This window comes from Sceloporus occidentalis, unplaced genomic scaffold, assembly GCF_023333645.1.
Source record: "Sceloporus occidentalis isolate IW3139 unplaced genomic scaffold, rSceOcc1.0.p SCAF_1, whole genome shotgun sequence".
NCBI lineage: Eukaryota > Metazoa > Chordata > Lepidosauria > Squamata > Phrynosomatidae > Sceloporus > Sceloporus occidentalis.
In genome coordinates, this window is record NW_028316981.1 from 154,880,942 (window position 1) to 155,025,120 (window position 144,179).

The following is a 144,179-nucleotide window of genomic DNA, read 5'->3' on the forward strand; positions in this document are numbered from 1 at the left end:
CCTCATTGTTTTCTGGAAACAATGAAGCAAATGAGATTGAAAGGACAGCTGCAAACAGCTGGGCTGGTTAACCAGGTGTCCAAGGATTTGAGTTTGAAAACCTTTTAGGAATTAGTAATTCTGAGAACACGCAACATAACTCAGTCCAGATGGACAAAGGTTTCTTCAATTGTATGACCTGTGTCAGTTCAAAGGATGTTTCCTTTATCAGTCATTTGGGAAATATTTTAATCTTTAAAAAATGATAATACAGCTTCATTACCTTAAATACTAAATGTTAGTCATTTTCTCCTCCTTGTTTGCCAGAATATAGTTAGTGCCTCATTCTCTTCAGATATTATCAAATAAGCAGATACACCCTGAATATACTGTAGCCCTAAATCCAGCTGGTAGTCCCAATTAGAGTAGACCCACTGAATCAATGGGAATAGGTAATGGTGTACCAAGATCATTTTTAGTCTGGCTTCAGGCCCAAGTATGGGACAAAGGTGCCTTTGGTTGCTTTGGTGGACAACCTAAGATAGATGGAGGAGTGTGCCCCAGTTGGTTCTGTTGGACCACTCAGTGGCTTGTGATATCATTGACCATGATATCTTCCTTCCATTGTAGGATGAAACTTGGGGCCACTGTTTCATGCTGGCTCAGGTCCTTCCTGTAGGGCAAACTCAGACGGTAGTGTTGCAAGATTCCTGTTGGACACCCTGACTGTTGATCTGTCGGGTTCCTTGTGGTTTGGTTTCGTTTCCCTCACTATTCAACATATGTATCAAACCACTAGGAGAGACTGAATAGAGTTTTGGTCTTCAGTGCCACAAATATGCTTCTAACAACCAGGTCTATCTCCCTTTCAATATAAGGAAGCTACAGTGGACCTTCCATATCAGCAGGCTGATATTCACAAATTTGATAGACCACAGATTGCCACACCCCATATTATTCAATGGCAGCCTGTGCATGTGGACATGATGCTGTGTCCATGCACACATTGCCACAACTGAATATGGGGTGTGACTATCTATGCTTTTTGCCATCCATAGGGGAGTGGAAAACCAAACCCCCACAGAGCCCATAGTACTTCAGTACTAAACAGTACTGTCTGGTATCAGTAACAGAGTGGGAAAAGTGAACAAACTGAAATTCAATCCAAACAGGAAAGATATTCCTTGTCAATTGAAAGGCAGATCAGGGAACAGAGATTCAGTTTGTGCTGGATGTCATTATAGTCTCCCTGAAATCTCAGGTTCACACCTTGGGTGTCTCAGCCCTAAGCTTGAATGCCCAGGCTTCAGCAGTGCTCAGGAGGGTATTTGTGAGGTTAAATGTACTGTGCCAGCTGCACCCATTCCTGGAGATGTCAAATCTAGCTGTAGTGACTCATATCTTGATTACATCCTGTTTGGATTATTGTAACATATTGTGCATGGGGTTGCCTTTAGAAACTATTTGGAAACTTCAGCAGGCCCAGAATGCTATCACCAGGCTGTTGACTCAGGATGGTTACAGTCAGTGAACATAAAAACTTAATTCTGTACTACTCCCTTTTCTGGACACAATTCAAAGTCTTGTTTTTCACCTTAAAAAACCTACATGGCTTGGGTCCAGACAAAAATGTATCACTTCATATGAGGCTGCCCATGATTTAAAATCTTTGGGGGAGGAGGTTTTTTATTGGTCCTGCCACCATCATCATCACTGTCACAAGAGTATTTGGTGATATCACAGGAGAGGACCTTCTTGGTGGATGCTCTTTGGCTATAGAATACCACCTACACATCTCTCCTTTCACTGGATGTCAAAGACCTTTTCTATTTAAATAAACTTTCAGCTATTAACTGGTGGCTACAGAAAGCACATGCTGTCCTTTATATAGGATATGCTGTACTTTTTTCTCAGTTATGTTTTATATGCTTTTTAACAATTTTTGTTTAGTCCTTTTTTAATCTGATAGTTTAATTTTTTTTCATTATTGTGTTTTATTTTAGCAATAGTCCATTTTAATCTATGCTGTAAGATGAAATGGATCCCACACTGGGATGGAGACATGGTAGAAATTAAATAAATAAAACAAATATAAGTCCACACTTGTGTTTGTTTCATTGACTGAATGGGTCTACCCCAGCTGGAACTCACAATTGGATTTAAACTTGTGTGAAAATGTGGTGTGGCATGTAACATATGACCATTACAAGGCAGCTTTTCATTTAACCACGCATATATTAGGAACTGTGGTCAGTACTCACTGGGTGCCTGGATTTTTTGTAGGACATGCCAGTGGTTAATGTCTCTTCCTTTAATTGCATATCAGCGATGTATATATTGTAATTATTGATTCCTTGCTCACATATTTGAGATCCTATTTCACAGCACAGCTCTGCCCACATAGTTCCTTGTCATTCCCTCTCTATCCAGGGACTGTCAAGCCCTAAGAAGAGCCATTCCTGCTACTTACCACTGGGAACCAGGGAGAGAAGGGAGATGATTCATACCATGAAGTGCCAGCTGGACATACAATCAGCCCTCCATATCCACAGATTCAAGCAGCCATAGCTTGAAAATATTTTTAAAATATATAAATTCTAAAAAGCAAACCTTCATTTTACAATTTTATACAAGGGAGTCTATTTCACTACACTGTTGCATTTGATGGGACATGAGCATCCACAGATTTTGGAATCCATGGGAAGTTCTGGAATTGAACACCAGTGGATACCAAGGGCCCACTGTAGCTTGGTGGAAGAAAGAAACAAAGGCGCAATCATGGACAGAGTGCACCATCCTTTTCCTTCCCCTGGGATCCTAGAGCACAGCATGTTGGTCATAGTGTGCCTACAGCAAGTGTGTGGGTAACTGTGGAAGGCTAGAAGGCTGTATTAGCCCACCAGGAGGCCTTGGAGGACCATACCACCCATCATACCCACAGCAAAAAATAGAAAAAAAGAAATTGCCCCTAAAGTCCTCTAGTGAGTGTGGATGATATTTGTGCCATGTTTACCCTCCTCTTCCATCACTGCCACTAATGGTCCATTTTGGTCCATGGAGAGGCCTTTCTTAACAACAACAAGAGAGAGGTTGCTTCCTGTTGGCTTTCTGTTTCACAACAAGGCTTCTCAGAAAAGGAAAAGGGTGCTCAACCTGAGGATAATGGAGCAGAGGACAGAATAAGGGAATTTCAGCACAGAATAAGCAAAGGGATAGTACAGGAATACTTGTTAACTAAATGAATATAAATCTCCAGGACCAGATGAACTACATCCAAGGGTATTAAAAGAACTGGCAAAAGTAATATCGGAGCCATTGGCAATAATCTTTGAGACCTCCTGGAGAACAGGAGAAGTCCCAGCAGACTGGAGGAGGGCAAACGTTGTCCCCATCTTCAAAAAGGGGGAAAAAAAGAGAATCCCAACAATTATCATCTAGTTAGTCTGACATCTATACCAGGAAAGATTCTAGAGCAGATCATTAAACAGAGAGTCTGTGAACATCTAGAAGGCAATTTCATAATCACAAAGAGTCAACACGGGTTTTAGAAAAACAAGTCATGCCAGACAAATCTTATCTCTTTCTTTGATAAAATTACCAGCTTAGTAGATGAAGGGAATGCTGTGGATATAGTATATCTTGATTTCAGTAAGGCCTTTGACAAGGTTTCCCATGACATTCTTGCAAACAAGCTTGTAAAATGTGGGCTATACAAAGTAACTGTTACATGAATTAGTAATTGGTTGACTGGCCGAACCCAAAGAGTGCTCAACAATGGCTCCTTTTCATCCTGGAGACAAGTGACCAGTAGGGTCCCACAAGGGTCTGTCCTGGGCCCAGTGCTATTCAAATCTTTATCAATGACTTGGATGACAGAACTGAGCGCATACTTATCAAATTTGCAGATGACACCAAATTAGGAGGAATAGCTAATACTACAGAAGACAGGATCAACATTCAAAACAAACTGAATAGACTAGAAAACTGGGCCAAAGCTAACAAAATGAAATTCAACACAGAGAAATGTAAGATACTGCACTTAGGGCGGAAAAATGAAATGCACAGATATAGGATGGGAGACACCTGGCTGAATGAAACTATGTGTGAAAGGAATCTAGGAGTCCAAGTAGACCACAAGTTGAACATGAGTCAACAGTGTGATGCGGCAGCTAACAAGGCCAATGCAATTTTAGGCTGCATCAATAGAACTATAGTGTCTAGATCAAAAGAAGTAATAGTGCCACTGTATTCTGCTCTGGTCAGGCCCCACCTGGAATATTGTGTCCAGTTCTGGGCACCACCATTTAAAAAGGATGTTGAGAAACTGGAACATGTCCAAAGGAGGGTGACTAAAATGGTGAAGGGTCTGGAAACCATGTCCTATGAGGAACGACTAAGGGAGCTGGGGATGTTTTGCCTGGAGAAGAGAAGGTTAGGAAGTGATATGATATTTGAAGGGATGTCATATTGAGGAAGGAACAAGCTAGTTTTCTGCTGCTCCAGAGACTAGGACCCGGAACAATAGATGCAAGCTACAGGAAAAGAGATTCCACCTCAACATTAGGAGGAACTTCCTGACAGTAAGGGCTGTTCAACAGTGGAACAAACTCCCTTGGAGTGTAGTGTAGTCTCCTTCCTTGGAGGACTATAGACAGAGGCTGGGTGGCCATCTGTCAGGCATGCTTTGACTGGAAATTCCTGCATGGCAGGGGGTTGGACTGGATGGCCCTTGCGGTCTCTTCCAACTCTATGAGTCTATGATTCTCCTGGAGCTAAAATGGCAAGAGGGCCAAAATTGTGATACAAATTCCCCACTCACCAGAGGGGGGTTTTGCAGGGGGGATGAAAAAACTTTGGCAGGAAGGCCCAGGGGTCACAAAAATGTCCCTGCAGCAATCTATGGCCCATGCGCTGCATTTTGCCACCCATGAACAACAGCATGCTAAGCAAAAATGTTGCAGGACTTGTCCTATCATAAGGAAGAATGAGGTTGTTGTATCAGGTGGCAGATGCTAGGAAGTAGGAGAGAGCATACAGCCTGCACTGCAATCCCCTAAAATAGCTTATTTCAGATGTGGTAGAGGAACATGTCCCATTGCCATTGCTGGAGAGTAACAGCAATAGCAAGTACATTTCTATACCGCTTACCAATGCACTAAAGTACTCCCTAAGCAGTTTACAATATGTAAGGTAATTGCCCCCCCCAAAAAAAAAAAAAAGCTGGGTACTCATTTTAGTGACCTACAGAAGGATGCAAGGCTGAGTGGACGCTTGAGCCCTGCCTGGGATTGAACTCACAACCTTGTGGCTATGAATGGCTGCAGTACCTTCATTTAATCACTGTGCCACCAGGGCTCTTACTTGCTATTGCCAGAGAGCAATTCAACTGCCAGGCCAGTTGACATTTGTGTATAGAATAGGAGGGTGGTTGTTGTATATTGTTGTTTGCCTCAGACAGGAGAATTTCAAGGGCTGGTCTTGGCATGCAAACAGTATACCTCTAGCCTTTTGTCTGCACTGTCCCCATTCATGGCATGAGGCAACGACAGAGTTCTCATGGTCACAGGAGATATGGTTGGTAGAAGAGTAGGACAAGAGGTACTTTGACTATTTCCCCTCTCATTGGTTTAGACCATTTATTTCTGCCAAGCTTTTTCTGATTTAAACTATTGCCTTGTTCTGAATATATTCAACCAGCTTCTTTGAATGCTTGCTAGTTTAAACTAAATTGTTATTTTAAAGTTGTAAACTGTTCTGAGCACCCTTTTGAAGTTCCAAAGGCAGTTCCCCAGACAGTTAAAATAAATCAAAAGAATTTTTAAAATTTTAAAAGTACAGGACATTCCAGGTGAACACTAAGGTGGGTTACAGACCGCCGAAAAGCGGTGGCCTGCACCCGCCCGTTTCCCCGCCGGATCGGGGCCTCAGCAGCCAGAGCGGCTGCTGCTGAGGCCCCGATCCGCTGCTTTCCAGGCTGTGGGAAAGCGGCAAAATACCACTTCCCTGCCACCTGGAAAGGTGTGTCCTTGGGGCTCCAAGCCCCAAGGACACCTCGCGATGGTAGGGAGGAGGAGGAAGGGCCGCTTAGCACCCAGCGACGCAAAGCCAGGAAGGAGCTCCGAAACGGAGCTCCTTCTGGGGCCTTGGAAAGGGCGCACTAGGCGCCCTGGGGCGGCCCCAATACGTCACAACCACGCCGCCTCATTTGGAGGCGGCGCGGTCGTGATGTAGTGATGGCGGCGGCTGTGTGGAATGGCCGCCGCCATTTTCTACACGCGGAACGTGTACTAGGGTTAGGGGCATCCGGAAAGGACGCCCCTTTCTAACCCTAGTATGCGCTCGTCGCATACTTTAAGGCCCGATTGTAACGGGCCTATGTCATTGTTGTTCTTTTAAAAAACTGCTTTCACATGTTGGTACATAGAGTGTATGTATGGTGTTGTAATAATTCCATGGTGTGTGAAGTGATCTGCATTCATAGCTTTAAATGTGTCCCAACTAATCATCAGTAGTCTGGATCTCCAAGATCAAGTTTGGGAAGAGTTGATTCAGGAGATTCACTGAAATTACTTTTCTTAATATGGTTGCCCCATAGTGTGAGCCTTGTTCACAGATGGCACATATGACATCAAGAAAGGTATGAACATACCCCAGTTGCATTATCAGCCAACACAAACATCACAGACCTGCATTATACAGGGCAGAGCTTGTAAAGTCACTTTCTGATATCTCCAGTTAAAGTAGTCTCCAGTTAATGCCTCCCTCCCACATTTACCACGGCAGGCATTACTCCCCTGGGAGACCTTGTGGGGCTACAACCCCCACCACTAACACAAACACACTTCAGTTCCCACTCAGTGTCCACAAATGCCCTCTAAAGACTGGAAGGCGATGCTTTGTGCCATATTTGAGCCAGTTTACTGAGTGAACTTGGTGAAAAATGCCCCCCCCCCCATACCTCCTAGAGGGCATTTGGGGGCAAAATATTTTTTTCTGGAATATATTTACACCTGGGAGGCCTTGAAGATTACAAAAATGGGGCACTTTGCCTACCCCTCAGTTAAAGGCATCCTGAGTAGGATTTCTGGGAAAATTCTTGCCTGAAACCATGTACAGTTGCTGCCATCAGAATAAAAATACTAACCAAATGGACCTATTGCATGTAAAAGACAGCTTCAGATACTATGACATTTCAAATGGCTAATCCCACAGGACACAGCTGTATTAGACAAATATTATTTATCTGCTCTTGAGATGAGCTGTGACCCTGAATACAGTTTGAATTACATCACTAGATGGTTCATAGTCTCACATTAAGCCCCATGTTAACAGCACCCAAGCTAAGGTAGCCATGAATTAAGACTTTCTCTTCTGGAATCAAATGATTGTTCTCTCCTGCCCAATTCCGCCCTGATTCTTCATGGAAGATCATATGTTCCCAGGCCAAATAGGCCTGAAACAACCTCTGATTCTTTCTGTGCAGCAACATGTTCAGGAAATAGTAGCATATGACTGATTGCCTATAAAAATGCACCAGAGTCTCTGAGGGTAACTAAAATGCTGCCAATTGTCCTAAAAGCATTTGTCTCTTGAAGCTCAGTCCAAAACAAATAGCCTGTGGATTATGGAAGCCAGAGCATGGACAACGGAATGCAAAAGAAACAAGTAGCAGAACAAAACTGGCTACAGAGTGTGGGTAGGTAGGTAACAATGAGAATACATGTACATCTTCCTACATAACAATCACTCCTATAGCAATTCCATACAGAAGCAAATCAGCTTCAACAAGGGTAGGAACCTGTGGGAATGATGGGTAAATGGCATGGAATATTCACATAGGTTTTCATACATGATGAATATATAGTTCTGGATTTTGCTGGATTATATATGATGAAAAGCTGGGATTGGGTATGTTGTTACAGTACACGCATCACATGTAAAGGCAGTCATGCAGTTGGCACATGTGACAAATTATGGACAGGTTGGAAAGCATTTTTTAAAGATAATACCTGAAGCATTTTCTATGATAGAATTTAGGGAGCATTTTCCATGCTGGGACATGTTTTGGGACCAGGCAGGGAGATTACTCCTGCCTTTTTTTGCCATTCCTGTTCAAGGCAACCTTGCCCTGACTCCAGATACTGAGCCAGGCATGATAATCATACTCCATGTCAAGAGGGACTAGGCCATGTCATCAGAATGGTCAGGTTGAAGGTAATGAGATTTTCTTGTACCAGGAGAGTGTCGCAAAACAAAACTAGCCCCAAAGAATTGAACTGAGGAATCCCACCAACAGGCTGTAAGTATGATTTAGGGTGCTGTCCAGTTGTATGGACCATGTTCCCCCCCCCCCCCAAAAAAACAGGAATATTGCAGGGAATATGCATTCCCCTTAAAACCCTTAAAATGTGAGTAAACAATGTCAAATATCCTGTACTCACCTCACTTCCGTCTGTCTGAAGGTTTTGTGATTTGAATCCACAGAAAGAGGACAAATGGACAAGCAGGGCAGTGAAGAGCAGAAGAACCTATTCAGGAAACAGAGGTCCACTTGACAACTTGTCCAAGGGCTTGTCAAAACCTAGAACTGGGATGATCTGGAGGCCCAGCAGTGCATGAAGTTATAGCATGCATGTATGCGGGGTTGCAGTGCACAGAGCTTGACCACTTTCTCCATAGACCACTGGACCTTTCTAAAGAAAAGCAAACTGCTTTTTAAAAATCTATTTTTTAAAAATGCTAAACTTTGGCATTATAAGCCAAAAGTTATTCGCATGGGATTTTTTTTTTTTAAAAAAAAATGCTGTCAAAGCCCCCCCAAAAAATAGCAATAGAAGATCAAGGTTTTGGATTAGCTTTTTAGTTATTTGGCTTTGTTCTGTGAGTAGAATTTTGAAAGTAGAGATGCCATAAACACACTAGTGAGAGGAAAAATATAAAAAGATGACAATGTGATGATGCTACTACTTAAATACAATTTGTGAGGGTTTGTCCACCAGAGAATGGGTCCTTCTCTCATTTCAGGCTGGCTAAAATGGGACCATTATTAAAGCAATCATTTGAATAGCAGCAACTTTTCTCATGGATTGTATATACTGCAGATCAAATAGATAAGAATGCACCCTGAAGCAGGAAATGGTTTATCCACTGCACTTAAACATTTCCTGAGAGGAGAGAACTGTAGCATAAACCACGAACAATAACAGTGGAAAATTGTTTCTCTCTTCAGATGCTGACGGGAGAATGACAATATTGCCCAAAAGTGTTCTGAAAATAATGGATGTCTTTCCTAATTGGGGGTGCAGATGTTTCTCTCATTTGTTCAGAAAGGACTTGGTTTGAAAACTACTTTGGAATGCATGCAATCATCTGTTGCCACCTGCTGGCAAGAAACAGGCACTTGCAGATTTACAACTGAGCTTCATGGCTCAGGTGAAGAATGCAATATCTAAACCTTGCTTGATTTGCACCAGGGGAAAAAACCTCAAGAGCAGCCTGTCCAAACCCACACATAATCCAATCCTCCATCTTGGTCAGACTCAGCACACACTTTCAGAATTTTTGCCTTTAACATTTTCTACAGCAACAAGTTTCCATTAAAGGTGTCTACCACCTGCAAATGATACAGTCCTGTTACAGAATGTTGGTGCCATCCTCTTATGGAGTCTTACAAAAGCTATTTTGCATGTTGCAATACGTGGCAGATTTGGGTGACTCTGTTATGCTTGGGCCCTGTCCCTTACTACAAGAAAACTTCGGTTGAGGGTGTCCTTAATGTGAAACAGGTATTGCATTTATTTGGATAAAGCTTTTATCCTATCTCTAGACATCAGACCTTGGTGTGTTTTTTTTAAGTCATTTATTTCTATTACAAAAGAAGTTAGGATGAGATGAAACTTCAAGGGAATGTTCTTAGTGTGACGACTAAGAGCAATTTGGAATCAACTGTGGGATCCTTCAATGAAGTCTGATAATTCCAGTGTCACTGGGGTGGTGTATCCACTCTGAACATTATAAAGGTCCAAAGTGCTGAACTCTGCTGCAGAGTTTGGACTAAACCCTGGAGCAGATTCACCATCTCACTGACATCAAAGCCACCAGCTACCACTGGAATCCTTTCCCAGGAGAGTCACAGGAAAAGATCTGATGGCGTTCTGTTTGAAAATCATGTGTTATATCAAATAGCAACCCAATAGCCACCAAGAGTTAGGTTGCCTTCCATTTCAGAGGACATCCACTCCATATAGTGCCTTCTAGTGGTGGCCCTCCTGCATCATCATTGCTTTCCCCATCTATGATGGCAGGCAGTTGTGGGCAGCAGTGGTACTCCAAGGAACACTGGCTGTTTTAGAACCTGGACTTCAGGGTAAACTAAGTGCAGCCCTTCAAATATCAATGGACTGCAGCTCCCATCAGTCCCAGTCAGTATAGCCAATGGTGAGGAATGCTGGGACTTGCAGTCCAACAATTCCTAGAAGGCCAGTCTTGAACTTTTTCTGCAATGCTCTTGAGCAGCCCAAGTGTAGCATCACTTCAGGGCATCATGGAAAGTTTAAATAGTAGCTCCAATAACTGGCAGTCAGCTTGGATCTATTATTTAATTTTGCCATAGCCAATTTTGCACAATTCAGCACAATTCATTGTGCTTGGTTTTCAGTAGCTGGTGAGAGGCCCTTCCTCCATGTTCTAATACTTCTCTGGCTTTCAGAGGAGAAGAGAGCAGCCACCATCTGCAGGACTTAATCCTCGCCTCCACTGCCATCCCCTTTTCCTATGTGTCATGCCTTATGTAGATTGTAGATCTGAGAAATGTCAAATCAACAATTTGTAAGCCACTCTTTAGCCATTTTGGCTGAACAGCAAGGTATAAATGCTCTAAACAGAAGGTCTTGAAGCAACACTTTTTACAGACAGCTATGTTAATCTGCTGCAGCATGAAAAGAAAAAAGAGAGTGGGGGGGGGAGAGTGGGGAAGCTAGTAGCATCTTTGAGACTGTTTTATTTTCATATGAACTCTCATGGATTTCAGTCCACTTCTTCAGATGCAATAACAGAATTAATGCCTTTTAATTAGCAGTTGAGTAGTTGTGGGGGTGGGCATAATAGGATACAGAAAGATGCCATTTGTGGTACTGACCATAAAACTTCAAACACCTGTGTAAAATTATATTGGTTTGTCAGGCTGGTGTATAGGTCTAAGGTGGGAAAGGAACAAATCTGCTGATTGAAGTCATTTCCTTTGAAATTTGAAAGTATCTTTGCAAGAATTCATTTGCTGCTTGCATGGTTGTGAGGACCTATATATTAATATTTGTGATATGCTGTGAAGTCATTATCTTTGTTCGTACCAATGCTAATGGCTTGGAAATTATGAATATATCTCACTTCTCTATCTGATCATCAGTTGAATTTGTTTGTTTGAGAACAGCTACTTGTAAGTCAGAGACTCTATGTCCAAGGAGGATGAAATGCTCTGCATCCAGCTTTTAGGTACCATTGGCAGGGTACAGACCGCCCAAAAAGGGCGACCTGCTGGCGCCTGGATTTCCGCTGGAGGGAAGCCTCAGCTGCCAAACCACGAGGCTTCCCGCAGACGGAAAAAGAATCCGCACAAAGGGGGTTCTTTTTTGTGTCACACTTGTGACGCCTAAGTGCGCAAATGCCACACTCATGAGGTCACAAGCGCTGCGTGACATGCGGATGCTATGCGTCCATCACATCGTAATGGCAGCGCCTGTGTAGACAGGATGCCGCCATTTTGCTGTCGCCAGAACGTACTAGGGTTAGGGAGCGTGTGCATTGTGTGCGCTCCCTAACCCTAGTGACGACAACGCCACACCAAATTTTGCCCGTCTGTACCGGGCCATTGTTTCTAATGTTGGATCTGTGTCCTTTTCTTGTCTTGAATACAGTCTGTTAGAAAATTTATGGCCAGTGCCACAAATTATACCTTTCTGTATCCTATTATACTCTGATCCCAGTCCCACAACTATGCAACTGCTAATATATCCTCAGGTTTGATAACAGCCCCATCAGTGAGTTTTTCATGCTAAAATAAAGCTTAAAGGGATTCCTCCCTCACTTTCTTTTTTGTGAAAGAACAATTGGGGTGCAGTGATTCAGAGTATTGTAAAGCTTCAAATTTCTGCTGCTACATCTAGCATTGTTTTTAATCTCCCCAAATCATTGTGGGTTAGGTTAGGTTGAATATTGGTTCTCACAGTCATTTTTAACACCATGTAGTATATGCAATATGAGAGTCAGCATGGCGAAGTGCTAGACTATGTCTCTGAAGACCAGGGTTCAATTTCCAGCTCAGCCATGAAACCCACTGGGTGATCATGGCCAAGTCACATGTTCTCAGCCATGGGGAAAGGCAGTGGCAAACTTCCCCTGAACAAATCTTGCCAGGAATCCTCATGATAGGGTCTCCTTAGAGTTGCCATAGTTGGAAACAACTTGAAGACACACACACAACAACAACAAAGTCTTTGCAATGTGTCACTTGGTGCATGGTGCATGGATTTTGCTTTGAGGTCTGAGAACTGCATCCAGAAAATCATCCTGCCACTTTATCATGTCGTTAGATCAATTATTTTTATACAGAGCACCCCAGGTCCTGCCTGATGATAACACCCCATTGCTGGCTTCACTGAGCAGTGTAAACATGGGAGCTTTGCACAGAAATTTCACAGGCTATGTCTCTTACATACAATGGCCTTGTGGGGTTGATGTTTACAGTGATTTGTTTGTTTATTTCCCGCCTTTCTCCTTATACAGGATCCAAGACAGCTTACATGTATTCAAAAAACAGTTAACAGTACTGTTTAAAATTATTCATATAAATGTTAAAGAAACAACAACAGTTCAGTTAAAAACAGAAGATTAAAACAGTATAAAATACCAGTAAGACATAGTAAAAAAAAAAAAAAGATTCTTTAAAAAAATCCATTCCTCCCCCCTAAAATTATAATCCAAAAGCCTCCCTGAAGAAAAAGATCTTTGCTTACTGGAAGAAGAAAGAAAAAGGGAGCCAACTGAACTTCCATGGGAAGGAATTCCACAACCTGGGAGAAGCCACCAAGAAGACTCTCTCCTGTGTCCTTACCATATATGCCTGTGATCTTATGTACCCATATGTTGGGGGTTTTGGATCTCTGTTTATGGCTGCTGCCAAACTGCAGAATTAATACAGTTTGACACCATTCTATCTGTATGGTTCCATCTTATGGATTTGTACTTTGTTATGGCACCAGAACGTTCCACTAGAGAAATATCTCACAAAATTACAAATCCCAGAATTCCATAGCACTGAATTACGGCAGTTAAAGCCTTGTCAAATTGCATTAATTCTGCAATGCAGATGCATCCCTGTACAATATTTTCTGATGTTCCAAAACAGTATAATATCAGCAAGGCATCTGATGGCTCTTACCCTACTACACATACAGTTATGCCACAACAAATATTTCTTGTTCTTAATGCACCAGATGAATACATCTATGTGTTTTGCCCCTTTAAGATCAGCAGCTCCTATAAGCACATACATTCTTATAGTACTGATAACAGACAACTGGACACTGTCAGACAAAGCTAATCCAGTCCAATCCTTTACCTATATCCTTCAGCTATTGTTCTCTCTTGGATACACCCAGTCTGCTGACGTCTTTGCTCCTCTTCTTGTCTTTCACTTCCAGCTAAGCTTTGATGGATTTATTTTTCTATATCCTCCAGCTATTCTTAGTGACTACTATCTGACAGCGAAGGCAGCTAAACCAATCAACCTATCTTGTTAACAAGGATGGCTAACCCAGCGTGGGTCAGCTGGGATCTGCTGGTGTGATCATCCGGAGACATCTAGAGTCCCACTACAATACTTTATGGAAGTTTTCTCTTGTGGCTGTTGTGATTGCTCCTAAGTAGCTCCCTGGCTGATTCTATAACTAACAGACAGGGTTTAGCAAAGCTCCCGTCTGTACAAAATATACCCTCACATTTGCTATTTGCTAAATTTGCTATTTTCCTTTGTACACAGGCTGCCAGATAGTTCTGTTGACAGTGTATTTGTGAGTGTGATGGTTTTCAAATGCAAAAGTGTCTTGTTTTGAACTGTTGTTGTAGGCCTTCAAGTCATTTCTGACTTTCAGTAACCATAAGGGGCAGGAGTTTAGCAAGATTCAGTGGAGATGGTCGCCTTGCCCTAAGGCTGAAAGTGTGACTTGCCCAAGATCACTCAGAGGATTTTCATGGCTGAGAGGGGATTTGAATGATAGTCTTCCAGAGTTCTAGTCCAATACTCAAGCAATTTAGGTACTTGTTAGTAATTCTTCAGCCAAACTATTAACTACCATTTTTTTATCTTCTTGTTCTGTTGTCACCTTCCTGTTTTCCTGTTTTGTTGTCACCTTCTGTTTCTCCACATTGATTATTATAGCAGTTCTCTTTCTCCCTGCACACAAGTCATTGAATAATTGCACTCATGCTTCTAACTCTATTTCTGTCACCTTTTACTTTTGCTTCTCATCTGTCCTTAATTGCTTGAAGAGTTTCATCTGTCATCCATTGAGCCCACCCCCACCCCACCCCCCTACCCCCCCCTCTCTCTCTCTCTCTCTCTCTCTCTCTCTCTCTCTCTCTGGCTTTTGGCTGCTGATAGTGTCTTCTTGCATTCTTCCCTGACAATGTCCCTGGTTTCAATTCAGAGTTCTTGTGGCTCCTGGTCGATTAGGCTTAATAGAATAAATCTATTTTTCACTTTATCTTTAAATTCGATGGGGCTGTTCTTCAGGTTGTATTCTGGCATCATAGTTGGTTTAGTGATTTTCTTTAGCTTTAGTCTAATGTTTGATATTAGTGGTTTGTGGTCTGTGCCACAATCTATTCTTGGTCTTGTTTTTGCAGAGGGAATGGAGCTTCTCTGTTTTCTGCTTTCCATTATGTAGTCTATTTGATTTCTTTATTGGTCATCAGGTGATGTCCATGTATACAGTTGCTCCTTCAGTCACATGGGGAAATGGTTGGTGATATCAACATGATTGCTCCAGAAAACTGTCTCCAATCACGTGGAGATCTGAGAGCCTTCTGGCTTTCCTAGAGTTTCTGAATAATGAGATAGACGGGCTTATGGCTGGAGCACAGCAAAAAAATTGATTCGAATTAGAATGTTTTACTCTTTCTTGTTGTTTAATCTCTTTTTAAGGTTTTGATTAATTTTTTTATGCTTGGGGGGACGGGTGGGATATGGGATTGTTCTTTTTAACTAAAATTTTTAACTGTACAATGTTTTATTCTTATACTGTTGTAATCCGCTTTGATTCCTGTGCAAAAAAGTGGACTATAAATAAATTATATTATTATATTATTACTTAAAGAACGTGTTTGCAATGAACAAACTGTTGGCCTTGCAAAATTCAATCAGTTGGTGTTCTGCTTCATTTGATCCTAGGCCAAATATTCCTACAATTTTGATTCTGCTGTCTCTTATTTTTGTATTCCAATCATTAACAAGAACTCCTGTTGTGGTGTGTGGTTAATTTCCTCCTGGACTCCAGTATAGAATCTTTCCATTTCTTCTTCTTCTTGCTCTGTAGTTGGAATATAAAATTGGATTAAGGTTATATGGATGGATTTTCCCTGAAGGCTTATTGACACAATTCAGTAAGACTTTGCTTTATATCCTTTGACTGCTTTTGCTACATCTCTCTCTACAATTGATGCCACCCTCTTTCTTCTTAGATTTTCATTTCCTGTGTAAAACACTGGGGAATTATCTGAGTCAAAATTTCCTATTCCTGTCCACTTTAGTTTGCTTACCACATGTATTGAAATATTTATAAGTCCCATTTCTTGTTTTACTATAGCTAGCTTTCCCTGATTCATGCTTCATACATTCAGTGTTCCTATAATAACCGTTGTGCAGCTTTGGACTTTCCTTTCACTTCTGAGCACATCCAAAACACAGCCCTACTTGTAGTTGTCCTCTGCTGTACCCCAGTAGCTAGTTGAATGACATCCAACCTGAGAATCTCATCTTCTGGCACTGTCTCTTGTTTCATTTTGAATTGTCTCATTATATTAAAAAGCCTGTCTGACATGGCAGATTCTATTAGCAGCACTGCTGCCATCAGCATATCCTCTTGCCTTTCACAGTCCCACCACCAAGAAAAGGTAGTGCCATTGGTGGTAGGAGCCCTAGTTAGGTGTATCTTTCACCAATATGACTACTTTCCAAAGGAAAACCACCTTAGGAGGCTGCAAATCTGACTGGCGTAACTTCTTGATACCTCCTGCTTTCTGCCCTGTCTCTAGCCAAAACTGTTGTATTTATCCCACCAGCCACATGTGAAAAATAAGATATATGTTACTGTTATTTCCTTCCTGAAACCATCAAACCAATCCAAAACTGTGGTGAATGAAGGGACTTTTACTTTGGGATTACTGGTTTGGGAGAATCCTTAAAAAGAAAATACCCCTGTTAACACCTCCATTGTGCTAGCAAAACACTCCCAGGTGTCACCACTAGATGGCCTATGAATAAAACATCTGTTACCTGAAAGTTTAAGTCCATACATAAAATGATTTGATTTAAAATGGCACTTTTTAGAGCAATGGTCTTCGACTGGTGGCTCAAGAACCTGCTACCAAACTGCTTCTTCCTACAGGAGGCTTTACAGCCACATTTATCTTATTTGGAGGGAGAATTTTAATCAAAATGTGATAGATGTCAGTGGGCCTTTTCAATCGATATCACAGATAGAGTTTTCTCTCATAAGTGTTCCTTTGGACTAAAACCCCAAATCTATAAGTATGAAACCAGTCTGTGCGCCATTATCTCTAAAAGATCGTGGTGTCAATAAATGTTTCGCTTGTCTGGTGTATTTCAATATTCTTTATCTCTGAAGTAAATGAGGCTCTGCTTTTCAAATCCTTATATGAGACAGCCAACAAGCAAATCCCTGTGGATGCTGGAACATCTGGATCTAAATGAAAGATTTATCACCATGAGAGGCATTGCTTGGTGATGATAGATTCTGTTTTCAGCAGTGAAACAACCGAGGCCTTATTCTCATTTGCACTGATGTTCTCTGACCCTGCCCTTGGACTGCAAAGAGGTTTAAACTTACACCACCTCCAGAGCTCTCTAACCTCTAGTAGAGCCAGGAATGTGATTCCATGTAAACTATCCTCATGCTGCCTGGGGCAAAGCATCAGAAGTACAAAACCCTCTTTCCCCACATCACTTTCCCACCAGCTCCATTTCACAACATTGCACTGTGAGCTAAGGTATTCATATTAAGATTTCTCTTTTTAAAAGAAAAAAAAGCCAACCTGCCTCAATGCTTATTCCCTGTGGGTGAGGCAAAACATTATGTTACATTATTCATTAGTAACATGTCAGTTGGGAGCCATCATGGCAGAGTGATTTGAGCATGCAGATCAAGATTCAAATCCCTGCTTGGCCATAAAAATGCATTGGATGACCTTGGGCAAGTCACAGTCTCTCAGCCTCAGAAGAAGGCAAAGGTAAACCCCCTCTGAATAAATATTGCCAAGAAACCCCCATGATAGGTTCACCTTAGGGTCATCATAAGTCAGAAATGACTTGAAGGCACACAACAATAACAATATGGCTTTAATACTGTAAACCTCTCTGAGGCGGGTTATAAACCACCGCTTTGCGGCGATCTGCCGCCGCCGCTGTTTGCTCCATAAGGGAGCCGCTGCAGCCAAACCGCGCGGCTCCGTTACGGAGCAAAAAAGAAGCTCCAAAATGGAGCTTCGTTAAGCGGCGCCTCTATGACGTTGTGAGGCGCCAGGGGCGGACTCGGGACATCATAGAGGCCACGACACATGCAGACGCACAGCGTCTGATACGTAAATATGGCGGCGGCCGTGTGGAACGGCCGCCACCATATTGTACGTACAGAATACGTACTAGGGTTAGGGGGGTGCAGAAGCACCGCCCCTTCCTAACCCTAGTACGTATTCATTACGTACTAAATGGCGGTCTGTAACCTGCCTGAGTCTCATTTTTGGGAAAAGGGTGGGATACAAATAAATACAATAATAATAATGATAATATGCCAATTTGGTCACAAGATGGGCTGGAGGGAGTGCTGAACCTTGCTAGACAGGACGTGTCCAAGTGAGCTGTTTCCCCGTCTTCTAAAACCTTTAAATATGAATCTGTTCCCCAAAACAGTTGAAGGACCCAGTTGCTTCTCATGACAAGACACAGAAAGTGTGACTAGTTGCCAGCCATGTTTCCTAGAGTAGAAGGTGCAATGGTTTAGCCAGTCTTGGGAAATTCTGCCATAATTTCTGCACCACATCAGAGGGCACAATAAGGACCTATACTGCTCTATCACAGCAACATTTGATGAAAATACATAAGAGGGCCTTCTTGGCGGCTGCTCCATCCCACAGGAGACTGGGCTGGTTCACTCTCTACTCTCTTTTCATCCTGGAGAGTAGTGACCAGTGGGGTCCCACAGGGCTCTGTTCTGGGCCCAGTGCTATTCAACATCTTTATCAATGACCTGGATGACAGAATTGGGAGCATACTTATCAAATTTGCAGATGACACCAAATTAGGAGAAATAGCTAATACCCCAGAGGACAGGATCAAGATTCAAAATGACTTGAATAGACTAGAAAGCTGGGCCAAAGCTAACAAAATGAAATGCAACACGGAGAAATGTAAGGTATTGCACTTAGGGCAGAAAAATAAAATGCACAGATATAGGATGGGTGACACCTGGCTGAATGAAACTACGTGTGAAAGGGATCTAGGAGTCCAAGTAGACCACAAGTTGAACATGAGTGAACAGTGTGATGCGGCAGCTAAAAAGGCCAATGCGATTTTAGGCTGCATCAATAAAAGTGTTGTGTCTAGATCAAGAGAAGTAATAGTGCCACTGTATTCTGCTTTGGTCAGGCCCCACCTGGAATATTGTGTCCAGTTCTGGGCGCCACAATTCAGAAAGGACATTGAGAAACTGGAGCGTGTCCAAAGGAGGGTGACAAAAACGGTGAAGGGTCTGGAAACCATGCCCTATGAGGAACAACTTAGGGAGCTGGGGATGTTTAGCCTGGAGAAAAGAAGGTTAAGAGGTGATATGATAGCCCTGTTTAAATATTTGAAAGGATGTCATGTTGAAGAGGGAGCAAGCTTGTTTTCTGCTGCTCCAGAGAACAGGACCCGGAACAATGGATGCAAGCTACAGGAAAAGAGATTCCACCTGAACATTAGGAGGAACTTCCTGACAGTAAGGGCTGTTCGACAGTGGAATGCACTCCCTCGGAGGGTGATAGAGTCTCCTTCCTTGGAGGTCTTGAAACAGAGGCTGGATGGCCATCTGTCAGGGATGCTTTGATTTGGATTTCCTGCATGGCAGGGGGTTGGACTGGATGGCCCTAGTGGTCTCTTCCAACTCTACGATTCTATGATTCTATGATTCTATGATTCTTTCCACTAGCACTCAATGAATCTTTTTATTTGGCTATTAACTGATTATTGCAGAAGGATCTTTTAAGTGAGGAATATGGTACTTTTATTCTCATTGCCATGTTTTAAATATTTTAACCTGTTGTGACTTATAATTTTATGTCACAAGCCTTGAAAAGTGGATTTAGAGTAGAAAAGTAGCATGTACCTTATCATATGATGCTGTGTCAGTCCAGTAGCTGGTCTGTAATCCATCCACTGCTGGAGTGCTCCTTTTTCTTGATGGGCAAAGCCGGTCAGTGCCTCCCAATCACAATGCTTTTGCACTGTTGATTAATGTGTGATAAGTTCCTCCTGAAGCAGTTCTGATATGCAGGCGGTAATGTGGTACAAGTGAGTGTGATTCTGCTCCTCTCCCCCTCACTATTCCTAAGCGGGCTGTTTTCACACACACACACACACACACACACACCCTTTTCTTTAATAAAATGCCATGATTAACACAATTGTATTAAAAATAAATAAATAAATAAATACAGACCATAAGGCATGTTGTGAAAGGGTTAGGGCAGGTAGCCAGGACTGTGGAGGCTGGCATAAACCAGGACAGAAGCAGTAACATGGCAGTTTTGAAGACTGGTGTGCAAACAGGGGGTGAACTTTGTTCAATTCTTATACTGAACATTAAATTCCTGGGCTCATAGTTCCTTAATTCTAGGTTTGTGTCTTTTGCACCTGATTCTGATTGCTGGCTATTGGAGTTCTAATAAACAACAAAGTAGATCCTATAAGCCAGAAATCTGCACATCTCTTCTCTCAAGTAGCTCCTGTGGCTCTATGGCATTGATGGCGAACCTATGGCACACGTGTCAAAGGTGACACTCAGAGCCCACTCTGTGGGCACACATTCTGTAGCCCTAGCACAGAGTTTGCCAGAGTTTCTTACTAGAAAGCCAGAGGGACGTGGCACTTTGCTATAAATAAGTGCGGTCTGGGTTGCAGTTTGGGCACTCTGTCTGTAAAAGGTTCACCATCACTGCTCTATGGTTTGTTCAGCTCACCTTCCTGCAGTGGCTGCTCACTACTACTCCTTTCCTCTCCTGTTACAGTATTAAGCTCTCCCTTGTGTAAACTCATAACAATAACAATTTAGTACTTCTACAATGTGCTATATTTAGTCTGCCATTGAATTGACAGTCAGTGTGCAACACAGGACAAAACACAGGACACAAAAGGGGGGGGGGGGCATGAAAAGGAAAATAAGAAACCCCAAGCACCAACTCTAAATAATGTTCAATAACATCCAAAATCCACAAAACAGCAATAACTTTACTGGCCAACCAAATGCATAAAATAAAAGCTTTTGAGGCTCCACCGACTTCTTTATCAGGCAAAGGTCTAAAAAATCAAACAGAAGAAAGAAAGAAAGAATGAAAATGTTTGTGTCAAAGACCTACAAAAGCTTAAATCATGTATTTTCTGGATTTTGTTTAGCCAATAATGGTATCACTGTTTTGTGGATTTTAGAAGCTATTGTACTTTGCTGTATGGCCAACATGGCTACTGGATATGTTTTCTAAATGATGTTGTAAGCTATTTACAGTGACCAGCTGTAATGCAGCTGAATGTTCTTGGTTTTCCTATCACAATGAGCTGTGATGTTGAATAGCACTGGGCCCAGGACAGAACCCTGTGGGACCCCAGTGGTCACTTCTCTCCAGGATGAAAAAGAGCCATTGATGAGCACTCTTTGGGTTCGGCCAGTCAACCAATTACTAATTCATGTAACAGTTACCTTTTCTAGCCCACATTTCACTAGCTTGTTTGCAAGAATGTCATGGGAAACCTTGTCAAAGGCCTTACTGAAATCAATATATACTATATCCACAGCATTACCTTCATCTACTAAACTGGTAATTTTATCAAAAGAGATTAGATTTGTCTGGCATGACATGTTTCTCTGAAACCCGTGTTGACTTTTTGTGATTATGAAATTGCCTTCTAGATGTTCACAGACTCTCTTTTTAATGATCTGCTCTAGAATCTTTCTTGGTATAGATGTCAGACTAACTGGACGATAATTGTTGGGATCCTCTTTTTTCCCCTTTTTGAAGATGGGGACAACATTTGTCCTCCTCCAGTCTGCTGAGACTTCTCCTGTTCTCCAGGAGTTCTCAAAGATTATAGCCAATGGCTCCAATATTACATCTACCAGCTCTTTTAATACCCTTGTATGTAGTTCATTTGGTCCTGGAGACTTATATTCATTTAGATTAACCAGGTATTCCTCTACTATCTCTTTACTTATTCTGTGCTGAAATTCCCCTATTCTGTCCTCTGCTCCATTATCCTCAGGTTGAACACCTTTTGCCTTTTCTGAGAAGACTGAAGCAGAGAAGGTGTTGAGTAATTCTGCCTTTTCTCTGCCCCCTGTTAGCATTTTGCCATCTTCTCCCATTCAAAGTTCCAAATCAAAACTTCACAATAAGAACCTGACCTCAATTATTTATAATAATAATAATAATAATAATAATAATAATAATTTATTTATATTCTGCTTTTTCACAAAGGAATCAAAGAGGATTCCAACAACATAAAATAACACAGCATACAGTTAAAAGCACAATAAAAAGAATTAATCCCAAGACCTAATACACTCCCAATCATAACACTAGATACAAACATACTGTATGTACAAACCATAAAATAAGATTAAACAGCAAAACATATAAAAGATATACTGGAGCAACATTATAAAATAATAACATTATAAGAAATTATACAAAGGCTGGCATCACATGAAGTCAGTGGGAGCCCAATGGCAAGGGATTTGGAGAGGAGAGACAACAGAAAGAGAGAGGGAGAGAAGAGTGGATTTCTTTTCCCAGCCAAACCTCAACTCAGATGGAGGACCTGTCAGCAAAAATGGGGGACATTACACACAACACACACACACAAGTTAAAAATAAGCATATAAATTCATGATTACTGCTCATTCTCAGAATGGAGGATGTTTTGGTATTCTTCCAGGAGAGAAGGTTGGAATGTAGGATGGGTCCTTGGGAAGGAGAGGGGGAAATATTTTTATTTTTAAAAATTGAAGATTCAGTTCATTGGTTTAGCAAGTACTTCCCTCACTGACTGCAAGTAGTTGCAAAATAAATGAATTGAATCCTCTATCAGTTTTATTTTTTAAAAAAAATATCATGTGCCCGTAGGTCACACCACAAGTACAAAGGCTGAGGGGATGGTGGGTCTACCAAAAACTGAGGAGGGATGGTAAACATCCCTCTGCCCTAAGTCCCTCCCCTCCAAAATGATGCAGTTCAGATCCATTGTTCCCACTTGTTGAACATGTTACAGAATTGATTATTTTCAAAAGAAATACTAGAAAACTAGTTCTGGAAAAAACCTTTTGGTTTTTTTTTGGGGGGGGGGGGTTGGGGTTTTTTGGTTTTTTGTGTTTGCTTTGCTTTATCGTGACACAAATCAATCAAAGTAGGATCAGAACCAGTTTCAATTGGGAAAGACTGTTGTATAGCGCAATCAGTGATTTGCATTAAATCATAGAGGGAATGCACCCATAGGGACAGAACCCTCTTCATGAGGCCAATGCCAAAATCATCTAAAATGTGGCAAAATCCATTTTGATGAAAGTTGCATTGATCCCCATATGCTGCAAATTATGAAAGCAAGCTAACCTGAAAAGTAAAAATCAATGCATTTTTGCTATGATTTGATCATGTTGTTATAGTTAATCACGGCCGCCTCGCTGCGGGGCAGGCCGTTTTGCCGAAGAATCGGCAAGAAACTACAAGCCCCAGAATGCTCTGGGGCTTGCCCGGCTCCCTATTGGTGCGCGGGGCGGAAGGGGCGGCCCCTTCCGCCCCGCGACACTCTGGGAGCCAGACTTTGTGGTGCGGGACTTCCGGTCCTCCAGGGCAGCTCATTGGTTGGGCTGCCCTGGGGGAGGAGCCCCGCACTGCACGTTGGAGGGGGCGGGGCCTAGGCCTTTATTAGGCCGTGCTGTTGGCCCTGTCCCCTCAGTCGGCGCTTGGCTTCGCACGGAGCGGAGCCAAGAAGGAAGGGAGGAAGACTGGAGTAGCTTCCTCCTGAGTCTTTCCTCCCTTCCTTGGAGCCGGCCGGGGCCGGGGTAAGTGGGGCGGTGTGGTGGGGGCGGTTGGTCCTCCCCCATCCCCGTTCCACTGGGGCCATTAGCCCCGGTCCGCGGCTCCGTCGCCGACGGACCCAGTGGGGGGGTCCTTGTGGCCGGTTGAGGCCTGGCCTGCGGGCGCGGCAGCCATCTTTTCTTCCCCCTCAGGGGATTTTGGCCCTCCTGCCGTTTTAGTTTTGGCGGGAAAAATCCGCCATTTTGTTTTGGCGGGAAAATCCGCCATTTTGTTTTGGCGGGAAAATCCGCCATCAATTTGAGGCACTATCCTCTGTGCTGCTATTGCCAGGTCTTGCTTTTAATTTTGAGTCTTTGCAAGCTTTGTTCTTTTGTTTAGACTATAGGACATTGCTTGTTGTGGTGCCTCTGTCCAGTATTAAAATAATGCCTCCTAAAAAGTCCAGGACTGGCAGGGGCCAGAGCTCAGGAGCTGTGCAGCGGCTCAGATTGTCGGTCCCTCCAAATGTTGGGATAGGTCCCAGAGACATCTCTCCCAGCTCTAGCAGTGGGTCTGGGGAGAGGCATCGGCCTCCTTCTAGACCACCTGGGGACACATTGACGCAGCCAGATGGGGCTACTGGTTTGTCGGGCGAATCTTTGGCTGTACTGTCAAGATCCATTGCTGAGCTCATTCAGAAAGCTACTACCTCTAGCCAGCTTGCCAGCTCTTCGGCATCTGCGACACGTGAGCCTCAGTTATCCGGACGTCAGGTTCCCAGATCATCGGTTCCTGCATCGACATCTTCGGGCGGTCAAGGCTCCAGTTCATCGGTTCCTTCATCCCGACATCGCGTCCGGCAGGTGTCCAGTTCGTCCAGCTCATCGAGCTCGAGTTCGTCCTCCACGTCATCAGCTGAGCGTCGGAAGGAGAAGAAACGTAAACGCAAGGCCAAGAGGAGACGTCGCAGAGCGCGTCGAGAGGGAGTTCTTCAGCCTGCCGTGGAAGGTGGAGATCCTCATGGGGTGCCTTTTGGGAGGGACGGTTTTTGGGTTGAGCATGCTTTGGTTCCTGGTTTGCCCAAGTGGGCCATCAAAAAGAGGGCTTGGCGCCCAGGTCTTCAGGGTGTGTGGGTGGATCCGCGTGCAGCGGATTTTCCTATTTGCTCTCCTGGAGAGCGTCCTCCTGGTGCACATTTATCGAAGAAAGTGCGCAAGAATATCCTGAAGGGTTGCTATGTAGACGTTTTTACCCTTCTTCAACCTAAAGGAAAAGATGCTGTGGCTGTCACTTCAACAAAGGCTAGTAAGCACGAGCCAAAGGCAGTTCCTGCTGAGCCCACCTTTTCCAATTGGTTAGAGGGCTTTGTTATCTTCAAGGCTGTGGTTTCCATGGCCTTCCCTGAACGTGCTTGGCATTTGGACAGCCATTTTTTGAATGTTCTGCGTGCAAGGACATTCGCAGGTGATGCTGCTGCCATTGCCTACGATGCGGCCTTTCGTCAACATGCATCGCAGAATTCACGGGAGCGTTGGGACTTGCTCCATAACGAAATTTGGCTGCTAGAGGTGGGCACCCTTGCTAGGTTCAAGGGCCCACAGAAAGGACAGGTCAAGAAGGACGCAAAATTATCTTGTTGGGACTATAATGCTGGACGTTGTTCTCGCACAAATTGTAAATTTGAACATTGTTGTAGCAGTTGTAGAGGGTCTCATCCTAGGTCATCGTGTTCCCGCCCTGCTCCAGCCGCTCAGCCCTTTCGAGCTGGGCGCCCTGCCTCCGCGACCACCGGCAAACGAGAAAGTTCGGGGGGCCCAGATGCCGGTGCTGCAGGGAGCCAAAAATCAACAGGTTGCTAAGGTTTCAACCCAGGTATCAGCCAGGGCTTTTACGCCCGTAAATACCAATGCTCTTCTCCCTTTATTGTCAGCATACACTAATAAGCAAGCTGCTTCTTATTTGGCTGATGGTTTTTCCTTGGGATTTAGGATACCAGTCCAAGCCCCACTTTCGCATCATTTTCCTAATAATTTGTTGTCTGCTAGATCCATGCCTGAGGTTCTTAGGGCCAAGATCAACAAGGAAATACAGGCGGGACGCGTGGCCGGTCCCTTTGATGTTCCCCCTTTTGATAATCTTCATATTTCTCCCCTTGGTGTGGTGCCTAAGAAAGCACCTGGGGAATTTAGAATCATTCATCACCTTTCTTACCCTCCAGGGTCTTCGGTGAATGATGCGATCCCAGAGGAGTTGTGTTCCGTCAAATATGCTTCCTTTGATCATGCGGTCCGACTTGTTCGGGCGTGTGGAAAGGGTGCACTTATGGCCAAGTGCGATATTCAGTCAGCCTTTAGACTCCTTCCGGTTCATCCTGAAGATTTCAAATTTTTAGGCTTCCAGTTCGAAGGAAAATTTTATTTTGACATGGCCATGCCTATGGGCTGCTCTATCAGCTGTGCAGCCTTTGAGTCTTTTAGCACCTTTTTGGAATGGGAGTTAAAACGCAGGGCCTCTTCCCCTTTGGTTACCCACTATCTGGATGATTTTATGTTTGTGGGTCCTGCAAACTCCACCAAGTGTTCTGATCTGTTAAATGCCTTCACTGGGTTGGCAGCTGAGGTTGGGGTTCCCCTGGCAGCAGATAAGACGGAAGGCCCTGCTACGGCTATGTCTTTTTTAGGTATTCATTTGGATTCTGTTAAGGGCTTTTCCTGTTTGCCTCAAGAAAAGGTTGCCAACCTGTGTGGTTTGTTGGACCATGCCTTGGCTGCTTCTAAGCTTAAGTTAAAACAAGTTCAGTCTTTATTGGGGCATCTGAACTTTGCTTGCAAAGTGGTGGCTCCTGGTAGAGCCTTTTGTGCCAGGCTTGCTAGATCTCTGGCTGGCCCCACGCTTTTGCATCATCACGTTCGCATTACCAGACAAATCAAAGAGGACCTGAGAATCTGGTTACAATTTTTAAATGGCTTTAATGGTATTGCCATCTGGCAAAAATCTTGGTGTCTAGAAGATAAATTGCAAGTTCACTCTGATGCTGCTGGAAGCATCGGTTTTGGTGTTTATTTTCAAGGCCATTGGTGTGCCGAAAAATGGCCTGCAGGGTGGCATGGGTCAGATATCTTAAGAGATATGACCTTCCTGGAGCTTTTTCCCATTGTTGTAGCAGTCATCATTTGGTGTGCCGAATTTTCCAACAAAAAGGTGTGTTTTTGGTGCGACAACCAAGCTGTGGTGGCTGTCCTTAATAAGCAAACCTCTAAATCCACTAGGGTCATGGGTTTGGTCAGGAAATTTGTTTTGTGTTGCTTGGTTAACAATATTTCTTTCACAGCTCGACATGTCCCAGGATTAAAAAATGATATTGCTGATGCGATTTCTCGATTCCAGGTTCAGCGGTTTCGTCTGTTGGCCCCAGAGGCAGATCTTCAACCTACCCAGTTTCCGGTGTCCATGTGGGAGGTTGGATGTCTGAAATAATACAAGGCATTTTGGGTTCCATTGCTCCATCTACTTTTAAGAGCTATAAGAATGCTTTAAAGAAACTCTTTCAGTTTTTTGGTGAATCAGCTTTACAGCCTTGTTGGCCGGTTACCACAGAAGTGGTTTTGCAATTTTTGGTTTGGCTTAGGCACAATAACATTGCTCCCAAAACTATGGCCATTCATCTCGCTGGCATTTCTTTCTTTTCAAAGGCAGGAGGTTTTTGTGACCCTTGCGCTTCTTTTCTGGTAAAAAGGGCTGTCGAAGGATGGAGAAGAGCTCATGCGATTACTAAAGATGTACGTCGCCCTATATGTTTTCAATTGTTATGCAAGCTGTATATGCATTTACCTGTTGTTTGTTCATCTCGTTTTGAAATCAAACTGTTTCGTGCAGCATTTACAGTGGCTTTCTTTGGTGCCTTCAGATTGGGAGAATTGGTGGCTGGGTCCAAGAGCGATGTGTCAGGGCGGGCGTTGGGTGCCTCTGACATCACTTTTTTAAAGCACGGTGTTTCTTTTACGGTTCGCCGGTCCAAGTGCGACCAATTGGGAGCTGGTCAGACTGTGGTGTTATATCGCTTACATGGCTCACCTGTCTGTGCTGTTAAGGCCCTTCGATCTTATTGGAAGATTCGGCCTATAGGTTTGGATTTGCTTTTTGTTCATTTGGATGGATCACCGCTTACCAGATACCAATTTGTTTCGGTGCTAAGAATGACTTTAAAAAATTTGGGGCTCCCAGCTGAGAAATTCGGAGGTCATTCTTTTCGCATAGGCGCTGCTACGGCTGCTTCCAGGGCAGGCTTGCCCGCGCAGGACATCCAAAAAATCGGAAGGTGGAGATCTAAGGCCTACGCTGGTTATGTTCGTCCGCACTTGGACCTATGCACTAATCATTAGCATCGCTCTTGGCAGGGTTGGCGGTAGGCCTTCGGTGTAGGCCTTTTGTGGCGGCAGCATAGGCCAGGATCGGCACGGTGTAGGTACCAGGGCCATGGTGCTCTGGTCTGGGAGTCACTAGGTACCCGGGGGCGAATTGGGCAGGCGTATGGCCATTGCGGGGGCCATAACGCGGGTGCGCCTCCCGGTGACTAGGGACTTAGTGAATATGTGAACGCATGGCATGGTTTGCGGTCAATTTGTGTTCCTTAGCCCCTAGGTCATCCCAAGCGCCTGGTGGGTGCCAGGTTGGTTAATCAGACAACATCGGGTTGTTTGATTTCGCAGATCCTGACCTCATGCTTTGTGCCAACCCATACCAATGGCTTGCTAATAAAGTTGTGGCCTTTCTTCCAAGCTGGTGTTGTGTGGTTTTTTGCAGCAGCATCTAAGGCAACCTGTATTCTCTAACACCAGTGTATGTTTGTTATGACTTCAGTGCTCATTATTATGAATATAAACTATGCTTTTTAAAAGATTCCTGGGATTCTTTGAGGGAAGCCACAATGGATAAATGAATTGCAATGCATGTTGTAATTATGCCTGGAATAGCTGGCAAAAGCCCCTTCAAAATCAAGTTGGAGTTTTCTTCTTTTCATAAAACAACACCCTTATGCCCAGTCAGCTTCCCTGTTGTTGTTTTTTTTCAGAATATAGGCAAGAAAAAGCTGAATAACAGAATGATAGTGAAGAAATGGAGGAATAACATCCTCTGATGGATGTTCCTAAAACTACCCTTCAAATACCTTGGCTTCAGTCTGATTGGAATTGCCAACTTGAGTAGACCCATTTAAATCCATCATATTTACATAAGTGCTGATTCTTCCATTAGCCAGTGGATCTAATTTAATTTGGACTAGCAATAGGACTCGGGCACATTTTCTATCTTTTCATCCCTTTTTTTAAAGGAAAATACTTTAATGTCCATTAAAGAGCAATTACAAAATTACTAATCAGTAATCGACGATTAACACAGCAGAATAAACTGGGCATGAAGCCACAAGGTTCATGGGTCAAAATAGCATATGATATTATCTATGCCATCCATATATACCTTTCAATCCATAATTATTTTTTCCTCAGTGGGGAAAAAGGCAGAAAAAGTAGTGGAAAAAACACAGGAAGGTTGAGTGGAAGCTGGCACTCTGTAGAGCCCCTACCCCATTCCCATGTGTGTGTGGGGGGGGGGGGGCAGAATAAAAGCCTAATCTGAGAGTGCTCATGGCTCACATAGAAAGCTGAATATTGTACTGCAGTGAAACATTCAAATTTAGCTTCTGCCACTGCTGGCAACATGGTATTAAAAGAAGAAGCTTAAGTTATTAAACTGAGCAGCTTTAATCATGCAGTTCAGGGGGGGAAATCCATTGCTACGGGAGTGCACAGGATTAAAGTATTTTTACCACAAAGCCAATACATGTATCAGTTAGCTATTGCTCCACCAGTGCATGCATGTCTGTGCATATGCAACTTCGTTCATGGGGATCCTGCTAAATATTATGGGATCCAATGGATTTTTATTTAGAAATTGACCCCGTGACCCTGAACCTGATCATCCTGGTAGCTAGCTATGTCATCTTACTCTTGGTTTTCCTGATTTCTTGCATACTATATGACTGTAGAGGGAAAGACCCCAGTAAAGAGTATGCTCCTGAGATTCCAACTGAAACTCAGCCTCCAATCCGGCTGGTGGTGATGCAGCAAGGAAACCCCGGCACCCACTGGCCTAAAGGACTTGTCCCCGCTTATCAAAATACCACTGGTCCCCCAGGAAAAAGGACTACAGTAGTTTAAGAAGGCCTTCAGGAGCGCCTGAGGTCTAATCCATGATTGCCTCATCTGATATGTTTACATTCTGTTTGCAAAAGGATAACAGAGCAAGGTAAGCCAAAACTGATATCGTGTGTTTGTGTGTGTGTGTGTGTTTTCTTACACATGCTCTAAAATGGGTTATTTCTTCCTAAGTTGTCTTTTGTTTGTATGTTGTGCTGTTAGGGTCTTAATGGAGTAAGCACTCATATCCTAGATTTGAAAATGCATGAAGGATTTGTGGAAGAAATGGGAGAAAAAGAGACACAGGGAATGAATTTTAAAGGAAATGAGATTTTAAAAATTACATTGTTCTGTCCTCAGACTTTTGAAGAGGGAAACAATTACACAACTGATCAGGGTTAAGGATTCGAAGGACTGTAATAAGTCTAATGGGCTTTTAGCAAAAGTAGATGTTCTTTGCTAGGCAAATGTGACATAAGACACAATGCTTTTGTAAAGCCATGTTATTCTCATTAACACTGCATGCATTAACAACCTGGTATTTCAGCATAGGAGACAGTGGCAGGTATCCTGTTAGCAACATACCCAGATACCTGAATGTTATGCCTGCATATGTACTTTTAGGTCAGAGTAGATGGTGAAATTAAGCACTTCCATCTGTTGTTATTCTGTCACTAAGCCACCTACCTGTTTTCTGGCTGGCAGCCTTCTCCACAGCCATTCAATGACCAGGGAAAGGTGGGGAAAGAACAAGGGGGAGCTGGCAGCCAAGTGCTTTGCTTTCTGCAGATGCCTACAGGAAGAAAAAGGCAACCTCTTCAACTTCCTGGAGGTTCTCCAGAGGTCCAAGAGGATACATCGTCTTCCTTCAGCTAGCAGGAGGAACATACCCAACTGGCTGGCTTCCTGCATGTCCCCTTTCCTTCCCCTGTCTTTACATGGCCACTGAATGACTGTGGAATGGGGTGCCTGTCTTGCACATAGTAGGTTAAGTACACCAGGGGAGGAAGGAATGAGACATAGGTAAAGCAGGTGGAGCTCTGCAATGCATCAATGTCCCCAAGATGGCATGGGCTAGATTTTCAGGACAGCTTTCACTTAATATATGACCTTTGGGGGGAACAACATTGTCTAGAGTACCATCTAGCCCAGGACTATGGGATGCTATAACCCAGGATTACAAGAGCCAGCATGAAGAAATGGTCAAGGTGTCAGGTTAGGACCAGAAAGACCCAGGTTCAAACCCTCACTTGGCCACAAAGCTCAATGGATGAGTTTGGACCAGTCTTTCTCTCTCTCTATCTCTCTCATCCTAACCTACTTCACAGAGTTATTGTAAGGACAAGATGATGTGGAGGGGAGAATGCACACCCTGATGCTCTTTGAACAAAGGAACACCGTGAGGATGCACTGATATGAGATATTTGACATAGTGCTATTCTTCGGTTTCTACATCTAGCAGAAAAGTGTTGAGAGGATATATCCAGGGAGTAATAGATCACTCCTGATAAACCCTTATTTCAGCGGTTCTGAACCTGTGGGTCATGACCCCTTTGGGGGTCCAATGACCCTTTCACAGAGGTCACCTAAGACCATCAGAAAGCACATATTATCAATGATCTTAGGAACTGAGAGCATTGGTTGGAGGTCACCACAACATGAGGAACTATATTAAAGGGTCTCGGCATTAGGAAGGTTGAGAACCACTGCCTTATGTGGTGTCCAGGATAGTGAGTTATGTTAGACATTCCCTTACTGGTCAAGGTACCTGAGTAAGTGGTTGTCATGCAGTGTCAGAAGCTTGTGGGTGAAAATATTTGCCTAAAGCCATTTCAGTCTGTTTCCAGGCCTGTTTTGGGTACAGAAACTGCTTTATTCACCATGAGGTGCTGCTTTAAGCACTATCAAATCATTAGTCTGTTAAAAGGTCTTATTGGTCCATCTTGCTTAGCATCCTCTACTATACTCACTGGCAGTGACTGTCTGGGATTTTAGACAGAACACTTCCCTGGCCCTATCTGGAGATAACTGGTGTTGAACCTGGGGCATGTGCTCTTCTGCTGAGCTATTGTCATTTCAACATGCCACACAGGGTTTGCACGATTTGCCAACTGCAAGCCTCTGACCATCAGACACTTTGAACAAGACTACATGAAACAAAACACACAACAAATAAAAGTGTATCTTTCAGCAAATAAGGAAATGCAGGGAAGGAATCTTGCAGCACCATAGATACATTTATTTCAGGATGAGGTTTCATGGCTACAAGTCCACTTCTTTAGACGCATCAAGGCAGAAGCACCCAACAAACTATCATTCAGTCATTTTAATGGATTAAGCAACTGAAATAATGAAAGAATGACCATTTCCAAACATGTGAGTAGAAAATAAAACAATTGTGTCAGGCTGAATAACACAAATAACGTATGGTCTCGAACAATATCTTTCCCAAACAGAAGAGTCAAAAAAACTGTCCATGTGTGAATGTGTATGTGTGTGTGAGAGAGAGTGTACACATGTGTGTGTATAAAATAAAACATTCAAGACTGATTTGCAAATTCAGGGGCATAGTGGGGGCAGGGAGACAGTTTCAAAAGAATTGATAAAAAAAATCCCACATGATACACGGCAAACAAATTACAGATGAAATTGTACCATCTGGTGCACACTGTCATCCATAGTTGAAAGAGAAGATAGACTGTGCATATTTGTATTTGTATTATCTCCATATTATCTTTCTTTATTAGATAGTATACTTTAGGTAGGAATGTGTGCTTTTATTGTTTTGCCTGATGAGATGAGGATCAAGGATAAGCCTCATGAATTATATACTAAACTGAATTTATATCATCTGTCCCAAAAGTTCTAATGAGGTGCCAATGGATGACTGAAGGACTCTTCTACATATGCTGCTCTGCAGTATTTTCAACCTTAGATGCAAACTTTAAAACTCTATTGGCCTGCCGTATCCACAGATTCTTTATCCCCAGATTCAACTATCCATGGCTTGCAAATATTCCCCAAATATAATTTCCAAATAGCAAACCTTGATTTTGCCATTTTATATAAGGGACACCTTTTTACTGTGCCACTGTATATAATGGGACTTGAGCATCCACAGATTTTGGTATCCACAGGAGCTCCTGGAACTAAACCCCAGCGGATACCAAGGGCCCGCTGTAAAAGATTCAAAAAGAATGCATATGTATTATAGAAATTGTTCTATAATCCTTACCCTTGGCAACTGCAGCTTCTATCCTATGCTCCAGTCAGCAAGTGTCCTGCAAAGGAGGGGGTTAGGGTGCAAGAGTGGTCAAGCAGTCAATTGAGTCCAAGTCAATCATGGGTTACCCAGCAAGTTGAAGACCGAGACAAGAGGTTCTTCCTCAGCCAGTCCAGGAGTCATTAATAATGTAGCTATCCAGATATAAGAGCCAGCAAGAAAGAAAGCCAGTCCAAAATCACTTTTTGCCATCTTGACCACACTCTGACACACTCTGCTTGGCCACACTTGCCCTGATTTTCATCTGTGAAATGCAGGGGGATATGTGATCATGTTAGACATGTCTGGTCTCAAAGTTACATGTCGGCATGATGACTGCTATTTTTAATTTGAGATACTGCACATAAGGAAATCTCTGAAATCTCTTGTGGATAGTAGTGTCCTTGCTCTCTGCCCTAAAATCCAATTGCTACAACCATTGAATCACTTGATGAATGGTGGGTCAACACTTGGTACCATCTCACTGATTCAAGTGTGTCTACTCTAGTTATAATTAACAATTGCATTTAGGCTTCTGTGTCCTTGTTTGTGTAGGTGAAGTGATTCTCAGCTTGTAGGTGGAATTCTCTTTGATGCATGGAGCCATTAGATAGTGGTGCCTTTAGGAAATGTTAGACTAGACTTAACTGTTTTATTGGTAGAGGATTGTAGTAAAGCATGTTACTTCACTTTACTTCAAAAAAAGAAAGTGATAGTTTTGCTCATCGTCCCCCACTTATTCTGATGGACAAGGCACTGGATTTCTTGCCCAAAACTCCTGCTCTAAGTACCTTACAAGGAGTGGTGGGCTAGGATCATGAGGTAAATGGAGCTTTCATTCCCTCATTTAGCCAAGACAGGAGTGGGTTGGATTTTTTTCGCGTTTCACATCGGCCAGATGAATGTCACATCTCAATACGTTTGGGAAGAAGAAAGCTCAGGAACAGGTGCTGGTGTTGGTGCAGTGGTAATAGTGGCAAACGGTTGCAAGAGTCAAAATTCATGCAGTTTTTAAATGCATTTTTCTTAATTTGTTTATTTATGCAGTCTGCCTAATTTATTCAACTGTTACCTGTAGAATGAAGTATGTTTCTCTTTATTTGTTTCCAATTATGTATGTTTTAGCCATGTGCATTAAAATATGCACATTGCTTTGTCTGCACTTCTCAGAAATGCCCTGTTAGATCTTCTAAATGTGTGAATTCTCAGTGGGAGGTACTGAAATGCTTCTTCCATCAAGACTGTGGGGAATGTTGCACAATGCCTTCCATCCCTATCAAAATCATCAAGCTAGCAACTGCTCAACACTGCCTCCTCCACTGGGAATGCTCTTAGACAAGTCTCCCCCTTTTCCAGCAAATGAGACATGCACATGCAGACATGAAAAGATTTCACAAGAGCACAGACATGTTTCTTATCTCTTCAGTTACAATCTCACTGTTGACAAGAAAACAGCAGTCAGAGGGAAAACAGAGATCTGGATCTCAGTTTAGTGATTCAGTTATAAGACTTTGCCCTGTGACATGGTGCTTGAGGTGATAAAAAGACACATCTCTGAGATGCATTGTTTCATGTATGGGCCTGTGCTGGACAACTCTAGAGATAGGTATTTTCCTGGCTGTTCAGAATATATGCAAATTTGGAATGTGCTTTGGAATTGTCAGCCATTAATTACAAGGTTCTATGGGGTCCCCCCCGCCCCCTTAGGGCAAACAGTTCTGCCCTTGCCTATCCAAAAGAACGGATTTTTCAAAACCTGTGTAATAGGTTTGGATACAATTTTCTTATGAAATCTACCAAAATTATGACTGGATTAATCAGCATCTTCAGTCTGAATTATTTTTGCAAGTTTTTACCCCAAATTACAGTTGGCCATAATCCATAATCCGGATTCCTTATCCATGGATTCAACCATCCATGGTTTGAAAATATTTTTAAAAAATATATCAGCTCTAAAAAGTAAAACATTTATTTTAACATTTTTTTAAAAATAATGGATACTATTCTTCTATGCTATTGTAGTACTTGAGCAGACATGGATTTTGCTATCCACAGGGGCCCTGGAACCAAATAACAGGGGATATCAAGGGTCCACTATAGGTTCTGTTTCTGCATTAATCTGAAGATATTAAAAGAATCTTATCCTCAATATACATTTTAAATTGATCTTTGAATTTTAAGGTATATTTAAACTTTTGTTTGGTTTCCTCTCAGAAGTATTTTTAAATGTATATTTATATAAATACAGTGGGCTCTTGGTACCTGCTGGGGTTTGGTTCCAGGAGCCCCTGTGGATACCAAAATCTGTGGATGCTCAAGTCCCATTAAATATAATGGCACAGTAAAATGGTGTCCCTTATATAAAAGGGCAAAATCAAGGTTTGCCTATGGGAATTTGTATATTTTAAAAGTATTTTCAAGCTGTGGATGCTTGAATCTGCGGGTAAAAAATCCATAGGTAAGGAGGGCTGACTGTACATGCATTTCTACTATATATTTACAAAATAAACAAAATCCATATTTTGATGTGCTTGAATTTTCAAGAACTACACTGACACATTTTATGATTCTATGAATCGTTAAATTCTGATCTACATATTAGTCTGACTCACAAAATTGCAATGCATGACATTTTCTAAAACGAATACACAAAGACCAAATTCTTCAAGCATCTCTAGCCTGATTTTCTACCTGTTTGGAGAAGTTTCTTAACCATGTAGGAGGAGAATATTAATCACTGTTATTAGAAACTGGATTAAAAAAACTTATTAGTGGATGGTGAGTTCCAGTTCCTGAGCTGAAGTTGGTCTATGAATTCTTCCACAGGTGTACAGAAACAGAGGTGTGGCTTACTGAGGTGGTCTGGGATTTTTTCCAGCTGCCTGTTCTCAGTATGACCAAAGCTGCTGCCACATTGCACAATTACTGTATATACTCATGTATAAGTCTAAAAATTTTAGTCAAAAAATTTACCCCCAAAACCTGAGTCGACTTATCCACAGGTCAATGTAAGTAATGCACTTTAAGTCTTATTTTGAAAGGGACCATGTCCTGGTGAAAAGTAAGAGCATAATCAGTCCTGGAAGCACTGACCCCCCCCCCCCCCTCTATTCTCTCATCCATCCAGCCTTTAGGATGAGCACAAAAAGTTGTGCCTGCTGAAATTTTGTAAGGTTTTTTTTCTGCATTGCTTCATCCTTTAGATCCTTTGTCACATGCCCTTAAGTTTTACCCTTGACTTATACATGGGTCCTATCAATAGCCATAATTTTGGTCCCAAAACCTACCCTCAACTTATGTGTGAGATCAACTTATGGCTTTAACTGCCATGGCGCCATCCTATAGAATCCAGGGATTCCTAAGTTTGTTGTAGCACCAGAAGCCTTTTGACAGAGAAGGCTAAATATCTCACAAATCTACAAATCCCAGGCTTCCATAGCATTGAGCCATGGCAGTTAAAGTGATGTCAAACGGCATTATTTCTGCAATGTAGATGCAACCCAAGAGAGTGCTATGAATGACATTTTCCAACACCCCATCTGCGGATTTCAGAAGTCCTTTGGTTAGAGTGCTGCCTGGCTTAAGAAGTAGGTTTTGGGAGGGTGGCATTGGCAGAAGTAGCTACAATGAGAGAGCTCCATTATTGTAGCGACCTCTGAGGCTGGATCTTGTCCAAAGGTATTTTGAAACATTTTTAAAAAACAACCAAACATGTAATTCTAACAAAAAAGCAACTATTCTGCTTATTCTTGAGAAATCCAAAAGTAAAAAAAAAAATGACTTTTGAAAAATTATTGTAAACAGTACTAAGCATGTTTGCATCTTGTGGTTTAATGCAGATTAAAATATGGCTTTAAGACTAGGATGTTTATCACACTATACTCTCAACGAGCCATGATTCCACTTTGACTCCTCTAGCTGCCTCCTGCTGCATTCTGGGATTGGCAGTTTTAAGGAGGGGTATTTAGAATTCTCAGGCACAGAAGTTCTCTGCCTGAGAATTCTAAATACCCCTCCTTAAAACTGCCAATCCCAGAATGCAGCAGGAGGCAGCTAGAGGAGTCACACTGGAATCATGGCTCGTTAAGAGTATAGTGTGATAAACCTCCCAGTCTTTTTCTCTCACTCCTCTATGCCTCTCTCTGAGTGACTGCTTTTTGGAACATCTTGGCCTGAAGAAAGGACTCAATGGGTCTTGAAATTTCACACTGACTTTTGTCCCTTTTAGGTTGGCCTAATAAAGGTATTTTCACAATATGGATTTTGGATTTTGAACTCTTTGTGTTTTGAAGTACTCTCCATAGTGCCAGTGGTTACAAAAATGAGCAGAAGGTGAGAGTGGAAGAAGCAGAGAAGTCCAAAACTGTGGCTAGATGTTATTGATTTGGCATTAGACTCAGGATTTTAGCACACAAGGCTTGAACAGTGGAATTAGAACAGGATAATAGCGTCTGTGGCCCTACCTTATCACTTAATGCCGTGTCTGTCCAGTAGCTCATCTAAGACCCTCTATTGCTGGAACACACTTCCTCATTGATGGGCAAAAGCCATTAATGCCTTCCAATCCCACTGCTTTTCCACTGTTGATGCATGCGTAATGAGTTCCTCTTCCTATAGTTTTGATATGCAGGTAGTCACGTGGTTTGAGTAGGCATGATTATGCTCTTCTCTCTTTCCCCATCGCTATTTCCAACTTGGGTGAGGATTGTTTGTTTGTTTTCTATCTTTTTTTTAAAAAAAAGCCCTGGAGAACTAAAAAGCTTACACACTGTTGTGGAGGGATGTGTGTGAAATGTAGCAGCAACTTTAAGACTAATTTGTTTTTTATTTTAGCATGCACCTTTTGTGGATATAAATCCACTTCTTCAGATGCAGAACCAAATGGTATTAAGGCCTCTCACCCTTCCATCCTCCTTTTTTATGCTGCAGGAGACTAACATGGCTACTTCTTTGACCAATACTCTGGAGTTATAATTAGGCTTGATAAAGCTATATCAGTCTGTCTGTTTGTTTAATGTCCTGACTTTCTCCCCTTATGAGATCCAAGATAGCTCACAAGAAAGATGAAATAAAACACAGCTAAAGCCAGGAATTATAATAAAGTTTCAAAAAAACAGTTATATTACAAAGTGATATTAATTTAGTGGTTTGAGCATTGGACTATGAATCTGGAGAGCAGGGTTCGATCCCTGCTTGGCCATGGAAAGCCTCTGGGTGATCTTGGGCAAGTCACACATTCTCAGCCTCAGGGGAAGGCAATGGAAAACCTTCTCTGAATAAATCTTGCCCAGATTTATATGGTGACATGGGAACTTCCAGTTGCTAAGGCTGCATGACTGGGGGGAGGCTGGTTTTGTACAGCCCTAGCTTTATGTAAAGCAATGGTTCTCAAACAGTGGCCTGGGACCCCTGAGAAAGGCACAAGAGTTGCTCAAGGGGGACACAAGTCTTGGAGGCCCTGATCTGTCTCCATCTCCTCCTACTCTTCTTCTTGCCAAACTTTTTATGTGTAAAATTTGCACATGCATTGAGTTAAATATTGAATTTACTTAAATAAAACTGTTGTAATTTAAATGTTATTTCCCTATAAGATGTTAAAATATGAAAAAACATGAATGTGCAAATGAAATTATGCACACTAAATAAACAAAGTATTTTTATTCATATGTTATATGTTATGTCAAGTGGAGAGGTGTGTGACATCCATATGTAGATGTACGGGGGCGGGGGGGGTTACAAGGGTAAAAGGTTTGAGCACCACTGATGCAAAGAGATAACTTTGCATTCACAATTCACATGCACAGACTCTATGTACCTAGCAGGGAACTTACTCTTTTACAGAAATTCATATGTAAGGTATATGTATATGAACTTGGAAAAGCCAGGAGAAAATTACTTTTCTAAGCTACAACTTCCTAAAGCTAATTGATATGTCTCAGTGAGGGGCCAAGATAATGGACGTGACCTTATTTCACTTTTCATGGGTGTCATTGTATAAGGCCACATTCTAGGCTATGAGGAAAGAGTGACTTAATCCTATTACACTCTGTCTTTCTTATACATTTAATACTGGTTTCCTCATCCAGTCAGCTACTGAAAGTGTTGCTTTAGCTATAGCCTTACTCTTAGGTTTTCCCCACTTGTTCTGTCTTGGATAGAGAGGGGACAGCATGACAAGATTCATAACCAGGCAGGGTGGAACTACTTATGACGACAGGTGTGGGCAACCATGAAGGTACAGGGACCAATTTTGTGCTCTGGCATTCTCTGAGAGTTGCTCAGACTGGCAAAGGTGCGGGGGGGGGGGGGGGGAGATGAAATACAAAACTAAACATGTCCAAAGATCCACTACTGGTTTTGAAAAGCTTTTCCAAAAACATGTTATACAGCAAGGGCTGAGGCTATATGCTAAATACAGTCACCCGTCCTTATCCACAGATTCATTATCCATAGATTCAGCCATCCAAGGTTTGAAAATACTTTAAAATATATAAACTTCAAAAAGGAAATATTGATTTTGCCATTTTGTATGAGAGATGCCATTTTATTATGTCATTGTATTTAAAGGGACTTGAACATCCATAGATTTTGGTATCCACGTGGGGTCCTGGAACCAAACCCCAGTAGATACCAAGGGTCTACTCTATATATAGCCCCTTTTAGACTACCCAATTCCCAGCACTATGTTTCCACTTTAATTACCATTACTGCATCCTATGGAATCCTGGGTGGGTTTGTCTTTTGCTCAGAGGCACCAAAGGAGCTCCCGAGCAGAAAATTGTAGAAGTTACTCTCTCCACTTTATAAATACAGTTGGCCCTCCATTTTCATGGGGATCCATTCTGTCCCCCCCCCCATGAAAATGGAGACTTGCACATATTTAAACCCCATATTTTGGAATGGGGCATCCCCCCATGCGCAAAGCCCGTGTGCGCATGTCAGGCATGCACGCCATTGAAATTAGTGGAGGGTGCCCCTTCGCAGATATTCAAGGTTGTGGATCCCAGATCTACAAGTTAGGAGAGGCAACTTTAGATGTCTGAAATTATTCTTCCTGTTGAGACTGGATAAATTCCTTTTGGTTTGGAAGGTATGGCCTTTAGGCCAAGGTCACTTGTACAGTGAACCCTTGTTATATGCTGGGGTTTGGTTCCAAGATCCCCCGTGTATAACAAAATCTGTGTATGCTCAAGTCCCATTACCTATAATGACATAGCAAAATGGTGTCCCTTATAAAAAATGGAAAATCAAGGTAAATTTATACTTTTTAAGAACATTTTCAAACCATGTATGCTTGAATCCGTGTATAAAAATTCCGTGTATAAGAAGGGCCAACTGTATATAGGATGTAGAGTGCACTGGTACAGCAAATGCACAAGCTCTTGCCATATCTGCACAGATGGCAATCCTACTGAGTTCAATGAGGTTTACACAACCTGACCTGATTTTTCAAGTGAAACTAGAGCAATTCAGTCTGTGTCATCTCAAAAGTAAGTCCAACTGAGTTTAGTGAGACCTTTTCCTTTTAAGAACAATGTTTATGGCAATTTTTACTGGGCTCCTTCATCCTGCTTTCCTTCCCTTTTTCCTTTATAACCCCGTAACAACCTCTCCATCCTGTGTGTTTGTTTGTGTGTGTGTGTGTGTGTCTAAATGTATCTCTCTGTGTGTCTGTTGGGAGAATTAAATGCCTCCTCATTCGGTTTAGCCCATAACATTTAAAGTTACCCACTTATTCTTCCTCATGATTAATAGGATTTTTTAAACAAAATTCTACAGAATGGAACCATTTGTTTGTAAATCGGCCCCATCCAGCAAAAATTGCAGCCCTGTCTTCCCCATGTTTTTTTTTAATCTATCTCCTGCTGAAAATTTATTGTCCAATAACGCTGTAATCCTCTGTCATCTTACCCAGGAGCAATTCCAATTAAACTCAATTTGCCTTGCATCTCTATAGGAACGTATCATATGGCACTACTAATGAATGGTAGAAGAGAAGCATTGAGCATTCATGTTTCCCTCTGGCCCTTAGCTGGACATAAGTGCCTGTGACAATGAACTTTACTTCCCTCCAAGTAAATGGATTTCGAAGCACAACCTGATCAAAGACAGCCAGGATTAAATTCTCATTGACTTTAATAAAATGCAACACACACCAGCAAGCAGAGAATTTCAGAGCTTTAGATATATGCAAATAACCAAATATGCACTGTTGTGCATACATATACTGAATGCCAAAAATAAAAATAAGAATGGCCACACTTGCAGATGAGAACCCCAAGGTAACCACCTGCCAACCTGTCCTGTCCTCCTATCAACCCATCCCCTCAATTTCATCCCGATCCTGATTTAGGATGCAGGATATACACTGCAAAAAAGAAAAGAAAAGTGTTTTTTTTCCTGGAAACTGTGGAGTACTCCCCCTCCCCATCACATTAAAGACCTTGGGTATCTAAAAGAAGTGCTTTCACTTCAAAACCTGGGGAACATCAAGTGATCAATTAGGACCTGGATCGAGGTAAGGAGAGATTATTTTGTAGGACTAAATTTAACCTAAGTAACACCTTCTGTCCTGAACCCTCCGAGCCCACCGTAAGAGCCAGCAGCTGTATCAGGCAAAGGAAGTATATTCAGGTGGTGATCAAGGCACAAGGATGATGACATTTACAACCCTACTCCCACCAGTGAATCTAAGAGCAACAGCAAATATGAATCTGCCTTGCATAGTTATTCTTTCTTACTGTTTCACAAAGTATGCCTTTCATAACCATATGCATTTCTGGGCCACCTTTTATGGAGTTGAAGCCAGTATCCCAGAACAACCTACCTAGGGCTCCATGAGTGTGTTGATTGTATTGGCAAGAGGAGTGTCAGACATGACTTGCCCAGACCTTCAGACTCATGTGGACACATTCTCTCTCTACTGTGTGTGCACACATGCTTCACACACTGAAACCAATAAGAAAACTGATCTTGAGCAATATCTCCAAGTGTGGAGGCTTTAACCCCCCTCCCATTTCCAACTATTTTAAGGGGGGGAAATCACTGTTCCCCCACTGCTAAAAGCAGCAAAAAAATAGGTTAATCCATTATAGGGTTAGTGCCAGTATTGCACAAATGGCTGGGCTGCTGGGAAGTTGGTGGGGCACCATTGGGCTTCACTGTTTGCATGGAAAGCAATCAAGGCCTCTGGATGACCCACAGAACATGTGCTGCCCACCTGTGATAGATCAAAAGCATTTTCATATAGGAACTGGCATGAAGCTTACACATATGCTTCCACGTATGGTGGAGAATACAGTATTTCTCTGCATTGCATGAATACAAACTCTGAAATCATAATTAACCCCAGCTACTTGGCAAAGGTGTAAAGCATCTCCATAATGAAATACATACACATGATGATTAAATCTTATTTATTTGTTTCCTGTTTTTTGTCCCCCCCCCCCCCCCCGCACGTTTACAGTGTAGAAATGCAGTATGGAAAATATGTGGGTTATCCTTAGCCTGTAGCATAACAAAACTGGCAGCAGCAACACATGCTAACTAAGCACATCTTTACCACTATAATCTGTTAAAAAAACAGAGCAGTTATTACAATATTTCCAGTGTAACATCCTTCTTAAACATTCAACAAGCAATGCACCAATTTTTCTGGTCAAGAAACTTTACTTTTTGGATATGGCCAGAGTGATGTGGGCCTTGGACTATAACTCAGGAGACAAGAGTCAAATCCCTGCTTGGCTATCAAACCCACTGGGTGACCCTGAGCAAGTCATACTCTCTCAGCCTCAGAGGATGGCAATGCCGGACTCCCTTTGAACAAACTTGCCAAGAAACCCCCATGATAGGTTCACCTTAGGGTTGCCATAAATTGGAAACAACTCAAAGCCACAACAACAATAGAAGCACATTTCTTCTTGTTAACATACCTACTTTTACATATTCACATACAGTTGCAATGTCCAGCTCTTTTTCTATTTGAATGCAGATCACCAGCTATTACACCGTTTAACTGGAGTGATCACATCAAGTAGTATTTTTTCTATCCCTGAGTCACCAAGCAAGGATCAGAATTAGAGCTAGATTCACTTGAGGACTTAGGACTTGTAAGAATTCACTTGAGGACTTGTAAGTTGAGTTTCATCTGTCAGAAATGGAAATGTACAGTTTCATGTTTGTATTCAGCAAGATGTCCCTTCCAGGGAGCTGCTCGAGGCAGCTTCTTTTTGCTCCCTCCAGAGAGCGGATCAGTGCCACGGCATGCAGTTGCTGCAGCACCCATCCAGGGTGAAAAGGGGCGGCTGCATGCTGCCCATCATATGTGCATTGGAACAATCTTTCCAATGCCCTGCTATGTATACTTGCAATTCACTAATAGCATTCCTTAGTGTCTCTGTTACATAGCTAAGGATGTGTAATGTGGATGCAATGTAGACCAGGATAGAGAAATCCAGTCTAGATACTTAAGACTTCAAAACACTGAAATGAAGAGCATCCTTTTTTCTTCTTTCTTTCTTTCTTTCTTTCTTTTTCAAAAGCATTTTATGTATGAATAAGGTGAGGGTTCATTCTGGCAGCATTGCTGTTTATATCACTGAGAGGCATACATCATTAAGATCTTTCTTTGCAACAAATATTCTGTGTGGGCAACATTGACGTGTGGCCTACTTTCCCCAGCTGTCACAATGAGAGGAAATAATTTAACACTTACCTTACAAGATGCCAATATTCATGACGCAATCTGGAGTGGGGGTGGCTTTGGAAGATCTACCCAAATATCATTATTATAGATTGGTAATTGTCTGCGCTTAATGAAGTTCTGATAATCTTAGGCCTGGGTGAGCTTCTGAAGTGCAGCTTTTTCTGAACTGTTCCTCTGAGTATCTAAAAGGAATTGAGAAAATACATTACAAAACTATCCAGCTGTGAGTCTGGAGCAGACAGAAAGGTTATCTGTATTTTCGAGAACAAAATGTCTCCAACAGGGTTTCACCACATAAGCCAAGTGAAAAAGTAATAATTCTACAGACAACAGAAAACTGCCCTCATGACCTCCAACTGAGATGTATTCTTGAAGCTTAAGCTATACGTCTGCTGGACATTTCTTAATAAGATTAGTGCCAGTGTTACACCACAAGTAATCATGAGAAGTGTATGTTGTGAAATTTTCAAGGAGATATAACATAGGTTGTCATTGGCCCTATACAGGACTGGAGTGTGGTTTTGGTGCGGCTTCTGGACTCTTAGGACGCATGTATCATTGAAACACCATACCTCCAAAGTGACTCGAAGCAGCTTTATTTTGGCCTGTCTGTATCTGGCCATTGATTCTTTGGTGCTATTCATTTAGGGTGAGAATTTCATGACAGCATCTCTCTCTCTCTCTCTCTCTCTCTCTCTCTCTCTCTCTCTCTCTCTCGTCTGGACCACACACTACTAACTGACCACATTAACCACACTTCTAAGATATAACTAATCAAAAATGCATGTACCTAACTGGCATTTCTTATCCGCCTCTCCCTGAGGCTTGAGGTGGGGTACAACATAGATTTGTTCTTCTTGTTTTTGTTGTTGTTGTTATGTGCCTCTAAGGGGTCATTCCCACTGGCAGGATGAACGCTTCCTGATTCATTCTTGCTTTGGTTTGGAAAGTTATTCTAAAAGATCCCCTGTTCCCACTATGAAAGGGGATCTTTCCCTTACTAGAGTGGAATCACTTTATTTTTATTTTTTTGCACGATTATTGTCCCCACTGACAGCACCACTTCAGAAGCCTCTGTCAATCATCTGTGATGTAAGCGGCAGCCCAGCTTGGAAATTTGGGGAGGGAGGGGGGTTGGAGGCTGAGGGAGTATGACCTGAGGCTGAGAGGGTCCTAAAAAGACCCAAGGAAGGAGGATAGACTGGCCACTTCTTCCTTCTTTCCTAAGGCAAGAGAGGGGTCCGGAGGGTCCCAAAAAAGACCCCTGCCATGCCTGGATCACTCGATCTAGGCATGGCAGGGGTCTTCAAAAAAAAAAAAAAGAAATTCATTTAAAAAAAATCAAGATTGGCCAAGCAACTACCTGCCTTCACAAGTAGTTGCTTGACCAATCTATTGATTTTTCGATCACTTTTATTTTTATTTTTTTTTTAAAAGGGAGCACTGGGAGGGGTGACATCTCTGGGGAGGGATGGTACACACTCCCCTGCCATTTGTCCCTCTCCTCTGAAATAATCAATTCTGATCTGGCATTCCCACTTATTGGACACACGTCAGAACATATTCCTAAAAGGACCACTTTCAAACTACTAACTGGAATCGATCCAATGAGGATCCAGTGGGAATAAGGGTCATATACCCAGAATGACAATTCGCTCCAAATTATAGTGGGAATGACTCCTAAGTCATTTCTGACTTATGGCAACCCTAAGGCAAACCTATCACTGGGCTTTATTGGCAAGATTTGTTCAGAGGAGATGTACCATTACCTTTCCTTGAGGCTGAAAGCATGTGACTTGCTCAAGGTCACCCAGTGGGTTTCATGGCCAAGCCAGGATTCAAACCCTGGTCTCCAGAGCCATAGTCCAACACTCAAACCAATACACCACACTGACTCTCACAACATAGATTAAAACATATACAGTCACTCCTCCATTTTCACAAGGGATCGGTTCCAGAGCCCGCCCCCCTCCCCCAGCAAAAATGGCTTGAATGACAGCACACACCCCATTTTGTCTCCCTCCATTTACCAACCACAATCAGTTAAGGGTTGTGGACTCGAAGTCCAAGAAATGTAAAACCATTTAAACAAATTACATTAAAATACATAAACACAGACACATTAAAACCAGCCAATATAACATTTAAAATATACAAATTTTTAAAATCCATCATTCAAAATCTAATACTATGAGCATGCCCAGGTAACTCTCTCATTTTTGTTGCTATAATTACTATTTAATGATGATAAGATGGGTTATGTGATTACATATTGTTTTTGATAAGTCTTCTTAGTCACCTTGGAAATTTTAAATCCTAAAATGGTGTAACAATATTGGAAATAAATATATGTTCAGAAACAGCGCCATGGTCCTTCTTGATTTGAAGCAGTTCGGGTTGAAGTGCATTTTTCAATCTTCTCTTAGGTTTATCAAGCAGCAGCAGCTTGCATGTGAAAGGCTAGCATGTGAGAGCACATAAGAACAATCTGGTCATCTTCCTGGCATAGTAACTGTTCACATGTGGAAGTCTTTAGCCAGCTCATTTCAAATTGCAAGTGGATTACAATTAAGTCTTCTTCTTTTTTTTCTTTTTTGCAATAAGTAAACAGAGCTTGGAAATTCGACTCTTTGAATTGCAGTGCAGAGAATCCAACAGCCAAGGGGACTTTGTAAGCCGTGTAGCCTAAAAAGTAACTTTTATTGCTGTGTAACCAAGGCATCATTAGGTTCAGTTACAACTGTAGTATTGCAAGGGATAGTGTCACTCCTTTTTTAGTATAAATGTAACTGCTGATTTAGTTACTTTTATAGTTAAAGAGTTATCACGTGGCATTTTTACTTGAGTGTATTATAGCAGCTTATATCATTGCAATCTATTGACTATAAAGAAAAATAAATTGTTACTTTTCAACATTGAGAATGAATGGTGATTTTGCACCTTGGCACTGTAATGACAACTCGCTGCTTTTTAAGAATAATTTTATTTTTAATTTTTTAAAATTAGTTTATTTAAGAACAAACAATTGCAAGACAAAATGTACCAGCTACCCATTTCCTATAGCTTTGTGTTAAACTCACTTTTAATCAGCAACTTTCAGAACTTTTCCATATGAGGAGCATTTAGTTAGTTTGCAGCCTCCTGTTCCAGGAAGGACAACATGAAAGTATGATTTTTAAACATTTAGTTTGATATACTACTGGAATTAGAGAAGGACAATGCTCAGCTCTTTGAGAGAAAACAAAATAAAAACTCATAACTCCACTCAGGAATAAGTTGTTCATGTTCAGGAAAGATGGGAGAAAGTGCAGGTCTCTGCATGTTGTTGGAATGCAACTTTCAGCATTCCTCATTCCTCACAGGCTAAGTAGAAATGATGGGACTTGTAATCCAGCAACATCTAGAGGGCTGCAATTTATCCCTTCCAATGTTCAATTTTCCCCATACAATTTTCAATGTATGCCTTAACCCATTGCGGTTATAAAAAATCTTGCGAAGACATTTTCCAAGCCTTTGAAAGAACTCTTACGGATAATTTCATCATCATCATCATCATCATCATCATCATCTTCTTCCAAACTATATACAATGGCCTCTTGTCAGTTATTTTTTCTTCTTCTGTTGTTCTTTTTTTTTTCTTTTCTTGTAAATTCAGACATGATGAACAGTAGAATGACTTGCTCTGAAATGAAAATGTTCAGCAGCAGAAACAGAATGTGTGATTTGAATCTAGCAGGCTGTAGCCTTAGGCAAACATCTGGTTTCTCATTTAATCCAAGGCCAAGTGGATACAGATGAACTAGTCTTAATGGGTGAACAGTCAAACACTCCTTGCACCTCTTTTTCAGAGGATGCTGTCATGGACAAGAGTGCAGTCATACCAGAGATCCTTTCATAGACAGTTCACACACCTATGTAACTGGCCCTCCTCTCTGGCACAGAGGCTCAGATGCCTTACTAGTGTGTGTGATTTAATTTCTGGCCAGCCCAGTGCATTGACATGTGTGATCTTATCATCCTTCATGCATGGAAGGAATGTGGAGATCACATCAGACATACCTGTGGCACGCACATGTCACAGCTCACAGTGACCAAGGTGAGCGCACCTAGTGCTGTGTTCTACAACATGCAGAAGAGTGTGTGTTTGATCTGTGTATGATCTTTCATGGTCAGCTGTGTATGGTCTCTCATGGTCAGCTCCCAGGAGTCTAGTGCCATTCACACAACTGATACAGAGGTGGACTAATTAACAACAATTGTGCTACACCCAAAGGTCAGCCTCTCCAGCAATTGCATTAAAATCCTTTGGAGGTATGCCAGACAACTGGGGCTTTGTCTGCAGGCTTCATGATTGCAATGCCAGCATTATGCAACTGGGACAGAATTCAGTTCTATCTCCACGCACGCACACCTACACACATAAACACACATCTTTTCCTTTCCAATACACTCATTTTGCCTAATCAGCCACTATGGGTAGGTGTGTTGATGGGGGAATGAATGTGAACCTAACAACAGATTTTCTGATCACAGGTTGGAAGAGTCTGATGGGCAGATTTCAATCAACAGATTCCCCTTTACTTTTAAATCTGCTGCTGAATAAAGAGGAAAGGCAGGATTGTCTCCCCTACCCCTCACAATACCAACACAGATTTGCCACTGCCACCATCCTACTGTCCACATTCTTCTCTCCACATGATAGGTTCACCTCAAAGATGCATTTAGAATTCTCAGTCAGAGAGCTCTTAGGCCTCACTGAACTACAAGCCTCAGAATGCAACAGGAGGCAGACAGAGCAGTAAAAGTGGGATAGCAGCACTATAAGAGTGTAGTGTGGTAATGTGGTCAGTCTCTCACTGCTTTGGGTCCCATTTCTCAAAGTAAATAAATATAGTCATCTGTATCTCACAATCGTGGAAACAGGGAGGTGAAGAAGGGGCTGTCCATTGTGATTCCAACTTCTAACTGTTCTCAGACCAGAGTCCTCTTTGCATCTCTTCTGGTTTATTTTAAGATCTGTGTATGTATTGTTTTTCTTTCCTTTTGCTGGCATCTTAGTAATTCTGGAACAATTGGTCTACAACTTAATCTCATTTTTGTGCATGTGTACAACATGTACATACAGTACAACAGCACAGGAGATCAAAGAAGGAGTCAGGGTGCAACGGTTGCATGGGAACATATAGAATGAGGCAGAGCAGTCTCATGGCCCTTTGGTAGTTCCCACACAGGACCAGAGATAGCTGCCTTTTACTGAGTCAGACCATCTGTCCTTCTAGTCCTGTACTGTCAAATCTCATGGGCAACAATGGTCCTCCAGGATTTTAGACCGATATCCCATTCCTACCAGATGACATGGGGGTTTGAACCTTTTTTCATACAAATCACATACTCTTCCAGAGAGCTACATGCCCTCCTCATTCAGCAATGGGCTGATGGTAGGAAGAGACAAGAGGTGCATTTACACTATAGAAATAATGCAGTTTGACACCACTTTAAGTGCTGTAGATCTATCCTATGGAATTTTGGGATTTGTAGTTTTACAAGGTCTTTAGCTTTCACTGTTAGAGTGCTGGTGCCTCACCAAACTACAAATCCCAAGTTTCCGTAGGATAGAGCCATGGCAATTAAAGTGATGTCAAATTGCATTATTTCTACAATGTAGATGCACTCAAGGTAAACAGAAACATCAATAAATCTTTCCATAGAATTCCCACTGGTTTTAATTTGTGAATTTGTTTCTTGACACTCTGCTTTATTGTCAAAGAAGCCGCTGTAAAAAAAGAAAAAGGATAATCTACTACATAATGATGCCCATCAAAGGAACTCAAATCTTTAACACTGGGACAGACTTGGCGTCAGTCCCAGTCCCGGCAGCTCTTAACTTTGCATGTCTGGGTAAGGGCTGGCTAGCTGGAAGAAAGGAATTAGTGCAGTGACGCAGGCAAGGGGAAGCCAGAAACCCAAAGGCATCTTTGGTGTTACCCACTCACTCATATTCTTTTCTTCAAAACCTGAAGGGTCTTTTTGGAAACACCTTATCACATTACACTGTTATAGAGCTATACTCCACTTTAACAACCATGGCAACATCATGTAGTTTGTAGTTTAGGGAAGTCCAAGAGCTCTTTAACAGAATTCTGAGAATGTTCCTCCTTAAACTGCAAATCCCAGGATTCCACAGAATGTTGAACAGAGTTAAAGTGAGATATAGTGCTATATATAGCAGTGTAGTGTGCCCAATTGGCAAAGGGATCAGACAAGTTGCATTTTATCACCCTACACATTCAGTTTATATGCAGAACATAGTGTAAGAAAAGCAGGCTTGGACACAGAAGAAGGTGGAGTGAAAACAGGAAGAAGCAATATCAAAAATCTAAGATATGCAGATGACATCGTAATACTAGCAAAAAACCTCTGAGTCGAGACATGGAACAGTTACCGCATATACTTGACTATAAGTTGAGAAATTTATGCCCCAAAATTGACCTTAAAATTCTGGGTCAACTTATATACGGGTCATTAACTAGTACTGCTTAGAAAGGTTCTAAAATGAGCAAACCTGATGCCCCACTCTGTGTGTGTATGTGTGTTTGTGTGAAAGAGGTTCCCAGTCCGATATGCAAGCTTTTTTTCCCATGGAAGAAACTCCTCATTTAACAGCACTTGCTTTCCTCCTCAATCCGATGTTAAAACCTCTCCTCCAGCACCTGGTGTTAGGTGGTCGGGAGAGGTCCAGAGAAGGAGAAGGAGGGATGGAAATGGTATTTTCCCCCTTTCCATCCTTCGTTATAGCCCCATAGGTTTTAGCCTCATCTTATCCACAGGTTGCATCAAAATCCATGACTTTGACCCTGAAACCTTCTCTCAACTTATACATGAGGTCAACTTGTACACAAGTATATACAGTACTAAGGAAGATCAATGAAGAAAGCACAAAAGCAGGCTTTCTGTTGACCATAAAGAAAACAAAAATAATGACAACGGAGAATCTAGACAAATTCAACCTAGACAATGAAGAAATAGAAATAGTAAAAGAATTCTCATACCTGGAATCAAACATTGATAGGAATGGGGACTGCAGCCAGTAAATCAGAAGAAGATTAAGAATGGAGAGTTCTTCTATCAAAGAATTAGAAAGAGCCTATAATGCAAAGATATGGAACTGAGCATAAAAGTTAGAATCATACAAGCCATTTTGTTCCCTATTATCATGCATGGATGTGAGGGTTGAGTTAAGAAAGAAAATAGGAAGAATATCAGTTCATCAATTCATCACCTGTGGTGCTGGAGAAGAGTGCTGGGGATTCTGTGGATGGCCAAAAAGACAAACAAATGGATCCTAGAACAGATCGAGACAGAAATCTCCCTGGAAGCCAAGTTGACAAACCTGAGGCTGTCATACTTTGGCAACATCCTGAGAAGGCAATTGGAAAAAACAATAATGTTAGGAAAGGTAGAGGGAAGTAGAAAGAGAGGAAGGTCACATGCTAGAAGGATGAACTCTATTAAGGAGGCCACAGGTATGACTTGCAGGAACTAAGCAGAGCAGTGGAAAATGGGGGCTTGGAGATATCTCATCTTCATGGGCTGAGTTCGACTCAAGGACAGTTAACAACAACAACAACAAAGTGTGATAAGGCTGTTAAATAGGATACTAACAATGGGTGAGCACGCAAAGAAAAGGAAAGGTCTCAAAGGATGTAGGGAATATGTATCAGTCAACAAACTATGAGTGAGTTCCTCATTTTGCCAAGAATGACTACTTTGAAAGCTTATAGTGTACTTGTTTACTTACTTAATTCCACCTTTCCCCCAGTCTGGGACTCAACAGCTTGAGTTGGCTTACAACAGTTAAAAGAAACATAGCAAAAAATATACCAAATTTAATAAAATAAAATAAAATATTGTTAAACTATTCATAAAATTATCAAAAGCTGTCACCCTTAGGTCTCAGATTAATAATAATTTTACAGTTTTTCTAATTGCTGAGAGAAAGTAATCAAAACTATTTGCTTTTTAAGATTTCTTCTCTTATATATATATACACACACACACACATATCACCTATGCACACACACACATCCCACCACCACCACCACCAGATATATAGGTACACACACAGGCATGCACGCACATACACATCACCTCTCTATATAAGTGGTTTTTCCACACTGAAAACAGCAGAAAAGAAAAATGCTGTTTTATGTGCAGAAAATGTAGTCTTGAAACATACACCTGTCAGTCAGTTCTGAATTCTGGAATGGGAAATGTGTCAAGCTTTGGGTTGAAAATGTTGTACCTTCTTAAAATGGAGGTTGCCTCCAAATAGGCAAGGATGTACTTTTGAACTGTGACTAAAGTGACCTGTTGTATTTGGGGGAGGGGGTGGAATTCTGTTGTTTGTGCAAACCATTCAAAGAATGACAAGGTTCTTCCTCCAACAACTTATCTGAGCTAAAAGATAGCAGTGGAATTTCTTGGGAGAGTTCTTGATATCTTATGCTGCAGACTGCACTCTAAGCACACAATATCCTCTCTTTTTCAAAGAAAGGGATTGAAGCAAGCTGCATTCCTTCTCCTGGTACATTAATGTTGCCAAGGTCTTTTCTGGGGGATTTACAGCCCAAGAAATAACATCAGTGCTGAGAAAATAATTAGCATCATAACCACAGTATTCCCTCTCGCCCTCTAAGTGTAACTACACTGACATGAGAGACAAGCTGTGGTAAAGATTGTGATCAATTTGTAAGTGTCATCCAAGTGCTCCAGATCAGATCTTCTGTAATGTAGACAATCACCATCTCCCCAATTCTGTGAGATCGTCAACCACTGCATGGTGGGCAAAAGCTAGGTTTCCCAAAATGCTTTCCTCAAACCGAACTTAAAGAAGAGTCTTTGCCAAGACTAAGGGCCTGAACAGACAGGCCAAAATAAAGCTGCTTCAGGTCACTTTGGAGGTATGCTGTTTAAAGAACACACACATCTTAAGAGGCCAGAAGCTGCACCAAAGCTGTGCTCCATTCCATAAGACTGGAGTATGGATTTGGCACAGCTTCCGGCCTCTTAGGACGCATGCATAATTTAAACAGCATACCTCCAAAGTGACCCAAAGCAGCTTTATTTTGGCCTGTCTGTTTGGACCCTTTGTCTGAAGATTATTGCACCTGCAAATCCCACTGGGATGAATGTGGGATTGAAAAGTAAAAAAATGGGTGTTATCACATGCAGCCGAGGCCAAAGGAATGCAATCCATCTGCAGCCTGGACCACAGCTGCGCTTATCCAGCTGCTTTTCAAAAACCAGAACTTGCTGTTTTTGAAAAGCTGTTGGATAAGCACAGCTGGGGTCTGGGCTGCAGGTGGGTTGCAGTTGCCAGCCTTGGCTGTCTGCGATAACACTCGGTTAAGACATTCCAATCCCATGTCTATCCTGGTGGGATTTGCAGGTGCAATAATCTCAAACAAAGAGTAAAATGGAGCCAGGCCCCTCTGTAGTCCATGTCACAGACATTGGGTGGACTGACAGACAATGGGATGACACAATACCTTGAGCAGCAGTTCATCTTAAATGTACAGTATTGTCTTACACTATAATAGCCTTGGGTTGACCTTGGGCAGTGGTGTCCCCAGGCTTGGTGTCACCCTGCTTCTGCCACTTGCTCACCTGACCAGGACTGCTGGGGCATGACTGGGCAAGTCAAGCAACAAGGGGATGGAAGGGGTCCATTTACCCCTTCTCCTTCACCACCACTGTGGCTTCCTCCTGAGGAGGGAGCCTGGCACTGGTGAAACCATGAGGGGTGTCCTCGCTCCTCCTCCTCCTGCTTCTTCTCTCACCTGTCCCCCTTCCAAAACACCACCAGACCCACAAAGTATTGTTGGGTAGTGCTGGCTTACCCTGTTCTCTCTCCATCCTCAGGGGCAATGGGTGCCACCAGGCAAATGAGGCAGTGGGAGGGAACAGAAGGGGGTGCACTGCCTCTCCTCCTTTTCCACTGTCTTGGCTTCCTCCTTGTGGAGAGAGCCAGGCAGCAGAGAAGAAAGAGCAGATGCACCAGCAGTACACCATACAGCGGAAGGAGGGCAGGACCAGGTGTCACCCCTTTTCTGAGGTGTCACCTGCTATGATCCACACCCCCTACAACCCCCTAATGACACCACTGACCTTGAGGAGGCATCATTTTCCTTTTGGCTTAGGCAGCAAACTGTCTTGGAGGGAACATTTGATTATGATCTGTGACTGTTTTCCGTAGCATGGTTGTTGGCAATCCTTTCAAATATACTGTATTTTCTGGCGTATAAAACTACTTTTTAACGCAGGAAAATCTTCTCAAAAGCCGGGGGTTGTCTTATACGCCAGGTGTCGTCTTATAGGTCAGGTGCTGAAACTTCTGAGCCAGACTGGAGAATCTGTGGTCGCCGCATATCATGGGGGGAGCTCAAAAACAGCCGCAGCCGCATCCCCTCCATATGTGGCAACCGTATGAAAGCAGCAAGGGCAGCGCTGTACAAGTACGGTAGAAGAAAAAGACAGGGAGGGCTGGGCAGGCAGGGAGAGCTGAACAATGCAAGCAGGCTTTGTATACGACAAGTTTTCCTGCTAAGTACCTGTATGTCATAAGCATTTGAATTAAAATTACCATATTGAAATCGAATCTGATGTTTTTTAAAAAATGTATTTGGAAGAGGGGTAATCTTATATGGCAAGTACAGTCGGCCCTCCTTATACGCGGATTTGCCATCCGCGGATTTGAGCATCCGCGGATGGCAAATTGGGAAATTGTCCCCAATGGCGGTGTGCGTGCACACGCGCCGCCATTGGGGACAATTTCCTTCTCCTCCCTCCCCTCCCTCGCTTCCCTCCTCCCTTCCCTCCCTGCCTCCCTCCCTTCCCTTCCCCTTACTTACCTTTACTCTCTCAGCGCATCGGCTTGGCCGCCGCCGCCGCCGCTGCGGGGAAGCTGGGTGGCGGCAGCGGCGGCGGTGGATGCCATGCCTCGGCTTCCTCACCGCTGCTGAGAAAGGGCGCGATGGTGATGCTGGAGGCCTCTTGGCCCCCAACAGCACTGCCACCGGGCCTTTCCCACACGGTGGCTAGGAAGCAGGGCTGCCGCACCGGAGGCCTTCAAGGCCTCCCGTGCCGGCATCCAGCCTCCTCCAGGCCTCCGCCGCTGCGGAAGGGCCGGATACCAGTGCTGGAGGCCAAGAGGGCCCCAGCACTGACACCCGCCCCTTCCGCGGTGCTGAGGAGGCCGGATGCTGGTGCTGGAGGCCTTGAAGACCTCTGGCGCTGCTGCCCTCCGCGCCTCCTCTTCAAGAAAAAAAGGCGCGGAGGTCGGGAAGAGGAGACGCGGAGGGTAGCAGCGCCAGAGGCCTTCAAGGTAGTGATTGGAGAAACCCATGTTTTTCTTCTCGTTCATTGAGAACTTGAAGAGAATTTTTTAAAAAAATATTCTTTCCACAAAACCCCCTTTCAAAAGGTGATTTCTTCTCTCCCTTCCAGCAGCTAGCGAAATATTTTTCACAGATTTCTCAAATGACAATAAAAGACAAGTCGAATAATTACGCTAATTACTTTGCATTTCAAACTCAATTGCCATGTCAAAAGAAAGTTTGGCAGATGTTTAAAGAACATTCCTATGCTTAAAAAAACCTGAAGGCACACACACAAAAGGGAAAAAAAAGCCCAGTCTCAATAAATAAACTGTGATTGAAGCCCCAACAAGAAATGGTAGAATTGAGGGGACCTAGGAGTTGGAGTTGAAGCTGAGAGCAAGTGACTTGCCCAAGGTCAGCCAGTGAATTTCTATCGTGAACTGGGAGAATCAAGATCTACTGAACTTTTCCCCTTCCCCACTGCCATTCCCTTCTCCTTTTGTCTCCTTCATGAATGAATGCTGATGGTTCTGGCCTTTGGTTTTGTTTCATTTCAAGAAAGCCTCTTTAAATAATGTTACATTTCATTCATTCATTCATTCATTCATTCATTCATTCATTCTATGATTGGTTTGCTTTTGGGCAAGGATTGTTCAGAATGTCCCTGAGGCTGAGACAATATAACTTACCCAGGGACACCTCTGCATTTACCTGGCTGAGGTGGGATTAGCACTCTTATTATTATTATTATTATTATTATTATTATTATTATTATTATTGCCCTGCTCTTCAGCCAAAAGGCTATCAGAGCAACTTACAAATTGTTAGACATTTCCCTGCCCTCAGGCTTCCAATCTAAAGAGACAAGATACAAAAGGAGAAGGGAATGGCAGTGGGGAAGGGGAAAAGTTCAGTAGATCTTCATTCTCCCAGTTCACCATAGAAATTCACTGGCTGACCTTGGGCAAGTCACATGCTCTCAGCTTCAACTCCAACTCTGCACCTCTCTCATGGTGATGCTAAGGTCATGCAATAATAATAATAATAATAATAATAATAATAATAATAAATGGCAAGGAGAGTGTAGAATATCCATGAATGAGAGAGTGTGACTTACCCAATGTCACCCTGTGGATTTACATGGCTGAGCTGGGATCAGGACTCTAGCCTCCCAGTTCACCATAGAAATTCACTGGCTGACCTTGGGCAAGTCACATGCTCTCAGCTTCAACTCCAACTCCTAGGTATTCCTTCATGGTAGAAGAGGGGGGATTGGATGACCTCTTGGAATCCCTTTGAATGCTAGGTTTTATCCATCATGGCAGAATTCCTGCCATTGCACCTCTCTTTTGTGAGAGTCACACTCTCTCAGCCTCAGAGGCAGGGCATGACCAACTCTGCACTTCTCCCATGGTGATGCTAAGGTCATGCAATAATAATAATAATTGGCAAGGACATTCTCTCAGCCTCAGAGGCAGGGCATGACAAACCTCTTTCCAGCTCTCTCAAGGTGATGCTAAGGCAAACCTACTTTTATTTTGCATATATATATATGCAAGGAGAGTTCAAAATATCCATGAATAAGAGTGTGTGATGCATCCAAAAAGAGCATGGCATAAAGGGCAGAATGCCTTATCTACCACCAACACACAAAATGCCTCCCCTTTTGTTCTCTTTTGTTTTTCAAAGTAAAGCTGTGAGTGAGCAAAGATGGGGGGGTGGGGGGAGGGAATCACCCTAACAAAGGAAATAGCCTCTGGTAAAACCCAGGATGAATGGTAGCTTTTCTTACGCAAAATACCCAAATCCTATAGGTCGAATTTGTCAGCTGAAAGTTTCTTTTCTTCTCTTCATTTGGAAATGATTAAAAATCAAAATTCTTACTTATGATCGAGAAGTGATCAGAATTTCTTCTCTATAAAATGTTTTCGAAATTTTCGAATTAGACATATTTCTACTAATTTTCGAATTTTGGAGAATATTCTTTACATCCCTACTTCAAGGCCTCCAGCGCCAGCATCCGGCCTCCTCAGCACCGCGGAAGGGGCGGGTGTCAGTGCTGGGGCCCTCTTGGCCTCCAGCACTGGTATCTGGCCCTTCCGCAGTGGCGGAGGCCTGGAGGAGGCCGGATGCCAGCGCGGGAGGCCTTGAAGGCCTCCGGCGCAGCAGCTCTGCTTCCTCGCTGCCGCGCGGGAAAGGCCTCGTGGTGGTGCTGTTGGCGGCCAAGAGGCCTCCAGCATCGCCATCACATACTTTCTCGACAGCAGCGAGGAAGCCGAGGCTTGGCCTCCGCTGCTGCCGCTGCCGCCACCCGGATTCCCCTGCAGCGGTGGCGGTGGCGGCAAGCCGATGCGCCGAGAGAGTAAAGGTAAGTAAGGGGAAGGGGAGGGAGGGAGGGAGGGAAGGGAGGCAGGGAGGGGAGGGAGAAGGAACTTTTGTCCCAATGGCGGCGCGCGTGCACGCACGCCGCCATTGGGACAAATGAGACTTGAGCATATGCAGATTTTGGTATACGCAGGGGGGTCCGGAACTGATCCCCGCGTATACCAAGGACCCACTGTATATCCCAAATTCTGTATTTTAACTGGAAAAATTGGAGATCGTCTTATAAGCCCAGTCATCTTATATGCTGGAAAATACGGTATGTTGAAACCAGGGTGTTTTTAGAAGATGTTCAGTATATTTGTAACAGTATTTTAAACCTGTCCTTTAAATATATGATTAAATTGTTGGTTTTGAGTGAGTGTGTGTGTATTATTTTTTTAAAAAAAAAACTTGTTTCTTCCCTTCATTTGTCCTATTTCATTTGTTTGGTTTGTCAAAAATCTTTAAAACTGTTAGAAAGAGTCGCCACTGCTTTCCAGTGTATGTGCAGGAAATAGTGGCCTAGTGGCTCTGCCATCCCATTTCTCTCTGAGCAGCAAGGCCCTATTCCCTTGAGTATTCATTTCCCTGTTCTTTGTTGTTTTGTATGCTGTAGCATAAATAGTAATTTGTCCAGCTAATTAACTTAACTACTGTTTGGGGATGTGCATGAAAACTCATTAGGAGAAGAGCTTCAGGTGGGTGGAGATCACTTGCAATGTGCAATACAATACCTTGGGGTAACGGTTAAAACACTTGCATATTCTCCTTTAACTACCCCAATAAATGCTTCCCAAAGACTCTGAGGCTGTAATCCTTGTCACATTTACTTGGAGATGTAAGTTCTATTGAACTCCGCAGGACTTACTTTTGAGTATGCAAAGTTGCTACAAGATCATTTTGCATACTCATATTACAGACTAACATGGCTATTTCTTGGAACTTTACTTCCAAGGAAACCAGCATATTCAATATTCAATAATTTATTATGGTCATAACAAAACCAACATATATTTTGGGAGTATACACTTACTTCTTGACCTACATGCTTTTAAGCATGCTCATATGCAGTCCTATTAAAAACAGACATTGTTGTTGTGTGTATCAAAAGCAAAGTTCTGCCTAAATGTAATATTACAATATCATCTTGACAGGGAAGGAATGCTGATACTTCAGAACTGGGCCTGTGCAATTGTATCTCAACAAGCCAAAGAGTGGCTCACATGGGTGCCTGTAATGCACTCGGGTATTGTTGTTATAAGTGTGGTGTAGTGGTTAGAGTGTTGGACTAGGACACTGAAAGACTAGGGTTTGAATGCCTGCACAGCCATGAAATCCCACTTGTGCAAGTTACCCTGTCTCAGTCTCAGAGGCAAAGACAAACTCCACCAAGAAAACCCCATGACAGGATTGCCTTAATGTTGCCATAAGTCAGACATCACTTGAAGGCACACAACCAATTGTTGTTATGGTTTTTCTTTCCCTGTCTGGACTTCATTTGTCCTGGTAGGTTATATGCAGTGCAAGGTTGCTTTTACAGTCACCCCTCCTTATCCACAGATTTTTTTTATCCATGGATTCAAGCATCCACGGCTTGAAAATATTCCAACAAAGTATAAATTCCAAACCTTGATTTTCCATTTTATATAATGGACACCATTTTGCTCTGCCATTATATTTAATGGGACATGAGCATCCACAGATTTTGTTATCCATGGGGAATCCTGGAACCAAACCCCAGCGGATAACAAGGTTCCACTGTACCATGTGAATGGCCCTTAGATCCTAGATAAACAGATGATGTCCCTAAAGTATTTCAGAAAGGACAAACACAGTAGGGTTAAACACTGGGAGAGTGAATAAAGCAGCTATGGCTGCTTCAAAGTGATGATTTGGCCTTGATCAAGGAGCAGCCCTAAACTCAATGGTGCCCTCTGTTCTTGTTAAGTGTTTGCATACCTCTCTAACAGAATTCTGATGTTGCTTGTACTTACATATCCTGGTTTTCATATATGAAATGTTGGCGGGAACAGGGTCATTAATTCTTCCTCTGAGCATGTGCAATAAAGGTGTGTGCAAGTGGGAGGGGGTGCTCCTTTTCCCACTTCTATTGACAGGAGACCTTGTACCATACCTATTCATTTGTATTGTATCTGTGGCCCATTTCATGGTTTGCATGTATAATTTATGAATATGATCATAGAATATGTAATACAGTCTAGAATATGAAGATATAGCCATGTTAGTCTGTAGAATCAATATGTAGAGAGATCTTGTAGCACCTTTGAGACTAACTGAAAGAAAGAAATTGGCAGCCATGAGCTTTTGTAGAATAAGGTCTGCTTCCTCAGATGCATATACATCTGAGGAAGCAGACTTTATTCTGTGAAAGCTCATGGCTGCCAACTTCTTTCTTTCAGTTAGTCTCAAAAGTGCTACAAGATCTCTCTACATACAGTCTAGAATATGGAATAGTGTTACGCTAGAACCTGTAGATCTGTACATCTGCATCTATTTCTACCATATGATTAGGTACTATTTGTTTCAGCTGTTGAATGAATAGTTGGTCAGATTTCCCTGTCAGGATGACATCTTAGCAATCTGATTTGCCCTCCTCTGAAAGCAACTTTCACTAAAGCAGTAGTTTTAGGGTAAAAATGGGAGAGACATTTGTATGCTTCACATTTTAATATAAACCAACCTAATTTATACCTCCAAAATAGCAAGGGAACCTGAAAGCAATGACCCTCCAGTTTTTGCACTTCTCTGAACTAGTCTTCTACCAAAAATGTGATACAATAGAGAAAAATACATACAAAATTGGATAAAAATATTAATAAGAACATTTTACTAAAGCATGCACAAACATATACGGGGACATGACAGAATGAAATTGTGCTTGAAGAAAGTAAAAAACTATTGAAACTGAAATTGGAAAAAAAAATGGAAGTCTCTGTAGTTCTTTTCAAGTTGCCTGTTGACTTATGGCAACCTCGTGAATTTCATAGGGTTTTCATAGGCAAGGAATACTCAGAGGGGGCTTTGTCAGTTAATTCCTCTAAAATATATAGCCCACAGCACCTGATATTTGTTGATGGTCTCCCATCCAAGTGCTAACCAGAGCTGGCCCTGCTTAGTCTCCAAGATTAGCCACGCTCTGGTGCCCTTAAAGATCTCCTTGAAGATAATAGGTTTTACACTAGAGGATCTCTGGGTGTCCCTGTGAGAAATACAGAGAAGTAGCTTTTTTACATCAGAGTCCTTCAATGACCCTTCTTTTTTTGGCATCTCTACCATGAGAACTGGAGTGATGCCATCTGAACATCAGGAGGGAAACTTGTAAAACCAAATTAGGCTTGACTCTGGCTGTCTCCCCTCAGTTGATTCTCTTTGGGCATGTCTACAGAGGCATTGCCTACTTGTCTAAAAATGGCTTGTGCTAGGTCAGGGGTGTTTAAAATGCTGCAGTCTCACAGAGAGGAACAGTGCTCTATGTATATGTATATATAAGCATGCTATGCATAACATCGGTGTTTGGAAATGTTGCACATTGGGACTAAACTCAGTGAATCCTCCATAGCCAGTGGAGGATATGAGGCTGGCTGGAGGATATGAGGAGTTACAGTCTAGAAAAGTAACAAATCCAAGCTCTAAGTAAATTCTACAAGTCATAGCCATGACCACCATCAGCAGTTGCCATTCTTCTATTTCTTCACATTTGCTTTCATCTGTGAGTCAGCCTAAAATATGTGAAGCAATAGGCAAGGAACACAAATGCCTCTGGACACATGTGTCATGTACAAACAACACCAATCACTTGGTGTGTGCCCAGAGAAGAACAGAAAAAGTATGATCCCATTGATTCTTGCAGAGTTCTCAACAGGTTCTGATACTATCAGCTGTGGTATCTTTCTGAACTGTCTGATCATGTTGGAGATGGGATCGGAACATTGTGTTAAGATGGGTCTTCTCTTGTCCATCCAGGACGATGGGTTACTGAAGGTGGTGGTGGTAGTCTAATTCATCTTCCCTGTTAGAAATGCTTTGCAGACTTCCTGAGGGTTGGGGACTGAAAAAGAATATTTGAAAATATTTGGGAAACAATAAAAAAACATGTTTTTCACATGTTGAGAAACTGTGATGAAAAATCTCCTGGACTGACAAGAATCTTTGCAGTTCAAGACTCACTTTGTGCAAAATTCACACGTGGTTATTTTGAGACTAAAACAGCCATTTCTGCACAGGAAACAGAATAGAAATAATAATATTCTTCACATAAAAAAATCTGATTCCTGTGCAAAATAAATATGCTATAATTAAGAATTTACTCTTCACAAATTTTGGATGTGGCTTATTTGCACAGAAAACAGCTTTTTCTTTGCAGGAAACAGCTTTTTCTGCATAAAAAGTAATATTTTAGTGTATTTCAGCTCCTTTCTGGAAGAAAGTGATAAACTGAATGTCTATCTAGGACTTACTGTTGAACATAAAGAAAACAAAAATAATGACCACAGAGAATCTGCATAAACTCAAGCTAGACAATAAAGAAATAGAACTACTAAAAGAGTTCTTATACCTGGGATCAAACATTGATAGGAGCAGGGATTGCAGCCAGGAAATCAGAAGAAAAAACTAGAAAAGATCCTAAAAGGCAAATATATACAACTGAACACAAAAATAAGAATTATGCAAGTCATTGTATTCCCTATTACCATGTACGGATGTGAGAGCTGGACAGTTAAGAAAGAAGATAGGAAGAAAAAAGGGGCTGTACAGACAAGCCCCAAGCTGTCCCTTTTTGTGCTGGATTGGGGCTAGGGCAGTCTCACCAGCAGCCCTGCGGCCTCAATCTGGTATTTTTCCGGGCCACAGAGAAGCAGCAAAATGCCGCTTCTCCGTGACCCAGAAAAGGGGTGTCCTTGGGGCTTCATGCCTCCGGACACCCCAACCCTACAGAGGAGAGGGACAGAGGGAAGAGGCGACCCCTTTCTCCTATGCATTGTTGGCGCAGCCTTGCAGTTGCCACGCCAGTGATGCGTGTGCCAAAGGCGCCATAAGAGCCCTCCAGCAGCAAGGTGACATGTCCTGTGCGACACGTCATTTGGACACTTCACACAGGACAAGTCATGGATACGCACCCTGTGTGGGTGGAGCTGCGTAATCATGGCAGTGCCCACACATAGTAGGGTCAGGGACCGTATGGTTGCTGCGCGCTCCCTAGCCCTACTATCGGCCCCATGATGGTGCTTCCTGGCCATCTGTCTTGGGCCAAACTCATTCCAAATGTGGTGCTGGGGAAAAGTGCTTAGCATGAACAGCCAAAAAGACAAAGAAATGGGTCCTAGAGCAGATCACGCCAGAAATCTCCATGGAAGCCAGGAGAAAACTGAGGCTGTCGTAATTTGGCCACATTATGAGAAAGCACAACTCATTGGAAAAAACAATAATGCTAGGAAAGGTATGGGTAAGTAAAAAGAAAGGAAGGGTGCATGCTAGACTCCATTAAGGAGGTCACAGGTATGAGTTTGCAGGAACTGAGCAGAACAATGGAGGACAGGGAGTCTTGGAGATATCTCATCTGCATGGTTGCCATGGGTTGAGATTGATTCAAGGGCAGTTAACAACAATAGGGCCCACTTGTGTCTCTGCACCTTCTTATCAACTGCATGAGGTCACTGGGAGAGTTTATCTAAGGACATCAGTCTGCAAGTCATATCCTCCATCTCTGTTTCTCCTTTTCATTAGAGAACCAGTGACTTCCTTGAAAACAGACTGGAAATCTGTAAAAGAACATTTAAGGTCAACTCAGAGAAGACAAGCTGGTGAAGATTAAGTGGGCTGTTTGCCCGGGGGAATGCCTGTTTTGGACAGAACTTGGAGATGTTACTTTGTGGATTACAGCTCCCAAAATTTCCCCTCCCAATACTAAATGACCATGCTGGCTGGTATATTTGGAGAACTGTAGTCCAGAAACCCACAAGTTCTGGTTTTGGATGGGATTGCACTCTCCAAGAATTTTCTTGGAGCTAAATTTATATTCTATTTCAAAGAATAGATGAGGTTTGCACTGCCTGTTCATAGATATGACTGGATATCTGGCAGCCACTGGAAAAATACTTTGCTGCTGCTATCCATGTCTTGGCTGCCTTCAATAAGATTGGTCAGTGATCCCTTATCCTCATAAGGGATACTACTAATTGAATTTCCAGACTCTACTGTTGCAACTGTAACACAGTAATATTATGTGTTGATGAAATACTCATCACATTAACCAACAATTAAAGACATATGTCAAGGCTTAAAAACCCTTTTGGATCCCAGAGTTCTCCTATTCCCTTGATTCAGTTCACTCTTTAAGAACCCAACCTTCCATCTAATTTTTTTTTTTTTTGGTGGGGGGGGGGGGTTAGACTCCAGTTTCCAGAATCCCTCACATGCTGGCTGGGAGATGCTGGAGCAGTGCAGTACAGAAGGGATTTCCCTCCCCCTTTTGATCTGTATACCCACCCTCATCTCTTGCTTCTCAGGATGTTTACATTATGCATACATTTTTAAAAATCTGAGATACTTGTTATCTATCTGAAGCACAGGTGCCACAAATTATGCAGGCCAGTAACATTTCCAAAGGGAGCCACCAGTGGTTTGAGTGCTGCACTGGAACTCCAATACACCAGGGTTCATATCAACCACAGCAACCTATTTGGTGATCTTGAGCAAGTCCCGTTCTCTCAGGCTGCTGCCACACTGCAGAATTAATGCAGTTTGATACTGCTTTAACCACCAATGGCCCAATATGTTAATTCTGTAGTGCAGATGCAGCCTCAATTTAAGAATTGCAAACCTCCCCTGAAAAATCATGCCTCTGAAGAAAAGTCTTTGAGAGGGTCACCATAAGTGAGAGTCAGCTTGAAGACATATAAAAACTAGAAAGTTTGCAGTAGGTCAAGAGGAGGCTGTATTTTTGGGCTATGGGCTAGTACAGAAGATTCATGATTACATCTTTTTGCTTACTTCCCCCTTCAGTTCAGTAATGCTACTAGAATAAAGCCTGGTTCATTCAGGTCCTCTTTTGTAAGTGTTCCATGTGATCCACCCCCACACATTTTAAATGCATTTGCCATTTGTGCTCACGAGCCCATCTGCTCCGTGTCATGTTAGCACAGCAGCAACTGGTAGGAATAGAAAAACTTGTCTCCTACTGAGAGTGACTCATTTAGCTCAAGACACTCTAGCTAAGGATGGGTGACTTACTTGTGGCCTTTCAGATGTTGTTGAACTACAATTCCCAACATACTTCCCTATATTATATGCTGGCTAAGATTGATGGGAACCGAAGTCCAGCAATTTCTTGAATGCCAGCAATTGCTGGTCCCTCCTTGCACATACTGGTCTATGCTGATTGGTACTCCCTGTCTTCAGACATACTTCTTTTCCAGCCCTATTTGGAGAAGCTATGGACTGGCTCTCCATCACTGGGCTACATATTTTGCCAATAGACTGCATAGGTATGCTGCCACTGCATTCACTCTGCATAGCCCATCACATGTTTCAAGCCCATCACGTTTCCAATTAATTGTAACCATGGCTTTAGTCCTGGTTTGTGTCCCATTCTAATAAGGCCCAAGGAACAGCAAATGATCTGAAGGACACAGTAGAGCAGCGCTATCTCAGATGTTTCACAAGTCTATGACTTAAAGCACACTTGGCAATCTCGTTGGTCACTACTGGCCATTTCCCCATGTACATATGCATAACTATCTGTTGTGCTTTTTAAGTTTAAGAATGATCGCACACAGTCATAGTGGCCCAGTTAAAATCTGTTTAAGTCTATATTACAATACAACATTGGCATCATTATGGGGATACAGGTTCAGGCCACACCAGGTGACACCCTAAGGGAGAGGTGACACCACTAGTCCCAGGCTGTGGCATTTGCCTGCATTCCTCTAAAACATTAAAAAGATGATGTGGGATGGGTGAGAAAGGAGAAGGCTAAATAACTGGAATGAGATAGGAGAAGCTCCAGTTTTTTAAAAAAAAAATCTTAAAATTTAAAATAATCTGAAAATTTAAAATTTAAACAAAAAGTTTAACTTTTTTAAAAAAATCTTTTAATTTTTTTTTAAAAACATCACATCTTACCAACTTTTCACTTTAGCCACATAAAACTATGTACATATAAATAAATTTAGGCTGTACATATGATATTGTAATTAAAAGGTATAATTTTAATTTTGCTGGTTGTTTATGCCACACCTATTACCATTGATGATATATGAGAATTATGATTTATGAGTAACATGACTACAAACAAATATTACTAAGAATTCTGCATGGTGTTGTATGGGAGGAGCTGACATCATGTGTTATACACTGGGTGATGCCAATCCTAATGATAGCACTGCAATTCAACCCAAGTGTGTAAAACAAAACAAAAACTCAGTTTAAACTGGAGCTCTGAGGACATTTGTAGCATGAGCCTGTTCCTGTCTACAGTGGAAATGATAAGTCCTATTAAAGTCATTGGGACATACCTCCAGGAAAATGGATATAAAATGGTAGTCTTAGGCCATAATCCATACACACCTCCTTGGATGAAAATGCCATTGAGTAAAGTTGAATTTAAATATGAGGAGCTTACTCGTTGTTCCATATATGCCCCAATAACTGAATCTGGAACTAGCGCTGAAAGACATTGAGACTGCATCCAGACTGCAATTTGACACTGATCTAACTGCCATGGCCCAATGCATGGAATTCTGGGATTTGTAGTTTTGTAAGATACTTTGCTTTCTCTGTCAGAGACCTCTGATGCCACAACAAACTACAAATCCCAGGATGCCATAGGATAGAGCCATGACAAAGCAATGCCAAACTGCATTAATTCTGCAGTGTGACAGCAGCCTGAGAGATTGCCTGGAGTTACACACACACACACACACACACACTGACATTTAGGCCTCCTGAAACTACAGTTATTCTCATCTGCCAGTGTCATTATATTTAAAAGTACTGACAGTAATCCCTTTTTCCTGGTACTTGGAATTATATAAAGACTTTGGTAAACCTTTAATTGCAGGTGGCAATGAAGTGGCCCTCTTTACATAGAACTGAATTAAGTACAGGCTCTTTTATAAATGTCTGCTCTGTACTCTGTAATAGCCAGAATATGTTTGTAAGACTCCCATGCCTAATGTTCCATTCATATGGTAGTTGTCATCACACAGACTTTCTGTTCTTTCCTCTGTGCCAGGAAAAAAAAAGGTCTTGCTTGCTTCTGCCTAATGGCTCCCTTACTGTAAATGCACTGATGTGTGTATTCGTGTCCACCTTATGATTCATGGAAAACACATCCACTTTACTTGATCTTTACTGAAAATGTGGTGCTACAATACCAACTCTTTCTTGGAAAATACTTCCTATTGGGGGGGGGAAATATGTCCACTGTCAGGCCAATGTCTTTTGGTGCAGGAACATGTAAGCTTTTGAGCAGCTTCAGGGTTTTCATAGGCAGTGGGAAAATGCCAAATCTGAAAGAGTGAGGGAAAGCAAGAGAGCACAACCTGAACTATGAATACATTTGCAATCATCCTCATAGAAATTCATTTGCAAAATATTTTAATTGTCCACCCAGTAAGACAGACTAACAGATATGGAATGTTGTAATGAACCCCTCTCTAAAACATAGACTAGATAAAAATTTCAGGTACTTGTGTGTCTGAAGTGCCAATAATAGACATTATTAACCCACAATTGAATAGATGTGTGTTTGTATGTGTGTTTGTGTGTGCATGAACACGCATGCACACTCACACACACACACCTCTTCAACTCACCTGTCAATTTATGGCAACCCCGTGGTTTTCACAGTTTTCTTAGGAAAGGAATCTTCAGAGGTGGTTTTGCCAGTACCTTCCTCTAAAAATACAGCCTATAGCGTTTGGTGTCCATTGGTGGTCTCCTATCCAAGTACTAACCAGTGCAGACCCTGCTTAGCTTTCATGATTAAATATATGCCCAGGCAGTCATAGAATCATTGAATCATAGAATCATAGAGTTGGAAGAGACCACAAGGGCCATCCAGTCCAACCCCCTGCCATGCGGGAAATCTAAATCAAAGCATCCCCGACAGATGGCCATCCAGCCTCTGTTTAAAGACCTCTAAGGAAGGAGACTCCACTAAACTCCAAGGGAGTTTGTTCCACTGTCGAACAGCCCTTACTGTCATGAAGTTCCTCCTAATGTTGAGGTGGAATCTCTTTTCCTGGAGCTTGCATCCATTGCTCTGGGTCCTGTTTCTGGAGCAACAGAAAAGAAGCTTGCTCCCTCCTCAATATGACATCCCTTCAAATATTTAAACACTGCTATCATATAGGGTTGCCATAAATGAGGAGCTCCGAACCGGGACAAATGTAGGACAAGGCTTAAAAATGTAGGACCTTTTTTTTTTAAAGGTCCTACATTTTAAAACCTTGTCCTCCACCTCCTTCCTGGCTTGGGAGGAAGCCTCGGCCTCCTCTCAGGCCGGGAAGGATGCAAGGGCTGCTCCTCATCGCGGCGATCACCGCGGTGGGAAGCAGCCTCCTCCCGGCCCCCACTCCCTTTCCCGGCCTCTGTGGAGGCTTGGGCCTCCATAGAGGCCGGGAAGGAGGGAGGAGAGCGCCCGCGATCGCCGCGATCGCGGGCGGCCCCCTCTCCCTTTCCCGGCCTCTGTGGAGGCTTGGGCCTCCATAGAGGCCGGGAAGGAGGGAGGAGAGCGCCCGCGATCGCCGCGATCGCCGCGATCGCGGGCGACCCCCTCTCCCTTTCCCGGCCTCTGTGGAGGCTTGGGCCTCCATAGAGGCCGGGAAGGAGGGAGGAGAGCGCCCGCGATCGCCGCGATCGCGGGCGGCCCCCTCTCCCTTTCCCGGCCTCTGTGGAGGCCCAAGCCTCCATAGGGGCCGGGAAGGAGGGAGGAGAGCGCCCGCGATCGGCGCGATCGCCGCGATCGCGGGCGACCCCCTCTCCCTTTCCCGGCCTCTGTGGAGGCTTGGGCCTCCATAGAGGCCGGGAAGGAGGGAGGAGAGCGCCCGCGATCGCCGCGATCGCGGGCGGCCCCCTCTCCCTTTCCCGGCCTCTGTGGAGGCTTGGGCCTCCATAGAGGCCGGGAAGGAGGGAGGAGAGCGCCCGCGATCGCCGCGATCGCCGTGATCGCGGGCGACCCCCTCTCCCTTTCCCGGCCTCTGTGGAGGCTTGGGCCTCCATAGAGGCCGGGAAGGAGGGAGGAGAGCGCCCGCGATCGCCGCGATCGCCGCGATCGCGGGCGACCCCCTCTCCCTTTCCCGGCCTCTGTGGAGGCCCAAGCCTCCATAGGGGCCGGGAAGGAGGGAGGAGAGCGCCCGCGATCGCCGTGATCGCCGCGATCGCGGGCGACCCCCTCTCCCTTTCCCGGCCTCTGTGGAGGCCCAAGCCTCCATAGAGGCCGGGAAGGAGGGCCAGGGCCGCCTGTCATCGCGGCGATCGCCGCGGTGGCAAACGGCCTCCCCCTCCTTCCTGGCCTGGGAGGAAGCCTCGGCCTGCTCCCAGGCCGGGAAGGAGGCGGAGGCCGCCTCTCATCGCGGTGATTGCCGCGGTGGCAAGCGGCCTCCTCCTCCTCTCGGTCTGGGAGCAAGCCTCGGCCGGCTCCCAGGCCGGGAAGGAGGCGGAGGCCGCCCCTCATCGCGGTGATCGCCGCGGTGGGAAGCGGCCGCCTCCTCCTCCTTCTCCCTGGCCTCGCTGGGGCCCGGGAGGGAGCGTCTCCGCGGCTGGAGCTCCAACCGCGGAGAGCCCTCCCAGGCCTCAGCAAGGCCTTGGAGCCGCCGCCGCGGCGGAGGTGGCCGCGGTGGGCGGGGCCGTCCCGGTTTGGGCGCCAACCCGGACCGGGACCGGGATGGCACCGCCCAAACCGGGATTGTCCCGCCGGGGGGCGGGATATGGCAACCCTACTATCATATCACCTCGAGGGATGCATGCGTGCTACAGTAACTGGCTTACCCTGTGTCTTCTCCATGCCAGAGGTATATGTACCTGCTGAATCCTGTTCATATAGCTGGTGTTTACTGGAACAGGTGTGGTTCCCCACCCCTATCTTTTTAGACTGAGAGATTGAGGGTCCTTTACCATTTCATAGAATAGTTTGATCTTTTGACATTATTGTAGTCCACCTTGAATCCCATTTGGGAGAAAGGTGGGATATAAATTAATAAAATAAAATTGTAAATACTTACTGTAGGTGGAGGAAAGAATCTAAGTCTCAGGCACCGCTCTTGGGAAAAGTTACTTTGGGGAACTAAAATTCCCTAAATGTCTGAGGCAGCAGGGCTACTGAAGATTTCTGGAAACTGTAGTCCAAAAAGTAACTTTTTTCCAAGCCTGTGCTCAAGTATCTATACTAATTCTCACTAATCCTGCAAAGGACATGTGTATAGCCCTTGCAGATCCCCTGGTGACCCTGAGGGTAACTATAGGAACTCCTGCATTATCTAGATACGCTCCCTGTGCTTCTCATTAAGTACACAGTTGCAATGTAGTGATTCTCCTAAAGCAAAGCAAGTAATATTTCTTCTCTAAGAGTGTTTAACTGTACTCTAGTAGCACCTACAAATGCTGGAGAAAATGATGGAGGTGACTTTGCACAGTATGCAGTACAGTAACACTCACTTTCTGTTCCTTCTTGAAGAATTTTGAATCGGGCAACATAAGTCTGTCTATTATTGTGTCCAGTTTACTGCAACCCTAAAATGAACTTATCACAAGGTTTTGTTTTGTTTTTTAGTACTGAGAGAGTACAGTATGACTTGCCCATTGTCAACCAGTGGGCTTTTGTGGTTGAATGGGGAATGAACCCTGATCCCCAGAGTCTAACGTTCAAACCACTATGCCACGCTGTCTCTCTGTTTGCACTATTGTGAATAGAAGTACCTCAGGACTGGAATGGTGTAGTCACTGCTGAGAGTGTTGGCCTTTGGTGCATAAGAGACATAGGTTCAAATCAGAACTTGGAGACATCATATTTCTGTTCTATAGACCCTTCCACAATACATAATTATAGCCCAATGATTCCATTTTATTCTATGGAATCCTGAGATTTCTAATGCAGCACCAGAGGAACTCCACAGTTGAGAATTCTAAATACCCCTCCCTAAACTCCAAATACTAAGGTTCCATAGGATGTTGCCATGGCAGTCAAAGTGGTGTAAAAGTCCTTCATCTGCAAAGTGTGGAAGGGTCCTACAAGTTTCAGAGTTCCCTAGTCCCCATGATTATGCTGGCTAGGTGATTCCGGTAGTCTAAAAAAATCAAGGTTTTGAAGCTGTGCTAAAAATCCCTCCTCACTCATGTGACTCACTCAGTCGTCATAACTAGTTGCTAGCTCACAAGTAAGCCTACCTGAATGGACTGTTTAGATGGTCAAGTGGGATGGAAGAAGTCCTATGTTCCTTGAAGGAAGAACAGGATACAAACATGAGAGACAGAAGTAAATTGCATGGATTCCAACTGGACCTCTATTAGAATCACAGCATTGCTTGTCTTTGTATCATTCTTTTAGCATTCTTAACTTGACTAAAGTAATACAAACATGTTATATATTATCACACAAGCCTCAGTTAGTAAAAGAAAACAGAAACATATCAATCTAGGAGCGTCCAGTTATCACATGTCTCTGCAATAGTGCAATGGTGCTGTTTTTATCATCAACAGTCCCTTGCATTCACTCCTCCTTAACCCTGTCTTCCTGTCTTGTGCCCTACCCAATGCACTTTTGGGGTGTGTTTTTTTTAATTTTTAATGCAATTCCAGGGTTATGGTAATACAATTTAATTTTTTAAAGGAAGAGAAAAGATTTTGTGAGGGAGAGAAAATAGCCTGCTTGGGAATAGAGAGGGAAAAGCAGGCTACACCAACACCACATGACTGCCAATTTTGGAACTGCCACGGAAGGGACATTTCACACCTGTGGAATAATGGAAAAGCATCACATTTGGGTACCCATTGACAGGTTTTCCCCATCATTAAAAAGGGACACTCCAACAATATTTCACAGGCACAGCAGTGACAAAACAGAGATGACACCACGCAATAAGTATTTTCAAAAATTCTATTCTCCAAATTTAATTGCAATTTTAAAGCTTTGCATAATAATCTCCATTATTGTTGTTATGTGCCTTCAAGTCATTTCCAATTTATGGTGACCCTAAGGTGGACTTATCATGGGAACAACTTTTTAAAGTAACCTTGCATCCCATTTGTCTGGAAGCTTTCCAGTAAGCAGCTATGTCATAACTTTAGGACTGGCAAGAGTTTTTAAAAAGCATCTCTGCTGGGCAGTGGTATTACTAGGTGGATACAGGATGTGTGGGTGACACCAAATGGGGGTGTCACCCACTGGACTGGCACAGCTACTGGGCAAGCAAGAAAGTGTATTTTCCTGCTTGCCTAGCAGCCGTAGCAGACCCTAAATGTGCCCTCCAGAGGCCACAGTGCCATCCCCCTCAGTAGCTGTGGCTGCTGGAGGGGTGGAGGAGCCTTTGGAGTTTCGCAACAGCCATGGGGACGTTGAAGGCTTGGGGTGCCTGCAGTGGTCTGGCCAGGTGTGGGGTGGGGGGAAGAGCAATAAATAATAATAATAATAATAATAATAATAATAATAATAATAATTTTATTTATATACCGCCCTTCCAACAGATCAGGGCGGTTTACAACAGGTTAAAAACAGTAGAAGAAACAATAAAACCATACAACAAGGCAGTTTCTTAAGCTGATCCCCCGCTGCACCAGGTGACACCCACCTTAGGGATGCCACTGCTGCTGGATTGTACCTGCAGAGTTTCAAGAGCACTTTGACTTAAGGGTACAGTATGTGCTCTTTCCAGTACAAAATCGCAGACAATAGTTCTTTTTTTCTTTTTTAAACACAGGTAAGCTGGAGATTTAATGGGATCAGCATCCTTAAATAGAAAAGAGAAGCACGTGCTTTATCTCTATAGGACCAGATATACCTGGGGAGTTTCTGAACAGAGGCTATTAAGGCCTACATTTATCAGTGTCATCATTTGGGGCTTCTTTAGTGTGAAATCTAAATATGTCATTATGAAAGGGCATTACTTTCCACATTTATGTCAGCTTCGTACAAACACAACAGTCTTATTCAGTCATACAAAGTATTTATAAATCTCTGGTTATGTTGACACAGGAGATCCCTGTGTGCCTATGGTAGTTTAGTCTTTTCTAACTCGGTGCTCTTCAACTCACATCATCTCTAACCATCACGGGCAATTGTAGGATTTGTAGTTAAACACAGTCCTGAGCATACCAACTTGGGAACGACTGTCTCAGTTCATTCTAAGTCTAGGGCTTAGGTAATTCAGACCAACTTACAAGTTGCAACTTGAATCTAAGAACAGTGCTCACCAAGTGGCTCTGGTAGTTGAATGTCACATATGCCAACTGACCTATGTTATTGTGTCCTGGGTCAGCTAGAGACAATGTCACAAAACAATAGCATTGGCACTGGAATTTTTAATTATGTCCACATAGAAAAGCACCTGTGTGTGTATTACTTAAAATATTTATATCCTGCCTTTCTAATATGGTGAGTTGTCTGTGCTACTTAAGGTCTTCAGTGGGAGGGGGGATCAATATAACCATCAATTACAAGAAAAAGCCACAGCAATAATAATAACCACACCAACAAGGCTACTCACAGCAAAGAAATAGGACTGTGTAGCCTAGTCCTTAAAAACAATAAGCATTGTTATGTTGCCGGATCTACCATTCCTTTGGTGGAATTCCTTTCTTTTTTCTCTTGGGTGGGTTGGTCCTTATTAAATAGCAAAGAGAGGCAGCCGTATTGTTATCTCACTGCTCTGGGAACTGGGGAAAGAGAAACAGTCTTTAGGACTGCAGCTGAGAACAGTCTGATCTTTTCATGTCCTCTAAGCATTAGGATGATTCTGGAGTAAGGAGACATTGGAAAGTCCTTGAAAAGTTACTCTCATATTTAAGCACAACAGGGACTCTAGAATTGCAGGAATATTATTTAGCCTATCACTTTCCTGTCTTGTATGTAACTTTTCCCCATCCATTCTTAAAAAGAACATTTATACTGACTCAGAGATAAATGGTTCCACATTTAAAACACAAAAACCCTCGTGGGATTCTTCCCCTTAAACTGATGGTCCCTGTTGTTGAGAGTGTCTGTGAAGGTCTCGATGTGTGTCACTGTATCTCTTTGCTTACGCAAGGCCCCATCAATAATGCATTTGACTTTGTTTCCATTTTAGAAGTTGTTGCAAAGCGCTGTTAGACAGAACTTGCTGCTGATCAGCTTTCCACAGCTGTCCACTTGATATCTTATTGGCCAAGATAATTTCTTCCTTGTGGTGAGAGTAGGAAAGAGTTAAATCTGGGGAAGAAACTGTACTGATTGTATATGTGGGCTGCATTCATAGAGCATGTGTTTTACATACCAAAGGCCCCAGAGTTTGGGAAAGTTACTTTTTTAAAGATCCTGGGGGAATTTTTGGAATCTCCTGGCAGAGGCTGAGAAAGATTTATCTCTAATTCCATGAGGAGTTGTTGCCAGTCCGTGTACAAAGTATGGAGCTAGATGGACCCAACAGCACCCATTATCAAAGAGTTTGGTCCCCAGACCTTTCTTTCATCTCACTTCCATATTGTTGGGCAAGTTTTTCTATTTGCTCACATCTAAGATCATGCACACTGTGACTATTTACCACTCCTGATAATAACTGAACATGAGTTTCAAATCAATATGGATTCAGAACTGATATTCACAGTTGTAAATATTTCCCTATGTTGAATTTTCTGCAAGGAGAAAAGCAGAATGGCTAGGAATGGCCACTAAAAGATGGTTTTAATATGAATGGGTAGATTAAAATGGCTCCTCCACCACCACCATCACAGAACCACTTCATTTTACTATCTTCAGACTACATAATCCTTACAACAGTCTTCCCAATTTGGTGCCTTCTAGATGTGTTGGACTAGAACTTCCATCATATCATGCTGGGTGAAGAAAATGGGTTGGTGGTCAAACATATCCTAGACCACCTTGGAAAAAAACCCTATAATAAATCAGTACTATTAGCTCCATATTATAGATGGGAGGACTGAGACTGAGAGATAGTGGCTTGATTAAGGCCACTAAATAAGTTCATGACAGATATTAAATTTCAGTTGGGGACTTCCTGATCCATAGCTCACTTTCTTAGCCACTATAGTCTGTGGTGTGTAATACCCGATCCATTTCAGAACCAACATATCATCAGTATAGAGACTAGCAATAAAACCTGATCTAAATTGGTCAGGTAACTGCTGACCCTTTACACATTTCTGAACTTCATTTCTCATCAGCCTAAGTCAGCCTGGCCAATGGTGAGGGGTGCTGGCCTTTATTTCTGGAGTCTTGCTGTTAAAGGTCTCATTCAAATGGCAGGGGTTTTTTGTTTGTTTGTCTGTTTGTTTTTGTTTTGTGGAAATGGGGCAGATTTTCATCTCAACAACAACGTTGGAAGAAAGCAATAAATAACCCTTCATCACATGCCAGTTAGTTATAAAATGGATGGTACAGAACCTTTTGGTCTAAGTGTGAGCCTGAAGAGGTCCACACATTTCAGACTATAATGATGCAGTATTAATTATTCCAAATATAGCCCACTCCTTTGGTACAGTGTGGATTTGAAATACTAGGGACCCAATTAATAAATCTATATGCCTGTGAGTTTGTGCCTAATTGTTCATTTCAACATCCAGTGTTTCAGTAAATTCAGAGAGATTTAGAAATCAACAAAACAATGTAAAAATGTTAAATATGGCACCATATATGGAGGCCCCAGAGGGAGCATACAAACTAAAACCTACATACATAGCTCAGTTGCTTCTGGGTAGAATGTGCAATTTCCTGGCCCTGTTCTGTTCTTGGTGCCAGTTGTGTGGCGCGTGTGTGTGTCAGAGAGAAAGAGAGAGAGAGAATCAACTTAGGGTTTTAGTTCAAATTTTAGTCCAAACAGCTGGACCCTATCCCTCAAAATGGGTTCAGCACCTTGGATAGCTCCATTAATGAGTAGATTGTTATTAGATTTCCACTGATCATCCCACGAGCCTCCATTCTCTCTTCATATTCAAAAGAAATCATAAAGTTCTTGTTCAGCTTCCTACCTGTTATGACCTCTAAGCCTCCCACAGCACAGAGAGTTCTCATGCTGCAATGCACACCCCCAGCTTTTCAAGGAGTACCTCAGTAAGTGGCACACAGTGTGATTTGTCATGGCCATGTTCTAAAAGGCAAAGCATAAGGCCGAGGATACAGTGAAAGGGACAGACACATAAATATTTAGGAACTGACTCACTGGTTGAACTTGCTTTGATTTGTTACTGAATACCATTTTGTAATGAGCTATTGAAATACTCAGCCTGCATGGTGTAGTGATTTGAGCATAGGACTAGGACTCTGGAGATCAGGGTTCAGTCCCTTGCTCATCCATGTAAACCCACTGGGTGACCTTGGGGGAGTCACACACGCTCAGCCCCAGAAAGCTCCATGATAGGTTCACCTTAGGGGCTCCGTAAGTCAGAAACAACTTGAAGTGATACAAGAAAGAAGAAGAAGAAGAAGAAGAAGAAGAAGAACAACAACAACAACAACAACAGGGAGTTATTGCCATAAAGATGAGCTGCAGTGGAATAAAGGTCACTCCTAGATTCCCACACTTCCTCATCTTTCCATTTTCTTAGCTCTGTGGTCTTCTGCCCCCTTCAGATCCTCCTCACTCTCTGCTTCCCCACAAGCACCTTCTCAACTGCCTCATTCATCTCTTCCCTTCATTTCACCTGTTAAAGAAACAGTCCATGTGAATGAGACATCCACCACATTCTCCTATCTATGGAGAAGGCATCTCTGTTTCTCCAAGTCTTGCAAATCCTGCTCACAGACAGCACCTACACATGTCCACATGTAGTGTAGACCCTTTGATTCCAAAATTACTGAGCCTCACTCCTCTCCTTGGTGTGAACTATGTTGGTCTCTAGGCATGTGAATAAGTCTGAAGTGAAGGTGGGAATTAAAATAACAGCTGCTGGCATTCCAAAATCACAGACATACATCCACATTGACCATATTTATCATGGGCAAGTATTGCACAATACTGACAGATTTGTTGTTGTTGTTGTTGTTGTTGTTATATGCCTTCAAATCATTTCCAACTTATGACGACTCACAGGGTTTTCTTGGCAACATTTTTCAGAGGCAAGTTTGCCTTTGCCTCCTTCTGAGGCTGAAAGAGTGTGATTTGTCCAAGGTCACCCAGTTGGTTTCCGTGGCTGAGCAGGGATTCAAACCTTGGTCTCACAGAGTGTTAGTGTAAGAGCTCTCTGTGTGAACAGTTTTCAATGTCTCATTCTCTGCAATGGAAGAAATTTTGAGACTAAAGGAAAATTCAGTGCGAGAATTCTCATTTGGAGGGGAAATGTCCTCATTTCCCCCCTCCCCTGTAGCTACACCCCTAGATTGCAACACTGCTTGCTTAAAACAGATCGAGACACAAGAATCAATTTCACTTGCATAACTGAGGCCAGGAACAGCATTAAAAGGGGCCTATGAAGTCAAATTCTCTGTTTGTTGATGAATCTCATTTGTGAATGTTTAGTAAGTTACAACTTCTAAAACCCATGCATTTCATGGGGTTTTCAAAGAAAACTCAGAGGTGGTTTTGCCAGTTCCTTCCTCTGTAACATCTGGAATTTGCTGGCAGTTTCCAATCCAAGTATTAACTGGGGCTGACCCTGCTCAGCTTCCAAAATTAGATAGGATCTCCTACCTTTAGGGTATTTATGCTCCCCAGTTTTTAAACCCATTAAGACACTGAGGTATGGTTGGACTGAATGCTGTAACCATCTTGTTTTCACAATAAAATCTGATACCTGTCCCTGCTGGCTCAACCACTGAACCCCTTACCATAACCTTTGCTGTGGCAACTAACGTATTTTCTGCTGTTCGATGTGTGCTAATCAGCTGGATAGCTTTCTATGAAGCTGGAGCGTAGACTATCATTTGAGGTAGGATTCTGAACTCACTCCATCTGTCTGTCTAGCTGAGGATAACATTTTTGTCAGCACAGCTGGAAACAAATATTGCTTGGCTGAGTCCTACAAATCTTTCTGTTAGCAAGCCTGTGTGGTTGCAATGGTGGAGCCAGATAATTTTCAGTTCTGGTCATAATGGTCTCATACTCTCCAACAATGCACAGATAAAAACCAGAACAGAAAAAATAAAAGGTGGTCAAGAGGGCAAAAGGTATTTACGAGGAAGTACAGAAAAGCTAAGAGAGACTTGACCTGTTTGCTTTCCCCTGAGTTTATAGGAAAGGGCAAAATTCTGCCCAGCTGAGTTAATTGAATGCAAACTTCTTGAGCACTTTGAACTCAGTATGTAGGAAGCCAGGGACATGGGGGGGGGGGGGGGGAGATGTTTGTCGACAGATGACCTGAAGGCACATACACCCAGGTGTGGGCTAAGGATGAGTGCCCCATTACTACAGCTGAACAGTGAAGAGAATGTACAGAATGTACAGAAGGATCAAGATGATTTTGAAAACCCACAGGTTTGTTTTGGGTCAGATTCCAAGAAGATTCATCCAGAATCAGCAGAAAACCTTGTTCTGTCAAAAACTTGTCCCCAAACTGCGACAGACTTTTTAAAAAAAAAAAATATGACAAGAGTTTAAAACTTAATTGTTAGGGCAAAACATGTTTTTGGCACAACTTGTCTTTTCCAGGAAAAAAAAGTGTAATATTACTCTAGCCAGGTAATTCTGCAGTGTCATTAGAAATTCAAAGCTCACAACAAGCAGTACAACAGTTTCATCTGAAATATTACTTCAATGACAAGTGGGTGCCTGTGCCAAGCTCTTGGCCTCCATTCAGTGTCTCTGTAGTCCCTTAGTCTGGATGGAAAATAATCCCTGGAATTTGTATATCAAAATGTATATAAACTTAGTGTAAGTCTTCAAGGCTAACAGCCTAGATGATCTTTCCTTAACTGAATTTTTTGCTTCCTAGTGTCAGCTGTTTACCCAGTACTTTGCAGCACACAGATCACAGAAACTTTATATCCCTCTTTTCATAAAGAATGGCATCTCTTATGTTGATCTGTAATATAATCTATGTAGGGATAGGAGAAGAAAATTATAGTTTCCTGAATGTACCATAGGAAAAGGTTTTTCTAAAGGGAAGCAACCCCTTTGGGTGAATCAATACCCATAGAAATTCAGTAATGCAGTTTGACACCACTTTAACTGCCATGACACCATCCTACAGAATCTTGAAATTTGTTGTTTTGTGAGATACCAGCATTTTTTGGTAGACAAAGCTGAAGAAATTGTAAAACTGAAAATCCCATGATCCCATAGGAAGGAGTTACAGTCCTTAAAATGGTGTCAAACTGCATTATTTCTACAGTGTAGAAGTACCCTTTAGCTCACTCCTTGCAGTCTCCCAAAAGAACCAAGGGATCAGTTTTATTTTATTTTCCACATATCTCTCAGAATGCAATGCCCTCTTATGAAATGCCTTCTTGTGAAAGTAAAAGGAAAACAAACCAACATTACCATTAAGCATTGGCAGGCTAACATAATCTCTTGGCATGAGAACACATCAAATACTAAGATGAATGTTTTGATTTATTCAGTGTGTGTGTGTACATATGCACACACAAAGAGAGCAGGAATCCACAAGAACTGGAGAAGCAGTGTACTGTTGCATTCTTGGTCATGGTAGAAATGGCTGAACAAACCATGAAGGTCTGCTCCATGGTTTGTTTATTGTGATGTATGAAGAAATTGCACCATTACAGCACCATTACAGTACATTACACCTTCATGCTGTAATCTCCATTCTCCTGCCAAACCAGAGAAGGCTTTCTTCTTGGTTTCTTTCTCTGGTTTGTTGCGCAAACAACAGGGTAGAGAAATTAAAAAAAAAACAATAAAAAGAGAAAGATAGCTCCCCACTTTTACACAACATAAACAAACAAAGTGGTTTGCTTTGTTGCTCCCCACTTTTACACAACATAAACAAACAAAGTGGTTTGTTGGACTGTGTGAATTCACACACAAACACACATACATTCACCATATAGAGCATGAATGGCCCAATATGAATTAAACTCTTGGACTGACAATTATGAGACAGAGATTGTTTTAAAGCCTTTGCAGCCTGGGGGGGGGGGGGGGGGGTGTCAGCCAGCAACCACTCCTGCACTTAGCATAATTATTATTAGTGCAAAAGATGTTTTCCTCTAAATGCCCCAGAACTTGTTTAAAATTACTACTTGCCAAAACTGTCACGTGAGCAAGTCTTGCTCATCTCTTACTCCATACCTGTGTGGTGGGCGGACCTGTTTTCAAACATGTCAGTGCCCATGTTCTGTTTTCATTCATATTCTTCAAGAAGACTGAATCAACACATAGTGTACACTAGGTAAAGACAAGAATTGGTGTCTGGCTACTCCCGGGTTGCTTTAGACAGTCTTCAATTCCTGCCTTATGCTTTTATTCTACAAGATGTCCAACCACTTCTCTGCCAAAAAAAGGAAATCTTTAGCCAACGTGAATCCACCTGAGACCAAGGAAAACTCAGAAAAGTGAGTATTATTGGAAACCAATGAGCAAGTAGCATATTGTAGTCATGAGTATGTCTGCAACTGAATGCAGCATCAGCAGTCAACCCACTGTACTCACAGAAAAGCTATTTCAAAAGTAGATTGTTGTTATTATATTTTTGATATCTCACCTTTTCCCAAGAACTGAGATTCAAGGTAGCTTACAATTTAAAAGAAGATCAATACAGATAAAAATATACAAATGGTGAACGTTAAAATGGAATTAAACTACTCACAATATTGTCACTTTAAAAGATGAAACCAACTAAAATCAGTTCAAATTAAAATAATAAAGCATCCTATTAAACCCCCATTCTTTAAAAACCTTCTGTTTTAAAAGGCTGTTAAAATACAATGGTCTTTGCCTGTTGCACCAAGAACATGGAGTGGACTATTCTAGCCTCTGTGGGAGGGGGGTTTAGGAGCAGCCACCAAGAAGGCCCTATCAACCCCAAACTGATTGTATCTGTATATGTTTTATCTCTCCCTGACATTTGGTTTAAATTCTTCATTTGTTGTCTCAGTCTTCTGTTTGATTACAGCTCAACTGTGGTTTGTATGTGTCATTATGGAATGTCCGTCACAATAATTGTTATTGCACAATATCACTGGAGCTCTTGCATGAAATGTATAAACCCATTTCGCTCCCAGGAGCTTTTGTATAGAGATCTTAGCACTAACCTTTTTTTTTTAGGATTACCATGAAATATAGCTGGTATTGCTTACTTTTTCCTCTTGCTTGATCTTCCTCTCATTTGGCCTGAACAGTGTATGTTGTGAAGGTCTTTGTTTTGTTATAAAATATGGGTGGAAAGGCAGCTGTTGGAAAAACTATAAATCTCTTGTTTCTGGCGCTGTTTTAGACATGCCTGTCACTCCACTGGGTTTCTGTCTCACAGAATAAAGGATGTTCACATATAATTCAAAGCGACTGAGAGGCTTGTGAAAAAAACAATGCTGCAAAAGAAACCAATGATGTACAAGAAAGATAAATAATGCCAAACCCATTTTTTCCCTTTTAAAAATTGTCCGAAGGACACATATTTTTAATATAAAATTCATCTGTGTGTGTCTGTTGGAACACAGTGAAGAGAAGCAGCATTTTTTAAAAGAAATTACTGGAAAGAGGATAGATCTTTTTAACAATTCATTAATTTTACTGGACATAATCCCTGAATTTGCCACTGCTCAGCCAACATAGAAGAGTTGATTGTTGGTTGAGTTGGTTGTTGTTATACACCTTCAGACTGATGGTATCAGCTTATGGTATCGCTGGGCTTTCTTGACAAGATTTCTTTAAAGGAGATTTGCCTTTGCCTTCCTTTGAGGTTACAAGACTGTGATTTGCCCAAGGCCACCCAGCAATTTTATACAGCTGAGCAGGGATTCAGTACTTGAACTCCTGCAGTCTTAGTCCAATTCTCAAACCACTACACCACACTGGCTGTCAGAGAGCTGGGTTGCAAATCAGTGTTCAGCTGTAGTGGGAGGATGATGGCTTGGGCAAATTATTATTATTATTATTAACCTTTATTTATGAAGCGCTGTAAATTTACACAGCGCTGTACATGCAATCTTTTAGTTAGATGGTTCCCTAAATCCACCACTATCTCCCACCCTGACCTACCTCATACAATTATCATGTGGGGAAATGGGTTACTCTCATGTATCAAGATTGCGCAACTGTCACCTTCCAGATATTGTTTGACCACCCCCTTCCATCATCCCTGATTTCTGACCATGTTGGCTGGCCATGGTAGGGATTGAAATCTAACAACAACTAGAGGGCTGCAGGTTCCCTATTCCTATCATTTTGGCTGCCTTAGATTCCATGGAGAAGGTGATAGGCATGTGCTAAATAATGGATAAGGGCTTGTATTTATAGTATAGACATTTCTTGAGAGGGGGGGGAGGGAGGGAGGTTTTTTGTTTGTACATTTATAATAGCACCATGGTCCTGCCCAAAATCTTTTGAAATGTCTGTTTTCCTTGTGTTTTTCAAAGGTTAGCTGGCCATAATCCTAAAAAATCTTACAAAGGAGTAAGCTAATGGATGCCCTTATTCATAACCCAGTAAAATTCGTTGCACAGGGAGAAATTCAATGGGTTATGGTCATTCCCAAGATGAGAATTCAGTATAGGAAACAGAAGCTTTCCCATTTTTTGAGTGTAGTACAGTTATTAGAAGATCAGAGACTTGTCTAGAGAAATTACATGTGTGTACCTGGGTGTGTGTTTGTGTGTGTAGTGCCATTATTTTATCCTTTAGTTTAGCTTTGCTTTTGAGTGTTATCACAATATTTTAAAGTTTGGGATAAAAGTGGTAAATCATATACTCAAATACCAGAAAGTGATCTATCAACTGCAGTAATGAATGTGAAGAAGTATGGATGAGTTAAGACTACTGGCATGGGCTATGATCCATAAATCATTTACGCCAACATTCTTTCATTTAATTGATAGGAGAGCTTTGTATCTGCAGCATCATCTACCACACCTTCAGGAGAGGAAAGCCTGGAATAGGGCATCAACACCCAGGGATTACATTAGACTCCCATAAACACATCTGTGCTTCCATTATATATATATGTATTCTTTGGAATTTAAAGGTAATATAATTTAGAAGCCAATTTATTTTGCTGAAAAGCAAGATGGAACCAAAATAAAATCATACTTGACCCCCAAGTTCTGGCACAGCAATTGTCAAGAAGAGGGGCTAGGACACTACACCATCACAAGGGATTAACTGGTAACACTACCATTCTCTGAAGATGCCAGCCACAGAGGCTGGCAAAACATCAGGAATAAACTCTTCTAGAACATAGCCACATAGCCTGAAAAAAACCACACAAAAATATGGATGCCAACCATGAAAGCCTTCAACTTCACTACCATTAAGACTCACTCCCTTTATTATGTGCCAGTGTATCCAAGGAATGCTAGCTAGAATTTAAGCTGCAGTTTTAAAATGTATCTTTACCTCCTCTTGTCTCCCTCCATCCCCAAACACCTGGTGAAACTTTTAGTATGATGCAGCATTACTATGCTGTGAGTTTCTTTGCCTTGCAGGGAGATTTACTTGTTTTACTAGACTGTGGGAGAACTGGATGCAGGGATGTTATTTTGGGTGGAGGTTCACCTGGCTTCCTAATGTCTGCCCTAGGACAACAATCTGCTGCTCTCTTATTACTACACCTACATGACCATTATTCATGTTTTCCCAGTACATATCTCCTATATTTTAGAGGGATACTTAAGTTTCAGGAATGCACCTAAAAATGTAATGCTTGAATCAGCCTTTTGTTCACACTGCTGCAGTTGCTGGTGCCACAATACCCTTTTGGAAACATCAGATCCATGGGATCAGGCTGTCAGTCCAATTCATTCAACATAGTAGGACAAGATGAGCTGTGGCTTTACAAATGTGTCACGAGTTAGCTTCAATCCCTCTAAATTCTGCTGTGTAACTGTTTTATGGAGATCAGGCTTATATTGACACATCATTTTGTGCTGCTTTTAATATTGATGATCAAAATATGAGTTGACAAGTGGCACATATATGAGTCACAGGGAGAAGGGGGGATATAAATAAATATAATAATAATATAATAATGTATTTTACTTTAATTTCTAGCCAATCCTCCTCACTGATATTTTGCTAGCATTTTTCTGCCACTTTTTTTTCAGTTTGTGAATATCTTTTTGTTCTTTCTAAAAGAGGGCTACAAAGAATGCAGCTGAGAGGCCCTTTCTTTTGTACTCACAAGGTCCCAGTTAAGAGCAAACCATGAGGCACAAGTAGGAGAGGTGTAGTAATCTTTCCCCTTACAGCAGGAGGGGGAATCAGTCTTCCAGATATACTGTTGAACTGCAACTCCCATCATTCCTCACCACTGGCTATGCTGACAGGGACCCCTGAGAACTGCAGCCCAACAACATCTGGGGCACCTTTCAAAGTTATACAGCTGTGTTACAATGCTATGATGCCACTTTAATTGCCAGGGCTGCATCCCATGAATCCCAGGGTTTGCAGAGAGGGGCACTTAGAGTCAGTGTGATTTACTGATTTGCCATGAAAACCTCAGGGTGACTTTGGATAAATCACATACTATCAGCCTCAGAAAAGCCTGTTGTAGGTTTGCCTAGGGTCACCACGAGATACAATATGCTGTAGTGGTTTGAGGATTGGACTACAACTCTGGAGACCAGGGTTCAATAGCCTGCTCAACCATGCAATCAACTAGGTGACCTTGGACAAGTCACATGCTCTCAGCCTCAGTGGATGACCATGGCAAAACCCCATGACCTTAGGGTCAACATAACTCAGAAATGACTTGAAGGTACAAAACGACAGCTAGGGTCACCATAAGTGGGAAGTGACCTGAACACACACAAAAGCAACACATTTAGAATCAATGACCTGTAATCAAACTACAGGTTCCAGGATACCAATGACTGCAGCCATGGCGGTTAATTGTGTAGAGTGAAAGGGCCCCTGAAGAACGCAGAATTTCCACTCTTACACTGAAGGCACTTCCTCCTGTAACTTCATTCCCAGACACACTACAGGTCTTTTAAAATGACCCTCAGGAGATTACCACACACGGTGCTAATGATGGATTTGAAGTTGAATTACAACCTATGATTCCTCTCCTTTTCGCATGATGTCATCACTCATCCATTGATAATCTAGTGTTATACCATTATTAATGCACACTTTTGCATTGACAGGTATCTCTTGTTAATGCGAAATTGTGCAATAATAATGGTACTGTATAATGATGGATCAGCAATGGATCAGCAACAAAAAACAACAACAACAACAATAACAACAATAACAATAAATGATTTATTTATACCCTGCCCAATCACTAGGAATCTGGGTGGGTTACAACAGTAAAAATGCATTAGAAATACAATAAAATACTAATTGATCCCTTCCCAATCCCCTCCCCAATATTAAAACTACAATTAAACAATCAAAGTTTAAAAACAAATAAAATGCTATACAGTATTAGGTTAAAATTAAAAACAAATTTGGCGGGCAGAGAGGCATACATCACAAAATCGAGATTATATTCGTAAACATACACAAAGGGAGGAAGCTAGAATTTATTAGCTAGGTTGGGAAGACCTGCCGGAAGAGATCCGTTTTAAGAGCCTTTCTGAAGGCTGTGAGAGTGGGGATATGGTGGATCTCTCCCGGCAGGTCATTCCACAAATTTGGCGCAGCAGTAGAGGACAACATGTGAAAGGAGGAGAATCATAGATTGCAATTCCATTTCAATTCTATCACTAGCGCCTCATGCGGTAATCTCCTCAATTGGTAACAGTTGAGTTTAAATTCCGTCCCCAACTGGGAGTGGCCCTGGGGAAAAGGTTTAACCTTCCTCTATGCACACACTGAGTGACGTTAATATAGATCAGGGGCTCACTGGTAACTACAAAACCAAGGAGACTCAACTGCACACTGTCAATTTAATGCAGAATTTAAGCCATACATGGAGCTCCCCCTTTTTAAGTTGTTTTTCTCTTAACAGGAATTGATGTTTCAGGCACTGCTTTTATATTTTTAAGTCTAATTTATACAAAGAGGTAAGAAGGGAGTGTTTTCTTTTCCCCTGTCTCTATCATACAATGGAAATTCAGTCTGCATGCCAGCATGGTTATATTTTTCTTCCATTAAAAGGATATGTCTGCTTGATTTCAAGCAAGCACTTTGCCCTATAAAACAGACTGCACGACAGCTCCCATCATCCACAGCATTGTTGGATAGGAATGCCCATGGGGAAGGATGATGGGCATTGCTATCCAACAACATGTGGCCATAAGATGTGCCCCATATGGAAAAGAAACCAGTCTGAGGAACCAAGGGCCATCACTCCTGCTGTTACTATCAGCTGACACAAAGAGATGTAAGAGAAAAAGGAAACAGTGATATGCCCAAGGGCATTGCCGACCACACAGAATATTTAACTCAGATAACATGGGAGAGATTAACTTCAGTAGATCAAATATTTAGCTCAAATAACAAGGGGTACTGTAGATTAACACTTCAGTAGATCATAGCCGGGATCCAAAGGTTTCTTCCATCAAAGGAAAGGAGACTTTGGATCCAGCTCAACATTTATTGGAATTTTATTACACTTTTCAGTCAAATGACATTTCCCAGAGGGGTTTGGTTTCAGATCAACAATGAGACTCAGGCTCTGCCTTCAAGTTTACAACCAGGTGAATTTGCCAACCCAAGTCAAAATGTAAGGATGACCACTGAGTTTGAAGGATTAGATAATTTCACAAAGCATAAGACCAGACAGAGGTAGGTAATTTATGGCCACATGTTGTTGGATAGCAATGCCCATCATCCTTCCCCATGGGCACTGCTATCCAACAATGCTGTGGGTGATGGGAGCTGTCATGCAACATCTGGAGGGCCACAAATTGCCTACCCTAAGAAGGCTGGACTAGATCCATCTTTGGTCTGTTCCAGCATGGCCCTTCTTAACTAAAAGGCACACAGGGGAAAGAAAGTGGAAGGAAAAGATAAAAGGATCAGTTTGGTGAATCTAGGACAAAAAGGTAATTATGAACAAGCCTCACCCGTGTTTCCTGGCTAATGATGCAAGCTAGACCATCTGGAGTCAGTTAACCAGCATCCTGCCCTACTTCTCACATGTAATCCCCTGAACACTTCTATGAGAGAGGTCTTTCTCATCCCAATTTTTAAGAACAAATGATAAAACCGATTTGGTGCGGCTAGTTGTTGTTGTTTTTAATGCTCCAGCTTCAGAAATCAATGCAGGACAAGCTACTGCACTCAGGCAAATAGGTTTGGCAACACAGATGGGAACATTTCCTTTCATTGACAGCTGGGTCCTTCCTGCTTGAAACACAATACTAAAGGCAGGAGCTCCAGCTATGTCTCTGGCTGCTGCCACACTGCAGAATTAATGCACTTTGACACCACTTTAACTGTCATAACTATAGCCCTCCACGTTGAGCAGGACTAAGCAGCAAGGAATGGCTGAAGAGTGGGGTATAAATACTCCCAAATAATAAATACTCCCAAATATATATATATATATATATATATATATATATATATATATAAAATTTGGGAGTATTTATACCCCACAAAAGCTCTCAGGGCGGCTTACAATTACTATTATTTTTAAATGAAGACCCGTTTCTTTGCCTGCCCTCAGGCTTACAATCTACAAAGGCACAAAAGGAGAAGAGAATGGGGAGGGGGACCTAGTTCCCTGGTGCTTCTCGGTCTAGGTCCACTCTTTTCTATGAGGGGATTTTGTTTGTTTAGCTTTCTCCTGGGTCATGCCCTCCATATATTTATTTTTTCCCTTGAATGCCCTCCTTCGTGGGAAAGAGGACCTCTGGCTACCCTCCTTTCCTTTCCTCTTTCCTTTCCTCTTCTCTTCCCTTTCCTCTTTCCATTCCTTTCCTCTTCCCTTTCCTTTCTTCATTCCATTCCTTTCCTCTTCCCTTTCCTTTCTTCTTTCCATTCCGTTCCTTTTCCTTTCCCCTTTCCTCTTTCCTTTTTCCTTTCCTTTTTCCTCTGCTCTTTCCTTTCCAGCCCCCTCTGCGCCCGCCTCTTGTCCTCCCGCCATTTCTCTCCTCCTCTTCCTCATCCCTTCTTCTTCTTCTTCAGGGAGGGAAGAGGGCGGTCTCTCTCTCTCTCTCTCTCTCTCTCTCCTCCCAGCCCCAGCCTCGGCTGAGAGTGTCGGGGGTGGTCTGGAGCCCAGGCCAGGCGAAAGCGGGAGCCCCATTCCCGGCCACAGAGAGAGAGGAGCAGAGGCGAGAGGGCCGAGGCTGCAGCCCGGGCCTGGCTTGGCCTTGGGGCTGGGGCTGGCGAGCCAATGAGGGCCCGGACCCCGTCCCTGGCCGCCTCCGGAGCCGCCAGGAGCCCCCCCTGCCGACCCCCGGCCCTGGAGAGGAAGGCGGGCGGAGGAGGAGAGCAGGGACCCCATGCGGCGGCTCCAGGAGAGGTTCCGGAGGTGAGGGGGCTGTCTCTCGGGGAAGCGGGCTTGTTGGGCTCCTCCTGGCTCAGCCCTGGAGGGCCCCGCACTCTCTCGGCCTCTGCGGGGCGGCCAGGGCCAAGCCCCCCGGACCTGGCCAAGAAAACCCCGAGAGAGGGGCGCCATAGAAGCGACTGGAAGGCAGCAACAAATGGAGGGGGGTGGGATTCAGAGAGATCTCTATAGCTATACAGCTGCAGCCGTGTTTTAGTCTGGGGAGCCCTTCTCTGAAGATGCCAGCCCCAGATGCAGGCGGTATTGTCTTGTCAGGAAGAAACTCCTGACGCCAGGACAAAGCCCCCACCAAACCCTCCCCCTCTTGGAGCCCCTTGGGAGAGACCCCCTGAGCAGCCAAAGGGGCTGCAAGATAAGGAAGGGGCCGGGGGGGGGGGTTGGGTGTCTCCAGGCGCCCCCCAGTTAGGGCGAGCCTAAGGCCGGGAACCTGTTCTGGGGCTCTGGGGGGCAAGATGGCGTGATGGCAAGGGCTCTCCCTTCCTCTGAGGCTGAGAGAGTGTGGCTGGCCCGACATAGCCCCTGATGGGCCAGGGCCTAACCACTCCACCAGCTGCTGCAAAGCTTGACTTTAGCAGCCTTCTGTGTGAATCGTCGGGAAGAAGAAGAGGAGGCTCCGGGGAGGGAGGGAGGGAGGGAGCAGTTTTCACTGCCGCTTTTTAAGGACTTTTCCTCCCAAGGTTTTATGACCCCCGCCCCCCCAACCCTGGGAAACTCTGATCTCGGTTCAGGTTCCCAGCTGATCTTCTGGGCAATCCTTTTTGCAACTGGGCAATAGATCAGTTCAGCCTGCTGAGCCCTAGGCCCCCTTTACGTTTTATTTGTCCCTTGCTTACTAAAATATTTCTGTCCCAGCCCCCCATCAGGACAGTGGGCAATGCAAACCAAGCGCCCCCCCCCCCCAGGCCCTTCCCCTCTTGGTTGTAATCAATGGGGTTAAGAAGGATGTTTAAAAGTGGGTTGTTTTCTCCCCTTCCAAAAACATCTAAGGGTAGCTGTGTTGGCCATAAAGCAAATCCTAAATATCCAAACAATGATACCTTTACTGGGCCAACCAAAATGCACAACTACATGCTGCAAGCTTTCAAAGTCACACTGGTTTCTTCTTCATCAGGCAAACAGGAGGAAAAAAGTTGAAGATTTAGTCATAGGCCTGCATTTTTCTGTTTCTGGTCTTGGTTCAGATGGTAGGGAGGGCTATCTGTAGGCTGGCACCTGGTATGCAGAGAAATCTTGTAGCCCCTTTGAGACTCACTGAAAGAAAGAAGTTGCCAGCATGAAGTCCGCTTCCTTCCATGCATTTAGTGGAGATTGGTCTGCCATTGGTATTTTGCAAAGGGAGTTAGGAAATCTTGGAAACTGCACATGAGTTGGTTATCTTGTAACCACTTTTAGCATCTGTGCTACTACAAGAAATACGGTGCAAAGTGTCTGTGGTGGAGGGGAAGCAGTTCTTTGGGAATAATTAAACTACAGTATAAATGATAAAGTGATGTAGATATGGCGTAGGGTGCATATGTGTGTAAGTAAGTGATTTTTGTTGTTGTTGCGTGCCTTCAAGTTGTTTCCGACTTATGGCCACCATAAGGTGAAGCTATCATGGGGGTTTCTTGGCAAGTTTGTTCAGAGGGGGTGTGCTATGGCCATCCTCTGAGGCTGAGAGAGCGTGACTTGCCCTAGGTCACCCAGTGGGTTTCCATGACCAAACCAGGATTTCAGCCCAAGTCTCTAGAATCCTAGCCCAACACTCAGACCTCTACACTGCACTGACTTTGGTTTTGGTTGACCTGCCCAGTTTCTGTGAATCCCTTATTTGGAAACCCAGGGGACTCAGCACACAGGAGCCTTGGCTGACTCCCAGGAGATCCTTGTAAAGCTCTTCGCCTCATATAGTTATACTCTGAAGAGTCAAAGATGCCCTCCATTGAAAGTGCCCAGCTTTTTATCCCATAGTTTTGACTATCTAAAGCAGGGTTTCAGGCTTATCTTGAACCCTAGGCTTCTCTGAGAGATTCCACGAGAAATCATGATTGGCAGAAAAAATAAACCTTTTTTTTAATCTGTAGCTATATTTTATCCAGGCCTTAAAATCATTACAGGGGTTCCTCCTGGTTGGAAAAAGGTTGAGAAAGGCTGATTTAGAGATGCAGCTGAACATACATGAGTGAATGCAAGCAGAAGTTTGGGAATGTTGCTTTAAAATCAGCGGAGGGAGTGGGAGAGATGTGTAATTTGAGCATGAATTCTCCAGAGTGGCAGCAAAGAGGCAAGGAACTCTACAGCCATGTTTGTGAATAGGAACCTCTTTCCAGCTCAGGTTTCCCTGGTGGACCTTGTTCTGGCTTCACAGCATATTTGATTTTATCACTTGGTTTCACTTTGCATCTTTGTTGGTGAGGTAAAGCCTTCTTGTTTTACCTAGGAGTACAATTGTGCATAACACTTACAGTATGGGAAGGCGTAATAACATCCCATAGTTTTTTACAAGTAAACACAGACTGAGGTTATGATTGCCACTATTAGAATAAAGAAAGATGAGGGGGTGTCTCTGCGTTGTACTATGCATATGCTTTCAGGCATGATCTAATACTGAAATATGATCTAGCACTGTAACATGAAAATTAGGGATAGAAAGAATATTGGGGGGTTTAAAAAAATTTAATTTCCTTGTTGAGCTCAAATAGCAGCAACTTTGAAGTTCTTTGAACTTTGCCAAGTTCCTCACAGTTTTCATCTCTTCTTCTACAAAGAAAATACATTTCTGCAAAGAAAAAAAAAGTCATAAAATACTTCCTTGAAATACTTCCCAAAATAAGGACAGTGCTAAAGAGTGAGCCGAGATCTTTATATTTCTCTGCAGCATGGACAAGGTGAGGGCATTATTTGTTCCTGCTTCCACAACGCTGATACCTTTATGGGGCTGACCAAAATGCACAAAATCTATATTGCAAGCTTTCAAACCTCTACTGGCTTGAGCATCAGTCAAAGGTGTTAAAAATCATACAGGAGGAAGAAAAATAGGATGATGTTAGTCACAGGCCTGCATTTTGTTAAGATGTTGCTTCTGTTTTTGTTGTTCTCAGTTCAGATAGTATGGAGGGATATCCATTCAGGCGGGCTGCTCTTTCTTCTGGCCATGTGGGCTTTCGGAGACAAAAAGCTGCAGAGTCCAGGGAATAAAATTTAAATTCCATTAGCAACAATGTGAAATTGAAGGCTTCATAGCCTGAGAAACTCACACAAAAAAGCCTGAAAAACCTACAAAAAAACTATAGCTGGGTCACTGTTGTGGATTTTCATGTTATTGTACTTTGCTATATGGCCAACATGGCTACTCCTGGGTATGTTGTTCCTGCTTGTGAGCAGGGGGAATATAAAGATCTGCACCCCTAATTGGAGAGAGCCCTTGGGAGCATCCTTTTATCTAGAGAATCTGTGTATTCACTCATCTAATTAGAGAGTAGTGAGCTCTAGGCTTTTCACCTTTGAAATCAGAATATGTCAATCCTGAATGTGATTTTTGTCTCTCATCTATCATATGCCTTCTCTAATCCTCCACAGTCTTGGCTTCTCCATACCTTTTTGATCACCCTTCTTCCTGAAATGTTAGTAATGATGTGAGAAAGACAAATGCCCCTGGCCTACCTTGTCTGGGAAAGACGCCTGAAGTTCAAACCCTTGCATTAATATTATGTGGTTGACGTTCTCCATCTCTTCTTGGGTTTCTGCCTTTTTCCTTATCCAACCAGATCAAGCTTTCTCACATTTTTTTTTATCCTGAAAGAAGCCTTGAAATAAAGGTCCATTTTTAGGGAACTCCTGCGTAAAAAGTACTATGATCAAAAAGATCTAATCTGCACTGCAAAAATTATGCAGTTTGGCACCACTTTAACTGCCATGGCTCCATGCTATGGGATTCTGTGATCTGTGGTTTTGTGAGCTATTTAGCCTTCTCTGCCTGAGAGCTCTGGTGCCACAACAAATCTCAGAGTTTTATAGCATTGAACCATGGCAGTTAAAGCCATGGCATTATTTCTGCAGTGCAGATTAGACAAAATTTGTAGTAGTAGTAGTTGTTTTAAAAATCATGTTCTTTTGCAGAACCTCTAGCAAACTCTCACAAACCCTAGATTTCCAGGGACCCCTGGTTGAGAGACACTGCTCTAAACATTTCATGATAAGGGAGAACCATACTATCTGTTTCATACTGAGATATACTTTTGGGAATGGAAAGTGAGACACTGGGGTTTTACAGAGGATTTGGGCATCTGGTATTACACACACAACTGTTAACTCTTAAAATTATAGAGACATGCAACTAGAAGCATTGGCTGCTTTCTCTCAGCTGCTGAGAAAAGCAGCTAGATATCTGCGGCTGACTTGGCGAAGGAAGGGGTGGTCACACCACTTTGCCTTTAGAAGGGAAATAGATCACGGTGGAAGATGAGGCTTCTAGAAATAGGTGAAAGTTCATGTGTCCGGTGTTTGTCATATTCATCTTGGTTGAACTAAGTTTCCCTTTGGCTGTCAGAGAGCATTTTTCTCTTTCTCTGAATGATTCATTTTGCAGTGAGACAGAATTCTTCTGGGGTTTTTTGGCAATACAGTATTTACTACTTAGAACTGGAGAAAGAGGGACAGGGGAAGAAAGTGAAAGGCAACTTGGAAATAATGTAAGAGGGCTAGAAATCTGCTCAAATGACCCTTTTTCAATCACAAACATGTCCAGAAACAACAAAACCAAGACGCTGATACAGATGTTTGATTTTGTTAAAAGTATTGCATACAGTATTCTTGTAAAGGAATATTTGGACTGTGGGGGTGTTGGAAGGCAGGAAGAATTTAACCATGAGCAAGATTGGCTGCTTGGGTACACAATCCAGCTCTGCCTCTGTCTTTTTCATGTCAAGATATACAGTACTGAAATATGGGTTGTCTCCTTCCTCTGGCTCTCTACAGTTCCATTTTTACTTTGATTAATGTTTTGGCAATAGTCCTTGAGTACCTAAATCTGAAACTATTGGTTCATGGACTGAGAAGTGCATTATTAAAATGTAGGCTCAAGTAAAGAGTTAGGTGGTGGGTATGGCACTATGGTATCTGTGACTGTTTATGGGCACGTTTTCTGTTTTGAGGAGCCTGCTTAGATCAGAGTGTTTTCAGCCAGGACCAAAAATATTTTCCAACTACATTGGTTCCAGCATCCATAATCTGGAACCCATTTTTATGTGTAATGCTCTGATAAAGCTGTGAACTTTTCATGTGGAATTAGCCATAATACTTACTAGGAGCTTTTACCAACATAGCAACCTGACATACTCCAAACACAACCCGTCCTGATACTAAAGCATTTAACACAGTCGTCCCTAAACTGTGCCCTTTAAGAGATTTTGGACTTCAGCTCCCAGAAGCCTCAGCCTGGGATTTTGAACTTCAGCTCCCAGAAGCCTCAGCCTGGGAGCTGAAGTCCAAAAGCTTTTAAAGGGCACAGTTTAGGGACTAGTGATTTAACATATTTAACATTTATGGTAGCAGAGAGCAATGGGCTAGTGCAGTTGAGGTCATGGTAGAAATGAAAGTGATTATAGCAAATGTTTTAGTAAGGGGGAAAGAAATAAACTAGCAACTATTGCTGAGTTCAGAGGCCCTCATTGCCCCTTCTCAGGCAAAAGGAACAAAGAGATTATCTGCCTGTGATGAAGTGATGTGAAGGGGTAGGTAGGAAGGAAAAAGACCTAAGAAGACAGAGGAACAAAAACACCAAGACTAGGTATCTTTTGCCCCCTTCTATGTTGTGTGCCTTCAAGTCCATTCTGACTTGTGGTGGCCCTCAGATGAACCTTTTATGGGGTGAAAAAAAACTTTTGGTAAGTAGCAGCTTACTTAGGATTCTGTTGTTGTAGGACAGTTGTTAAAAAGAAGTCATTACTTCACTTTAAAGAGATTGCTTAGGTATCAAGTTATAATGATGCCAGGTTGTTGTTGTTGTTTTTTTGGTGTCTACCCCTTGTCCATCCATAGACTGTAGCACACAATTGGTCAGTTAACTGGCCTGCAGGACAGGATGGGGGGTAGAGGGGACTGAGCTTTGTACTTCCATTCACAATAATAGCAGAGATGCATCTATTAATGAGACACTTCATTTAAAATACACAACACATCCTCAACATTGATTTAAGGAACAAAAATCAAAACATTGTATTTTTGTCTAAAAATTCACGTTCCTATAGATGACCATGTGAAAATTAACAAACTGTGACCCATATAGATTGTGATAATTGATTCTAAATCTTATTTGAATCTATGAGGAGAAATGTTCACTTCTGGCAGGATGATGTTGTCAAGCCACACATTTCGTACTTAGCAGTTCAGTCAGCATAGCCAAACAAGACCCCTTTGAGGAGCTTCAGATCTACTTTTATGGATAACTTTGTCAAGTGTTCCTTTTATGGATAGCATTGCTCCGAAGCCAAGAGATAAAACAATTAGTTCTCCTAAAGGTCAGGTCTGATAAAGAATACCAGTTAAAATGAAGAAGTAGAGGAACATAGAAGATACTGTATCTTAATATTTGGTTCATCTGGTTTATAGTTTGGAAACAATTATAAGAAAGTAATCTTAAATATAATGTTGCCCAGTATGGAAACTTGTTTCTTCCGTTTTGTGACTGGGAAGAGACATTTTGAGGTCAGGCGAGAGTACAGCCATCTTAAAATGGTAGAAAAAAAATTAACAACAGTTTGCTTTTTGGTTATCTAGAAATAGAAACTGGGATATGTCAACATGGCTTGGGCATTTTGGCTCGGATATGCCATATTACTATCCTTTAGAACAGCTTTTTATTAAGCACTTATTTGCTAGCTATATGCAACAAGTAATTCCATGCAACTGAATGAACTGGTAGAAAAAGGGAAGTACACACCATCTCTCCTCAGCGCAGAAAGAAAATTGGCTGCCTAAGGAGACAAACACAGGAAGTGTCCATACTTCATACTGCATACTGCATAGTAAAACTAGTAAATTTGGAAAAGTACACTTGTCACTCCCTTTTCATGGATGTGGAGTCCACGGTCTCAGTCATCGCGAGAGGTACAAGTGGGGAGGAATAAAATGGTGGCGTGCACTCAGGTGGCACTGCCTGCACGCCTTGGATACACATGTCATTATTTTCAGTGGGACCCAAATATTTGTGAGTCACCATTTTCACGGAGGGGGGGGGGGGTCCAGAACGGATCCCTCCAAATTGGGAGGGACTACTGTATAGTAACTAGAAGCATAACTCATTTAAGGATATCATAGTTTGCAAATATTAGCAGCTCTCCTTCTCTTGTTTGTTCCTCTCCCTGCAAAACTTGAGAAAAGAATCTAAAGTTTATGCATGGTTTGTTTCTCTGGTTTGTTTCTGAATGCAAAGGGGTCTTATATCACCTTTGAGACCGAGGACCAAAACAGACCACCCAGAACAGGTGGCTTAATGCTGTCCCTTTAAACTTTGAGTTGGGGCCGCGGCAACCACATGCCACGACCCCATGCCAACTTTTTGCCAGCACAAAAAGAAGCAGCAAATTTCCCCTTCTCTTTGAGCCACCGAAGTTTTGTGGCACTCCTGCAGCATGTGGCATATAAACGCCATGCTGCTGAAGCACTGCAAAGCTGCCTCCTGTGTGGTTGGGCAAGTGGCATGACACCGGCTTCAAGGTGTAGTCAGAGTGTGCGGCGTGTAAACAACATGCTCAGACTCTACCCCAAAGCGAACTCAAAGAGTTAAAGAAGTTGTAGCATAAACTTTCATAGACTTGGACTACTTCCTCAGATGCATGGAGTGAAGTGTTGCACAAACAAAAATAGCAAAATATGCAAAACTCCATTGTTTGTTCTTCAAGAACAATCAAGCATACTCAAAAAGCCAGGAGACCAGCTTGTTTTACCATGCAGACTCCCCTATCTGTCTATTCCAAAGGAACAGACAAATTTGTGACTGAGGTCCACCACTCTGTCCTGACAGCCTTTCTGTTCCGAGGAAATGGCAAGCCTGGACTATAACCACAGAATAGGATGTCATACAGTATGCATTTTGTCCAAATCATACATATGTTAAAGGTGTGGCCCTTAGTATTTTCATCATTTTGGAACTTGAATGAAAATGGAGAGTGCTTAACAAATATTAAACTGAAAGGTTTTTAGCGAATGGAGTATAGGATGGTTTTATGGAAGGTGGAAGCTTTGATATATTTATAATGTGCAGTACTTTGTGTTCTCATCTGTCCTATACTTTGTCCTATTTGATTAGCTTTCAGGACATCCAGATAACTGGTTACTCATCTGTCAGATCAGTGGTGAATGTAGTTTCTTTTATTCTGTATTTCAGGCCAAATGGGTCATATAACTAAAATAAAGATTAATCAAACAGTTCAGTGGAATGTTTTGGCTCCATTTAGTGACAATTGTGGCCTTTCAGAAAGAATAGTAGTCTCCTGTTGAGCAGAAAGTTGCATTTATCATCTGTTTATTTAAGAGACAATACAGAGTGCGTGAAAGCAGTCACAAACATCAAATTTAACACAGTTAAAAAAACAACAGCAGCAACAAAGAACTTTGATTCTTTGTTAGAGGGACTGACTTTGTTTAACTTTGCTTACAGTGGCATACATCTGTTACCTTGAGGCTCAATCTTAGCTTTATGCTGTTACCACAATGTATACATTGTATGTGTGTCCTCTTTACGTATTGTTCAGAATATAAACCTCAGCAGAACTGACGAGGCTTCATTGAAATATAAATACAAAATCCCATTTAATGTATTCTCTCTTTGTGTGTCTTTAATTCTTCCATTGGATGGGATCAAAATATTCTCTTGCATGACAGGATCCCCAGCTTCTGCAGTTTCCCTTCCAGAGCTGCACCCCTCCCACTCATGGTACATCACATTCTATTCCAGAAATTTCCCCCAAAATGCTTTTTGTTTCAAGGGCAGATAAGACATTTATTTGAATCCTGTACATGGAGTTTGCATCGCACCCAGGGTTATGACAGCTTTGTTTGAAGGGAATACTCTGGAACCTCAAACTGGGTTGTTGGGCTATCCCATGCTGCACAAGGGATTTAACCAGGATTTTCATGTCCTCCCCCCCCCCCCCATCCTCTCCAACCCTATTTTTCTTTTAGAAAGGTGAAAATTAGACATGCATGTGTATGTGCCTTAAAGCCACCCGCCAGTTTATGGTGACCACATTAATTTCATAGTGTTTTCTTAAAGGAACACTCAGAGGAGATTTTGCCAGTTCCTTCCTCTGAAATATAGCCCATAGGACCTGGTATTTGTTGGCAGTCTCCCAGCAAGTACTAACTAGGGCTGAACCTGTTTAGCATCCAGGATCAGATGGCATAAAATTAGGCATGTATATTTTAAAACATAGTCCCATGTAACGTAATGCTTGTTCTGAAAAGACAAAGGACTGCCATTCTAATGTACAATTGGATTTGAAAAACAGATAGGCCAGAATGGCAGTGGAGAACTCTAGGAGAAAGTGATATGCATGGTCCAAAGTGCCTTGTACAATTTACTCATGAAACTGCTTTCTTCAGAATTAGTTTGAGAGTTACACTGGAGCACATCAAGAACAAACCCCTCCTCTTTCTACTGGTCTGTCCTTCCAGTAAGGCAGGAAGACTGTTTGTAAAATGACCTGGCTTTGTAGACAACCAAATGCCCTTGGAGTATAAATTACTGCTGTGTAAGATATGGGGCTGCATCCAGATTAGTGGAGTTCTGCCATGGCTTCAGGAATGGGACATGGAGGTGGTTTTGCTTCGGTCTCCCATGCCTTTTGCAAAAGCCCTCCAGATTAGTATGAGAGAGGAAAGGAAAATCTAGAGAGATCACCTCTTTGCACCTTTCCTCCATCAGAGAGTCACCTTCAAACCCTGTAACTCCACTGAACTTTGGGAGACTGGAAGGAAATGCATATCTCCAGAACCTCGTTCTGTATTTCAGGTTCTGATACAAACTGATCCCTTACTCTTGTTTTTGTGGGGGCTCTGTACTGAAACACATTAGTATGGCATCTTTCATGAAGACTGTGAACCTAAACATCAGTGTGAATGTTCATTTTGAGTACAAACTACAAGTTGATCCCACAACTATTTTCAACGAGAAGAGAGGTTTTCAAAGAGACCAAAGAACCACATAATATATTGTGCATTAAGAGCCTTGTAGATAGAGATATTGGAATCCAGTGTGTACATTAAGGACACAATTACACAATTCATGTTCAGAAATCAGCTCACTCCCTGCCCCAGTTTTCAAAAGGGCCAGGAGCAAGTAAGGTCTCTCAAACACTGTGCTTTACTGCTATTACTGTGACGTAATCTTGCTGGACTGCTCTAAAATCACAAATTTGTGGATCACAATTTGATATGCACGAAATGCATTTAAATCTTACAAATACAAATGTCTCATACAAAGAGACAGCACATTTATTCTCACAGCATCTTGACAAATATGTCGTGCCACTTTTTAAAGAGGCTGTTTGTTGGCAGAAGTGATAAAAGTAGCCTAGTCACTGTGGTATCATAGTTGGTGAGCATAATTTGTTAATCCTAACATTTGAGCTGCTGGTTTTGTAGCATCCCATTGAAGGAAATTAATCCTTTACATCATCTTTTCTCAACTTTGTACACTGCAGATGTGCTGCAATACAACTCGCATCATCCCCAGGCTCCATGGCCATAGTAGCTGGGGATTATGGAAGTTATTGTCCAGCTTTTTAATAGTATACTGAGTTAGGAAAGGCTATTGTACATTGTATTTTCAAACTTTTTTTCACGCTTGTAATATTTAACTCAGTAAGTGACTGTGCTCCCAAACAACTGACTGCTTCCTATATGTTTGGGTAGCATCTGTACATGCAAATCTGCAAGAAAATATGCTTCACTGTTAATGAAGCCCCCCACTAACATATGGTCCATTGCTATCCTGCAAACAAAGGATTGACGGTTATAGATTAGGAGCTTGTCTAGGTGGCATGATAAAGTACCAAGAAAACAAATCAACAAAGAAAACTAATTTATCTCACACTATGATGGGAATCCTTCTGTACCTTTCTTCTCAGCCCCACTGTGGAAATTAAAACCAATGTATGTACAGTACTAGTGTGGATGTTCATGTTGTTCCCTTGCCTCTGTTCTCTTTCTCCATTAAAAGCTAGGATATGAGGAAAGAGCTGTCATTCATTCTGTGGTTCTCTGTAAACCACATAAATCATTGGTGCTATATGAATGAATAAAAAGCTGATTTCAGACTTCTGAAGTCTGAGGTTTAGAATTACTACTTTACATAAAATTAGTATTTACACATTTATGGATGGGGAGTGGGGGTGTTCTGATTGTGGTCTTTGTTCCATCATACCATTGCCTTTTATACTGTAGAAATGAAAGAAAGGGGGAAATTGTGCTTTCGGATGGTAAAATTCACCTCCATCCCACCACACACACACACACACACACACACACACACACACACACATTTTGATATTGGAGGTGAAATAGTCACATCGACGACTAAAAAAATTTACTTTAAGACCCGTGCTTGAAGGTCTATGCTGATAAAATGTTACCTTTAGAATTCTAAGTGTCTTCTAGTGTTTCCTTTAGACGTTTCAACCAGAACTGGGAACCGTTCAGTCCTCCAGTTGCTGGTCTGCAACTCCCAGTAGTCCTAGCCAATATAGCTGGTGAAGAATGCTAAGAGTTGCAGTTCAACATTTGGAGCACCACATACGTTCTCACTCATTCTAATATAAGTGCAGGATCATGTTACCCATTTCTTATATCAATACACTTTTCAAAGTAAATATGTTTTGTTGCTGTGAACTGTCACTTATGGTGACTGTATGAATGAGAGGCCTCCAAGTCCCCCTGTCATCAGCAGTACTTCTCAGGTCTTGCAAAGTCAGGGCTGTGGATACCTTGATTTATTCCATCTAACTGTGACACAGAGAATGCACTCTCTCTTTCCCTGCTGCTTTCTACCTTGCCAAATATGACTTTTCTAGTGAGATACATCTTCTCATGAAGTGGCCAAAATATGACAATCTCAGCTTACAAAGATATCTTGTAGCACTCTTGACAGCAGAAAGAAAGAAGCTGGTGGCCTGATCTTTCATAGACTTGAGCCTACTTCCTCAGATGCACAGGGGCCTGAGGAACTATGAAAGCTCATGCTACCAGCTTCTTTCTTTCAGTTAGTCTCATAGGTGCTGCAAGTTCCCTTTGCATACTGATTTTCTGTATTAACACAGCTAGATCTTTATAGTCTCAGCTTAGTGATCTTTGTTTCTAGGGGGAGTCCAGGCTTGATTTGCTCTAAGACCCATATATTAGTCTTACTGTCTTTTTGACAATCCACAGTATCCACAGAACTCTCCTCCACTGCCACATTTCAAATGAGATTTTTTTTTCTTTTTTCCTTTTCCCCCTCCTGCCCCGATTTCACAAGAAATCAGAAATACAATGGCATGCACAATCTTGACTTTGGTATTTAATAATATTGTAATTGTGCATTCCCAGTAATAGAATATGGGAACATTATATTCATTTTTAGGCCAAATAAGTGTATTCTAATACATAATATGTCAGCCTCCACATTTTCATCCATTATCTATCTTGTTTATCTCAACAGATTCATGAACCATCCAGCTCCGGCAAACAGTCGTTACAAGCCCACTTGCTATGAGCATGCTGCTAACTGTTACACTCATGCGGTAAGTAAACTGACTTACTGACAGCACAATCCACATGACATCCAAATCATTATAATTCCCATCTGCATAAATCTGTGTTTTAAATCACCGCTGATCACAAGCTAGTGAGGGAGTGTCATTCATGTGGATTAAGCTGCTGACATAAATCCATGTTCTGGGAATACAACTGTTCCGCTGGATTTTATTTCTTTATAGAGTCTTCATTTTGACCCATATTTAGAACTTAAAAGTTCTCTAAAGCCTTGTGAAAGTAGGTTTCCCAATAAACTTATGATTGCTAAAATATCATTCTGTCTCTTTCAAAGATCTACAGAGACTTATTGCCAAAATGTTTTAAAAGCTCGTTTTGAATGAGGGGACAGAAATCTTTCATACTGAAGCATAGCATCTGTATTAAACCAACCCTAGCAAATATGGCTACGAAACCTATTGTCCTATGAAAACATTTCCTGGTCTACTGTTTTTGCTTACTTTCTGTAAACAGAAAAACAACTAGCTTCCCTATCTTCAACGCTTTCACATTAACAGTTATAGCACTGTAATTCTACAGTGGCAGCCTCCTGTGGAATCCTGGGATTGGTAGTTTGATCAGAAGCACCAAACTCTCTGGCAGACAGTTTAAAATCACACTCCCCAAACTGCAGATCCCAGGATTCCATAGGATGTTACTGTGGCAGTTGAAGTGTAATCAAAATGCTATCCCTGTGTACTGTGAAAGGGCCCCTGTTCTGAACCGGAGTATTTATTGTCTAGACTTTGAAAATTTGCTTAGGTATGCTTATTTGCAAAGGATCCATCCTTGCTAAACAAAGTTCATCTTTGGAATTAGGTTACTGGTTACATATAATTCAAAATACCAGAGATCTTGGCCTAAGTTTGCCATTGCTTTATTTAAATATTCAAGTTCGTGTTGTTTTTATGATAGAGGTACTGGTGATATTATCACTACAGAGAGCTCATTGTTTAAGTGTTTCTGTTTCTGCTTCGTGGTTGGAGTGTTTTGTATATATGTTGAACACTGAGATATTAATTTTTGGGGAGCTTATTCTGAAGCTTAAATGTTCAAACATAATACCTGTGGAGGTTATTCTCCACAGTTTGTCTCTGGTGAGCCATGAACATCAACAAATCCCTCCCTTCCCCTAAAAGTAGCAATATGAACAGTAAGCTGAAGAACTTTCTTGAGGGTGACCGTCATTGGAAAATAACCTATGTTCACTTCTGCAAAACATTTCACAATTATGATAAAGCTAGCAGGAAGATAGCATTTGGACAGAGTACTGTGTCTCCTTCTTTCCATGTTTTGAGGAAAGTGAAGTGTGTGCATCTCCCTGACCCCAATCTATGACCTGCCACTGTGTGCTATTTTTATCACTGAAGGGCTGTTTATTCCTGCTTCAGTACATTCTGATTTCATGTGTGTTTCCATTTATATTTTTCTCACTAAACACATATTTCAGTTTGCATATTTTTGGAATTACTTTTAATATATTTATGTTGCCTGCATAACTAATTTGCATACTATAAAAGATGTTGCTAACTATTTACAAGTCAGATGTGCTAAATCACGGTCTAATCTGAGCTGCAGAATTAATGCAGTTTAACACCACTTTAGCTGCCTCAGTCCTGTGATTTGTAGCTTTTGAGATATCTAGCCTTCTCTGCTACAAGCTACAAACCCTAGGATTCCATAGCATTGAGCCATGGCAGTTAAAGTGGTGTCAAACTGTATTATTTCTGCAGTGCAGGTTAGACCGCATTCTCAAGTAATTTGATTTTTTCCCCTACGATCTAAACAACTCACATCACTAAGCTAGATCAAAGATCAAAAAATGGTTTAGAAAAACAGCTGATCTGGCAGGAATGAGATATGTAGTTGATGGGATACCTATCAGGGACACCTGGGTGACCCAACTTCACTTATGTGGTATTGTTAAAAAGGGTGTTCTTGATCAGTGTTCAAGGGGATATTGAGACAATTGAGGAGAAGCCATTTTGCTCAGAAGATCATAAGCACATTTGCTTCTAATCACATTATCATCAATTGGGCTTTAATCAAAGCAAAGATGGAATATGGTGAATTGATTGGTTGTAAGATTAGCTGTTACAAGTCAAAATCACGTCCTTGAATTGCACATAAGCCCATCCATACACTAACATAATGTGCTCCCGGAGTAGATTCCCATTGGGACTGTTCTGAATGAACTGAACCTTTTAGATGACCACTCAAGAGAAATCTCTCAATTCTCTCAGACTAATATATACCAGCTTTTAAAAAAAAAAGTTGCAGGGTATTAAAGGATGAGCAGCTTTGCCTGACTAATGGATTGATTTTCTGATATAATGCTGATGAACAACAGCATCTACAGTGTTTGTATACTGGAACTAAAAAGAGAAAATACATATTTGAGCAAATGTAATATGTGCTGATCAGCTTATGGTTCATAGTCGCCCATTTACCTTGTGCATATGCTGTATTTGAGGTCTTCACCAGCTTTAGAGTGTTTCCTAAATTTTACACAGATGATGTTGAACAGCCTGACTAGGCATCAGGTTAGAGGATCATACAGCATACATTTCTTAAGCAGTGCTTTACTTTTTAGCTTAAAAGCAAGGTGTTTGCAGAGTAGCTTATAATGGCTGGCATCCTTTTGGTTGATCCTAACTAGAGTACACTCATACAATCAAGTGTTGAATGGTAAGTGAATCCTATTGATTCAGTGGGTCTATTCTACTCTGGTTTAACAACAGGATTTAAGCCAATAGTAGTTAATGCTTTTTAGACCCCTGAAACTGTTTTGCAAAAATTATTTTTCTGTAATGCTTACAATAGAGCTTTAGGGGAAGTTATTTTTATTAGTAATATTAGTATTTGTATTATTACTTTCCATTTTGTAAGCTGGAATGATGCTGAAGATCAACAAGAATGCCATGTGCAACACAATGGAGTGATTTAAAATGAGAAAGTTATACCTTTCTCAGGTTCAAGTTGCCTGTTGTTGCTGCTGCTGTTCTTATTTCATACTCTGCCTTTCTCTCAAAATTGGGATTCAAGGTGGCTTACAAATCAAAATTATTTCTATATAATTAAAACATACAAGAAATCATCGTTAAAACAGGATTAAACTATTAACCATATTAAAATGATTCAATATACATGTTAAAAATAAAAAATAAAACTATTATTATTATTATTATTATTATTATCTTACCTGCCTCTCCCCATGGATCAAGGCAGGAAACAACAATTAACAGACATACCACATCAGTTAAAATACACATCAGTTTAAAGGGACAAATAAGATGTACACATATTAAAACAATCCACATTTAAAATCCATCATTTAAAATTCACAATTTAACAGTCATCTGGATAAGCCTGACAGAAGAGACTGTTAGTTTCCAGATACAGCAGCAGCAACAACAGGCAACTTGAACCTGAGAAAGGTATAACTTTCTCATTTTAAATCACTCTATTGTGTTGCACATGACATTCTTGTTGATCTTCAGCATCATTCCAGCTTACAAATGCTCTTTTAAATTAAGACAGTGTATTCAGTTGTTGAATCTATTCCGGCAGGTCATTCCACAGTCTAGGGACGGCTGAAGAAAAGGTCCTCTGGCTGACAGTTGCCAATCTAGTCCTGGCTGACTGGAGTAAATGTCCACCAGAGAAGGCAGTCCAGTAGGTAACCTGGACCCAAACTAAGTAGGGCTTTAAAGATAAGGACCAACACATTGTACCTTATCTGGAAACTAACTGGCAGCCAGTGGAGTGATTTTAATACTGATGTAATACTGGATGTCCCATTAATCATTCTGGGAGCTGTGTTTTGAACTAGCTGAAGTTTCCAAACTAGGTACAGAGGTAGCCCAATGTACAGCACATTGCAGAGGTCCAGCCTTGGGGTTTCCAAAACAATGCAACATCCTCTCCTGATTGCCTCCTAAAACAGATTCCTAGCTGTGATCACTGTTCTGTCCCAACAGAGCACTTCTGTTACAGTCTGTTGCCTTAGGTGTTTAATAAGTGTGTTCTACATCGATCTGTTATCTGTTAGGCCTGATTCCTTGTATCTGTGTCTGATAGGTTGCCCCTCGCAGATCTTGTTCTAAGTTTTAATTGTCTTTCTGCTGTCTTAAGAGCCTAGTCCAATCGCTTTTTTGCCTCATCCTTCCATTTTTATGTCCCTTTTTAGTTACTGTTAATTTAGTTCCACAATAAATTTCAGTAGTTATTTATCTCAGTGGTTGGATGTGAGTTAATTGTCTGTTTATACAGCTAAACACAACATATGTTGAGTCCAGAACAGCCACATAATTAGCTCTTTCCTAATTTTAAAATAAACTAAGGTTTAGCAGATTTCTCTTGTGAATTTATGAAGAGGTTTAGTAGATTTCTCTAATGAATATATAAAAATTCCAGCCTACATCTACAACAACCTGTCCAGTTGTCTCAACTGCCTTTAACATGAAACACTGGGGAATAGTAAGCAAGAATCCCAATTCCATTATAAAAATCACTCCTATAAAATTCTTATACTGAAGGGCACTGACTTTTCTTTTTAAAAGTGTGTGTTTGTGTTTTACCTCACTGTGTTTGAATTTTTTGGCATTAGCTCCTCTCTAAGCACATTCTACAGTTCCTGTTTTCACAATGAGCTTAGCAAAGTGTTGTTTTCAGCATATTTTAATTCCAAATACAGTAGACTCTCTGACAGTTTGGCACTGCTTTTCCTTTTTTGGGGTGACACAGCAATTCTGTAACCTTCAGTGAAAGAAAATTCTTAAAAGTTTTACTTATCAAGGTAGCAGAAGTGTCTCCTTCCCTTGGCAAAGATGAGAGACAACAGTGCCTTTCATCTGTAACTTTTCATGCTACAAAAGCCCACATCTTTTCATTTACTCCTTTTGAGAGAAAGACTAGAGAGAGGCAGGGATTGATCTAATGTACATGTAGGGAGCAGAATGCTAAAGAAGCAGAAAATGTGGCATGGGAGAATGGTGAATAACACATTCTGGTGATTTCCCTAGTTTCTCATTGTTCCAGCCATTGTGGGAAGCACCCTGCTCCATCGACTCTCTGATGATCAGTGGGAAAAGATAACAGCATGGATGTATGGAATTGGTCTGTGTGCGCTCTTCATCGTTTCCACAGTGTTTCATATAATTTCCTGGAAAAAGAGTCATTTAAGGTAAAAACTAAATAATGAGTTGTTCTTCCTTTGTTTTGTACTACATGTTGCATGCTGTGAAAGGCAGGCTGCAAGTCCCTTTACACTTTTTATTTTATTATTTCTGTTTCTTGCCAGTGGTGGAGAAACCACCCTCATTGCATGCTTTCTCCCAAAATGGGATTCATGGCCATGGCCATATCCTACAGAATCTTGGGATTTGTAGTTTGGTGAGATTCCAGCACCCTCTGACTTCTCGGCCTTTTGGCTAAGATCAAGTGTAGGACTTCAGAGGTTTTTTGAACATAGAGACTGAACAGCCCAATCAATCATACATTTCCTAATTAAACTGCTTAAAGAATGGATATTGGGTATGGCTCAGGGCAAATGAAAAACTCATGACTGCAAATGCCTATGAATGCATTCTAGTTGTCAGTGTAAGCAAGTCTGCAACTGACCTAGGATTCAATTACTGACAAGATACTGCTGATGATGTTTTGAGCTCTAGCAGTTTTTTCTTCCAATGACTCTGGGAATTATCACACGGGGGTAAGAAACATGAGAGAAACGCTATGCCCCCATCATGTTTGCATGATCACAGAAAGATTTTTACATGATATCGTGCACATAGCATACTTGTCACGTCATGGAAACATCGTGCTAATGTAACTTCTCATTAATGACAAAAAAAGTTAATGGCTTGCCAGTAGCAGTTCATTAGTGCTGTCACAAATGTGAGAAAGGCAATCACGTTTCAGTAGCACTATTGAGAATCCATCATTAAACCACCTAGAAATAAATTGAATCCCCCAGTCACCCGGTGTGCCGTTTGGCAGAATCATTTCCTGTTTCACACTTGCGAGTCACAGGAGAGATCCTTATCGGTGAGAGATGACCCATTTTTTTCACTCTGATCACAACCCCATCTGCCATTGTGCCAAATGTAAAAGCACTATTTTACTGCTCATGAATCATTAATGCCCTGATATTTTGAGATATGTGAAAGTAAGTGTTTCAATACCGCCATTGTATCGTTCTTGCTATACAACGTTAGAATAGTGCTAATAAAGTGTAAATGGCGCTCGTGTGATAATCTCCTCTGACAAAGTAAGGTTATTTTTGTAAACTAGTGTAATAGCACCACAATAAACAATGATAATTTAGTACTAGGACCACAGGATCAGAGAGCAATGTGATGCATTTTCATCCCCTGCCTTCCACATTCGTATGTACATATGCATAAAGTTTTTTTCTCCTTTAATGTTCCAAATCCCTGAGCTAAATTGCAAAAATATTTTCTGTAGATTATGTTTTAAATCTTTCCCTCCAGACCGAAATTATATCCTGCTTAAGAGACTGAATACTCAAAGGACTAGACACGTTCTACTTCTAAATTGTTTAAGGGTAGTCTTTTTGAAGAAATAATGTTTCTGTCTTTAAAATTTATTTTACTGAGTCTTCACACCACACTTCAGCCATCAAATATTCCCATAATAATGTATTTATAAAATAACAGATTTACAATTTATAAGACCCAATACAAATGAAAAACAGGTGGGAAGAAGAAAAAAGCAAGTAGTTTTGAGTTACCAAGTTCTTACAAGGGTTGATTCAGGTTTGGTAGTATGAAGCAAGCTCCTAGCAGCTGCTCCTTTTCTTGTTGAAATACAGTTGATCTCCATCTTTCCATTATAGTCTTTATGGACAAGAGATGATGTAGCATGACAAGAATGCTAGACTAGTAGCATTTAGATCTCAGGTTGTAAGGCCATAATGTCTCTCTTTTCCTTAGTGAACTCTTCCCTTTTTTGCCTTTTTCATTTAGGACAATGGAGCACTGTTTCCATATGTGTGACAGAATGATGATCTATATCTTCATTGCAGCATCATATGCACCATGGTAAGGATTAAAATATATACTTTCTGATAGTTAAAATTGCAATGGCATGTAATCTTCGCAGTTTAATGAACTAGTGACTAATTGTTCAAGGCCTAATCTATAGTTAGAAGAAATCATTTTTTTCCATTTAATAAAACAAGTCTTTTCTCTGTCTTTGTGTGATTCTGTTTACATATCATTAAAAAAAACTTAAGTGCATACACCTTGCCTTTCATAGACTTTGTGCTTCCTTTGTGTTCTCCCCAAAAACCAGTACAGGTATTCCTCAGTTAATGAAGTAGATGTGTTCCTGGACTTTACTTCTTTAACAGCAGCTTTGGTACCAAAGGCTGAAATAATATGGAAAGAACATAGATAGAATAGTGTGCTATGTGTGCTATGGAACCACATAATAAAAGTTTCAGTACATCATACACATGTAAAATGAAACAACCAGGCCAGGCAAACTTCATATATGTCACGGAATCAAAAGAGACCATGAGGGCCAGCTAGTCCAATCCGCGGGATTAAACAAAAAGACTTTGAATCTTCTAGACACCATTAGAAAACATCTTCCAAAATGCATCTCAAGGGACTTTCTTTCTTTCTTTCATCAGCCTTCACTTTTCTTATGATTTCCATTTTGTGGCAAAACATATAGGCCTATGCTTTTTCAACAGGCCAGAATAGCTGGTGTGGCAGGCTAATCTGCTTTCCCCTTTTCTTTCTGTTTTGTTCTTCACACATGCTCAGTAAGTGACTCTGGAGACAGCTGCTTACCTTCCCTGTTGGACGTAAGCACACATAGCTACAGTAGGCTCACCTAGAGCAGAACCCTATTCTTTCCTAGGTTGAGCTTTATTGCATTGTTTATTCCATCCACACTGCTGCAGCTTCCTTCACCATCCTCCCAATGCCAATGTTGAAAAAATAAACTTCCAGCTAGCTAGACAAAAGACAAGAAAGGAAGCTGTGCTCCTGTAAAAAGACTTTGTAAGAAGGAACTTCTTTGTCAGAGGTGTTGTTAACTGAGTTGTGCCTATAATCTTTATTGAACTGATAGTTTGGATTTTTTATTTTAAAAATGTTTATGGTTTATGGTGCAATTGGTGCATTTCAATTAAGTTTTTAAAACCAAGCCCCCAACCAGGGGTGACTTGTTGGCTTTCTCCTTGTTTTCCTGCCACTAGATTTTTTTTATCCTCAGGCGAGATTGCTTTTTTTATGTTCAGGCAAGGGACTAGTTGCTGAGAAAGAAAACAGATGTTACATTTTTCTTAATTTCTTCTAAATTATGCTTTAAATTTAATTATCTTTTAATATTTGATCTTTTTTGATGTTCAAATTATATCTTTTATTCAATATTACATTAACATGCTTGATTCCCATTTTGGGGAGCATGGTAGGATGTCAGTTAATAAGTTGTAAACTACTTCAAGCAAGGAAATACATAAAATTAAATAAAAATATGTGCTGGAAAGAGCTTTATTTTTTAAAGCATTTGTTATATCAAATGTAAAAAATAAAATTAGGCCTAAGGAGCCTTCTCTTTGCACACACTTTAATATTGTAACTTTACTGAATTAATTTCTCTTTGACAAACTGTGGGGTAGAGCATATGGAGCAAAAGAGGAGGCCAGAGGCTGCCCCAATTGCTCCCCATTTGGTGCAGGACTATGGTGATTAGATGCTACAGTCCTGAGGCCAGCCACCACTGCACTCCACAATGCTCCTTTTGTGCTCCTTTTGCTACTGGTTTTGGGCCACTTTAGGCGGCTGTGGCATCACCTTGGCCTGATCCTGGGGTGTGTGTCATCTGAACACCATACCTCCAGATTTGGCCCATCTATTTCGGGCCTGTGTCTGTGTCTTAAACCTAATGTACAATAACTGAATAGCAGAAAAATAAATATTTTCCATCAGTGGCCTAAATTCTATTGTGACTATGGTCTCTGACTGTCCCTTATTATAAGGGATGTGCCTCCTTTGAGAGCCCAAAACCTTGGCTGCATTACAATACAGAAATAATGCAGTTTAATTCTGCTTTTACTGCCATGGCTCCATACTTTGGAATTCTGGGATCTGCAGTTTTGTGAGCCTTCCTTCTCAGAGAACTCTGGGGCCACAACAAACTACAGATGCCAGGATTTCATAGGATGGAGCCATGACAATTAAAGTGTCAAACTGCATCAGTTCTGCAGTGTGGCAGTAATTGGCCCATGGCAACCACATGCATGTTATGGGGATGCTCAGATTTTAACTTTTTAATTCCTGCCTGCAAATCTGTAGAATTCTACAGAATCCTAGAGTTGAGAGAATCCCCAAATTTCCCATATCCAACCATCTGCCCATTTAAGGAATCCACAGCTACAGTATAGTTCATTTTGTGTTGTATTCTGCCACTCCAACTCAAACAGACTATTAGAGAGCTTGGAAAGTTGCAGAAAAAGTAAATGAAATGTATTCAAGAGCTGAAATGTTTTCTTTATAATGAGAAGTATTTCAGGCTTCTGTAGTTATCTGGGTAAGCCCTTTATTTCAAGGTTGATTTTTACTCCGAGTGTGGATTTGAGTAGAACTGTTGTTGGAGCTTAGTAGCTGTTTTTTCAGGGTATTTTAAGGTCATATGCTTTTGCTTGAAAAGGGTTTTTCAGTATTATACTCCACAAATGGGAGTGATGAGAAAAACAGTTTATCTGTAAATCTTACCAAATCTGTGATGCAGATTATTCTGAATTTTAATCATAGCTGTCAAGCATTTTTGATATCATTAAAACAGATTCACCTTTAATCCATATTAAATCTGGATTTTCATAAAGACCAGTTTGTGTATCATAATTCATGTTGATGACAATATAGAAAATATGTTAACTTTACAGAGAAATGCATGACTGTAGTAACTTTTACTTGCTATTTAGACAGAATACACCATTTTAATAGCTACTTCCTGGTTGTCAACAGAGTAAATAATGTATTTCAACTATTCCTTATTTCTATTTTGAAAACTTAGTAGCCTTAATTGTGACTTCTGTGTAGAGTACAGCGCGCCCGCGCCATACGCGGCCTTGAGCATACGCGCTCAAGCCACGGGGCGGAAGGGGCAGCGCGTCCCATTCAGTTGAATGGGTGCGCACGCCCGTTGCGCCCCGCGCACTCCCGCGCCACCGCACCGCCGTGCACGAGCCCCATTGTTTCCAATGGGGCTCGAGCATAGGCGGAATTCGCCTTACGCAGCAGGATCCAGAACGGATCCCCCGCGTAAGGCGAGGACGGACTGTACATCCATTGAATCAGTGGGATTTACCAATTTGCCATTGAACAATTGATTGAATGGGTCTACTCTATTTGGGATTAACAAACAGGACTCCAGCCAGGGTGTCTCTCAATTTGTCTTTTTTTTTCTCCTTTGAGAAATTTTAATCTTTTTTTTATATCTGCAAATAGAATTCAAAAGGTTATTGACATCCACCCATTGCTTCAAAAGTCATCTTAATGTTTGTTTGTTTGTTTGTTTGTTTGTTTGTTTTCAGGTTAAATCTTCGTGAGCTTGGACCTTTGGCATCCCATATGCGATGGTTTATCTGGCTCATGGCTGCTGGAGGAGCCACTTATGTATTCCTCTACCATGAAAAGTAAGAAACATGATGATTTGAATGGATACCTTCCAGCACTATAATGCCTGTCTGTAGAAACAGATTCTGTACTGATGTTAACATTAACCATGGCTTAGGAACTAGGAAAAAAGTGTCTGCTGATAGATCAGAACAGGTATGAGCAATGTGTGATGCTCCAAGTGTTGTTGGACTACAGATCTCATTAACCCTCACCAACTCTCAGGATGATGTGTTGTAGGTTAGCAATATTATGGGGGGATATTTAGACCATGGTGGTGGTGGTTGCATGTCTTCAAGTCATTTCCAACTTGTGGCAACCCTAGGATAGTCCTATCCTATGGGAGGGAGTGGGGGGAGGGAGATGTGCCATTGCTTTTCTCTTGAGGCTGAGAGAGTGTAACTTGCCCAGTATCACCCAGTGGGTTTCCATAGCCAAGCAGCAATTTGAACCCTGGTCTCTTAGAGCTCTAGTCCAATACTCACCCCACTGTGCCACACTAACTCTCTTTAGCCAAGGTTCCTAAATGAAATTTATAGGAGCATGAGAAGCAGGTTTATACTGACTCAGATTATTGGTACAGTTAGCCTAATGTTGTTAAACTCTGGCAGCAGCTCCTCAAGTTTTCAGGTAAGATTATTTCTGAATCCTCCCTGGAGATCTCTAGTATTCCTTTGTGGTCTTCCATCATGGCTCTAACCAGGGCTTATCTGGGCTTTGCCCCAACTCCGCCCACAGGCCAGCCTTTTTGACAGGTCTGTATAGGGCCTTAGTTTCTGAACTCAAATGAGGTCATGTGTGTTTTAGGTGATATCATGGTACAAATTCTCTAATTTTCTTAACCAGGTAAGGAAAAAACTAGATTTAGCAATGGATAGGTATAAGGCCAAGGAAGAGAGTGAGGCAGGGGACAGAATGAGATCCAGGCTCTATGTAGACCATATCTCTCTGCATGAACCTGCCTGATATTTAACATCCCCAGGGAAGGGATTTTTCTCAGTCCCACTATCCTCACACATATGTTGGTGAGGACATAAGAGACTCGAGAGGCCCTTCTCAGTGGCTGTCCCAAAATTATAAAATCCCCTTCTGTGGGAGACTACAGTGGCCCTCCTTTTGCTTTCTTTCAGCAGTTAAGTGGTAGTAGGGGTACTTTTACACTGCAATGGGATCTTGTAGCACCTTTGAAACTAACAAGATCCCATTGCCTATGGACTTTCCAGACTCACATAGATATATCTTTGAATACTTTTTCACTATTTTCAATTAGCGGTTTTTAATGGGATTGCTTATTTGTGTTTTAACTTTTGTAATATTGGGAGAGATCAGGCAGACCCAGCAACATCAGGGACTGCCTGAAGGAAGAGGCCCCTCCCTCCTCAACTGTCATCTCGGCCTCAGAGGGAGCCAGCAGGCAGACCAGCAACATCTTGGACTGCCTGAAGGATGAGACTTCTCCCTCCTTTAACTGTATTTTTATTGTATTAACGATTTTACTGTACACCGCTATGATCATCGCGGAATAGCGGTCTATAAATAAAACATATTATTATTATTAAATTGTTTTAGCTATATATGGTTTTAATCTATGCTGTAAGATGCCTTTTGTCCCATATTTGAAGAAATAAATCCATAAATAAATAATAAACATGAGATCACACCATTATTCTGATTATTCTGACACATAATCTGTAATTGTTACTAACAGGTAACACATTTTATTTAAGAATTTAAAAACAGCATAATTACCTAAACAGAGGGATGAAGAGATTATCCTAGTTTGTAAATGAACACTTTATGTTTATGAAATATCTTCTGTTTGACTATTTCATGTGTTTTTATATGCATTGGAAATGGGAGCAGAAATTCATGTTATTTTTTCTGGCTAAAACAATGTTTACTTTAGAACATTATCTTATTTCTGTTGAGAAACCCAGCTATTAAATTAGTCTTTTCAAACTGCCTCTCAGCATGTCATCACCAGGCACCTAACCACTGTATCGAAAGCAACTCACTTGCTTTTTTGAGCTTTCTTTGGATGAATAACTCAATCAGCATTTAAAATGAGTGGGTGAGAAGAGCCTGGATTTCTTGTCAAAGGAACAAAATTTGTAAGCGCAACAGTGAATGGAGCCAGTCTGACATATCTGCTATTTGATATTTCTCCTTTCTGCTGAAACTAATGTGCGTTTACATAAAGAAAAATCAAGCAGGAGGAAAGCAAATTTTTGAATGATTCTGCCTACTCCTTTATTTATTATCAATGTTTTCTTTCTTTTATTCTCTCCTTCTTCCCACCCCTTTCTGAGCTGGACAAAAACTACTTCTTAGTTTGTTGGCTTGCTGTTGGATAATTTTTGTGTTACTACAGACTTATTGGTTCAATGTGGAAAAAAGGTCTCCTTTTGAGTATCTGTGGGTGTTTCTCATCCTCCAGCAAATTAACAATGGAAAGTTGAAACAACTGAACCGCTTTCCATTTTTAGAGGCACAAAGCAGTGAGAACAAATAGGCCTTTAACATGTATTATAAAAACAGGATTCTAATTGTGAAGAATTAGAACAGTTTGCTCACCCAAAGTCCTGTATATAATTTAACTAACGCTATATATGTAGAGTGAGGACACTTTCCATGTATATAGCTGTAGGCTTATTGTGTATATCTGTTTTATTTATTTTATAGATACAAAATTGTGGAGCTCTTCTTCTACCTAGCAATGGGTTTTTCTCCTGCTCTAGTTGTGACCTCCATGGTGAGTAATAAAATTCATAATCTAAATCGTAAGCAGTTGGTTGACACTGAGAGTAATAATAATTATGAATTTGTTTTTTAAAATGCTTCTGTTCATTTACATACTTGGTGTTTAACACAGCACTCAGAACTTCAGGAAATTTAAGTTTCTCATCCTTTACTTATTAGTTTAGATTAATAACAACACAAATGCTCTCTACAGAAGCAGGCACCATCACAAAACACCTGCTTTTAGTTCTAAATATGTCCTCTAGATTAGTTTCCACATTAAGATCTTAATGACTGTAGATGAGTCGTCTTGGTCCAGATATGCAAACGGAGCTCATATTGTTATTCAGAACAAAGACCCTCCTGATCAGATTGGGGGGGAGGGGGGCGCAAGTCCAGCATCTTGGATGCATGTGGCTGGCCACTGATGCTTACTTGTAAGATCACAGACAGAACATGGAGTATTCCCCTGTTGTTTTCACACCTGCATCTTTCTTCCAAGGTACACAGAGACTTAAAGGCATGTAATACAAGCTATCATGGCTTCTAATTATGGATAGATCTTGCTTCCATCCATTTGAATAACGATGATTAGGGCAGGAGGCTAAAGATTTAGAGACCTCTTTCCCCTACATATACAAGTTAGTTTGAAACTGTTGACAGTGTTGTTCCACTTGTACTAATAGGCAATGGGAATATTGGGTGAATACATTCTTGACAATTCTGGCATTTTCACACCTTCCTTGAACAAAACTATATTTTGTGTGCTGATGCAGAACATATGTGTAGCCTTTCTAAACCTCAAAGTTGATTCCGGACATTTTTTTTCCACTTCTGTAAAGGGATATGAGAGGAAGGAAGAAGTGGATTTTCTCATGCTACTCTAGCAATTTTCCATCTCCAGATTTCACCCACTATTGTGGCTTATTCCTTTCTATGGTTCAGAATCCAAAAGGAAGAGAAACAGCCGTTTAGAACAGGGAAGGAATTAATTTTCTTTCTTTCTATCCCACCCAACTCCACCTCCATCTCCAATATCAACGAGCTTTCAGAAATGGTTCTTCTGGTTTCAAATGTACCATGTCTCATTTAGTCCTCATAGTGACTCAGAAAAGGTATTTGGAGACTTGAGAGTAATTCAATGGACTATGCAATAGCTGGTGTAGGAATTAGTAATGTGACTCTGAACAAAATTTGAGCTTGTTAACATTTCTGTTAAATAGAAAAATATCTTGAAGCATTCAGAAACTATTGAAAATGGACAACTGACAAGGATTTTCTAATGTGTGTAAGACAGAAACCTTTGAAAAAAGAAAATAGTTAAACAACTACAGATATCTTTTTTCTTTAAAAAAAACAGAAAGAGAAGGTATATGAAGAAAGTATTAAAATTATTTCATTCAATTAATTTTAAATATATGCTCTTAAAGAATTATTGCTTGATAGCTGTCAGGCAAAGCAATATGTACCAAAGTGGGAAGAAAGCTCTGAACTAGAGGCTGGGAGAAAATCAAGCTGTCTTTAGGAAAGGCAGAACACAATAGTTGCCTTATGCTTTTTATCTGATAGGGTTGCATTCTTGTCCCTTGGGGCAATGTTATTTTTCCTCTTGGCTTTTAAGCAGCCTATTTTTATAATGTTGACAAAATGCCCCTAGTTGGTCAGGTACTCAAAGAAAATTCAATTAATTCTGACATAGCCATTCCATTAAACTTCCATTAGAATATGGTACAGCCAGCCTTCTGGCATTTATTCCAATTTGGCCCATGAAAGAGAAGAATATAATTGAGGGAGGGGGAATGGTGCTGGAGCAGCGTCAACCTCAAAAATAGATAGCCAAAGTGATGCATAAAAGAGCATCAAAATGATGGCACATCTTCCCTGAGAGAGTAGGCTAAGCCATTTGATGCCTCCTAAGTTTAAAGGGGGAAAGAAAACAGCTAGGGGGCTTCTCCCTCCCTTGTTGGAACCAGAGGTCACTCAGTGAAATTGATTGACATTCATTCAAGGGAACACATAAGAAAGTATTTTGCACAGTATGCAGTTAACTTTGGAATGTGTTGCCATAAGATGCGGTAATGGTTACTTCATTGTTGTGTGCCTTCAAGTCGTTTCTGACTTATGGCAGCCCTAAGGTAAACTTACCATAGAGTTTTTGTGGCAGGATTTGTTCAGAGGAAGTTTGCCCTTACTATCCTCTGAGGTTGAAAGGAAGTGACACAGTGGGTTTTCGTGGCCAACCCAGGATTCAAACCCTGATCTCCGCAGTCATAGTCCAGTGCTCAAATCACTACACCATGCTGGCTCTCACACCAATGATTAGATGTTTATGAGAGAGAGAGAGATTGAGATTGAGCTTGTTTTCCAGAAATGTGTCAATTTTCAGAAATGTTTTATGTAAAGTGCTACATCTGTATTCAGAATCAGTGTTCCATCAAATGCCATGTGTTGCAATGCACACAAATAGCTGTTCATGTTCACATCCTGATTGTGAGCTTCCTAGAGTATCTCACTGGCCACCAGGAAACAGGATATTGGACTCTATGGCATTGGGTCTTAATTTGGCACAGTAAGAATGCCCCATAATAGTTTTCTAGCTAGTTCTTGCCGATGTGTACAGTCTCAATAGGAATAGTATTATCTAGTGTGATGACAGTCCTTCAGTTTGCCTCCTTTCCTCAAAAAAATAATTTGTTCATGTTTCTATTAATCCACAGAACAACACCGATGGACTACAGGAAGTTGCTTGGGGAGGTCTTATTTATTGCATGGGGGTGATCTTCTTCAAGTGTGATGGGGTCATTCCATTTGCCCATGCCATCTGGCACCTGTTTGTTGCCACAGCTGCTGCTGTTCATTATTACGCTATCTGGAAGTATCTTTACAGAAGCTCTGCAGATATCATCCGTCACTTATGATACTAAACACAGATTTGTGCGCACACATGGGCACACATGGCACACACCTACAACCTGCACTATGCCTCCGACTCAGTATTACTCATATAAAAGAAATTCTGGGGAAGAGGGGGAAAATATTGCACAGGGAAAAAAGCACTGACTTTGTTTTCTGAACACATTTACTGTGAACTTAAGTGACAAAAATGTGTCCTAGAATTACTGTTTGTATATGAAGTGCTTGACACACAGTTCTCCAAGCACATTTCCTTGAGCAGCCCTTATTGGAATAAATAGGAATCATGCAAGTAGAGTATTCTGCAATTCCTGTTCATTTCGTTGTGGCTTGTACAAAAACATTTCTCTCTTGTATTATATCCACTGTAAGACAGTGAAGGCTGCAGTCAGCATGCCTAACTTTTGATTGTGGTTGAAACCATCATGCTGCATTATCATTAATCCATTCCACATTAACAAGGAAAACAGTGTAAAAATTGGCTGGTGGCCTGATGTTTACAAACTCGTTGTGTGTGTGTTTTTCATGGATTTAATGAGTTTCATTTCTGCAACTTCAAACATAAACTTTTTAAATGATAGTTTTGAATTTTGAAAGTTAATACAATAGCAAAGACTTGGTTCCTTTTTTTAAAAAAAAAGTTGCTTTCTATCACTTTTTCACAAACTATTTAATAAAATGAAGATTGCGGATAAAGTTTTACTTTTCCCACTATCCCCTGTTGTACTGAGGTGACTTTTATATATAAACAGAACAGTTTTTTTAACAGCATTTTAAAAATACACACCACTGCTATTGTACAGCTGTACCTGCAGTGAAACTTTGCAAGAAAGAATTACATTCTGCATACTGTCTTGATGGATACTCCTCTTCCAAATGTTTCTATGAAAACTGTGGTCGATAATGGTAAATTTCAAAATTGCTTGGCTGAGCTTTAACCTGCTGTCCTTAGCAGTAAACTGAATTGCCTAATTTGGATTTCTTTAAGAATACAAGTATAGCTAGCTAACATGAATCCATCATACAGTGCCATTTCTAGAGGCAGTTACATGTGTTGATGTGAAAGTACCCCAGAAATGTTGGTTCTAATAGTTCAAGTTACGAGGAACTAATAATTGCAATTTTTAAACTATAAAGCAGTGGTAATGGTAAGGGTGTGCAAGACACTTTGGTGCTCAAATAATCCTTACAGCACAATCCTATGCATGTTTACTCAGAAATAAGTCTCATTGTATTTAGTGGGGCTTACTCCCCAGTAAGTATGTTTAGGATTGTATCCCTGCAGTGTTCAAATGACTTCTGTTAGCTGTAGCCTTGCTACTTCTATCATTTCAGAAAACATAGCCTATAACAGTTGCTGATAACCTTTGAGTATTAAACTAGGTAGTGGTTCATCATACACCCAAATGGCCTTTTTCAGGGAGGGAAGCTTAAAGAACTTGAAAGGTCTCATCAGTCTGGGACTTAAAGTAGCAAAACTGGGCTTTAGATGTGCTGCTTCTTAACATCTCGGACAATGAAATGCTGTAGCAATTTGATTGTAGAAAATGTGCATTAAATAACAAGATGTTAGACTCCTCATTATATTGAATGGTGTCCAGTTACTGTAGTGTGTCCCACTGTACTATGAATGTCTTATATTAAGATTGAATTTATCCTTTTTTTCTAACTTGCTCTTTTTCATATCAGTGTTTTAAAAACTAAAATCAAACGTTGCCTTTTTCAGAATTTATTCTGGATATTTTGCCTGTCAAAAAAGTAGACCTGTACAATATAGGTGTAGGGGGAGGTACCCCCTGCAGTTTTTAATATTCTGTAGACTTGTTATTAAGTTGTTGATATTTTAGAACTGAGTGCATTTGTATATGATGGAGGAAGGGAGAAATGCTCAGATGAGATTGAACTCCAGCTTTCACAACAGTATTAGCTGATGACTTAGACGCTTGTCCCTCATCAGACACTTTCAAAGCTATCCAGAATTCTGCAACAGTGCTACACAAGGTGATGGCCACTTGGCTTCTGGTTCCTGGCAAGTTTTCAGGAAAGAAAGAAATTTAGAAAGAGAATAGCTAATGGACATAAATATGGTGCTGGTCCCTGGCATGAAGGGGGGAATGCCAGTCTCCCACATCAGATACCCTATGAGGCATTGCTTTAGAATACACACAAGTGTGGAGATGTGGTAGCTGTACCATTTTTATTTGAATGCACAATGGTAAAGAATGCAGAGGGTCACATTAAATTCCTGCGTAAGTATTTGTAATGCCTAGGTAGACGCAATACAGATTTAACAGAATGGTGTGAAAACAACAAAACATTATAATAAGAAATAGTTACTGTGACTATCTTGGAACATCTGAATGCCTCAGTCATCTTTGTTGTCTCTCCCTTGCTCACTTTTTTTGGGGGGGCGGGGGAACCCTAATGTGTCTGTCTTCGAATATATTCTCCTTTTTTGGCGTGTTTTTGTATGCTGTTCCAGTGCAGTACTGTTAAGACCACTAAAATATATGTAAAGCTCTCTGCTCTTGTCAGAACTGTGAAACCTGCTCCAATTAATTGTGCTACTTTTACAGTGATTTCTCATGGTCTTTTAAATGTGTTTGTTTTTAAAAGTGAAAGGTGTTTGGGGTTTTGGGTTTTTTTAAAAAAAAAGCTGAACTCACCCAAAAATAATTGTAATTCAGTCTAATTCACAAAGGTATAAATGTATTAGATTAATGCAAATAAACATTTTGTGCAATTTGGAATCATGTTGGTGAATTTTCTATGGGAGTGGGCTATATGTGGTTTTTGTCTGCAAGATCTCTGGCCCCTTCAGTCCTCTGAGATGCTTTTAGTTCAGGTCCTCTGTGTCAGACTGGAGCTGGCATACACATTTTCCACTGCACAGAAATCTGGGTAGCAGGGGAAAATCAGATATGGACACCGTCACCCAAAGCATAAGTAGCATTACTTTGGAAAACATAAGCAAAGTCTTTGCTTTTTTTCCTGAGGATGAAAACCACAAGGAGTGAGTCCTCTATACCATCCCAAATGCTTTGCAAGATGGCTTCTCTGTCTTCTGTACTGCACTAGACAAGATTTAAAAGATCAGGGAACAATACCCATTTTATATCTGTACTAAGAAACAGAAAAGATGTGTGTGTGTACATGCATATGTGTGTATGTGTGTTTTTGTGAAGTAAGGGGAAATCAGAGTGATCAAAGAAACTAACTACACCCCTATGAGGAATGGTGATAATCTTTGGCCCTCCTTAATTGGGAAGGAAGCCAGTGTGACATAGTGGTCTGAGACAAGGGTTTGATTCCATGCTCAACCATAAAGCCCACTGAGCGACCTTGGGCAAGACACACTCTCACAGCCTCTGAAATCTTGCCAAGAAAACCCCGTGATAGTTTCGCCTTACAGTCACCATAAGTCGAAAACGACTTGAAGGCACACAGCAACAAAAAACAAACTGGACAAAATTTGAATGGATTAAATAATAAATAAAATAAAAGTTTTATTTTTATACCGCCCTTCTATCAATCAGGGCGGTGTACAACATAATACAAAATACAATACAATAAAAATACATTAAAATTACATTAAAATACCTTCTAGCCAGTTCACCATTGCCATCAAAAAAAAAAAGGGGGGGGCTAACTAGGACTTATTCGGGGAATGCTTGCTTGAACAGGAAGGTTTTTAGATCCTTCCTGAACTGTGCCAGGGAGGTGGCCGAGCGGAGCTCTATGGGCAGCGTATTCCAGAGGGTCGGGGCCGAGATGGCGAATGTCCTCCTTGCAGTGGAGGATAGTCTTGCCCCTGGGACCCTCAATAATTGCTGCCCGGATGTTCTGAGTGTACGGGGCGGATCGTATGGGGAGAGGTGGTCCTCAAGGTATCCTGGGCCCAAGCCATGTAGGGCTTTATAGGTTATAACCAACACCTTGTATTGGCTACAATATATTGGCTACAATATAGTAGCATTTGGCACTGCATAGGGGGAAGGATCCAGTCATTGGACAGCCCATCTGGAAGTTGGAAACAACTTGAAGGCACACAACAACTGGGAAGGAGAGACAAGTAAGAATATATAATCGTGATAGTAGGGTACATAGTTATGCATGATATGGAGAAAATTGATTTAACAGTCCATAGCAGAATGTAAGGTCACCCAATGAACTGTTCTAAATTTATTTCATTGTACAGCATGCTGGGATTCTATGATACAGGACAGAATCATCTTCAAAAACAACTGAAGAACACAGTACAGTTCAAAATAAGTACTTATTCAGACAATGCATAGTTAAACTATGGAACTAGCCACTGTAGGACATGATAGCCACAAACCTGGATAACTTTCATCCGGGACAAACTTATGAAGAGTTAGATCGTCAGTGGCTGCCAGTCATGGTGTCCATTTGTTACCTCCAGTATGAGGGGTAATATATGCTTCAGTTCCTGTGGAAACACCTGCAGGGGAGGCCTCCCATAGGCAGCTGGTTGGTTGCTGTGGTATCAGAACACTGGAATAGATGGGCCTTCGGTATGATCCAGTTGGGCTCTTACTATGTTTAATGTCCCTTTCATTTTTCCAAAGTTCAGCTGCCCCTTTCTTCATAACGTAAATGCTCAGATGTATAATAGGTATTAGGGCTCGCTCCATTTTCAGGGATCTATATTTGCTTCTATATACTTTACAGCAAGGGTGAGGCTCATGTGATCTCTAGATATCTAGGTTTCCACATGCCATCAGCCCCAGCCAGCACTGCCAAAGGTCCCAAAGCACCTGGAAAGATGGGGAAGGGGTCCTTGCTTAGGATCAGCTGCTCTGTCACACATCTCTTACATACGAATCTGAAAAACAGATGTCAAATACAAGTGAAGTCTTTTTTGAAACCACATCCTGAAGCAAGTTGGGTAAACTGAGGAAGTGTAAAACCACAAGAACTGTTGATCTAAACAGTTAACACTGAATTCTTAAAAGAGTTTCCATTGTAACAATAGTCATCTTGAGTTGTTTTTATGCAAGATTGATTTGTCACACTGCAACAGGTTGAAACAGTCATTTCCCTTGATCCCTTTTTCTCTTTTAATTACAAACTGATACATAATTTTCACTTGATGACTCAGGAACTACTTTTAAAAAATAATTTACACAAGTCAGATTCTTCCATGGGAGTAAAATATTGTTGATCTATATTGAGAATCTGTGGTAATAAATGTATCTAATAAACTAGACTGTGATTATATGAAATGTTATTCGAGCCTAAGAGGCTCTGTAGATGTACATGTTGATTCAGAGATGGGGCCAGGGGACTTTCCTTTTAAAAACTGGCCAAGATTCTACATTGTCAGATGTAACTATCATGGCAGTGTTATGTTGATATATCTATGGTCTGATGATGCCATCCCGCTCCCCCCGCAAACCTGCCTTTTCAGCAAGGCAACTCCCCCACCAAAGGGTTTCCCTGGCACTGCAGATTAAAGTGCTGGGAAATTCCATCTTTAGAGCTTCCCTGGTTATGGGGCACACCGGCTGCATCCACATTGCAATCTGGGAATTGTAGTTTATTGTGGTTCCAGAATTTCCTGATAAAAAAGACTAAACATCTCACAAATCTACAGTTCCCAGAAGTTCATAGCATCAAGCCATGGTAGTTAAAAGTGGTGTCAAACTGCATTATTACAGCAGTGAGGATGCAGCTACTAAGAACAGAAGGCTGGAAAAAAAGCTTTTTGAAGATGGAAATGATTAGTATTAGGTGTAGAAGTTTCTCTTCATGTAATAAAGACATTGATTGTTGGTGTTTATGCACCATCAGAAAATAAAACAATTTTTTACAGTTTGTTAATGGACAGAAAATTGTACGTGTTATATGAAAATTAGGGGGTTTTGTGGAGATTTTAATGGAGTTATCACCCAAAGATTGCTAGAAGTTCAAAAGCTAGTGATGAAAAAGGAGAGAAATTGCCAAGATCTTTTATTATTATTATTTAATAGACAATTGGGATGCATGGAGATGCATGGAGACTGAAATATGGAGATGCTTTTGATTATACCTTTTCCCCTGATAAACAGATCTGGGCTACCAAAGGAGTAGTCAGGTTCAGGGTTCTAAAGCAATGTAAAGTGATGTTTGTTCCTAGGGGCAAGTCTGCTGGCACAATTGACTCCAAACTGGGCATCCGTGTCTTGAACACCAGTGCCAGCTAGCCCTTTGCACGCCCAAAGCCCACACTTACATTTGTGACAAAGAAGCAGCAGCTGTTAACAGTAGCAACAGGGTAGAGAAGTGAAAACCCCACCAATCTAGAGCCAATTTAGACTCCAATTATATTCCTTCCAGGCCTGTTTAAGTGGTGACCAGTCCCAATTCCTTCCATGGAAAGTAAGGCTGGCCCCCTCTCTCCTTGCCTTCCATCGACAAGCAAAAACAGTTTTATTCAGGCAGGCTTTTAATTTGTAATCATGGGATGGCTTTTTTATATGGGGTGTTTTTTTTTAATATGGGGTGGGTATTGTGGTTTTAATGACTGAAATTTTATATTGTTTCTATGTAATGTTTTAATTGTTTTATTGTAATAAGTTTTTTAAGTGTTTTTACTTGTGAGCTGCCTTGGGTCCCTTTCTGGCAGAAAGGCAGCATAGGAAATAAATAAATAAATAAATAAATAAATAAATAAATAAATAAATAGATTCAAAGTAATGCCTGAATTGAGGGTCGCTCAACCAAAGTGCCAGGTGAAGACTTAACCTAGTTGTTTATGTTTGTTTTGTTTTATTATAATGAGTTTTTAAAGTGTTTTCATTTGTGAGCTACCTTGGGTTCCTTTCTGGGAGAAAGGCGGCATAGAAAACAAACAAACAAACAAATTTAAAGTAATGCTCTACCAAAGTGTTGGGTGAAGGCCTAACCTAGTTGTTTATCCCAAATCCAGACCAGACAAGGGTTAGGGTTAGGTTGTCCTGTCCTGCTGCCACTGATCTCCTTCCTCATAAAACCATGGTCCTTGGCCACTCCGCCTGGTCTCCTAAGCCCAAGATGGAGGACGCATTGATGCCTTTCCCCACAGGCACTCACAAGGTGCAAACATACACTACAGGTCAGTGGGAGACCTAAGCTTCAATGCTGTAAGCTCATTCCAGCTTCAGCAAGCAGGCTTTGGTTGTTGGCTTCAAGTGAGTCTCAAATAGTAGCAATGATATTCAGCACTCAGTATTGCTGTGGGCTTATCTGTGGGAGAAAGGCGACTGCTGGTAGTTTCAGTCTAAAAACATGTGATTTATTGTTACATTTCAAAGAGAAATTGGCAGACAACTGTAGAATAAAGGATGCGGCTCGGCAGTGACTCTTGCCCCCATTGTGTTCTTGCCTGTTTCTAGAAACCTCTTTCTTTCCCGCTTTTCAATCAATGAGGTAAGAAGAAATAACTGTAATTAGATCAGCATAACAATGGGGCTTGTACCTGTGCCATTTGTGGATCTTCTGTATGTTTTGTCAACACAGTGAATTCCTGCACTACTAGCCTAAATCACTGAGCAGCTGGGGAGGCTGGAAATACAAAGTTTAACAACACTGATAGAAGACACAAAGGCCCTGCAGATATTAGACCCCAAGTTCTCGTGATAGGTACAATGATAAGGCATGATGGAGACTGTAGTCTAACAGCAACTAAGGACCACAGATTCCCTCTCTGAGAGCTACAGGGACTGCTTTCTCTATGGCCCTCTTCAGACTGGCAATTAAGGCCGGCCTGGGGGTGGAGTCGGGGCATCACGTCCAGATGATGCACACCCTGACTCTGCCCCCAGGGCACCATGATGCTGGGCTCTGCTCCGCATGGCATAAGTTGTCATGGCACTCCTTCAGTGCTGCGTCCATATGATACAACACCGAAGGAGCACTGTATAGCTGCACCACTGTGGCTATGGTGCCCTTTCGAGGGTGCAAAAAGGAGCCACTTTTTGTGACTCCTTTTTGCACCCTCAAAAGGCTGGCGGCACTGATCTGACTAGAAAAGGGGTGTCAGCCCACCACTCCTTCGGAGCGATCTGTCAAGTCCCTATGTTATAGCAAGGCATTTGTTCCTGCTGCTGTTGTTATTTGTTTGTTTGTTTGTTTGTTTGTTTTTACCTTCAAGCTTTTTCCAACTTACAGCGATTCTATCACAGGATTTTCTTGTCAAGATTTTTTCACAGAGGGTTTGCTTTTGCCTTCCTCTGAGGCTGAGAGCGTTCATACTCTTTCTGTGTAATACATATTACACAAGTAAAAAAAGAATAAAAAGATCGAGGGGAGTGCATGGTTCCTAGGGCCAAACTAGGTATTCACAATATCTTCCCCCCACTATTAATACATCTTTTTTTTCAACCATGAGATTTCCTCAGCAATAAGATTTGAAAATTAAGAATATGTTTAGTTCCAAAGAGCAAGCAGAAAACAAAGCACTTATCTTTGCACAATCTAGAACTGAAGAAATACATGCACTAATACAAACAGTCAGTCATCTGTGAAGTTGAAGGTTTTCATGGCCGGCATCCATAGTTTGTTGTGGGTTTTTCAGGCTATGTGGCCATGTTCTAGAAGAGTCTATTCCTGACGTTTCACTTGCATCTGTGGCTGGCATCTTCAGAGAAGTCAGTCTTCTAACTATGCATGTAATCTATTTTGACCCTAGTCTTGAAAACCATCCTTCAGTCATAATCACAGATTTGTTAACTTTTTCTATGCTTTCAAAACTGTGTCATTTTGTCCTGAATATGATTTGAATTGTCACTTTAACTTATGTTAAAGCAATAAATTTTAAAAAAAAATTTTTTTTCAAACTCAGTAGCAATGAGTTCCATGAACAAAAACAAAAAACAGAGCTGGGTGATACTTTTATTAAGACTACCAAAAAGGTCACAAAATGTGTGAGCTTTCATGTTTGTTTGTTTGCTTGTTTGTTTAATACAAGTTTCCAGAATTCTTCATCAGGCTAGTTAAGAATAGGGACCAGAATTCTGAACCAGCTATTTAGTTAAGTTTACTTTTCCTAGACTGCCTTCCTGTCGAAATCTGACAGAAATGGCATTCAACCGTGGCCCTTTCTAAATTTCCCCCAATGATTTTCAAGAATCACTGTCCTTGTGCACCTGTGCCTCTTCTTTCACACTATGCAATGTGCACCATGTGCTATCTTCTTTCCTTCCTTCCAAACAGTGATCTTTGACAAACAGTGCATTAATTAGTGATCATTGGTGATCATTGTCAAGGTAGCTCTTGAGTGACCCCTTGTGTAAAAAGAGAGGATTGCTTCTACAATTCTATGCTGAACACTGGAAACAACTGCAATCAACATGCTCTCTGTGTGTATGTGTTTCTGTATTCACATGCATGTGTGAATCTTCCTTAACCCTTCTGGAATACAGCGTCAAGTACAACTAGTGAGAACTTCCATAAAACATCATTCAATTCCATCAGTGCCTGGACAGGATCTAGGCTGCAGCTGAAGAGTGACCAACTATTTTTTTTTTAATTACATACATTTAAATGTAAATTTTATTTTAAAAAACCCTGGGGTCTCTTCTTTCCCTTCTCACTGAGCCTCGCCCCAGTGGAGGGCAAACAAACTGAAACTACCTGCAAACTAACTGATGAAGAGAGAGGGTGTGGCTAAGACCAAGTGACATGAGTACATACTGAAGTTTATCGCATGGGGGTTAAACCGCTCCCCAGCGTGTTCTAACAGGGGTGAGCGGGGGCGCGCACGGAACGCGATGGGCACTGGATGGGGCCCAAAACGCGACTTTATCGCACGGGGGGACGCCGCCGATGCCGCCGCGCGTTCCCATCGCGTCCCAATTCAGTTCCAGAGGGCACCATTTCTGGGGACGCTTTGAAACAGTTCCCAGAAATGGCGCCCTCTGGAACCGAATTGGGACGCGATGGGAACGCGCGGCGGCGGCGGCCCCCCGTGCGATAAAGTCGCGTTTTGGGCCCCATCCGGTGCCCATCGCGTTCTGTGAGCTCCCCGCTCGCCCCCGTTAGAACACACTGGGGAGCGGTTTAACCCCCATGCGATAAACTCTACTATGTCTAAATTCTTAGAGCAGTAGTTCCCAATCTCTGATCCTTACAGGGGTTTTGAACTTCAGCTCCCAGAATTCCTGGCTGTTGGTCAAGCTGGCTGGAGCTTCTGGGAGTTGATGTCCAAAACACCTGGAGGACTAAAGTTTGGTAACTACCACCTTAGAGAGAGACATGCAAACTGATAAATACTGAGTTTTGGCTTGCTAAGATTGCTATCTCTAACACACTTATTCTGACCCATGTATGGTCCCAAGAAACACATATGGACTTTTATAGGAGCCCTGGTAGCACAGTTGTTAAATGTTGGTACTGCAGTCACAATGTTGTAGGTTCAATCTCAGGACTCCAAGGTTGACTCAGCCTTCCATCCTTTCACAGGGCACTACAGTGAGTACCAAGCTTGTTGGGGGCAATTGGCTCACAGATTGTAAACTACTTAGAGAGTGCTGAGTTCACTATTACGTGGTATGGAAATGTAAATGCTATTGCTATTTTGCGTGTTTGAGAATACATGCCTGAAAAGAAGGGATCCTCAAGCTTTGGCAGAGCACAGATAGGCAATAGGTCTTAGTAACCCACATTTCTACTGAGATGTGTCACAAGGGATTTTCTTTTCAACCAAACAGACAGGAATCTAAAAATGCACACAAGGACACAGAAGAGGCTGGCTTTCATCAAATTCATGAATTATGCTGGCTTCAATCTGACTTAAAACACTTCATTTCACTTGTATGGTCATTGCACAAGTTGCACAACACATTGCACAAGTCTGTTCCAACCATGTAGCTATGCAATACCCAAAAGCTGTGATCAGCCCTTGCCCTCTCATGGCCTTTGCCCACCACTTTGATGCCCACCATGCTCAGCTAAGAGTCATCCTCCAACTTCTCAAGTCCACACCTCCCTGACAGGTCTGGCAAAGATTTCAGAAAAGAACAAGCTAGAGAGGTGTTTGGAGCCAGAACCAAGATTTGAGAATCTGAGAAGATTCTCTGGTGAAAATCCCAAGATCTCAAGCTCAGGAGGAAAATTATTTCACCTTAATATGAATTTAGCAAGGCTTCAGGATTAGCTCAGTGACATAACAGCTATCTTTAAAGGCATGCCATGAAGAAACTGGAGTAAGCTTGTTTTCTGTTGCTCCAGAGACGAGAACCACATACCAATGGATTAAAAATACAAAAAAGAGAGATTCCACTAAACATTAGGAAGATTTTTTTATGTTAGAACTGTTTGACTGTGGGAAAAACTTCCTAAGAAGGTGGTAGACTCTCCTCAATCTTTGGAGCTTTTAAACTGAGCTTAGATAGTCATCTTTCAGGAGTGCTTTAGTTGTGTGTTCCTGCATGGCTAGGGGTTGAACTAGATTACTCTTGTGGTCCCTTCTAAGATACTATTATTCTATGATTTCAGCAATGCTTGCTCAAGAAGCATTAAGAAGCACATTTCAAGATATGTGGCAAACAGGGCCTTCTTTTTGGGTGAGGGCAGGAATGTGTCGCTGGACTCCTAAATTACTATACAGCTTCTAGAGAAGTAAACATCTGACTGTCATTACAGCCACACTGACAACTCCAGAGGACCTCAGCTACTCAGCTTCTGGTTATGGGGATGTATCAGATGTTTCTCTTATCCTGCCCACTCCCTTCAGGACATAGAATGGCCATGGAGGGGGTGAGAGGAAGGCTTCAGAGACTGTATGGTAAATCCAGGATGGTAGTATGTAGTTTAGCCCAGTGTAAGTACACAGGCTACAATATGGTGAGCCATACAGTACAGTGGTACCCCGGGATACGAATTGATCGCGTTACGAAATTTCCGGGGTACGAAAAAGTTAGATTGAAAAAAACTGTTCCGGGTTACGAAAGATTTTTCGGGTTACGAAATTCATTTCGGCGCGAAATTCAAATCCGAAGCGCGGCTAGCGGCTTTCCAGCGCTAACGGAAAGCCTTTTCGGGTTGCGAAATGTATCGGGTTACGAACGGCGCCGCGGAACGAATTAATTTTGTAACCCGAGGTAGCACTGTACTGCAGTACTTGTGTGTTAAATGATGTCAAGTCAAGTTATGATGATCTTATGAATGGGAGACCTCCAAGTCACCCTGTTATCAACAGCCTTGCTCAGGTCTTGCAAACTCAGGGCTATAGGTTTCTTAGTTGCGTCTAGCCATCTGGAATGCAGTTTTCCTTTTTTCCCTGCTGACCTTCACTTTACCAAGGATTACTTTTTCCAGTGAGTTTCATGATATGTCCAGAGCACAACAGCTTCTGTTTAGTCATTTTGACCTCTAGCCCAGCTTGCTTTAGGGCCCATTCATTTGTCTTGTTGGCAATCCATGGTATCACAGAACTCTCCTCCAGCATCACAGTTTAAATGAACTGATTCTCTTCCTCTCAGCTTTCTTCACTGGTCGGCTGCCACAACCACATATAGAAATCAGAAATATGGAAGAAACAGAGTATATTTTCAAAATGGGAGTAAAGAAGGTGGAAGAGGAGGAGGACACTGAAATCCAGAGCATTTTATAGAATTTTGAAGCAAAAAAACATGTTGAATTCTACCTCTTACTCTACTAAATCTTGCCTTCAACCAAAAGCTAAAAAAGTACAAATAAGACGACTGAAAATGGTACATTTGCTGGGTTGACGTTTGATGCCTGGTGAAGAGAATGGCAGTTAGACATTTTGTTCCTCACCATATTCCTATTCTTACTGGCACTGATAATTGGAATCAGAGGTACTAGATGTGGACAACTAAAGATAAGACACTTTTGGTACCCAAAATGTTACATTAATGGTACTACAGTTGTAGTAATAAATGGGATATTATTTATTATCAGATCCTCTAGTCTTTAACACTAGAGGGCAGCAGTTGAAAGGGAGAAACAAGTTGATACAAGAAGGTCTTTTCACACTTTACACTGTAATTTTGCTTTAATTGCCATGGCTGCATCTTGTGGGATCCTGGGATTGGTAGTTTGGCTGGTGGCAGCAGAGAGGCTCCCAGTCTGAGAGTTCTAAAGGCCCATCCTTAAACTACAAATCCCAGGATTCCATAGTACAGAACCATGGCAGTTAAAGTGGAATCATAGTGCTACAACTGGCCAGTGTGAAAAGGCTTTCTCTCTTCCTGTTGTACATCTGAAGGCAAGACAGGTCAATCTTCATCTTCAGGAGAATACCACACAAGCCCCATTTGTACCACAATCACATTAGGTAGTGAAAATGAAAACATACCAATCTGATAGCAGCCATTATTGCACATCTTTGCAACTGCACAACTGGACATCATGTTCTCCTCTGTACTCCCCCTTAACCCTGCCTCCCTGCCCTATGCCCTATTCAGCATGCCTTTTTAGAGCCATTTCAGAGGTATGCTAATGCAGTTTAAGGGAGCCAGCATGGTATGGTGACTTGAGCACTGGTTCCAGCTTGGCCATGAAACCCACTGAGTGACTTTGACCAAGTGACACACTCTCAGCCTCAGAGGAAGGCAATGGTAAACTTCCTGTGAACAAATCTTGCAAAAAAAAAAAAACACCATGATAGGGTTGCCTTAGGGTCACCATAAGTCAGAAATGACTTGAAGGCACACAACACAGAGAATTTAAGTAAAGAAAAGAAATAAGGGGGAGAAGAAAACAGCCTGCTTGGGAGTAGCAAGGGTGAGGGATAGGGAGAAAGGAGAAAACTGACACCACATGACTGCCACAATCACAACTGTTGCTGCAGCAGCGAATTTTCACATCTGAAGACTAATGGGACTGCAGCACAATTGGGAGCTTATTGACAGGTTTCCCCGTCAACGAAAAGGGATGCCCCAACCACACTTCAGAAACACAGCAGTTACCAGTCAGAGGAGTTATCTTGTGATAAGTATCACCAAAGGTGATGTTTTCTAAATTTAATTGCAGCACTCTTTGGCAGAGAAGGCTACCGACCGTGTGAAACTACAAATCCCATGGTGTCATAGGATGGAGATCCAGCATTTAAAGTGGTGTCAAACTGCATTATTTCTACAGTATAGATGCACCCTAATTTGGCTGTCTTGCAGGCTCTTCTTAGATAATTTCAGAAGAGAGAGATAGGAGCTCAGGTTCATAGAATCCTTGTTGTCACACAGGCATGCTCTCTTCTCTATAATTCAGGGATGGGGAACTTGTAGCTCACAAAGTAGGCTTCAGTGTCCATCTTCTCCGCCTACTGGCAATGCAGACTGGGAATGGTATGAAAGTGGGAGACATGAGAGTTTATCAAATGGGACAGGAGGATCTCAATTTCAAAAGAGACGATAGCGAGGTCAATTCAAAAATTCACGCAATTACGTGATTACTTAGCACACCTTAAATCTGCTGTAATGGCCTTCCCGAACGCAGCCCAGATTCTGTGCAAAGTAAGCCATCACATCGGTGGGTTCTTAATTACGAATTAGCACCCTTGCGCATGCTCAGTGAGACTCCAGATGACTAGAGGATAGCATATTTAGGCGAGTGAGAGAGAGGAACCAAGGAACCCCACAATTTACAAAAGAGGTTGGAGGGGGGGCAGGAAGAATGCTTGAAAGAACATGATCTATTCACGTTAAAACGAGCATATATTCACTCTTGTCATGTTAAAACATGAATATAATGGTTATCCAATAGCAATGTGTCCATGCCTCTTAATTAGCAGGCAGCAGCCCCCCTCTCCCCCAGCAATGCTGAAGGACAAGCAGAAGCAAAATTGAAGCGGAATTGCAGCGTGGCTTCATGGGAACCCCCCCCCTTCCAGATTGGGGGGAGGGAACCAGGACCAAAGGAGACATGCACATCACACCAAACAACAGCGCATTAAGTGCAAAGTTGCCTAGGAATAGGGTTTGTGACTTTGCTAGTTTGCTGAATTTATTTAACTGTGGATTGATGTGTGATTGCATTTGGAGTGCGTTCGGACTGCCAGTGATCGTGTGTGGTAACCTTTTGCGCAATAACGTGAATATGCATGATTGCATTCAGGATGACACTGGATTATACTTCTGATTTCAGTCATGTGATATCCTCAGCCCAAATACAAACAAGGAGAAATTACATTTCAGTTCTTTTTTGAAGAGTTTACCAAAATCCAAACATTTCTTCATATTTGGCATGGAATGAATTAGGGGTTGAAATATTTGAAATGTGGTCAGAAATAAAATTGGCAATTTCTCCATTTCTAGCTATAATATCATCCCATCCTCCCAGACCATGGAGCTGGCTGACTGGGGCTGATGTGAGTTGCAACACAAAACATCTGATAGGTGCATTGTCAAAGCATATGTCAAATTGAATTACCATGGAGATAGATTCTTTTATCAGGTCTGTTGGGTAGACAGAAACCTCAGTCCCTACCATGTGAAGTGCTGAAAAACACTCATTTGCAGGTCTCCCATGTGAAACAAACCTTATGCAAACCTAAAGTCTGTTCTCTATAAAAGTGTGTAACCTCTTCTGTTTGGTTGGTTGGTTGGTTGGTTCCTCCATCACTACCACTCCATTACCCATGCATCCCTGGTAGCCAGTGTAATTGGGAGCCCTTTCCCAATTACAGGCCTTTTCACAATGATAGAGCTTTGATTCCAGTTTATCTGCCATGGCTGCATCCTGTGGCATCCTACGATTTATAATTTTGTCAGGGGTACCAGAGGAGCTCTCCAGCTGAGAATTCCAAAGACCTCTCCCCCAATTTCCATCTCAGGATGCAGCCACAGCAGTTAAAAGTGCAATCATACTGCTACAATTATGTAGCATGAAAGAACCCCAATAACAGACAGCAGAACATGGGAATGTTTCTTGCCTTTGTGAATTGGTGGTGAACATGCAACAAAGCTGCATCATATGAAACACCAGACATCAGTAGCATGGAAATCTGAATATCAGATATTTTGTGGTTTAAGAATTTTTAAAAGTTTTAAATCAGAGTCATTGGGGTCTGTGCCTGTTGCATCATCTACAAAGCACACAAAATAAGTAAGCAAAGGTTGTGAGGAGCCAAAATGTAGACTTCTTGAACAAAAGTTAGTGTGTTGTGATCTTGGAGTATACTTGCTAAGGGATATGTGTTGAACATTAAGAAAACAAAAATAATGACCACACATGAGTTAAATAACTTTAAAGTAGACAACAAAGACACTGAGATAGCCAAAAATTTCCTATACCTTGGCTCAGTCATTAATCAGAGCGGAGACTGCAGCTGAGAAATCAGAAGACTAGGACCTGGAAGGACAGCTATGAACGAACTAGATAAGATCCTGAAGTGTACAGATATATCACTGAGTACTAAAGTTAGGATTGTCCATGTGGTTGTATTTCCTATTTCTATGTATGGTTGTAAAAGCTGGACAGTGAAGAAAGCTGATAGAAAGAAAATCAACTCATATGAAATGTGGTGCACAAAACTACAAATCCCAGGATTCTATCAGCTGACGCCATGGCAGTTAAAGTGGTGTCAAACTACACTATTTCTGCACCCTTAATTTTAAAAAATGCAAACAAAGTGAGAGTCACTATCTGATGTCCAACTTTCAATGACTGAATTTTTATAGGAAACTTGGGTTGGAAGTAAGAGTGCAGGAGATTGGATAGGGAATGTTTTCAAGGCTTACTGGCTGGTTATATAGGAAGATATGAGAAGTGAAGCTTGCTGTTTTGGGTGGAGGGATGTGGAGTAGGCGGACTCAGATTTGAAATGGCTCATTAACAAGCTGGACTCCTGTTGCTTTCTTCCAGGAAAGCAGCCAGCACATAATTTCCTCTCCTTTAGTAGGTTATGTTCCCGCTTTCCACATTACCATCAAGAATAAGCAATTACAGGTGGGACTGCTGCATCAGGTGGATTTTACTGCTGTTTATACAGATAATGAATGTCCTGCTGATACCAAGCCATGAGCAAATGGGAGCAGTGTTTGATGTTGTGACAGACAGAACTCAGCCAAGCTGCTGAGTCCCAGAGGTGTTATTCAAACACCAGGAGCAGATGGAGAGCTCTTGAGTTGTTTGGATGGCAAAGTGGTTTGGGTGAAGCGCCTGTGCCTTTCATAGCTCCAGTAATAAGCAGGTAAAAATTAATCAACGGTGGTTTTTCCAACAGGTGTTCCACACAAAACAGGACTGGAGGATTATTTGGCCCTCCATGTGGTTGGACTGCATCTCCCATCAGCCTTAGCCAGTAGAGTTGATGGTGATGAATAGTGGGAATTACCACCCCATAACATCAGCAGTCCCACTCCAATACATTAAAAAAGCTTGTTAAGATCAGACCAAGGTTTCATCTGGTGTCACATCAGGCTTTCCGTTGTGGCCTGCCAAGTAACTCTAGGAGCAAGAAGATGAGAGATCTTCCTTAGCATTGCTCCTCTGAAAGTGGATTCAGTGGATTCAGAACCAGAACTGGGAAAGGTGACTCTTTCAGAAGGTGATTCCCAGAATCTGCCAAACAGGATGGCCAAAGGTTGTGCTGGATGGGGGATTCTGGGAATGTAGTCCAAAAGGTCACTCTGTACTATTTTCTTGTCATAGGGATACAGTTACAGGGTAATACTGAAAGACTTCTCTTTCTCCATAAATATGTCTAATTCCCTTCTAAGATCTCTTTCACACTATACAGGTTGAGTCTCCCTTAACTGAAATACTTGGGATCAGAAGTGTTTGAATATTGGAATTTTTTTTCCAGAATTTAGAATATTTGCATATACATAATGAGGTATCTTGCAGATGGAACCCAAGTCCAAATATAAAATTCATTTATGTTTTGTATACACCTTATACTCATAGCCTGAATGTCATTTTATACATAATATTTTGTGCATAAAACAAAGTTTGTGTACACTGAACAATTAGAAAACAAAGGTGTCACTGTCTCAGCCACCCATGTAGACAATTTTTGATTTTGGAGTATTTCAGATTTTGGTATTCCAGATAAGAGAGAAACTCGGCTTGTGCAGTATAGCAGTTGGTTCCCACCTTAACAGCTGTGGCTCCATCCTGTAGAGTCCTGAGATTAGTAGTTTCATGAAGTATTTAGAGTTTTCTGCCACAAAGCTCCTCTCAGGCTTCAGCAAACTATAAATCTCACTGTTCTTTCAGAGGCAATAATGAAATTGATATCAAAGCGCTGTAATTGTGTAGTATGAAACGCTTCCTTCCCAAAAGATTTTGCTGTCTCAGGCAGAGTTCTAAACAGTAGCCTTAATCCCTTTTCCCACCTCTGGTAACAAAAATGCAGTGATAACAAAGGAAATAATTAACAATTTTAATTTAATTTAATTTAATTTAATTTGGCGGATTGATATTCTGCCTTTCTCTCAAAATGGGATTCATGGCTATTCAGTTTACAGCCTTTGTACATTATCCAAAATCTGTCAACTGAGGCAGCCACCTGAAAATTCTACCTAATGGTAGAGCTAACTTCATTAAGCCTTGCCCACTCTATCTTTTTAGAAGTTACAAATTCTCCAAAAAAAATTGAGGGGGGGAGTCACAATGTGGATGAAATTCATAAGATGTGGGAGAAATCCCTGATAACAGGCCAGTGCCAGGTTTTTTTGGGGGGAGGGGGTGTACAGTGGACTTAAGAAAGACACCACTGCTGAGAGCCTGTCTGTCTTTGTAGATTTATCTGGCAATAGTGGTAGGAGCAGCAAAGAGCCATTTTAAGTTTCACAAGCCTCATTCCCACTACAGTTTAAACCAGATTATGATTTGGTACAATCAAGTTTAAATGAGTACAGTTCCCACTTAATTGCTTCAGTGATTCGGAAAGAGGAGCCATGGTTTTGACCCATTTAACCTGTGTCAAAAATATGCTGGTATTTCCCAGGTCTTTTGGGCTGAATCAATTTATTTTTAAATAAACCGATTCAGCCCAAGAGGGAACCATGCAGATTCAAATCCGCCCTGGTAGTCCCCCAGTTTCCCCGGCCTCTCCACCCCAGCCTTGCCTCTCCATTCGTGCCTTCCCGTATTGTTTTTATGCTGTATGTTATTTTAATGTTGTAAACCGCCCGGATTGGTTCGCCACAGGGCGGTATATAAATAAAAATTTATTATATTATTATTATTCCCTCCTTCTGCCCCAACCTTGCCTCTCCACTTGGCATAAATGGCCTCCTTCTGCCTCCTCCTACCAGATCCTGAAAAAGAAGGCCCTCCCTCCTTGCCAACTGTCATCTTCTGGCCTGGAGGGAGTGAAAGGACAGGCCCAATGCCATCAGGCCTGAAGAGAAAGTGCCCTCACTCCTTGCCAACTGTCATCTTCTGGCCTGGAGGGAGTGAAAGGGCAGGCCCAACGCCATCAGGCCTGAAGAGAAAGTGCCCTCACTCCTTGCCAACTGTCATCTTCTGGCCTGGAGGGAGTGAAAGGGCAGGCCCAGCGCCATCAGGCCTGAAGAGAAAGTGCCCTCACTCCTTGGCAACTGTCATCTTCTGGCCTGGAGGGAGTGAAAGGGCAGGCCCAACACCATCGGGCCTGAAGAGAAAGTGCCCTCCCTCCTTGGCAACTGTCATCTTCTGGCCTGGAGGGAGTGAAAGGACAGGCCCAACACCATCGGGCCTGAAGAGAAAGAGCCCTCCCTCCTTGGCAACTGTCATCTTCTGGCCTGGAGGGAGTGAAAGGACAGGCCCAGCGCCATCAGGCCTGAAGAGAAAGAGCCCTCCCTCCTTGGCAACTGTCATCTTCTGGCCTGGAGGGAGTGAAAGGGCAGGCCCAGCGCCATCAGGCCTGAAGAGAAAGTGCCCTCACTCCTTGGCAACTGTCATCTTCTGGCCTGGAGGGAGTGAAAGGGCAGGCCCAACGCCATCAGGCCTGAAGAGAAAGTGCCCTCACTCCTTGGCAACTGTCATCTTCTGGCCTGGAGGGAGTGAAAGGGCAGGCCCAACGCCATCAGGCCTGAAGAGAAAGTGCCCTCACTCCTTGGCAACTGTCATCTTCTGGCCTGGAGGGAGTGAAAGGGCAGGCCCAACGCCATCAGGCCTGAAGAGAAAGTGCCCTCACTCCTTGGCAACTGTCATCTTCTGGCCTGGAGGGAGTGAAAGGGCAGGCCCAACGCCATCAGGCCTGAAGAGAAAGTGCCCTCACTCCTTGGCAACTGTCATCTTCTGGCCTGGAGGGAGTGAAAGGGCAGGCCCAACGCCATCAGGCCTGAAGAGAAAGTGCCCTCACTCCTTGGCAACTGTCATCTTCTGGCCTGGAGGGAGTGAAAGGGCAGGCCCAGCGCCATCAGGCCTGAAGAGAAAGTGCCCTCACTCCTTGGCAACTGTCATCTTCTGGCCTGGAGGGAGTGAAAGGGCAGGCCCAACACCATCAGGCCTGAAGAGAAAGTGCCCTCACTCCTTGGCAACTGTCATCTTCTGGCCTGGAGGGAGTGAAAGGGCAGGCCCAACGCCATCAGGCCTGAAGAGAAAGTGCCCTCACTCCTTGGCAACTGTCATCTTCTGGCCTGGAGGGAGTGAAAGGGCAGGCCCAACACCATCGGGCCTGAAGAGAAAGAGCCCTCCCTCCTTGGCAACTGTCATCTTCTGGCCTGGAGGGAGTGAAAGGACAGGCCCAGCGCCATCAGGCCTGAAGAGAAAGAGCCCTCCCTCCTTGGCAACTGTCATCTTCTGGCCTGGAGGGAGTGAAAGGACAGGCCCAACGCCATCGGGCCTGAAAAAGAAGGCCCTCCCTCCTTGCCAACTGTCATCTTCCAGCCTGGAGGGAGTGAAAGGACAGGCCCAGCACCATCGGGCCAGAAAAGAAAGAGCCCTCCCTCCTTGCCAACTGTCATCTTCTGGCCTTAGAGGGAGTGAAAGGACAGGCTCAACGCCATTGGGCCCGACATTGATTAAGAAAAAGAGCCCTCCCTCCAGTCCATCTGCCTTGGTCCAGGCCTCAGAGGGAGAGAAGAATGCTGGACCTGATCCCCTCTCCACCCCCCCCCCCCACCATTCCCTACTCCTTTTGTGTCGTGTCTTTTTAGATTGTAAGCCTTAGGGCAGGGAACCATCTATTATCCCCTCTGTTGTAAGCCGCCCAGATTCCCAGGGATTGGGCGGCATATAAATAAATCCTATTATTATTATTATCCCAGCCTCAAGCGCTCCAGCCACACCAGGGATGAAGAAGGCCAATGACAGAGAAGGCAGGCTGGGTGGCAGAGAAGGCGGGCTGGGGGCAGAGAAGCCAGGCTTCCTTCGTAGTCACCTGTGGTGCCTGATCTGAATTGATGAATTGGCGCAAACCATAGTGTGAATCAGCTCTTGCTGCTGAACTGATTCATCAATTCGGATCAGGCACAAAATTATCCATAAGTGGGAATGAGGCCACACAAAGGTGTGGTCCTGATGTGTAACAATACAGAACTATTGTTCGAAATTAAAACACCATGGCAGGTGTGGGCAGTGATAGAGCCACCTAGGAGCTGGAGCATTGGCAGCTGGCTAATAGTGCCTGGTACTGATGATGCTAGCATTTCTGCATGAAGACAGATACCGGAGAGCAACACAAAGCAGCATTTCTGTGGTGACTATTCTGGATACACCAGTCTTCAGCTTTCTGAAGGAAGCCAGTAGAAGTCAGTGTTTTTGTTTGCTTCCTTGTGATCTTGACTTCACCCTAATGATTTGGACATGAGTCCACTCATCATCATCACCATCACACCACCACCTCTATAACCATCCATGAATATATCAGCAACCATTCTCTGCTAAGACTGTAGCAAACAGAAGATAACTTAAATTGCTTTTTAGTCTTCCTCAGACTTTACTTGAGCATGTCTGACTATTGACTGCTTTGTTCAAGAGGTGTAAACTATTTGATGCAACACCACCAGGAGGTGCTGTAGCTTGGTTCAGGATCATGAGCATCGAGCTTTGTTGGTGAAGTCTTCCCTTGATGTCTTAGACTGGATCCACACTGCTGAAAACAATCCATATTCACTTCAGCTCTAGTGTGGTTATGACATATGTCATATGACCATTTTCACAATGGAAGCACTTCTTTCAGGCTTTATTGCAATTTAGGGGAAAAAATCACTTTTTATTCCACAGTTTCCAGGGGGTAAAAATTCTTGCCCCCCCCCCCCCAACATGTGCCCCACCAGATCAATGTGGCATCAGAAGGTGCAACAGTTGGGGGTGGGGAAGATTGGTGGGTGGCATCCTCCATCCAGCAAGCATTTTTCCATTTTTTGCTCTTTCACAGTGGATCCACCCAAGGAACAAATCCAACTTCTGTTCTCTTACAGGTATGGATTTAAATTGAAAGTTCATTTCTGTCTCACATCAAAGTCCAGAGGTTGCTTTCCCTGCTTCTGGAAAGACCTGACCATCAGAAGCACTTGGGGGGGGGGGGGGGAGAAGGGTGTAGGAGAAGCAGCACCAGCCAAACATCACACCAAGGAGGAACTTGTTTTGTACACTCCAATCTTAATTCAATTAAGGATTCAGGATAGAAATGGGAGCAAAGGAAGATTTTTTTTTCTTCTCCATCTCCTCAGAGCTGCCTTTGTCAAGAGACTTTTAAAGTCCCCTTGCTTACTCAACACCCACTAAGAGTACAAGGTGGATGGTAAGATTGACAAGAAAACAAGAAAGGCTATTGGTTGATAGGTGTAATGCATGCTGAAAAGGGGTGAAAAGGATATGGGAAGAAATATCCTTTTGTACTGATTAGAATTTGGCCAGGAAAATGTGTGGCTATCAATAAAATTTGAGTCCAAAGTGGTGTAAAGGAGTGAAATATGGACAAAATACTACACACAAGGTCTGGATTATTTTGCTGGTGTAGATCCAGCCTTAGTCTTGGCTGAGACCTCAGACAGGAAGTGAGTTCTACTTAGGCTGTGTGTGATACCAAAAGAGGTCAACAAGGAATGGCCTGCACTTAAGATTATGTCATTGTTCACATCATAATGATGCACAATCTCTTCCACACCCTTTGCTAATAATAATTTTGATTTCCCATTCCCTGCCTATCAACATTCCTGAATAAAAACAGAAACCATCTTGTTGGTTGGAAGATATGAGTAGGAAGAATCTCATCAGGCTTCTGACGTTCATTTCTGTTTTGTCTCCCTTTGGCATTTGTGGTTGAAGTAGTAATTGAACATGGTACTGTGATAAAATTTGAGGGTTGACCTGGATGCTCCCCTCAACCTCTCCAATTCTATGCATAATTCTTGACTCTAGCCTTTTCGTGGATAGAGTGATTACCTTGGGTTAATCTAAGGCAATTGTTTTTAAAAAGACGCAGTAAGACACTGTTGACGGCAGGTATAATTCAGGTGGACTTTGGGAAAATTCACATGGACTCTGGTAATATTTAGGTCCTGGTGGGAATTAGAAGTGTCTCAAAACCACATAGAAGACATGGTGGGAGAGAGGTGATTCATTCTAGCCTCCCTCCTCACTAGAACAGGGAGTGTGGATGAGCCCAGTCTACGCATAACAGGGAACAAAAAAGAAAGATGACAGATTGAAGAAAGGTCAAAGCTCAGAAGAAGCCACTGCCCTCACCCCAAAACATAAAAGGGGAGCAAGAATCTATTGACATGCCAATAGTTAAAACCTCTACATATGCTCAGCTTAACATTTATGTGAAAGAAAAAAAACATACATTACAAAAATGTCAGAAGCTTCCACTTACCATTCTAGGAACCCCTAAGTAACACTTGGACCTTTGAGGTTCTCACTGATCAAAGAATCAGAGTGCAGAGGGCATACCAATACATTGCACAATTTAAATGTTTCAGAAACTTTCTTACGGGATGAAGTGTCTTCTCTTAGAAGACAGTACAATTTAACCTTTAGTCAAGGCTCTCTCTTTTCTGAATCTAATTGTCTCAGTCAGGCCATCATTTCTCATCAAAAAATTAGGTCAATTTTCATAACACATCTTCCATTTTCTGTGCCCTGGGCAATCGTGAAACAATACACAGGACCACCAGAGAACGCAATTGCTTCCAATTCTCAACAGTAAATCCAATACAGTGTAGGATATGATCTAAAGAACAGGGTGTGAACAAAATATTAGGAAAGTACTATTGTTTTGTAACTATCCTTCCGAGGAACTGAGCATCTGAAAAATTTGTAGGGATATGAAAAAAAAACCCGTTCTGAGAAAATTAACTAGGGTTCTTTTATTCAAAAATCTTGTATTTCCCCTCAAGTACAGATGCTAAATGTTACCTGGAACTTTTGCTTTGGGGCACCATTTTCCCCCAAAGCATAACCCCATGTTTTTGGAGTCCATCACATCACAAAAGTCTTCTTCATGGTAACTGCAAAAGGACAGGGAAAAACATTGGATGTCAGTCCCAATTTTATGTGTCATGTATCCATTCCTCTTTCTCAGACTGTCCTCAATGGCTTGGCATGATAGAGATGGCATTCCATTGGAAGAACATTCCAGTCAGAACTATCCTCATGCGCTGTTTGGGCATTAATGTCTTAATTAGTGGAATGAATCTTGTTCTCTCCTCTTCACAACCTGTCCTATTGAAACAGGCAGTGGCACAACCAGATATTTTTATACTTCAAACATTAGATCCCCATGGCCTATCATCATGTTGTAGACTTTTACAATGATTTCATCATCACAAACACAAATGCAGTATACTTTGTCACAGAGGTCTTCCCTTTTTTCCAGACCTGATGGCATCCAGCTTTAGTATAAACATGCACTGAAGGACCAACTTCTTAATTTTGAGTGAGTGGAAGTTGTTAAACATTCCTATATAGAAAATACATACACTTGTAGAAAGGCAGAAAGCCAAGAAGAGGGTTATGATTACAGATGTAGCTATGGGAAGGGGAATGAGAACATTGCCTTGCAATAAGAATTCTGCCCCCAATGAAGTTTTATCCTTTAGTTCTGACATTTCTAGCATGCACAGAGCAAGCCTTTTAAAATCACTCCCACCTAGAACTCCTGTATTTGATGTGTTCCCCTTCCTTTTGCCTGTCCCGTTTATTTGGGTGCTAGAGATTTGGGGACTAAAAGAAAATTTTATTGGCGAGAACAAAGTTCTTACCTGGGAGGAAGCAATGCCCTTATTTCATCCCCCACCACAGCTAAACCTCTGACTGTAATTTAGCCCTTCTTTCACAGGCTGGAATTCTTTTTCCTATGGATGAACACAAGCACGGACACCTCCCTCCACCCTCCAATTTACCTACTGTAATCCAAGAACATATGACCCACTAGTTATGTAACTTTGGTCACAGTTTGAGAATGACTAATCAACAGCAAAAGATCTGGAGAATCTCCTCCTCCTCCTCACATCTTTACGTTGGACTGTGGTTAGAACTGTAGTCACCTATTTTGAATGTCAGACATACTGTCGCATATGAATCAACTGACTTCAGCCAGAGCAAACAAGACACTTAATTCCTTGCAAACGGCACTGCCTAGATCAATGGCTTCCATGTCTCTGGAGTGGTAGATCCATGTCTGTGGGGTGGTTTACTGTCTGAACAGAAAAGGAAGTATCTGAGGTACTAAGCCCTATCCCGAAGAGAGGTTAAACACTTTGGTCAGCTCGTAGAACGTTCATTATTTGGCCCAGTGACTTGGAAGCCCTCAATTATCTCCCTGGATGAAGATTAACCATCCATTATGAAGCCAAGCCCTCCCTCCAGTCCATCTGCCTTGGTCCAGGCCTTGGAGGTAGAGAGGACCTGCTGGACCTCATCCCCTTCCCCACCACTACTCCCTTCTCTTTTTGTGTGGTGTCTTTTTAGATTGTAAGCCTGAGGGCAGGGAACCGTCTAATTAAAAAGACTGTTTGTACAGCGCTGTGTAAATTTACAGTGCTTTATAAATAAAGGTTAATATTAATAATAATAATTACTGCTTGCATGTTGTTCTTCTTGTTGTGTGCCTTCGAGTTGTTTCTGACTTAAGACGACCCATTCATAGAGTTTTCTTGGCAAGAGTTGCTCAGATGTTTGCCATTGCCTTCTCTTGAGAACATGTGACTTGCATAGTCAATGGTAAGGGACAATGGAGATTGCAGTTCAACAACATCCAAAGACCACATGGTTCCCTATCTCTGACATCCTTTTATAATACTAACTGAAATCTTAGATTGGCTACTTAGTTAAAGAGATGTAACTAAGTAATGACTCCTGGTCTGATCTCCCCTCCCAGTCCATCGTAACAGCCAGCCACAGGATTGGGGAAAGGAGGTCCATTCAGGTGGTGATCAGACCACAAGGAGGACAAAGTTCCCCCTCCCCTCCTGCTAGTGAGCAAGGCTGCAAAAGGGACTTCCGAGAAGCATCTTTGCTCAATGACTGGAGGGAACTCCAAGCAGTCATTGACTATTAAAGTGGGCTGTGACAGTGTAGGATTACTGAATATAGATCTTTTGTGGATCTGTAATTTTAGGTTACAAATCCATAATTGCAGTAGTGGATTTTGGCCATTGTAATTTTGCAAAATATATCTTGTCCAGAATATTGGGTGAATGATAAATTGATATCAAGGGCATACCACTTATTCCCAATGCTAGAACTGATTTTATGAAAAGCAAAAGGGAGCTCTTCTTTGGATAGAAGCAAATAGTGGAAAAAGAAGGAACGGAAGGAACCACAGAGACATAAAATGCAAACAGCTATTTTGGATATCACTCTCACAGCCTCACAGGAAGGCAAAGATCAATTCTAGCCAAGAAACCCCCTGATCGGTTCATTGTAGCATTATCCTAAGTTGGAAATAACTTGAAGGCACACAACAACAAATCCTCAATAGCTTACAGAACAAAGGGTGGTGAAAAACATGCTGTTTAAATCAGCTGCATTTGTCCCAGATTTGGAAACAGTTGGAAACTTATGCTTAATAAGTAAAGAGTTATCAAGACTCAC

General features: G+C 42.0%; 3 protein-coding genes across 4 annotated transcripts; all 3 read left to right on the forward strand.

The window, feature by feature from the left end:
• Positions 1-25,584: 25,584 nt before the first annotated feature.
• Positions 25,585-28,632, forward strand: LOC149322475 (uncharacterized). Its single transcript, XM_089499083.1, has 2 exons — positions 25,585-26,509; positions 28,607-28,632. Exons 1-2 carry the CDS (start codon positions 25,585-25,587, stop codon positions 28,630-28,632), a joined length of 951 nt encoding a protein of 316 aa, XP_089355209.1.
• A 773-nt stretch (positions 28,633-29,405) lies between these two features.
• SMIM36 (small integral membrane protein 36) lies at positions 29,406-29,750 on the forward strand. The gene has a single exon (XM_089478363.1). The coding sequence runs from the start codon at positions 29,466-29,468 to the stop codon at positions 29,748-29,750; it is 285 nt and encodes a 94-aa protein (XP_089334489.1). The 5' UTR covers positions 29,406-29,465.
• Positions 29,697-120,007, forward strand: MMD (monocyte to macrophage differentiation associated). Of its 2 annotated transcripts, none has more exons than XM_089478342.1 (7): positions 29,697-29,838; positions 100,859-100,940; positions 105,975-106,135; positions 107,940-108,014; positions 111,524-111,625; positions 114,288-114,357; positions 117,062-120,007. In XM_089478342.1, the coding sequence occupies exons 1-7, from the start codon at positions 29,783-29,785 to the stop codon at positions 117,260-117,262; spliced, it is 747 nt and encodes a 248-aa protein (XP_089334468.1). In that variant the 5' UTR covers positions 29,697-29,782; the 3' UTR covers positions 117,263-120,007. The 2 variants fall into 2 exon arrangements, with proteins under 2 accessions (XP_089334468.1, XP_089334477.1); XM_089478351.1 differs by lacking the exon at positions 29,697-29,838 and adding an exon at positions 87,833-88,146.
• Positions 120,008-144,179: the final 24,172 nt, after the last annotated feature.

Bases quoted from the DNA above. Each gene is read 5' to 3' on its own strand.
- LOC149322475 (XM_089499083.1), top strand. From the start codon at position 25,585: ATGCCTGAGGTTCTTAGGGCCAAGATCAACAAGGAAATACAGGCGGGA. The intron at 26,510-28,606 runs GTATTGCCATCT...GTTTTTTTTCAG, and splicing joins ATTTTTAAATGGCTTTAATG to AATATAGGCAAGAAAAAGCT.
- SMIM36 (XM_089478363.1), top strand. From the start codon at position 29,466: ATGGATTTTTATTTAGAAATTGACCCCGTGACCCTGAACCTGATCATC.
- MMD (XM_089478342.1), top strand. From the start codon at position 29,783: ATGATTGCCTCATCTGATATGTTTACATTCTGTTTGCAAAAGGATAAC. The intron at 29,839-100,858 runs GTAAGCCAAAAC...TTATCTCAACAG, and splicing joins CAAAAGGATAACAGAGCAAG to ATTCATGAACCATCCAGCTC. The intron at 108,015-111,523 runs GTAAGGATTAAA...GTTTGTTTTCAG, and splicing joins GCAGCATCATATGCACCATG to GTTAAATCTTCGTGAGCTTG.